General features: G+C 36.0%; 2 protein-coding genes across 3 annotated transcripts in view; both read left to right on the top strand.

Moving 5' to 3' along the window:
• The window catches only part of LOC149806063 (casein kinase I-like), a 66,778-nt gene extending 15,405 nt beyond the window's left edge, over window positions 1-51,373 (top strand). The window contains exons 5-10 of one of the 2 annotated variants that reach the window (XM_089950940.1): window positions 3,196-3,424; window positions 5,043-5,213; window positions 7,879-8,027; window positions 11,812-11,953; window positions 26,828-27,079; window positions 39,690-51,373. In XM_089950940.1, coding sequence (XP_089807066.1) covers window positions 3,196-3,424; window positions 5,043-5,213; window positions 7,879-8,027; window positions 11,812-11,953; window positions 26,828-27,079; window positions 39,690-39,946 — 1,200 coding nt within the window. In that variant the 3' untranslated portion in view covers window positions 39,947-51,373. The remainder of the gene's footprint in view (window positions 1-3,195; window positions 3,425-5,042; window positions 5,214-7,878; window positions 8,028-11,811; window positions 11,954-26,827; window positions 27,080-39,689) is intronic. The other variant, XM_089950937.1, reaches the window with a different exon arrangement.
• A 16,432-nt stretch (window positions 51,374-67,805) lies between these two features.
• On the top strand, window positions 67,806-143,515 carry LOC149806062 (WD repeat domain phosphoinositide-interacting protein 2-like). The gene is made up of 11 exons (XM_089950936.1): window positions 67,806-68,045; window positions 68,145-68,227; window positions 69,432-69,598; window positions 85,237-85,431; window positions 89,851-89,943; window positions 95,236-95,306; window positions 101,893-102,000; window positions 103,175-103,339; window positions 130,564-130,671; window positions 131,378-131,532; window positions 141,543-143,515. Exons 1-11 carry the CDS (start codon window positions 67,975-67,977, stop codon window positions 141,668-141,670), a joined length of 1,344 nt encoding a protein of 447 aa, XP_089807062.1. The 5' UTR covers window positions 67,806-67,974; the 3' UTR covers window positions 141,671-143,515.
• The last annotated feature ends 664 nt before the right edge of the window (window positions 143,516-144,179 follow it).

The raw sequence follows: 144,179 nt of genomic DNA, 5'->3' as shown, positions 1-144,179 counted from the left end.
AGTGATAACTTATAATGTGCTCATTGTGTTATTACATGTCTGTGACATACCATATCAGAAATATCGTATATTTTTGCAAAAATAGTGGTCCACATCTTATACAGCCACCTCTTATGCATTGAAAGTGGTCATATAAGACAGATGGCCTTTCCAGAGGGGGGCTATATTTGTGACAAGTATGTGTATGTAGTACGAAAGCTAAGGATAACTTCAAAAAATTGAATATCTTCATTTAAAAGTAGCACTAATTCTTAAAAGGATCTTCTTGGCTTAAGAAGTAACTTGTTTCAAGTTACCATAAATTAATAGCTCTTATTCTTAAGTGTGAAATTCAAATCCAAGTAGGGTATTGTTGACATGTGCAAAACAATTTAGAAATGTCATTTAAATCTGGATTCATATATTTATTGTCATTTAAAATGATTCTCTTTCCGTTTATTCCATTTTCACACAGCTGCAGAATATTTACCTTATCTATTAAGATGTTGTATATTGAGTCTTCCCAACATAAAATTTGTCAGCAAGAACTCTTGAACTCTTGTTGTCATGTTGAATAACTCACACTTTTTCTTCAGAAATATTAATTCTCCATTTCTTTGATGACATTTTAATGTTTTATAAAGATTTATTCTAATGTTGTTGATTGTTTAGTGCTGCAACTTAAGTATGCTGATAAAACTTTTGTAAAGTTGACAAAATGCCTTGTTTAAAAAGGAATTGATACATGTACTGTCACATGATTTTTCAACCTTTGTCTGGTACCCAGATTTGTTTAAGGTTAATTTCTATGTATGTTAATCCACAAAATCTGTATTCAGCCTATGCTGACCATGTTATGATCTTGACAATTACATCCATTTGTAATCATCAAAGAAAAAGACTCAACTGCTGTGTCAAACCCAAAACATCGTAATATAGTTGACCCATTTTCCTGTAAACGTCGGCGTTAATGATATAATATCAACCTTAGTGTTACATAAACTTTAGCCAACCCTTCTGTCAGTAGCAAAACCCTGACATTGGGAAACAGACATCGGTAAAGATAATCAGGTTACTTACTATACCATATGAATTAAATATTGGTTCTGGACACGTATTAAAATAAAAGGTGGCCACTTTGAGGTAAAAATTTTACATTTGTGTACTAATATCTGGCAGCTTGTTGCATTAGAGGGTGGCCTTTCATCAGGAGTACTTTTCAACTCATTATTGCCAAGGGATTCTGGCCCTATAAAAGGCAGTGGCTGCTGGTCAAAGGGGCCATTGGTGGTGGTGGGTCACTGTATCTGAATGATCTCAGATTTATGTAGAAGTTAAGATACAAAACTTCAGTAGGAAATTGGTGGCATAAAATTTCATCCTGATGCCAAGAATTGGCTGCCTTTGATAGTCTGTGATTATGTTGAAATCCTCAGTCTCATTCACGCCTACCTATGTTGTTGATGATCAAGTGTTTCCATTTATCTGAATCTTAAAGAAAATAAATGGTTGAAAACATCTCTTACTCCATCCCAAAGGTACATGTTAGGTAGCCATCGTGTCAAGGTGGATTATTCTATCAAAATAACTCTGTTGCCTCTTATTAAGGGACATCTTTCTCTCATGAGATACAAACCATTTAGTTTAAGACACTTGCTGTGTCCTAGACACCGTGGCCTAGAGGTTAGAGTGTCCGCCTCGGATGCAGGAGGTCGTGGGTTCGATCCCCGGCCGAGTCATACCAAAGACTTACAAAAACGGTACTAACAGCTGCCTCGCTTGGCGCTCAGCATTAAGAGGTTAGTGTTAGGACTGGTCGGCCTGGTGTCAGGATAATGTGACTGGGTGGGACATCATGCTACATGTCTGCGGCATGATGCCCCAGTGCTAGATATTACTATAAACTGCCACATTGCAGACATCGTAGCGATATGACTGAAAAATTGTTAAAGCTACGTTAAAAATCCAAATCACAACACCTCACACGTGTCCTAGACCTTTCTTAAACATTTCTCCCTGGATCTGTGTTGCACTCTTGATAGAAGTATATTTATATTAACTGAATAAACTGTATGAAGACATGTTACTCAAGAAAATCGTGGACTTTCTAAGAGAATGTTGTTCATACAAAAATTTTATTCGTGTTGTGAAGATTTTATATGTGTTACCTTTATCTTGTGTTATATACATATTTAACGAATATTTTAACATTTACATGTTATTTGCAAAGGTTTATTTTCTGGGATTGGGTGGGTTGTGCCAGGGTGCTATAAAGCTCTGTTACAAATGACCAACACATTGGCACTACATAGCCATTTTTTGGCTGAAGTAACTTCAAACCCTAGTGCATGTCAAGGGGAGGTTTTAGGTACCTGTGTCCCCTCATCCCCACAAATGATCAAGATATGGGATTGGATGAATTTACAGGATAGTGGTAGTTGCGGTTCGAAGAATGCCTCCCTGGGCTCGATCAAGGCACAACACTGCTAGATGATGTCAAAACAGTTGCCTTCTGCTGTCTCACTGCACCTTCTCTTCATTTTGCCATTGATAGGTGTTGCAACAGAGTAAATGCATTTACACATAAAGTCCATCTGTGTCATGCCAAACAAGTTGTCAAGCCATTCTCCAATCTGCAGTAGCGCACCTTAACTACTGCAGATGGTACGTTTGATTTGACAGCTTTTCTTTAGGCCATGAGCTTCTCGCTCTCCTGGTAAATTCACTAATACAGTAATAGATATTGTATTACTAATGTTAAAATGTATGGGGGTTGTGAAACTATTAATTATGTAATACTTCCCTTCTGTCATTGCATAATCTCTGTCCCTACTTTGGTGAAGTCTCATATTAAGTCAGAGTGATTGATGGAAATAACTTAAAAATCTGGGTATTGTGTTATGGGGGGGTGTCTTGACCTGAAGTTATTAATTGGAGGAAGGAATAGGGGAAAGCAAAAGGCAGTGTAATAATAACTGATAAGATTGTCTAATTAAAGTTTAGTTTTAGCCCCCGCCCCCACCGGCCAGCTAACTAGATTTAATAAATTCATTGTTTTCCATCGAGTTTGCCTGGAGTTTTCACTATGAACTAAAAATAACATGAAAAGAAGTAAATGTGGTTGCCATTGCTCCAGAGACTTGTACATTAAACAAACATGACAATGTCATGCTTTGAATCAGTACAGATCTTTTATTTGAAATTCTTTTCTTTCAGATCAGTCGGATCGAATACATTCATTCAAAAAATTTCATCCATAGAGATGTGAAACCAGATAATTTCCTAATGGGACTTGGTAAAAAGGGAAATCTTGTGTATATAATTGACTTTGGTCTTGCCAAAAAGTATCGTGATGCTAGGACACATCAGCATATACCATATCGGGAAAATAAGAATCTCACAGGAACTGCTAGATATGCCAGTATTAACACACACTTGGGAATAGGTAAGTGTAATTTTTATTTAGACCTAAATGTATGAATTTGTTGGGTTGAGATGGTTCAATATTATTGATGAATTGCAGTATTTGCTTGGTAACAGTACTCACACACACACACACAGACTGTGATCTAGGACAGTAGTAGAATGAAACATAAACCATGTGGTAGAAACTGACCAAAAACACTTTCTTATTATCTTTCAATCTTCTTGTAAACAATGAGGCTGCTTATAAAATGTATACGACCTGCCTCCTTGTATCTGCTAGATCTACTTCACTCAAACAGTCTTTTTAAATTAAAAGTATTATTGTCTACAATGAGATGGCAATTATTAATTTTTGGAATTATTTTTAAAATAATGTTCTATGTGCATGTTTTGTACATGTATTCTGGTAAATATTTATTCAACCATAGTGTTGTTTTCGAATTGTATGCTTATCCTATACCCAAGATCAATTTGTGATCTACCTCCTCAAAAAGTTAAATGCACTACTTCCCCCTTCCAATTTAAATGCAACTGATGGATGTATTCAAGAATTCAGTCATGAAAGCACATCATCAAACCATTCTATGTGACACACAAGGTATCAAATGATAGATGAATTCAAATGAAACAAGACCTTGTAGGTGCCAAGACATTTTGACCAATTGGTACAAGTGTATTTTTTGGTGGAAAAAAAGACACCAGCACATGCAGTGTTTAGCTGCCAAGTTTTCATGTAGTTTCTAATTTCTCTTTAATGGACCACATCAGCAACCGCAGACTGTAAAGTACATAAGCAACAAGTGTATTCAGAGAGAAAAGATCATTTTGGTATGATCTGTGTTTAGTGGAGACATTTAAAAGAGAGACAAATAGAAAGGAAACGCATTGTTTTTATTCGTTCTGGGAATTCAGCATATCTTGCAATGGATTTATGCAATGACATAATCAATACTTATTTTGCAAACGGTGATGCATTTGTATATTTTTCATTCACTCTTCTTGTCACAGACCATAACTATTCAAACTCAGCTGTTTGAGATACAAGGATTGAGCTTGGTACAGCTATTCTAACTAGCTGTTTGAGATACAAGGATTGAGCTTGATACAGCTATTCTAACTCTGTAGCTGTTTGAGATAGAGGGATGGAGTTTGGTACAGCTATTCTAACTGTAGCTGTTTGAGATAGAGGGATGGAGCTTGGTACAACTATTCTAACTCTAGCTATTTGAGATACAAGGATTGAGCTTGATACAGCTATTCTAACTCTGTAGCTGTTTGAGATAGAGGGATGGAGCTTGGTACAGCTATTCTAACTCTGTAGCTGTTTGAGATACAAGGATGGAGATTGGCACAGCTATTGTCTTTGCTGGAAGCACATGCAGGTTTATCTTCAGGGTCATGATAAAAGAGAAGATTCCTGGCATTTCTTTAGCATAATAATTATATTGCCTTTTAAGATATGGACATAAAACTTGGCACTTTTGTGTATAACTACCAGGAAATTAATCGATTATCGTGTTGTGATTTACATTTTCATGGCAGGCATGCAAGGTTATCCACACAAAAGGTTGGGATGCATAAATTCACAGAATTTGCTTGTATTGTTTGATGTTAATTAATTTATTTTTTATTTTCAGAACAAAGTAGAAGAGATGACATGGAGTCTCTTGGTTATGTTTTTATGTATTTTCTTCGGGGCAGTCTGCCATGGCAGGGATTAAAGGCAGCTACAAAGAGGCAAAAGTATGAAAGAATCAGTGAGAAAAAGATGTCCACACCGATTGAGGAACTCTGTAAAGGATTTCCTTGTAAGAAAGTATTCTTTTTATATAAAAAAAATAATTTCAGGAAATGCTTACATGCCAGCCATTCTGCCATTGGCATAAATATTACACAATTTTAACCAAATTAGATCTCATGCTCGCCTGTATATGGATTACTGTTTTCCAGTACGTTAAAGTATTCTCTGTGTGTGTGATTTGGATTTTTAATGTAGCTTTAACAATGTTCCAGTCATATTTGTATGATATCTGTAGTGTGGCAGTTCATAGTAATGTCTAGCATTGGGACGTCATGTAGCATCATGTCCCACCCGGTCGCATTATCCTGACACCTGGCCAACCAGGCTGAACAATAACCTCTTAATGCTGAGCACCAAGTGAGGCAGCTGTAAGTACCAATTTTGTAAGTTTTTGGTATGACTCGACCAGGGTTAAAATCCGCATCTAAGTCAGACACTCTAACCACTTAAGCCACCAGAGTGGCCTGAGAATATTCTCAAAAGAAAGACTGATGCATAAGAATAGCGTAAAAGCTAATTTGACCATCATAGAGTTGTGTACTTTCCCAGTTTTCTATTTTCTATCATTTCCACATAAACAGATGGGTTTCTGTAAGCTGAAATTTTGCCTCTTTGATTGATTGTATTGATAATGAGTTTAGCTAGTGAACCAGTCTGTACTTTTAAAGAAAATGTGCCCAGTATTATGTGAATTGGACTTTTATGGGTTGACTTGTGGATGAAATTTCTCAGAGCCCATGGATCTTTTAAAACTTCAAAACATGTCTGATCAGAAAATTGACAATTCAACTCTGCTTTAGAAATTTATAAAGAAGAATATGAGTGCTGAAATACAGCAATCAGATTGAGTACAAAATCTGTGGACTTTACAATCATTCAGCAAAAGTTATAAATGGATAGACAAGTTAGAATGAGTGTTGAACAGAAATAACTTTACAGTATGTTTTGCATTTGTATTCTGGTTATAATCCACATGGATTCTGCTCATTTTAGCCAAGTATTTGACCTGCAGATTCAGGTTAGTAGTGAAAATAAATGGTATGTAATATATTAACTACAATGTTGTAGCCTCAACAAATAATGGTGATAATGTTTGTAATAATAATATATTGATTATGCATTTTATTCACAGATTACTATTTTTCCAGTTATATGAGCAAAAAAATATGCTTACACATCTCTCAGGGTTGGCATGTATGGAAATGTCTTGAATATCACTTTTATATATTGAGACTTCTGCATTTTTTTCTGTTGGACAAGAGCCTGATGGCAAGAATATAATAATGGATGAGTGCTGTTTTTCTCCCCAAAAATAAGCTCCAGTTTGGTCACTTTTTTTATTAACAAGATTTACAATTAGCATTTTTTTTCTTTAGGTTTACCACATCAGCATTTTTGTCTCTTAACTAGTCATTATTGCATGCCGTCCAGAATTGACTCTCAGTATGTGCCAGCATTTTATGCCATAATGTTACCTTCCAGATATAAGCAAAAGATGTTCAAAGAATGGCTTTTAATTGTTACAATTGGAGTACAAAGTTTATCAGCTTACATACAAGTCAGCTGATAGTAAATGATGTATGTTGTGGGTTGGATTTCTTCTAAAGTGCATCTACTTCATAAAAATTACACTTGATAGGTACACAGTTGGTATATTTAGCAGGAAGATCAGTTCTTAAAATCTAAGTATAGTCTCGACTGTTTAAAAATTTTGCAACATTTTCAAGATTATATTTATATCTGCACATTTTTTGTGTTTTTTTAAAGTGTTAAAGGTCTGGAACGATGTGTGCTTATTGTGATGTCATGTGTGCACAAAAATATGTAGATTTTAGGCTGATATAAAAACAGTTTAGACAGGATTTAGATGTTCATGGTATTGATAGATGCTGATGTGAACTATCTGGGACAGAAAGTAATCATCGTCAGGCAAAATGGAATTGTGGTGCATGTGGAAAATAAATACCACAAAAATTGTTTCAGGCAGATGAAAATCTTGTTGGCAGGGTCTAAACTTTTAGAATATATTTCATCTTTTTTGTATTGTAACTGTAATGCTTTGAGAATGTACTAGACAAAATATCTTAGTTTGGTTTGCCAACAAGAGAATTCATTTTGTTGGTGAGAGCATCATAGTAACAGCCCCAAATTTTCTAATTGGTATAACAGTTTAAAATATTCCTACATATCGTTGAATTGTGTCAGATGTAGAAACAAATGTTATATATTCTGCTAGATAAGACCTTGTTGAACTTACATTTTCTTCCTGTCTGTCAAAATGAAATCACTAGCTATGAACAAGGTGATTTTTTTCTATTTTTTTCAATATTGCTGCATGTTGTGTTTTTAGGGGTTTGTAATCATCTTTTTCTTCTTGAAACTTGTAGAAAACTTCCTTTATTGTCTGTTAAATAGTATCATTTAGTTTTACTTTCTTTGAGGCAACATATTGTAGTAAATTTTCATAAATACACCATATCTGCTGTTTGCCACAAAATACGGTATAGGTTATTGCATATATACACATCATCACATAAAGACTTGATTGAAGTTGAAACTTCTATACAGTATGTGACAAAAAGTATTATTAAGAAATTATGTGAATTAAATTTTGAAATTTCAATTGCAGTTTATATATGAATAATTAAATTTTATATGTTGCTTCATTGCAGCTGAGTTTGCTACATATCTCAACTTCTGTCGATCCTTGCGGTTTGATGACAAACCAGACTACTCCTATTTGCGTCAGCTATTCAGGAATCTCTTCCACAGACAGGGATTTACATATGATTATGTATTTGACTGGAACATGCTGAAATTTGTAAGTACTAAATATTGTGTAATGTGCAGTAAAACCTTCAGATAAAACCATAAACAAGACAAAAGAATGGTGGTCAAAAATTGGTGCACCTGATTTCAGAGTACAAGTTTGCTCTATTACAGAATTGACCAGAAAAAGACCAAACCTGATTGTTATTGGGAGTTGGTCTTGTAATATGGGTGATTGCAAAGATATTTTGCTACATGTAAATTCTGTATTTGGAAAAAAGCTTTCTGCAGTGATAATTTGCCCAGCATCATGTGCCATATAGGTTTAAGTCTTCGTGGTCAATCCTGCCTTGGTAGAAGTCCAACTGCTTGGGCATCGATGTGCAGACATGTGAGCAGGTACAGCCATATTAAATTAAATATTGCAGCTTTGAGCATCTCTAATCATTGACCAGGTGGTCTGTGTACTGTCATTGATCTATTAGCACAAGTTTTTTTTTATAACTTCTCTTAAACTTCTTGGATGACTGTCATAAAACTTAAATTACTGCCATGGCAGCCATCTTGAAAATCTTGTTATCACTACTACTGAATGACATGGGTTTTGCATGCAAGTATTTGTATTCTAAAGTTGGTCCTAAATGAAAATGGTACGGATTGATGTCCATTATGGTTATTTTTCATCTTAAAATATACTGGCTGTTGTTACACTTCTTGAATGGGCAAATTGACATACGGTATTTCTCACTACGAGACATTCTATATTATAAAAGTTTATGCTCTACATGATTTACAAACTTTCACTTGTATGAATGTCATCTGTATGAGATTCAGTCTGTATAGTGAAAGCTGCATAGCACTGGGACCTTTTGCATCTCTTATCCAAAATGAAATTCTCTATTTATGTTTATCGTATTTTTCGAGATTCTGCCAGGGTGCATCATTGTACTAAATTTGTATGAATTTGTGCACTTGGATACAAGTGATACATGACAACAACTGCAAATTAGTTTACAATTACAAATATGAAAATGTACTCTGCGCAGTATACAATATTTGTCAACCATTCACATTTAAAGAGCTCATTGGTCCTAAGCCACTTAGGTAGAGTTATCATGGGGATTAATGCAACACATTTTTTTTTTTTTTTTTTTTTTTTTTTGTAACTGGTAATGCATCTAGGTTCTTTTGGCTTGACATGAATGGTTGCTCAACTAAATTTGATTGGCAAATTGGGCTCAGGAACAAGACTTCTGTTGTAGTTTTAACGTTGCATCAGTGAAGTTTTATAACTTCTTGGTTTACCTTTAAATGACAATTTTGTTAAGCAAATATTGACTGTTGATAGTGATGAAGGCAATTTATTTTTAAAGTTGGGAAGTATGTCAGTATTGGAGTTGGGAAAGTGTTAATGGAGATAACTGGTGAATGATTTTTAACCTGAAAATGGTATTAAATACGAGTTGGATGGACAAAAACAGACGGCATGCCATTCAACCCCTTGTTTCACGGCAATTCAAAAATGTTGAAAACAGTGCAGACTATTAAGCCAAATTAAAATACAGACAATTTAAAAGTAGATTTAAATTTTTCTTCTTTTGTTCATCAGAATTTAGCCCCGCAAGATTTTTTGCTACAAAACCATGTAGCACTATAGGGTTAAGATAAATTTAATAAATAAGAATCTAAAAATGAAATTAAGAAGTAAGGATATTTATTTGATCAAACCCTCCCCCCCCCAAAAAAAAAAAAAAAACCCATCAGAACAAGTAAACTATGGCATTAAATAAACTTAAAATCCTAATACAGCATTATGGAACAGTAATCTAGCATAGTTGTCTGTAAAGCACTAATTCAAGAAAGTGAAACTTAGGAGAGCTTATATTCATGAAAAAACATTTTGGAACAGAAGCATCCAAAAGATAGTACTTGTGAGCTGTGGAAAATTGTACATAACCATAAATAACAGTTTCCAGACTATTTCCAGCTTGGTTAAGCTAGCTGTGTATATGCCTCATCAGATAGCAGACTTTGAAAGGGGGTTCTCAACAGATAACATTCATACTCAAATAAGGAATATATTAAGTTCAGAAAAATTGACAGATAAATGCGTTTACGATCGAGGTGACGTCTCTTAAAGATTATGATTTGAATGGGACTTGAACAGATTAGAACTGGAAGAGAGAGAGAGATGAATGATTGAAGTGTTAGATATATATTGAACTATGACCGTTAAATCTTCCCACTGCTTTTTGTTTAAACCCCCACCACCCTTATATTGATGACAAGTTAAAGTCCCCCACCCCCATTAGATCCTGGCAGCATCTCAGAAGTGAAATTTGTATTTCAATTAGTACCTATAGTAGAAAACTTGATGCTTTGAATAGTCATTGAAAAGTCTAGGAATATCGTCTCATGATCTGTATGTACCCTGCTATTAGTACCACAAAATTGTCACTGTGACCAACATTACACTGTTTTACTATCTTGGGTTATTTTTTATTTTTTTTAGCATGTGACCTAATAGGTTCTTGAACCATTTATTTATACTTGTGTACATCGGTTCATGATACTTGTGAGGGAAAGAATCTTGATATGTAATTCAGTCTCATCAGAAAAGTAGGTCAATGACCTATATTTCATGCTTAACTCACTTTGGCTCAATTGTATGTTTTAAGCTTATTTCTCAAGCTCTGTTAACCCTTTCCCCACTATGCAACTTTGAAGGCATAGAGCCTTCATTGTTAAGTAATTTTGGAGTTGTAAAGCAAAATGACTTGTGGATTCTGTTAAACTACTGGTGCAAACAGGCAACACAAAAGGTAAAGAACATGAGCAATTATTTATTTACCTCATTAGATGGACAGTGTTTTCAAAAACTTAAACTGAATAAAAGAATTGAATGTAGCTTTTCTTAGCTTTTCCCATGTGACAGCCCTTTGAGCTGGAAATGATACTTGTTCAGTGGCAAGTACAGGGTGATTATTTGGTCTTGCCACACAATTATCATGTGTTCATTTGCATCCTTAATAAATTGCACAAATTGTATGATCAAAGTGTTACTTACAGAGCCCAAGCTCAGTATCTACATAAGTACCTGCATATAATAGTGTACCAAGGAAAGGGAGTCGGATGATATTTATAATGACTAGGCCATGATGATTTACTAGACAACAATGGAAGATTTCAAAACTTAATCAGGCAAAGAATTTTTGGACTTTGTACCTGATTACATTAAATAGTGACATTTATGGGATACTATGAATTTAAAAAATGTGGACTTAATTTCCATTGTTTATTTTTTAAGACGTGCAAAAAATTATGGGATATTGTGTATCAAATCATTCTTACATTTTTTATACCACTATGTGTACTATGATTGAATTCATGGATTTAAAATGTCAAGCATTGTGGATTTAATTAGATCAAATTTTACATTGTTAATTTATTTGTGACATACTCCACTCATTAATACAAGTATATTTCACACAGTTTTGTTGGTAATTTTTCTATCTTTCTTATCCATCTATCTATTGATTCAGTTGGGCTGATTTATTTTTCCCAAATGCGACTCTGATTTACTGATAAGAAGTCACTCCTTAAGACAGGTCTGACTTGCAAAAAACTTGCAGACCTACACAATTCTACCACTGAAAATATATTACTTTTCCATGCCATTCATGCAGTGTCAGCAACAACAAAACAGTTCAGGTTTGTACACATGTAATACAATTCTCCTTTGATCTGGTACTCAGGTACCTGATCGTCAAGATCTGCAGGTATCCGGTAGATGTTCACTAAAAATTTCACAGCTCTAATTAACATACATTTTTCAGGGTGGTAGAAATAATGAAGAGACAGACAGGAATAAGGTTCACAGTTCCTCTGCCAGACCAATTCATGGTACTGCAGGACAGAGTCGAGTACGGACAGATCAGGTACCTGTACCTGCAGCCACTCCTCCAGGAGAATATGGAAGTAAGTTTTTAACTTTGAATAATATCGGAGTTTCTTGTACTTAACAACATGTACAGTTTGCAGAAGATGGAGAAACTGTTATAATCCTGGCTGAATGTACAGCCAGTGCAAGTCTGTCTTTATTCCATTGGAAGTTAAAAGTTTATGATTCTGCCTGCACCATGATACATTGCAGCAACTCCTGCATTGTAAAACGTCAAACCCCATCAAATTATTTTGCAGTTAGGTGTCTACTCAGTGTGAACAGAGTTCTTAGAATTGATCAGCCTCCAGAAAGTGGGGAGCTAGAGGGATGGAGATTTTAAGATTAGAAACAAAGGATTAGGAAGAGTTGTTATGTTACTAATGTTTTAATAAATTTTGTACATTTTATGTGTTTGAGATGGAGATTAACATTTTGTGTAATATATTGAATACACACATTTGAGTGTTGAGTTTTGTTGAACCCAAATTGGTGAGTCCCTAAATCTCAGAAGTATATAAAATTCAGCAAGAGATTCCATGTTAAAATGCTATCTTGATAAACACTTCTACTCTTGATGAGATTTTTAATGCTAAAATATTGAAAAGAAAACTTTGATTGTCTCTAGTCAGGCGGCCAAGAGCTAATAGAGTGCATTAATTTGTAAACATATTCATATTACTGCAGCTGGTTCTTGTACAACCAATGACTTTTTGAACATGTTTAACTTTTGGCTGTGAAGTTTTTATATACTCGCCAAAAGGTTTGCTAAGTATAAGTTTCTGTGGGGTTTTTTTTTTGGTTTTTTTTTTTTAATGATGTTTTTACGAATAGGGAGAGATAAAAGTAGGGAAATGGATTTTCTTATGGTCTACATATTTTTGTTTTGAAAAAGGAGTTGTTTATTATTAATTGGAATATTTTAAGGTTTCGTTTTTATTGAATCAAAAAAAGTTACTATAAGTTTCTATATGTCACTCACTCCATCATTGCTTGACAAGCATGACATTAGGCAAAAAATGGTGTGTTTTTAAATAGAATATTAAGGTTAATATATATGTGTCTATATGTTAACGTGTATGTGTGTGTGTGTGTGTATATATATATGTGTGTGTGTGTGTGTGTGTGTCAGCTTTTTGTATTAATTCATCCAGTCTAAAACTACTGGTTCTGAAGTTAAAAACAGCATGAGCAGTATAAATTGTTTTCTTGCAACAGTTGTACAATGTTAAAGGCTTTAGCCATTAAAATAGGATAGGTTGGATTACCGATCGCTTATTTTTTGTCTGCCTTGTTGTCGAAAATCATTGATAGGTTTGGAAATTGTTGTTAATGTTCTTTTTAAAGCTAGTTTTTGTACTGTTACATATTAATTTTGATGTAGCAATATTATTCAAGCATTGAAGCAGATTTGCTTAGTTTGAGGTATAATTTATAATAGTTTTGATTATTTAATAAATTAAATTTTTTAAAATTTTATTTAAAAACGTCTACTGAGGATGTTCACTGGAATCTCTTGTTGACTTAATTTCTCAGGTTAGATGGAGGCTTACATCAGTAGGTGCCTGATAGAAAATAGAATGATTAAACAAATATTTAGTTTGCTGTTTTACCCTAGTGAACACCTCCATGAAAAAAGAGTCTGCCCATAAAGAACAATATTAAGTGGTGATAATAATTATTTATCACTGTTGATAAAGGTCAGATTTCTGTGATCTCTTGACTGACCTTTATAGACAAATTTAACTATATTTTGTGTACTTTTTCCAGTCAAAAACGTCTTTTTGAAATGTGCATTCTAGCTTGATATGTGTATATTTATAAAACTATGTTTATGAAACTATATTTCTTTTTATCTCTATTAGTCATAGGGCAGAAAAGCTCATGAGATGGCCAGTTGTATGAAATCCAGTGTTCATCCATCTGTTAGTACAAGCTTGTTATTGCTACTTGTACACTAATTAAAGGATTGCCTTGAAATATTAAGTACACATACATACATTGTCTGGTGGTCCTAAATGAAATCAGTGCTGCTTTGTATCCAGTCGTATCAACATGGGATTTTCATTATCAGACTTCAAATGTTGTCTAGTTGGTCCTAAATGAAAATGATACCAATCTTATATCCTATATGGTTGCCATGGAAGCTGTCTTGAAAATCTTGTTATACAGAGATAGAAATCTTGTTATACGGAGTTAGAAATGGACCTCAAAAACGTAGAAAAACCTAAACTTGCATTCTGACCTTTAAAAAAGCCTTAAAATACTGAAGGAAACCTAAAAAGTTTGAAAATATGCCGAATGGCTCTACCCTGATCATGATCTTTTGTTCATAGTCTATAAAGTGCATGGGTATGAATGTTAAAGACATCTGATTGTTTTTATTTTCATTATATTTAGGAGCAAACTCAAACATACTTTATCATATTTGTAGTAATTGTTGTGCTCACAATGGAGTAATTTTGTAACTGTTTTGTGTCTTAAACTTCAAAAATATTTTGAAACCATAAAAAAACCTTAACAATAACCTAAAATGAATGGAAAGTAGTCATATGTTGTTTTAACCAAAAGACTTCTTACGATGTCTAGTTTGTTCTGAAACAAAATGGTGTTGCTTAGATGACCAATATGGTTGATACAGTGGCCAACTTGAAAATCTTGTTATTGCTACATCTTTTAAATGGATAGTCATGTCAAGATGGCATTTTCACAGAAAAGACTTATTATGATGTCTAATTGATCCGAAATGGAAATGGTTCAGATTCATGCCCAACATGGCCACAATATTAGTTATCTTAAAAGTCTTGTTCTTGCTACTCTTACTTAAAGGAAAATTATATCAGAATGGAGTTTTACCAGATGACTTCTTATGATGACTAGTTGGTTATAATCCAAAATGATGCTGATCGGAGATGCAGTATGGCTACTGTGGCTGCCATTTTGAAAATGTTGACACTACTCCTGAATGGAAAGTCACATCACCATGGATTTTTCACAGGAAGATTTCTTGTGAAGTCTGGTTGGTCCCACATGAAAATGGTGCCTATATAGCCTCCAATATTACCCCCACAGCAGTCATCATGGAAATCTTATCTCTACTACTCCTAGGTGGATAGTCATATTAACTTCTTTTGGCTATTTTGTTGGACCTAAATAAAAATACTGACGTTCTGACATTGAATGTGGCAATTGTATTGAAAATCTTATCAATGCTCCTTCTCATTGGAAGGTCATGTTGACATGGAATTCCACAAAACGACTCTGTAGGATATCCAGTTTTCAATTAAAGTGGTGCTGACCAACCTTCATTATGGCTGCCATGGTGGCCATTTTGAAAATCTAAATATCTTCTTGTTTCTACTCCTCCAAAATGGTGGTCATATTGAGATGGGGTTTTCACCAGAAGACCTCTAATGATGTCTAGCTAATCCTAAATGAAAATAATTCTGATCTTGCATTCAGTATGGAGGCCACAGGCTAATTTGACAATCTTGATGTTGCTCAAAAATATCAGATGGTTTCAGCACTTGGCGGTTAAAAATTATAGTGGTAACCTGGCAGTTCTTCTTTACAATAGAGTATCAGTCTTTTGGAGTGACCCATGTTTAGCTTACCTGGCTTTAATAGCTGACCAAATTTGAGAAAGTTCACTGTGGTAGGTGTTCTGCATGAATTGAATTTTTGGTAGGCTTTTATTTGTGAAGCTTCCATGAAAACGGTAATATTCCTTTTACACATGGTACTATTTCAGTTAAAGCTATGGATAGGATGGAATGCGACTTGTTGAGTCTGCCATGGCAGAAACCCAACATAGCAATCGTTTTGATTTCTTTCATGTGTATATCCACACCCAAGATTAACTTAACCTGAGTGTTAAATACTCCTATCTTGAATTCCTTGCAATTCTTTTTGGCCAGTAGAGTGTCAGTCCCTTCGAGGTACTCAAGCTTACCTCATATAACAGTCATGACGACATCAGACACAAAGGGGAGGCATCTAGAACAATTCACAGGTGAACCCTTGCTAATAAATGTTTTGACCATACTTAAGTTGTATTTTTTACTAGGTAAATAAATCATAAGATATTTTAAATAGGTATTGAACAGACTTAAGTGATCATGATGTTGTAATATTGGAATGAAACTTTGTGCAACGCATGTTTTCTGTATTTTGATAAATAGTTTACATGTTACATTAAACACAAAATATGTCCTTCACTCCAACTAACAAGTCAAATATTTTTAGTTAATCAGTGGTCAAGCAAATTGTTTGAAATATAAACTACAAAATGCTCCAGTCTGTGTGGAATCTTTTATTTTTTTTATTTCTCCCTACCTAAAACATTTGCAGTGTTTTTTTCCAATTATTGTTCTAATAGGTGTTTAAATTTTAACTTTATGAATGTTAAAATGGATTTCATAATTGATTTGTGATTCTAACAAATTCATGTTCTTCTTCAAAATGACAGCTGAAGAAATTGAAAAAGTTAATTATAGAAAAATACACCAAGCAGGTGTGATGCATGAATTGCATTTGGCATGGTTTTATTGTGAAAGTTCCATGAAAATAATAATAGTCCTTTTATATTAGATTGTGGCTATTCCATTTAAATGTGTACCATATGTAGGTAGTATGGAATGCCACTTTTTGTTGGGCCTGTCCTATCAGAAACCCAGCATTGAATCATTTGGCATCTGTTTGCATGTTTATCCATGTGTACATCCACACCCAAGATTAACCTTAGTGTTGAAGATTCTTATTTTCTTTTATACACGTGTTGTCAAGTTAAATTTAAGGGGTATAGAGGGTGTCCTATTATATTGGTACCAGCAGGAAATATTTCCACTCGCACAGACACAAAATTAGGTTCAAGCTTGACCCCATCTCACAAAATATATTTATATTCCCCTCCCCTAGGTACATAACATTGGAACAGTCATTACAAAATATTTGTATATTCCCCTTCCCCTAGGTACATAAAATTGGAACAGTCATTACAAAATATTTGTATATTCCACTCCCCTAGGTACATAAAATTGGAAGTCATTACAAAATATTTGTATATTCCCCTCCCCTAGGTACATAACATTGGAATAGTCATTACAAAGATAAATCAAATTGAAGTTTCACCATTTTCTGAAAGAAGTATAGCCTTTTCTAGGGTTTCTGTTACCTCAAGTTTGAACAACTTAAGCAAGATATTTAATATGCTCTGTTTGATGTCCTTTCAATATATTGATGTTACTTTGAACATCTGGTCAATATAACAGCAGTCAATCTTGATATAATCCTGTCAGTACTTTTCTGAGCTGTGGGATGCATGCGGGCATTACTTCTTTTGTTATTGTAAGTAATTTTAACCCTTTTCTTCTTCAAAATGCTCTTGTCAACACGTTTGTTTCTTCTCCATAGAAGAATACATATAAAAAGCCATTGTTAGCTGACCTGTCATTAAGGCCAAGTGACTTTTATGTTGTGGCTCTGTATACATTTTAAATCATGTGTTGTGTGTTGTCCATCCATCAGCTATTGTTTGTTACACTCTGGAGTGCACTCATCGGATTAGTGTACTAATAAGGTTACCTTGCATCTGATTGGCTGAGCATGTTGTCATTCTAAAGACTATTTCTGTTTTGATTTTGATCATACTTAAAATGTATGCTTATGTCATTAAGATCTCAGCTGGATTCAGTAATGAGCAAGATACATGCATACTAATTAGGTGATCTTGCACCTGATTTGCTGAGCTAGTACCCCTCTGGAAGCCATATTTCTTGTCCGTGATTGGTCAGACTTGAAATATGGGTTTATATCATCAGGATCCTGGATAGGTTCAATAATGCAGACAATCTAGGCATATTAATAAGGTAATCTTGCATCTGTGAGCCTGGGCCTGTTCTCACTCGAGAAGTGGTATTTCAGATCCAGTTTTGATCAACAAGGAATATGTGCATATGTAATCGGGAGTTTGTACAAGTTCAGTTAGGTGCCCAGTGTTTCCACAAGGGTTGCACTACTTCTGGTACCTGGTCCTGGAAAGGATGAAAAAGTTGGTACAAGACCAAATTTTACCAGTACTTATAACTCAATAAATTATCAGGTCATCATCATTAAATGTAGCTAAAAGTATCTAGTTCCTTTCACATGAAGTATTTGAAACAAATAGGTACTTTTAGCTGTATTTAATGACACTGACCTGAAAATTTATAAAGTTATAGATAGGATTAAATTGGCAAGGCTGTGTGGAACAAGCTATAGTGTAATCCCATTCCAATATCATCACTGTCAATCACCAACCTAATCCACACACAATTAACAACTTTGATTCAGAGCTCATTTATAAAGCAAATAGCTTCCATGCACCACGTAAAATGTTTAGTTTTAGTGGCTTGGTGTTATAAAAAGCCTACAACTTCAGCATAGCTAGATCACATGACTTACAGTCATCTATAAATAGAAACATGCAAAATCCAAACCAGGTACGTCTCGCAACAAAAAAACATGAGGTTATTATTTTTTGGGAACAAGTAAATAAAAGCACCAGTGGTATACACAAAAAAATACAAACTTAAGGAATAAAATTAAAAAATACAGAAATATGTTTGCAGTAAAATCCTGATACAGTAGTAGCTTATCTGTGTTTGATTCAGATCTGGGTTTCATAATTGATTCAGTAGTATTGGTAGGGGAATGAGACTAACTATACCAGAGTACCTAAGATGCTTTAACCTGCGCGTATTTTGTGATGCATGGCATCTGCATGATCGAGCTGTTGCTTTTTTTTATGGCATCCAACAAGCAACACGTGGGGTCAGGCCACTATTTTCTTGTGTATCATCTACATGCCTTTCTCCCAGCTGAATTAAAACTAAGATTCCAGTGAAACTAGGATTCCTAGGGGTGACAGTGCCACTTAAGTACATCAACACACACTAAAACTTTTCAGGTGTTAATTTGGATTTTTTAAAAAAAATGAGAGTTGATCAGAACCTGGGGTCATGATTCCATTTCCAGGTCAATGAAAACATAGTTCATGACCATATTTCATACCTACTTTACCTGTGTGCATCCACCACACTGTCGTTCAAAACCACAACAAAAAGGCATTTCAAAAGAAAGAATGACTGCTTTCCTATCATTCCATAGTAAAAACATCAGTCCCTTTTGTGTATATTTCACAGTGAAAGACAGCCAAACAGCGCCTCATTACTTGCACTACTTGGCTCCACTCCCAACCAGAAAAAAATTATTGTAGCCTGACCCCCTGTTAAGTCCAAAGGGACAATAAAACTCTTAAAACGTTTTAATAGTACAGAAGAATAGAAGGGAATATTCAGATGATTGGGGGCAAAAGTCAGGAAGGGCAGCTGCTACATTTAGTAGACATCACAAGTTAATTCAAATATGTCTTGTGGCAGGAAAGATGATTGCTGTTGTGCCCACATTAATTTTTTTTATAAGGATTATGTGAAGTTGAGAGATATCAAGAGGCCATCAAGATCCATGGGGTTTGGAATTGCAGTTTGTGATACTGTAGGTAATTTGAGTTGAACACAATGATTACCAATGCTGCATCAGTCTTGAATCACACTTTTAGACTTTTAAATGCGTGTTTTCCAGCTTGACAGTAGCAGAACCTTATCTTTTATTACATCTTACTGAAAACTGGCCCAACTTGCGGAAAAGAAATCGACTGCCTTATGGACAAGGTGTATTGGCAGGTCTGTAGAAGGCAAAAAGGCCTTTGTCAAGTAATCTTTTGAAATTGGAACATTATGTTCATCTTCATCTGCAGCACTTGCACTGGGATCTGGCATAGATATATCATTGGTAATTTTAAAAAATGAACTTAATTGATTGCTGGGCCCTGGTTTTGGGTTCTTTAGTGCAAATGGAATGAAGCAAAAAGTGACTACTTGGATTAACATCCATGAAACAGACAAAAGGAGGCTTTAATTTGTATTGTTTCATCATGATTCAAACATCAAACCTTGCAGTCCGTCAAAGAGATAAGCCGACTCTCCTTCCGGTGCTGGGTTGTTGCCATCAATCACTGATCAAAGTCAACAGGGATACAAATATGAAAAAAATAAGTTGGCTTCTTACAGACTTGATGTTAAAACAGCTAACTAGATGAATACTGACAGCCTCATCTTTTTCCAGTACATAGGCAAATTTTTCTCTGCAAAACCTGGCATATATGGGTGTAACAGAACCTTTGGGAGCAAGATGCGCATATATTAATAGTTTGATCTTGCATCTAATTGATCTGTGCAATCCTCTCAACTGATGGTATAGATGCAGAAAAATGAAAACATGGAAAGAAATACAGCAAATTAGTAAGCAGTAAAATTACAGTTGAACTATCATAAAAACAGATGTGGTTAAAGTCTTATTAGTACAAATTATAATTATAAGAAAATTAAGGTAAGAGCCCATGTCAGAGCTTATAAAGAGTTCAGATAGACATGGCCCGTTATTTTACCCAAATGCACAAAGAAAGCGAAGTTGAATTTGCATATTCTAAATGATGTAAACTCTCCTCCCTGGCCATTTAAAACTTTCTTATTTTGAGCACAACATGAACTCCTTGTTTTTTTTTTTCTTTTCAGAGACCAATGTAAAACAATTTAAACATACTTTCTTGCTTTTTGATCAACTTTTGTGTCAGTTGATGATACTGTACTTTATGTTAACAGTATGTTTCAATCTTAAATACTCCTGTGGAAAAAGTATTCATGCATTAAGCTTGATGAGTCAAGTGGTAATCCGTGAATTTGTAACCCAATCACAAGCAGATTATTTCTCTGGAGGTTTGTTAGCAGATTCCAAATAAAGGCAAGTTTATTCATGTTTCATCCTTCAAAGATAGGAATGGATGGCTTTTATCTCGATCTGTCTCCTGTTTTTGACAGGAGTCTTTTTTTCTGCAGATAACCATCTCTCGCAAGAACAAAAGAAAAAAGTTGCTTAATTCAAGAAAGTTTTTTCTTGTTTTTATGAAGTTAAGTGAGTAATTTGTTTATATACTAGGGTTTTAATAAAACAGGTGTTGAGCAACTATTTTAAACACAAGTTGTTACCTGTCTAAACTAAGTTCTCCTTTTTTTTCACACCACTTGGCCCTTTTCTGGCAGGAGATACAAGTCAGTTTGTCCTCTGTTGACTCTATATATGTAAAGGCCAGACACCAGACAGTATGTTGAGAGATTGTTTAACCCATTGTATCATGTTTACCAATTTCAACCGAGTGCCTGATTCCTGAGAAGCAATTCTTAATACATTGTGGTAAAACAGCATCATACAGCAGCAGCAGCAGAAATTGTGATGACCTTCACCGTGTTTACTAAAAATGTTGTAACATTGTTATTTCTTTTTCAAAGTATATAAAACTTTATCTCTAAAAAGGTAATAAAATTTGCAACACAGTGATATATGTTTTGTTATCTTTTACCAATTTACTTGCTGACAACTATATTTTGAAACACGACTTGAAAGAGAAAGAAACAAATTAAAATACTTACCATGATGTTCAGTGAATCTTTAGTTCCTGAAGATGAATGAAATGCTCCTAATAGTATGTGAATAAAATAAAGATAATTCAGTTTCTAGTATTTTGGTCCAAAATTTGATGTTCATTCAAAAGTTGTAATAATTTTACTAAAATTAGACAACAAAACACCTGGAACAATTTGTTTACTTCACATTCTAGAACATGTACTTCAGCATGCAGTTTCTCATGAAAACTTGTCACATCAGTTGCAGACACAATTTAAATTGATAGAAGGGGCAGCTGTTCAACACCCAGAAGAAGCCAGTGCACAGCATTACTTTGAGTTACAAAGTCAGCTTCATTCTCCAAATCACTGTCGAAAAGTGCACGAAGCCATGCATCATCTCTCATCAACTTAATTAAATTCTAACCCATGATTTAAGTCAATATTATCATTAGAATCATCCAAATCGTCAACTTAAGTGTTGCTACCCTCGCTATCAACATCCATGTTTACATCTGAGTTGTCCATCATTTTATCTATCGATTTTCATGCCAACAATTTCCTTTCTAACCACGTGTTTTAAATTTCACTGCACATGCGTGCTTTAACCATTTCCTGTGTTGGTGAAGAAGTACACAAATATTTGTGATGTATAACACATGTTTATAGAGACACTACACACGTGTAGTAGAGTATGACCGTAGTCGTATTCAAGATAAGATGGGATACTACAACCAGTCGTATTCAGGATAAAATGGGATACTACAACCACAGGCATATTCAGGATAAAATGGGATACTACAACCACAGTCGTATTCAGGATAAAATGGGATACTACAACCACAGGCGTATTCAGGATAAAATGGGATACTAGAACCACAGTTGTATTCAGGATAAAATGGGACACTATGACCACAGGCGTATTAAGGATAAAATGGGATACTAGAACCACAGGCGTATTAAGGATAAAATGAGATACTACAACCACAGTTGTATTCAGGATAAAATGGGATACTACAACTACAGGCGTATTCAGGATAAAATGGGATACTAGAATCACAGGCGTATTCAGGATAAAATGGGATACTACAACCACAGTTGTATTCAGGATAAAATGGGATACTACAACCACAGGCGTATTCAGGATAAAATGGGACACTACGACCACAGGCGTATTAAGGATAAAATGGGATACTAGAACCAGGCGTATTCAGGATAAAATGGGACACTACGACCACAGGCGTATTAAGGATAAAATGGGATACTAGAACCACAGGCGTATTCAGGATAAAATGGGACACTACGACCACAGGCATATTCAGGATAGAATGGGGTATTACGACCATAGTTGTATTCAGGATAAAATGGGTTAAAGAACTCCCAGGTAGTAAATTTCATTTGCTGCTCTTAGGTTAAAGCAGGCGATGACAGTTGATAATTCTGTCAGACAGATCTATAAATTATACACAATTGGATGTCGCAAGAGATACTTTTGAAAAACGTCGTTATTTCCAGAAATAAACAAGACTTAATGCAGGTCACAAGTAAAATGCTATAAAAAATTTAAACTTTCAGGTGAAATGTTGATGACATTCTCTACTATTATTGTTTGTGGTGAGGGTGTCATAACTTTCTGGCATCATAATGTCCAGTTTTTCGTTACAAAAGCAGTCATTGATGTTTATGTTACTGCGAAGACCTACCTACACACATTCAAAATCATGCTGATATCCTCAGAAGGAATAAATATGAAATAATGAAATTATTTTTTAATCATGCTGATATCCTCAGAAAGGAATAAATATGAAATTATTTTTTAATCATAGCAGGGATTAACAATAATGTCACAAGTGTTATATCCCAGAAGAGATTTATATTATGCAGAGCTTATGTCAGTGTTTGTTCTTCTGACTAAAGTACATGTGTTGGTCTAATACATGCAAAAAACATCATAAAAAGGAAAATATCAGTAGGGTTTGCAGTAGTTTTCTGAATTTTGTAAATCTGATGTTAGAATGTTACATTTTAGAATCATATGAAATATTGGCAGCAAGTAAAAATATTGCTGACATTTCCTATCAGAAGCAATAGTTATTTTGTGACAAGCATATGAACATAAATATCTTGTCTGTAAGAATTACTCAAAAAATTGTTTGAAATGACCAGCTTGAATTAATTGTATTATAGGGATGTAATGAGACAGCATGTGCTTTTGAATGACCAAATGAGAAAGAAAGCACCATTCCATGCATGTAGGACATGACAAGTTAAATTCCTCAAATTAAGAATACTCTGAATAACAATGCAAAATCAAAATATATAACATTTCTGTCAAGTGAAGTCTTGAAGTTGATCATTCATGTGGAGAGTGCTCTGGCATCATTTGTAATTTCAGATGATAAATCAGAAATGGATTCACGATATATCTTTAGACAATAAATGGCTACAGTTTTCATATACTTGACCGTATATTAAGTACTATAACATAGGTTATTTGGTGTCTGTTATCACGAAGTTGCAACATCAGTTGGATATTTCCAGTGATATTGCTAAAATTGTAGGACAGTTCTGATTGGTTTCTTAGATCACATTTTTTGCTGAAGAAAAACGCAAATTTTTTACACAGTATTTTTGAGGAACTATCTCTACTCGTATGGAAAGAAATGGCATTTAATCAGGTGTTGAAATATGAAGTAACATGGCCATCATGTAATAAATGTTTGGAAAACTTGGAGATGTTACATGAATTTTATGACATCATGCTCTGTACCATTTACTGTTAAAATGAAAACCAAATATTCACATTTGAATATTCAGGAAATGCATTGAGATATTTGTTGATACCAATAAAACTTTAAATTATACCATTCTTCATCTGCTTTGTTATTTACTGACAACCCCTACGTCCGCACCAAGTCACATTGAAAATGCTAAATCTATTTGACACATTATTGGTCTTAAGTTATCGGGGGATGGGGAATTGAGTTGATAATTTATGAATATCGGAGTTATTTTCCGTTTGTCTTCAAACTTTGAATGACCAGAAGCATTTGATTAGTGCTCAAGACAGACTTAAGGTAAAGAAGGGCAGTAACTGTTACCTTGATTAACTGACTGGACTATCTGAACAAAATTCTCTAGGAATTGATTTATTCACAATGAAAATCACACACATCAGCATTTGATATAACTTGACTGGGGTATACAAATTAAAAGACAATTTATGCACACAGATGATAACCCAATTTGTTATTTGTCAAATCTGCATTAGTGGGAAGCAAAACATGGCATTCGCTTATCTGATGGTGGCTATGTAGACGTCAGTAATAGTTTAAAATTTTGGTTAAGAAGTTTTTTATTTGCATATATTTCCTAAGCCCCTTTTTGTAATTCTTGCTTGCCTCTTTTATTTGGGGTCATGGTTTCAGTCTTATAAAATTTGCAGTCTGGTTTTGGTTGAAGTTTTATTTGTTTCCTTATATGTCATAAACCACTTAATGGATTTTGTTCATACCTGGAATGAATCGTGGTGAAACTTAGACCATTCATTCTTCGACTTTGTTCCTATCACCTTGAAGACAAAGTCAGTCAAAAAAAAAATTGCATTACGGTTTTAGTTTAAGCTTTTTATTTGCTTTTTATCTGTTAATCCTCATGGATTTTCTTCCTACTTGGGATGAAGCTAATACCTTTCAGTGACATGAACAGTTGCCCAATTGACCTTGGGGTGAAGGTAATTAGTTTGTTGATATTTCTTAAATACCTTGATGGAGTTTCTTCTTACTTGAGAGGAATCATGAAGATAAGGCAATTCATTTGCTGGCATGCATATGTGCCCCAATGACCATAGAGTCAAGGACAAAGTCACAAAACTTTTTTTTAGGTTTGGGTTAACATTTTTTACTCTCTTGATGTATGTTCTTTATATCTGGAATGAATATTAATGAACTGAAGACAATTCATTCTGCAATATGCACTCTCTCCACTTTGATCCTATATCAAGGTTACAATTGTGGGTTTGGCCTCAAGTTTTTTCCTTTTCTTTCTTTGCCTTGAGATGGATTTTGTTCATACCTTGGATCAATGACTATGAAATCTAGACCATTCATTCTGTGCGTGTGTGCTCTACCTTTTTTACCTTCGATCATGGCCATGTTTTACAACTTTGCTTTGTGATTGGCTTGATGTGCAGGCCCTGACCTTCTTAAATTATCATATTTTTAAATCATAGCCTTTTTTCTAATTGATATTATACATATGACATAGTCACATTGCTTCTTTTATATTTTAATGTTTTGTTCATTTTTCTCTCCATCCATCAATCCATGTATTATGGCATAATATGCTTAAGAAATTTGGTATTCTTCAGGCTAATGGTTTAGCTATTCACAATTTGTCACTTTTAATATTTTTAACATGTAACAGTAGTAGAGTCTCTTCAACCATTCCACTATAGGATATTTCCAGTTTGTTTATTATGACATGGTCCCAGGTGAAGCGCTTTACCCCAATTGCCTCAGCGCTAAATAACCTTAAGGAGTTGCTGTGCTGTAAAGTACCAAACCAGACTTTGTCTTGTCATCCATCCATCCATTTTTTACACTTTTGTTCCCGAGGCACACCACAAAAATTGTTCAAAATCCCTATAAAGCTTGGTACAAAATATTAGACAAGTGGTCCGTAGTTGCCTCTTGCAGTTAACAATTATTTTCATATTTTTGTTCATTTTTTACTCCATTCATCTATTATTCACACATTCATTTTGATGGCAAAAGTATAATGGCATGAGATTTGATCCCATTGTAACATGTATTGGATTTCTTTGTCGAAGCATATTTGTGGAAATAGTAGCATGCATACATGCAAAAGAATGGAAAATCAATTCCCAAAATATGCTTTGCATGCTACAGTGATGTGTGTTTTGGACAATTAAATATTTACAAATATCAAATATAGAGGTGACTGCTGCTCTGGATGTCCTCTTTTCCCACATGTACTATTATGCATAAATGTTTGTGTACTAAGTGTGTTTTCTCTTCTAGAGGAGACCGTCATATACTCTTGAAACTAATCACTTAACGGGTTACTTATAAATAAACCAACTACGGAGTAATGTGTGCTTGCTTTATGGTTCCTTTGGCTTCTTTGTTTTCGTTTTTGTCTGGTTTTTGCATGGTTTTGAATATTTGGTTCTGGTTTTGTTGTTTCTATCTTTATTTTTCTGAGGTTCTTTATACAATCAAATGCTGCATGAAGCTTTTGCTGAATTGATTCCCTTATTTGGTATAGTTTGACATCAAGCATGACTTCCTTCATGCATCGTTTTTTTGTGAATATTAGTATTACTTTCCATTTCTGTTGTTGATATGTTCTTTCTTTGCTCTTTACTTTGCTGTTTCTGTCTTCCTTGCTTAGATACTGTGAAGAGCTCCACTGCTCATGGTAGAGAGCGTGCACTTCCAACTCGTTTGTCTTTGCCTGTTCGTGGAAGCGAGGTTCCGCCCACTGAGGCTGTAATGGACAGTAGTAAAGTCAGTGAGAGCAGACTGGCCACACCCTCATCTGGGGGACGCATTAGTTTTAAAGCATCAGGACTGCCACTTCCTGTATCCAGTGCAGGGGACAATGCAAAATTGCGGAGAATCATGCAAGATACAAGGGGACATGGTGGACTCTATTCAAAACAGAAGCCTTCATAGTATAGCGTGAACTTGATATGAATATGTGCACTGGGAAGAATGCAAGTTGAGGAACAATTTAAGTTCTCAGATTTGGTCACAGTTGGAGAATTCATTGTGATTGTGTTTTAATTTCCAAGTGATCTGCATATATCTTACAACTCATCTGGTGCTCTTTCAGTGTGGAAGTTCATTTTCACAACTTCTTTATTGCAAACAACCATAAATTGTGCTGCATATAAACAAACCTCATCCATTCATCATTTCAGTGCAAATTATCATGATGATGAAATTCTATGAATTTTTTTTTTATTTCTTTTTTCATTGCCAGTATTTTGTTGAGAGCTTTACATGTATTTTGAGGTATATAAATCAGAATACTGCCTATTCTGTCTGTCAATTTGCCCAACTGATGACACAAGTACTTATGAAACAAATTCTGACTGAGCTGCAAAGTTAACAGTAAATAAAGAGTATTTAATATGGTACAGCAAAGGCTATGAATTTCAGATGGAGAACCTCAAATTGCTGTCATGTTTTGACAATATTGCCTCAGTCATATTCTTAAGGGTACAGTAAAATCATAAGTGATTATTTGAACTTGCTTGACATGAGAGTTGCATGACACGATCTTCAGATCAATATATAAACTAACTTACAACCTTGTCTAGGGTGATCTCTTTTGCAGCAAGGTAGAAAATTTTATTCCAACTTCCTCTCCACAGTGCCTGAATCAGTTCATGCTAAAACTAGACATTTTTTTCCATAGGACAAACTCAGTCGGAATTATGTTTGAAATGACTCCCCAAGTAACAGCATTTCATCATTTTTTCAGGGTGGCTTCCCTTGGCAGTGGTCTGACTTCCGTAGCACCCATTGTATGGATCATTGTTAATAATATACTGTATATTCTCACTTATAAGTTGAGTTAGACTGCAGTCAACAAAAATCATGATCTTCCATAGCATAATGCACTTGCAGATCAGGGCCTATGCTGTTTTGTTTTATTGATTATTCTTAACACACTGCACAGACCCAGATTTGCCAGTACATATTGCACTGACATATCTGAATCTATGCAATATGCATGTCGGACTTTTATTAGTATATATAGTATAATATTAAGAAAACTGATAGAACAACTAAGCTGCCTGGTGATATCAACCAAATACAAGTCCAGACATGTACACATTTCACATTTACACAAAAATTGTCAATATTCCATCTAGTTCATCTGAAATTTTCTATATAGAAACACATTTAAACTTATTCAACACCACCAATTTCAGCCAGGTAGCTAGAAACTATCCTGATGTGGTTGCATTTCAACCCAATACACTTGCCCTGTTCTTGTGACATTTGTTTTTTAGACCAGTGTCTTCCAGGTGTATAATATCAGACTCACTTGGGCTGCTTGATTTTAAAAGTTGCACTTCCAGATAAGAAATATTGTAAATCACCAAATATTCAGCTTAAGTATGTAAACATTTCATGTTATGAATATGCAGCATTTTCTTCATGTGTGACCATAAAATATTATCGATTACAGTACCTACTGTTAAAAAAAAATCCCTTTGATCACATTGTCTAAGGTAAATTTCTGAAAATTCTTTTAAATCCTATAAGCAGAAACAAGTCTGGAACAAAGGCTTCCAGCCGATATCTATGCCATTGTGTATGTGCCTTGACTTTATTGGCTTTATTCAACTGAAGCATTCTGTAAGGATGAATAAACAAATATTTTTTTAAAAAGTAACTTTAAAAAAAACAACCCAATGATATATTCACCGTTTTTTGTATTATTATTTTTATTACTATTACTATTATTATTATTATTATTATTATCTAAATGATGCTTTAGAAAATTTATTTGGAAGTTAAGATTCAGAGGACATTTTTATTGAGTCTGCCTTGGTAGAAGCTTGACATAGGTATCATTTGGTTGTCTGTGTGTGCATTTCTGTCCATATGCATATTCACACCCTAGATTAAGATAAAGCTTACAAGTTTTACATTTTAAGTTCCATTTTAAAGTTTTTATCATCCCTGTATTTAAGGTATGGGTATACAAGAATCCTCATGTCCATCCATCCATCCTTCAATCTTCTCACATTCTGAAACATTCTGAATGCATCTAATCTCAGTTTTCATTAGGTCCCCTTGAAACTTTGTACTTTATAAATGTCATAATTACTCTGAAGATGTACACATCAGATATTTTTTTACTGTTTGAGCAGAATGCAGTTCACGGCACTAGGCCAGAGTTTTGGATGAAACTTGGTACATATAATAGTCCCATTTAATGATGCAGTTATCTACAAATCACTGTTTTTCTGTAAGTTGTGTTAGAGTTGATACCCTTTTTGACTTGATCTTTGTAGCACACCTACTACCTCAACAACTCGCGCCCTGATAACTCGTGAACCATGTTATAATGCGGAGTCAAGTGTGGATCCCATTTTTTAAACCAGAAAATACCCCAAAAATGATCCTTATTTGTTGAACTTGAAGAAAATTGTGATCAAAATTGGCAAAGGAAACTTTTATTTTTCGGTTTTTTTGGCCAAAAACTGTAGATAGGACCTGGAAAATTAATCAACATTATGAAATATCAACTTTTAATAAGAAGTCATATAATTTGTTACATTTTGTTTTCAAACAACATTCTTAGTACACTGCAATTATCGATATTCAAGGGCATTCGATAAATGAAAATTTCACTTATGGCTAGTAGAGGCAGTACTTTAATAAATAAATACCAATTAAATAAAAAAATTATCAATTGAAATTTGTGTTCTAGTTCTATCTTTTAGTTCCTTTTAAGTTTAGTCCTCATAAATGCAATGTGTCCTGTTGTAGTTATACATAAAATGTGTCAGTCTACTCTAACAGCTATGTCTGCAAGTGTTTCTCTGAAAACCTAATTAAGTACCCACCATGTTTTGATATCGGACTAGTGGAAGCATTTGTTGTATTAGTGCACTAAATAAAAAACGGGCCTCTTTTTCTATTATCACGTTATTTATGTATTTTGGACCAAATAAAGGCAGTGGAATAAAAAAAGTTAAAAGGCACACAAATCCTACAGGCTTAAGAACTAACAGCCCCAGTTGTATGTTGGGTAGCTCATTTCAGTTGATCAATTGAACGCTTATTATAAATTTGATCGTGTATGTAATCTAATTAAGCTACTTTAAATTAACCTACTCAATCATAACTGTGATTAAAGATAGCAAGGCAACCAAGCGAAATGAGTATTTCGTAAAATAAAGAGCGTTATTTCTAGGGCATAACCGATTAGCATTTTTCTACTGATTTCCGATTCCGGATTTTGGGCATGAAATTTTCCGATTCCGGATACGATTCAATTAATCGGAAATGCTAAATTAAAAGGTTTTTCAAATTAACTTTTTAAACCGTGTTACACACGTTTTGCATATCACACCGATGTCAGAAGGGGAAGGATATGGCAGGACTATAGCAAAATGCAACGAAGTTCAAAGCCACAAAGAATCCATGAAATTTTTTATTTTTTTGCCAGTTCCGACCCATTCTTTGTTCAACAATTAGTTGATCTTGCCGCCAGGTTTTTATTTTCCCGCCTTAATCATTTATGTCGGCAAGCGGCCAGTTCGATCCTGTACTTTATTCAACAATTAGTTGATCTTGCCGTCATGCTTTAATGTCGCGGTCAAATAAAAATAAAACAGGCTTTTGTTTGGTCCTATAAAGTTGGCCTCTTGCGGAATCATTTTCTTTTAATACCTCATTAGCATGTGTCAATGTATTCAATATTATGCCTTCATTATTGAGGATGTTGACATAAACGGGTAGGACTGTATTATATATTTTAATAAATTTAAATCTTTCGGTCTAACTCAAGTATTATCGTTTCACCCCGTTGTGTTGACCATATTGGACTTTTCTGACTTCTTATTTAACTTTATTAACGCACTATCGAATGACACGCAGTGTTAGACACGGTGCTATAGAAATTCAACTTTATTATTTTTATTATCCGAATCGGTCGTTCCTGCCTTGTCCGGTGGAATCTGATTTCCGGATCAAAAGTCGGTTATGCCCTAGTTATTTCACTGATACGGACCATTGTGGGAAAAACGAGTTTCAGAGAATTCCTGAATTTGCACATAGAGATATCCTCAGGGATGATAAGAAGTTTCACTATTACTTGCAGTGAAATCATGGCATCAATATTTTGCTAAATGCAAAATACGAAACTTTAGGTTTGATATAGAGGATTGTCTCACGAAATAAATGTTGCATGTTTCTGATCAAAAGGAATCTTGTTTGGTAGTGTATTAACGGTGAGTCTGGTTCCCTGCATCATAGACTCCTAGTTTTATAAAATACTATAACATCATCAATTCAGGAATGAGACTAATCAACAAAAAAAGCCATGACATAATACACAAATGTTTTCGAGTACTGTGTTTGGTTGTTGGAGCCAGTTGGAATCATGTTAACGATCTTTCAGATGTTGGACAGTGTGAAAATAAATGTATTTATAGAGAATAACAAACAACTTCATCAGAAAAAGCACTTTATTGACAATTTTTCTTGACTCTATTATAAAACCAGGATTCAGCCATTAAACAGCCCAGTTCCCCCATTGCTCCCACTGCAAACCCTATGGTTTTCTGGATGTTTAACAGGTCTTTTGGAGGTCCCTTGGTAACTCAAACCCTTGCTTACAGTGCTGCCTGTGTTTTTGGACCCTGATGTGCACGAGTTATCGAGGGATAGGTGTATGTGACAAAATTGTGTGAACACCACATGTCTCGGATTAAAAGGATTGCTGTAAAACTTGGGAAATATAATGGGTATCATGGGTAACTTTATTAGACTTTCATACTATTAAAGTAATGTTTTATTTATACACATTTTTTAACTTAACTTACCTGTCGTGTTTTATGTACCATTTTGGATAGAAAAATACAATATCTTTTTTTCTATCCCACTGATATAATTAAGTTTGTAAATAGAAAGAAATCCAGGCCCAAGCAACAAAAACCTTATCTACTGTACTAGGCTATCCCATGAATCATATAGCAAAATAATTATGCTTACCTTAATGTGTACATTAATACACCCTTCCCTTGATTACCAACTTCCAGATAACTCTCGAAGATGCTTTTAACGTGGATACGGTGGATCCCATTTTTTAAACTGGAAAATACTCCCAAAACATAAAGACAATTATGATCAAAAATGGTAAATGAAACCTTGATATTATGCTTGTTTTACATTCAAAAACTGGTTAGTACCCTGAAATTTGAATCAAAATCATGAAATTGTCAGCTTTAATAAGAAGTCATATATTTTGTTAAATCTTCTTTCCAAGCAACATTCTCAATACAATGTAAATAACAATAACAATATTTGCTGATCATTGCTAGATGTAAAGTGGTAGTTCATTACAGTTTTCTTTCTTGCCATAATCACCATTATATTTTTAATTGATTTCATCTTGTGTAGGAACAGATAATAAATAATATCAATTCAGCAAATACAACATGTCTTTATCTATTAACAAAACTACCATTAAAGGCAATGAATTTTGTACTATATCACTATTGGTAACCTTCATATATTCAGGGAAGATGTATTGTTTAAGTTGAAAACAGTACATTTGAATGTAATCCAACATTCTCTGGATTTGTATATTTAATGAGGAAAATATATAATAATTGTTGTGAATGAAATTCTATATCGTAAAGAAATGTATGGTCAAGAACTTGTTCATAATAAAGTATGTCCACTTTGTAGCCTGTCTTTATCACTTGCTCTTTGATGAAATGTTAGATTGCATATCCCCAAGAATTTTTCATTTCCATATTTTTACAAGTTTAATTTAGGCACAACTATAAACAGTGTAGACATGGATTTGCTATCCGAGAATTTGCTGGCAGATCAGTCAGCAGTGTTCACTCTGTGTTTATGTTAAAGGTTTAATCTGATTTGCATGTGTTTAATGGAAAAACAGATCAGGATCTTTGTTGTTCTAATGTGATCTGTGCACAATATATGTGCATAAATAAACAAGGGTTCCCAGCTGTCAAACCAAATGGCAGCCACATACATTCTAGCAAAGAATGTACATAAGAAAGCTTCAGAATTGCATTCACCTGAAAAACTTGTTTCTAAGGGTTGGAGTTGATACACTCCACAATAGTGTTTCATTGTCAGTTGACACTGGCAGGGTTATACACTGGGGTCAAGGTTTACTCATAAGGAAGTATGCTTGGGTCATGTATGTACATCATATACACAAGCAGCACAATACCACTATGATTTTTAACTGAACTGGTCATAGACCAGAAGCTTATGGGATGGCCTGTTGTCTATTGTCAGTCATCTGTCTGTCCATTAATACAAGTTTGTTATTACTACTTCAAGGATTGCCATAAAACTTTACATGTACATTCATTCCAAGGTCTAGTTTGTCCTAAATGAAAATGGTGCCGCTCCAGTATGACTGTCAAATTAGTTTCTTTTTGTTGATGTGGTCCAATCAAAACAATAATAGAATGATTATTCAGCTACTAGAAACTGCATCATTGTTTTTTATCCATGAATCCATGTCGGGGGGGGGGGGGTAATTCTATACTTGTTAGTAGTTACAGTGTGTCTGTTCCTTGCAAGCTAATAAACTTCAGATTCCTTGTAAGTGCTTTAGTCTTTTGGACCGAAGAATTTTAATATCTCACCAGACTTTGTTTTGTAATATTTGTGCAGCCTTGTCAACAATGAAACGTTTTCTTTACCAGATTCCTCAAATATGACACATTTCATATAGTTTCTTGACAACACAAAGCCATGGACAATCATTCAACCATCTATAATGAAATTTAATTGTTTTAGGCAACTTTTTATCTGCAATATCTTTTACACTTAAGTTTTTGTTTTAGATTAGTAGGTATAAAAAAAAGTCTGTGATTTATCATATGTCATGCTAATGCAACTTTTGTCATTTGAAGTGCAGTTGATTAAACACTTTTTAGTATCATTAATCACAGTAAGCACTGCATCTAATTGATTCTATGTAAAATCTGTCTCATTGGTATGTGTATAATCCATATCAAGTAAATGCTTGTTTTTAGTGCTTAATCTATCAAGTACTCAAAAGATAGTACAGTACAAGTCCTGAATAATATTGAATGTTTCAAATTGTGAGGATTTTTTAATATAAAGAATTATCTGAGTTCACTGTTATTCACTCGATCATCTTGAGAACACTGCAACATGTACCAAAGTTATTTTCGTGCTCAGTATAGTCAAAGTGCAAAGGGTCACCTTGACACAGTACCTGTAAGGTATGTTGTTTTTTTGTTTTGAATTCATCTCTAATTGGATATCTTTTTTGTATACATGTAAGTGAAAAGTTGAAGGAACTAAATTGTGCTTTTTTGATTTAATTCCATTTATTGGATATATCTTGGATACATCTAAGTCAAGGGCGGGTGTATTCAGATGTCCAAAGTACAGCCTGTTCTTGATATGAATAAAAGGCAGAATACTGCAAAGAATTGTAAACAGAGCCATTAAATTGTCATGTCCTGAATAAAGATATGGATAACTGTGCCGGGCCAGTAAACCAAGATCAGCTTCCAGAAATTTATTGAACTTATCCCTTTTGATGATGACATCTCGTCACATTGACAAGGGTAATTTTGGTCAGGAAAAAATTTAATGTTATGAAATAGGAACAAGTAACATATTACTGGTCGTGTGGTTTAAAATGCTCACCTTTACGGATCACAGCCATCTCACATGGGTACATGAGAAAGCCTGCCAGTAGCTTCTTGTGGGCCGGTGGTTCTTCCCGGGGGTTTTCCAGGGTTCTTCCTTCACCAATTATACTGGCCGCCATGTATAGCCTATCTTGTGCTGAAAAATGGTGTTAAACCCTACAGTAACAACAACAACATTTACCGATATTAATGAGCCAGCTTTTATCAAGCCAAATAAAGTCTTATTCCTTTCAGTAATTAGACAATTCTTTAAAAAAGAAAAATCGGCAGATTGCATGGCTAGCATTCCCTGCCACTAATACATGTTGTCTGTTCACATGTCTCAAGAAAGTTTAATCCAGGTGATCAAGAAGCTTCATTTTATCAGAAGAATCAAAACAACAGTTTCACTGAACAGTGTGTCCGGGGCCCCGAGTGGCCGAGTGGTCTAAAGCGCTCTCCATTACGGATCACTGCCATCTCACCTCTGCCTGCATGGGTTCGAGTCTCGGATTCAGCCAATGTCGGTATGTGAGAAAGCTTGCCAGTAGCTTCTCGTGGGTCGGTGGTTCTTTCCGGGTTTTCCCGGGTTCTTCCTCCACCATTAATACTGGCCGCCATGTATAGCCTATCGTGTGCTGAAAAATGGCGTTAAACACTACAACAACAACAACAACAACTGAACAATGTCTCATTTACACAGGATCTTCTAAACCCATAATGTAAATAACTTTCAAAATCTCTACAGAGAATCTTTATACTGGCATCGATGGCTCCAGAGAATTGATACATGTACAGATATATCATTGTGTATAAAACACTTGTCATGTCAAAACTTTGTTCATTATCAATTGCAATCAAGTTATTTTATTAGTGTGTCATGACTGCACTTGTTTTGAATATAATAATATCTGTCTTGGTTAGAATAATTTAAATTCAGAAACTCTTATCAATCAGTGTCGATAAAGGGACCATAAGTCAAGAAGTCAACACAACTGTTCCTGGAACCAAGTGTTTAACCTGCATCTGTGCAGTAATGGAACACCATTGTATGTGACTTGGAAAAACTTCAGCACAAAACTTAGTCTTTTTTATGCTGATACATCCATTGCCACCTGAAAAGTGATCCCTATCTCATTACGCTAATTAAGGCCAAAAAATGCTGATTTTTAACTTGTCCAAGAATTGTATAGATCCTTCTGACATACGAGTCAATCATGTTTAGTATCTATGTATCTAATTATTTAGTGTCATTGTTTGAGCTATCAGCTTGGGCCCCATGTAAGTAATTGCAGTATGTTACATAATATGGGTCAACTTGTCCCACAACTTACTCCAGCCATGGAAGAGACACAGTTGTTGGCCTTGATTTTGACAATAAACTAACTTTTCTTCCACTGGTTATTACATACCTCAGAGACAAATGGCAAAGGCGATGGACTGAATATAAATCATGATGAACGCAGATTGGGGAGCAGATCGGAAAGTTCTACTCAGGTGTACAGAATTTTTGTAAGGTGTAACATTTTTATGGCTCAATTGTGTACAGATCAGCACACAAATCTTGCCTGCAGATGTTTTTTTTTATCTAATGCACAATATGCAAATCAGACTTTATCCAGAACTTCCCCATCAAAATAATTCTCTGTTGAAACAAATGAACCATTACATTTTCTAAGACAAAGAAGCTGGTTTATGAGTACACTAAACCTTGTACACTTAGAAGCTACATTTGATTCCAGCTCTTCAGATAAAGAGTTTGCCACTATAAGTTACAAAAGTTGGTATTGCCAGTACTGCACGATTCTACGTTCCAAAATAACCACAGTGGTTATTAGATGTAAATCCCCACAAATATTAAGCTGTAAAGTATGTGCAGTTTGTGGACTTGAAGGAGTATTGAATTAAGGCACCCTCCTCCTCAGTGCTGGGTATCTTTTCATCAGAATATGATATTAAATGTGCTTTTAAATCGTATATCTTACTTGTGTTTAATGAACATTTAAATGAATTCCAGAAAAGAAATGGAGAACACTTTGGTTTTGTATTTGTAGCAGAACTTCACTTCGGTTTTGTATTTGTAGCAGAACTTCACTTTGATTTTGTATTTGTGGCAGAACTAATGCATATTCTACATTGGATTTATGCAACTATACAGGTAATGCTTCTTTCTCTCAAATATGGATTGTATTTTTCAGTTTATATAATACAGTATGTACAGTTGTGATAAATACTGTATCAGAAACATTGCAATATGTATAACAGTATGGTTGGTGTTGCCCAGGCAAATGTACACCATTTAGTTTTATACAAACTATGCTAACCTGGTATCAAGTACGACCACCATTACTAGCAATAGAGAAACCTTTAAATGACTTCTCAAAAACTGCTCAGCAGAATTTGGCAAAATTTACATGAAAAATGTTGATCTGCTATAAAACAGCACCACGATTATTTTTAAAAAATTGAAATACCTTCAAATGAATTGAATAAATCGACTTGATAGAATGTGACCCAATCTGATAAAGAGCATCCAGGCATAGAACATTATCATGTTTATATAAATTATGCTGATCCACAATAAAATATTTCCAGCATTATAGAACAATCTTTTAACGACTTGTAAGAAAATGCTCTGCAGAATTTGACCCAGTTTGACAGAAACAGTTTTGGTATCAAGGGCATTCAGTTTTATACAAATGATCTTGATTTGCCATCAGATATTGCCCTTGCTACTTCAAATGGAAAAGACTTTAAATGACTTAGCAGCCACTCCAAAAATGGCTGTTAAGTTTTACAGATTATGCAAATTTTCCATTCGATATGCTTGCTGTTATTAAAAGTGAGAAGAAAAAAAACTTGAAGAACTTACATATATAACCACTTAGCAGAATTTGAACAAATTGTACAGGTGTTCTGCTGTGAGCACTTTTCATATCTGTACAAATGCAGTTCCTCCATCAATTATGGCTGCCAATGATAAAAGTAGAAAAGCGGTATGCAACTTTGTTATAAAGCAAGCTGAACAGAATTTGACCAACTTGAATCAAAGTGTTCTGGCATATTGGCCCTTCAATATTAGGTGAATTGTGCTAATGTGGGATCAGATTTGGATGAAGATACAGTACCTTGAGTAACCAGGAAATATTTGGTTTCGTAACCTATGCAAGCAACAGATGTGGATAGATTTAAAAAGAAAGCATCCTGCTTTCCCAGAGTTTGAGGACAACTGCTCTTGCATTTAGCTCTTGTGCAGATGTCAACAGGTGAGCAATCTCAGACCCACTTGTGCCTCTTGATTCAGAACAAAATAGTCTTTTTTACTGAGCATGATTTAAGTAAAATCATTTTGTGGGCATCAAACTTGATTCCAAAACATTATCAGCAAGTCCAGTGTCCCAGTTTGCAGCAGCAAAATAAAAACAAAATGTTCTACATTATATTTTCATTACAATATTCTGACATTTCATCTGATGCACAGAATGTCATTTCAGCAATGTCTGTTTACAATTTTCAAAACATGTTTAAATGGGATTAAAAGTATAGTATAAACAAATTTCAGATGCTAATAGTGGATTTGCTGTCATAAATAATTAATTTATGTTTTAGCTCATAAATCACTATAAAGAATGTAATTTGCAAGAGAGACTACATTGACTATGGTTGTCATATACAAGATCTTTAATCCAAAAAGATGTGCCCCTGCAGGCTTGAGGATCTAGAAAAAGCCTGACGTGTCTGGGATGTCCTAAGAGGCTACTAATGAAAGAATTAGTCCTGGTGGGTCAGTGGTTAATGTGCTGGATGCACTGCCAAAAGGGTGAAAGTTTGAATCCTGCTTGAGGATCAGTACAGGTCAGCTATCATGGTGTGCCCATGAGCATGTACTTTACTCCATTTTCTTGGCACACAATAACCTACATGTGTTTCTATCCTGTAATTGATTTTTAAAAAATGAAAACTTAAATGTCATTTAGTAAATTTCCAATTTATGCATGCTTGACTTACCTGAGTCTTGTGTTTTGGCAATTTTTTTAACAGAAAAGCAGAAAAATACACACCTAGACAGTTATCAGTCACATATACGAGAATGCCCAGCATAGGTTTCCAAGCAGTAATTAACATTTTTTTATGCGTTCAACCAGGATAAAGATTAAACTCCCCATTGATGGATGGATTGAAAATTATGTCTTGTCCTTTTGTATTTTTTGTAAATTTCTTATAATGTAACTGAATAAATTTGATTAACATTTTTTTTTCAATATAAAGTATTGGCTGAGAAAGGTTTATTTTGGTTCCTTTGGTGTCATAAATGTGAGGTCTAAGGAATGCAAACCCTCATTTGTTGGCTTCCTATGAGGAAAAATCACCTCAATTCATGCAAAGTTGACATGCATGAGGTTTCTCAGGAATGCTTTATAAGCATAAATTAGGGTTTTACTGTAAAGACCAGCTTCTTACAGTGAAGGGAGGGAGATAGTTCATGGCTCAGTGGTCAGTGGTCAAGGTATTAAACTCATTACCAAAGGGTTTGGGCTCAGTTCCTGCCATCATATCAACCTTGATCTACTGCTTTAGTGTCTCCATGGGCAAGGCACTTTACTTGCCCCTGGATGATATAAGCTTAAAAGGCACCCTCCCAAAAAAAAAAAAAAAAAAATACACTCTTTGTGTTCAAGGTTTATGCAGACTAAAGTGGGAAATTTGTGTAGTAAATAAGATATTCCTCCACTAATTTTCTGAAATAGTGTTATTCAAATATTCATTTTTTAGTTAATTCCATATTTTCTACTTGAAGTCATCAAGAGTTGTAATTACATGCATCAACACTATATTTATATCTTTTAGCAACATCTCCTAGGCCGATGTCCAGAGAGAGGGAGCGAAGGACAAGTACCAGATTGCACAGAGGAATTCCAACTGGTGGTGCAGCTGCTGCTCCTCCTCCTGCTGGTGCTGAAATTCCTCGTGATGCCACCCGTGTGTCCACTGCTCCCATGCAAGCTAGTATGCTTCCAATGAACTCAGGCGTGCGTAGAGGAAGTGCTTCTCGTGATGGAGATGGACCAGTTCGAACGGGGTCATCAAGACCTGTACGAAAATAAGAATAAAATAAAACATAACAATCTATCTGTGATATCAGGTGCAAATAACAAAAGATGTCCTGCTTGGAGAAGGGGAAGATTACTGTATATACATGCTTATAAGATGAGTCCAACTTCAAACTGCACAGACCCAAATCTTCTGGTGCATAATGCGATGGCAGATCTGGGTTTGTGCAGTTTGTTAGGAATAATCAGTAGAACAAACAACATTGACCCTTGTCTGCATCCGCATTATGGTATGACAGATTAGGATCTTTGTTGTTTGCAGTTTGACTGGACTTGTATGCGAATATATATGGTAGGTAAACATTTGTGGTATGATTATGATTAGCAACTTGACAGTACTTCAACTGTTCTTCAGGGGATGAAGTGCCAAATAACGTTTTTTCCCAGTTTCTTGATGACTAATAAATGTATGCTTCCAAATGTGACAATGAGGTAATCAGTATGATGTCATGGCTTATCTTCAGTCTTAGCTAATGGCCTTTTTGTAGGAAACATGGCTATTTTAATTTACTGTGTAAGAGTTGATTGCCTTCTACATATAACAAAATTTTCACATGCCCTCAACCAGTATAAAATGAAAAATGCATATTTTCATATGCTGTTTAATGTTATAAGTATCACAGCTCTTCAAAAAAAACCCCATAAAAACAGTTCTCTGGTGTTCCATCACTCTCAGCACTGACATTGTAAATTTTGTGGTACTGAATAGTTATAGATAGAAATTGGCAGAACCCTATATTGGTCATGTACTATGGTCATCTTAATCATAATTTGAAAACACCATGATGTTTATAAATATTAAATAAAAGAGCATTTATTTTATAAAAAGTAACAACTTTTTTACAAATCCAAACAGAATGTTTAAACTGAAAAGAAAACAGTTGCAAAAGTTTAGCAAGCTACTGCAAGTGCAACACTGTCACTGTTTTACTTGTAAATAGTTGTCACCTGTACATTAAGCCTCTCTAATACATGGTGAGGAATGCCTCGTTTGGAATCGTTTAAATTTAACTGCATCATTTCAGTTATTGTATAAGATGTACACATTTTAGTCAACTTTGCAGCCTTGCTCTTTTTAGACATCTGAGGGGCCATTTGCATAAATAGTTTAGTTGGAGGAACAAGTGCCATTTCCAATGCCATTTGAAAATGGCTTTATTGTCGCATAATGCACCAGCAAATCTGGATCTGTGCTGTCCGTTTAACATCATCACAAGAATTAACAGCATAGAACCTGGCACCATCATCATAAATCTTACACTCAAATATTCTAAACAAGCTAACACAGGATTGGTCAGTTTCCAGAAAAACTTTAACGTGTGGAGCAACAATTGTGACTCAAACTGTTCAGTCAAATTTATGATGGTGGGCTTGATTGGCAGTCACATGTGACACAGATCTGTGCGTACACTGTTCACATTTGGACACAAGCTACTTGTTGGCATGTTTGGTGACTAAGACATGTAAATGGATGTTTGAGAAAATTATTCAGAGGATAGAGATAAAATTGCACTAGATCAAAGTCATGTGTCTTTCAGAATTAGTGTTTTAGCAGTTTTCACTTATTTACAAATATTTTGTACTTACTGTAATGAAGTTTAACATGTGAATATTATGTAAATATAATCTTAGTCCTAGACTTGGCTTATGTTGGTGATGTTATACTAATATATGTATTGTATGTTCATATTATTACTCTGACCATTACCTGAAACAATTTGTGTGAAAAGAACATATGTAATAGTATTTGTTGTTCATAATGACCTATCTTTTATTTTCATTATTATAATTAATTGCTTGAATAATCGGATTCAGATTAGATCTGTTATACAGGCAGGAGATCTGAAAGGCATGCATGAGGTATCATGTTCTAATGATCTTGGCAATTTCTCTAATTTATTTATCAATTAATCATTTAAAATGGATTTGGTAGCAATACATGCTAACTGGCTGGATTGACTCTCAAAAATTCTACACGTTACAACCTGTTTGGCCAATAGCAAGTCACTGGAACTTGACTTCTCACTGATGCATGTTAGATCTCCAAGTGATGTACATCAGTAGGCATCTGATTTTAATCTGATTGTTTTTAAAAAAATACTGTAACATAATGTAGACAAATTAATGAACTAAAAATACCATTAATAAATTGTAACAACCCCACCCCCCAGATCCAGAATGTTAACCAGTGAGCTGCTGCCACTTCTCTTAAGGTTCTAGCTACATGTATATGGGAACAGCTCATCAGAGGGAAACAAAAACATCTTGGATTGGCATGGTGTTCAATTCAGGCATGGACAATCATCATTTTTCTGGTAGAGTGGTGTGATATTTAGAACATAAAACATGTAAAAGTGAACAGCGTGTCTTCGTGCTTGTAAATTATGCTGTTGTTGTTTGGATGACAAAGTCACATGTATAATACCATACCTGCCAAATTGTGGCATGTCCCATGAAAATTGAGATTTTGATACTAATGCTCCCCCCACCTACCCTGCCATGATATTGCTGGGGGGGGGGGGGGATTCACAAAATATGGAAGTGGTGATGGGTGCTTTCTGCAACACTTTTATTGTCACATTCAATGCAATATCCTGATTTGGGCAAGTTTTTAAGCTTGTTACACTCACTAGCTGGAATAAACAAGCAAAAAAAGAGGTTTTGTTGTACAGTTCATCCAGTGGAATGCACCAGCAAAAGAGGATTGAAGGGGAAATAACGGGGAGATTTTGGCTTCGAGAAATTTTGAAAAATGAACTGGAATGTTGCCATCACAGAAAAAAAACTGTTGTAAAATAAATTGTTTCTGTTATTTATTTTGGGCATTGTCGTTCAAAAATGAAAAAAAAAATTATTTAGCTAAATACAGAATGAAGTAGAAAGCACAATGGCAATGACAATGTTGATAGCCAGAAACAGGCCTAATCTGTTAATCTTATCATGCAAGTACAGTCGGAAAACAGTATTCATCATTTTTTAAAAATAAAAGATATTGAATAGCTGACCAAAAATAGTTGACTTGTGTTATTTGGTATCTTTTGGAAATCTTACGAAATGTATTTTGTGAACATAATTGTCTGCTTAATTGAATTTGTGTATGTGTATGTGTGTGTGTGTGTGTGTGTGTGTGTGTGTGTATATATATATATATATATATATATATATATGGTATGATTTACATTCACAGAATATCTTCACCTGTATAAGTGTACAACTCACATTCATGGACTATCCTTAAGTACCTATAGGAAAATTCTCTATGCATTCTTTGTACCTTATAAGTCTACTTCAAGTATTGAATTTAACTTTTTTGGGTAGCCAAGAAAACGAGTAAGTTTTAAGCTACACTTCTTCCCATGAAGCTGTGTTAGTAGTCCTCAAAATATGTTTGCTTTCATCTTAGTAACAGTGTAAGTGGTTCTTGTAACTCAGTTAAAATTAATTGAATAGTGCATTTGTTTTAGACTATAAGAGCATTTAAAGGTGTAACTTGTCTTTGAATTATGTTATGCAGCATTCGAAACATTATTAGATAGGTGTGCATCTTGAAGCCAGGTAAACTAAAAAAATCACAAAATTTACTGATCTCAGTATGTTTTCAAATTTTGGGCAATCAGATGAAATTTGATTATAATTTTCAGACTGTTACGCTGATTTCAGAAGTAGAATCATAACTTCAGCAATGAAAAAGCCAGATCATAATTATGTAGGTCTCAAACATAGAATTAATAAAATAGACCCACACATGCACACACACACACACATACATACATATATTTTATATTCATCTAACTAAACAATAATTGACAATGCAACCTATATCCATTGTCATTTGAAATAATTTAAACGACTGAATCTTGCAACGTAACTAGGTTTGGAAGGCAGTCCAACTGCTCCAACATTTTTTGTTGTTTTAACCTGATTTGATCAATACATAATAATCAGGTTTAGAATTATCAGGTACTATATTTCACCCTTTGTAAATACTTTTTCCATGAATCTTAATTGGTTGCATCTGCATTTGATTTATTTAAATTAGAATGTGAAAATCAAAAGACTGCTTAATGTTGGAATAAAATAGCATGGCATAGAATAGTTATGATAATCAAGTTTTGTATATATGTATATATGTTGGAAACCTTGAGGAAGACGGTGTTGGTACAAAATGAACCACATATTCAACTAATTGATGAGCAAATAGAGTCTTAACTTTCTAAAATATTCATTTTCCTGGAGAGATACAGTTATAGAAGTATTGCCCCAGTGTAGAATTCAATGTTTAGCAACAGGCAGTGTCATATTATTACAGTATAGTCTTGTTATTTTAAATCAGTTGGGGGGGGTGTTCATTGTACTCATTACTGGGAGTTTGGATAATACAATTTGTGACTTTCATACTATCAAGATCTTTGGGGGACATTTTGTATTTGAATATGAACCAAATATTGGATATTTTGGTTTCGATAATTTAATTGTCTCAAGTATTTTTTCTCAATTATCTTAAGGCTGGATGTCCACTTTTGTGAAAACATTGTGTTTTTGCACTGTCCAAAATGATGCATTATGTCATCTGTGTGATTTCCCTTTTTACCTATGTGTCACTGAACAATATAAACATGAGAGATTTAGGCATAAAATGATGTGCTTGCAACTTTCATCTCTTGTTAGCTCACCTGTCAGGTAGGTCAAGTAAACTTGTGGTATGGTCTTTGCATCCATAATGCATCATGCGGCATCTGTCCAGCATCCATCTACAATTCTCCTTTTCAGTTTATCATAAACTGCCACACTGGTTCAACCAAAGTTGGCAAAGAGCATCCTGACATAAAGGCCTTTCAGTGTGGTGCTGATCTGCCATCAGATAGGGCCACTGTTACTAGAAATTGTAATATCTTCAGATGACTTTGCAAGAGGAAAAAACAACAGGATATAACCAGACTCAATATAAAACATCCGGACATGAAGACCATTCAGTGAATCCACACTCATCAGATATAGCCACTAAAACAGAAAAACTTTTAACAGCTTCTCAAAAATGCTTAGCTGAAATTGACTAGATCTGGCAGAAGCATCATGGAATAGGGGACTTAATAATCACACATGACTACCATTACTAAAAATAGAGAAACATTTAAAGCATCCAGCATAGAAATCCGGATAAATTATGCAGCTATTTAGTCTGAGAAGTTTCAGAAATTGGAGAAAAGTCTTGAAACAGTTGATTTCACAACTTGCACATCAACCTCATTGGCAGAATTTTAACAGATTTATTCGCCAACAGCTCTCGCTATTGGCTATTAGGCAGATGTCTGCAGGGTGAGCAATCTCAGGTCTTTGATAAAGGATGATGTTTTTACCATTTTTAATCCTTGGAAAGAAAATCCAAAAGTTTATGAGACCTTGGGAATGCTTCAGCTGTTTATGACTGAATTGACCACACTGCTTTCTTGTGCAAAATATTTAACTGAACTGAACACACTGCTTTCTCTTGCTCAAAATTGCCGTGATATCAATATTCAATTTCCTGCTTAAAAACAATTACCCACAAATACACCCTTTTAGTGTATTTAATAAGACGATTTAGTAATCTTAGCCTTTGTAAATTTGATGAATTTTTAAATACTCATTCGACTATTATCTTGTAGACAATTTAGTATCGGGGTGCTTTTTCCCCACTTCTCTTTGTAATGAATCTTAGGAATACATATTTAGTTATGAGTAGCGCAAGGAAATGCACACCAGTAGTTGAATGTTTTTGTAATTTTGGGATTTCTTGGACCCTTAGCTGCCTGAAAAAGGTAATTTTTTTAATACATTAATTACTCAAACATTTCTCTGGCAAGTATCGATAACTTATAAAATTACTTGTCCATTCAGGCAAATGGGCAATAACATTCACTTGCCCTAAAGTATTTTTCACTTGTAGAATAAAGCACCAACAGAATTCTCTTATATAAGCAACTTAAATTGATAAGAGTTTTAAGTGATTTGCAAAATATATTATTACTAATAGTACTATTTTTTTACTTTTAAATTCTTCAAAATATAAGAAATAAAAAAGTGAATCGATGACTTTGCCTGGTCAGATGGAGGGGATTCAGATTTGCTGGGACAGCCATTAACATCAGTTCATCATGTTCTTGAGTGAACAAATGTAGGAAAATATGGATTGAGTAAATGGAGGCATTTTAAATGTGATAAATGAGGTCTTTGACACACTAAAATATGTCAGTAACAAGTCCATTTCACAAGTACTGTCTGGTGTTTTGTGACAGTTGTTGCCCATCCTAGATATGCCAACCATTCTGGATTTTTGGTGAAATTGTTACGAATTTTAATTAAAAATTCTTCGCTCCAAATTCATGAAATTTTAGAAAATAAAAATTGGATACATCGTTTTTATTCTCACTAAACCAAAATTATTACTGACTTTGTATATGTATGAATAGACTTGTGGGAAAATGCTATATGCCTGAAGAGAAGTTTGTACCTGTTTAAGACCATATCCATTCTGAACTGGCTGCCTTTATTCCCAAAAAATGTTTCTAAGATTTTTGGAAACCTTTTATAAGCATCTCCTTTATTGATTTAGTTGTCCAGGTGTTTACAGTTGGACAATTGTTGATGTCAGAGGTGAACATTATGAGGCATATGTACATGTGTGTGTAAAGCTTTGTTTAAAGTTTCAAATTTTATTGGACCATAGATGCCAAACATATTATATTGTACGTAATTGTATATACAGCAAGTTAAAATGAGGTTTTTATTTTCTTGTACCTTCATGGTGATGGCACAAGATTTTAATTATCAAAATGAATTTTGAATGTTTTGTAATTTTATTGACATTTGTGTGAAATGCATCATTTGGATGTTTGCCTTTCCTAGAAAAGTACAAAAAGTACAAATGGAATCGGTTTCCCTTTGCTGTAAGTAATAATAATAATTGTTGCTGTGACACGTTTCAGGGGTGGGAGAGTTTACATATTTTTGCGTGATAATAAGGGTAGGGATGTGGGTAAGATTAAAATGAGAGTGAAATTTTTAACATTTTTCTTAGGTATGAAATATTTCTGACCTTAAAGAGACTTTCTGTTGGCATGGGAATAGTAAAAAGTTAATTTTACTGACCCCATCCCACCCCATGCAGGCTCAGGGATGTAGAATAGGCCCAGTGCATCCTACTGCGTTTTGTAAAAGGCAACTAATCATTTGTTTTACCAGACTTTTGCAATAATGAAATTCAGTGAGAGTTCTTGCAATATTGCATTTCTGTGTTTTTCTTTGGTGTATCTAATTAGATTCCATGTAAATAAATCCCTTTAATTAAACTTTATTTTACTTTACTGATTCTTTTTCCTCACCTGGCTGTAAAGTTGGATGTGATTATGGTATGACCTTGCATTCTTTGTGTGTCATCCCTCGTCAGTACATTAACAGTTGCATGTTACTCTGAAGTCAATATTTCTGTTCTGATTTCAATGCAAGTTGGAGTATGGGCTTTGTGATCATGATATTCGAGGAGTTTGATAATGAGTGAGGTGATCTTGCATCTTATCAGCTGTGTTTGTTATCATTAAGGACGCTATATTTTATTCTGATTTTATCAAACTTCATATATAGGCATCATATTAGCTGCGTTTTGTTCCCATTCTAGGGGTCTTGTTTCAAGTCTGATTTTGATCAAGTGTAAAATACATACTTTTATTATTAAGATCTTGGACAAGTTTGATAATACACAAGATGCACACAGTTTAATGTAATGATCTTGCATCAAATTAACTGAGCTTGTTTCCATTCTGGAAGTAATATTTCTGATATGATTTTTAATCAGTTCAGGAAATCAAGATGTTTTTGGTTCAGTGATGGAGATCTCCAGTAAATACAGGTACAAGCAAGATCAAAGCAAATCAAAGAGATCATCTTGATGCTGGTCAGCTTAGCTTGTCGACACTTGAGTGACTGTTTGATCTGAACTTTTTCAGATATGGTAAATATGTTTATATTATCAAGAAAAGCAGTCGGTTATATTATATATAAGCAGGTTATGTGTATACTAATGAAATTCAAAACAGTTTGAAATAGTTGTAAATTCATTTAGTATGTAATCAATTGATTTTCGCTTTTTTTTTAGAAGTAAAAATTCCTCTGAAGGGAAGTAACACATGAAATTGACTACTGGTATAAAAGTTACACCATTTGTCCACTTGCACAGCAGATAAAAAGTACTGGTTATACATTTTAGAATACAAGATGTATACAGCGTTTGTGTCTTATGTTCTAAAAAAGTTTGCTCGAGAAGTACATATTTCTTGTCAAAACAATTTCCAAATTTATAAATTTCTTTTCAGAGAATTATTTCTGAACACTTGACATTTTCATTTCTTAAATTTTGGAAGCAGGTTTCATACATTTGGTGAAATGGAGTTTGACATTTGCTAGTATTCACAATTTAAAGTTCCTAAAAACATTTGTCATTTATATACAGTTGCATGTACTGTGTAGTATTTTATGGTATGTGGTATATCCAGTGCTATTACTTTCAAATTTGAAATTTATATTTTGTATTTTTAGTTCTTAATTTTTTTAAAAATGATATGCTTTTCGCTTGAAAAGTTTCCAGGTTTAATTACCATGAGTAAAGAAACTCGTGGCCTTAAAAGAAACGTAACCCTATGAATTCTGACTCCATAGATGACGAATATTCTGACTCCATAGATGACGAATTAATGCTTTACCTGTAAACTTTACTTTTTAAAGATCTTGGATGACTTTGATTAAGAGAAGAAACTATGCGGTTCAAGTATGATTTTATCTTTGGAAAGAACTTTGTCAGACTACAGTAAAATAGGTGAAATTGACGATGTATGAGTTGTTTACATAGGCTGTGTTCTGACAATACTGCATAAACCTGCTTATTGATGTGCTCAACTGTTAATGGTATGCAAGCCAGGTGAGCAATATCAGGTTCACTGGACCTCTTGTTTTTAGTTAGATTTATTAAACTCTCTGAAGACTATAACAATATTCAGGTTGTATGTAAAGCAACTATTTCATACTTGTAAATTTGGCAGCTTCCTTGATTCATAAAAATTTTGCCTATCTCGAATTGGTCATATTTATAATTTCTTAATGTGCATTTGTGCCTTTAACATTTCATGAAAATGATTTTGAACTCTTTTACCCCACACCCCGTCAGAAAACCCCACAGAAATTTGTTTTACAGTAGAAGTTACATGCTGGTGAAGAACATCAGTTATCATTCATTTTAGAAGCAAGGTGTTTGACATTTAATAAACTGATTACCATAACAACTTCATGAAGTAGTTCTTATTTAATGGAGTCTGTTGAAAAATCATTCCAGTATACAGTTTTGATTTACTAGACTTGTCATATTTAATAGCAACCATGCTTTTAGGAGATTTCTTGACTTAACAAGTGATGCAGTGGGGTTGTGAGCACACCCTTTTGATTACACCCATTCTGTAGATACATGTTGGAGGAGGAGTCAAATGTTTGCAAGGAAGTGAATCTTTAGAGAGTATTACATCCCTTTTGATATTTTTGACTGTCCTAACTTTTGTCTGCATTTCAGCAGCTTCATTTCCTCTTCCACCCAGCCATTTCTGTTTCTCTAGTTTTTCAGACTGTCCTTTGTTAAATTCCACTGGACATATCAGATTGCAGCACCATCTCAAAAAGCATATTTAAGACTTTCAGAAAGCTTTATTTAAACAAACTATAGTCTTATGGGGGAATTGGGCTATTTGCAAGTTCTAAAGCTTCAATTTAATTGGGTCAGATCTTATGATAATCATTCGTTACTTGTAGCATTTATAGCATTATCGTAACTGGAACTACGTGTAATTTATTTTGTAATTTGACCAAAATTGTGTTGCTGAGTAGTAAATATTGTAAATGGGCATTACATGACTTTAAGTGAGGGACTATGGATGCTTATTTAGTTTTATATATTATTTAAACGGTGGTTGATGTGAACAGCAGCATGCATGCTGTGTACCTATTTACATTTCAAATGAAATTGTTAAGTTTACATTATTTTATAGGCCAACAAGAATGACCTTTCCATTGGACCTTTCATTAGCATAACTATTAGGACCAAGTCCACATGAAAGTTGGTAGGATATTGTGCATGCATTGTGTATGTTGGAGAATTTTATTAAAACAAATATGCAAGATGCATGCACTGTAATATAACTATTTTGTCTAGTTGACGAAGGCCTTTGAATATCCTACTGAAAGATCAAGTCATTCTTGGCAGCCTGTACCTTTGGGACTCAAAAATAATTATATGTACAAATTAAGGGACCATTTAATCTGACATAGATGTTCTACCAATGGGATCGAAAATTTTCCTTACAGATTACTGGACACCAACTTAGAACATTTCTGATGTATGTTTGAGAGTGTAGTAACTTTTGAAGTACAGACAAATGTAGACAGATCTCACAAATCTGACCTTCAGTGATGACATCTTGGAACTTTGCACAAGGTGAAAAGGTCCAAGACATTGGAAGTGATTTGTCCAATATAGACTTGTCAGTCATTTGCTTGTGATTCACTTAAGTTACATTCATTATTTGTCATGTCCTGTCCCGTGATTTCAATTGCAACAGTGTTTTCTTGTTTTCTTTTATGTGAAATTTGTTGTTTAATAGACCATCATAAATGTTGTCTTTCAGATTGTATTGTCTTTGTCATTTGTTGTGGCAGTCATGATCACTGTCGTTATTGTAATAAAGTCTTTTTTCAGACCACCTTGATAAGTCCTTTTTGATATTGCACATTGAATACAGTATCTAAACAGGGTTTTGTTCTCATTTATAAGGAAAATACTTCGCATTCTTAACAACTTCTGGTAACCTTGCACAAATACACTAGTAAAAAATAATGCCATCTTACAAGGAAATACAAAACCTATCTGGTTTGCTTTGAATTGATAATTTATGCTTTCATCTCATTTATTTATTTCTCAATTTCCGTGTATCTATTTCACATTTCATTGAGACAGAAATTAAACATTTTTTTTATTTATGTGCCAATAGATAAAATTACTTGTGTGGCTGGTCTTGTTGTTTTCTAGAATCTGAGACAAATTATTGGTACTTCATCAGTTAACATTTATATATTAACCACTTGATTGTCTATACAGTTAAACCTGTCTTGAATGATCACCTGTCTTGAGAGACAAGATTCTTGATGCACAGATTTGTAGATTATAATAGTATATTGACCCTTCATGAGAAACAAACTGTCTTGAAAGACTTCATTTTTGGCAGAAAGGGTTGCCTTTAAGTACAGGTTTTTAACTGTACCACACATTTGTATATAACTTAGTATTTAATACAAATAATATTTGTAACAAAGAGTGTATGTAACTGAAATAAAGTCATTCAAGATGAATATTTGGTTCTTTGCTGTTTTGTTAACTTTAAATGAAGGGAATGTGTTAGCATTATTACTTTTGAGCAAATCTTGTGTCGTCATATATGTGACATAAAATATTAGCAGATTTTTGATGAACAAAATAATAAATTGTTTTGTATTGCAAGACAGTTGTTGCATTGACTACCATGGTTTGACCTAGGGCATGACACTACGTGCCCTGACACAATGTTATCATGTTTCGGCAACACCATTATATCAAACCAAATCATCCATCATTTTATGATGCCACAAAATCAACTATGACTGGTACTCGGTGAATAAAAATGAATTTAAAGTATTCTTGACATGTTTTCTTGCTAATGGTTGTTTTACTTTTATTCTGTTTCAACTAGTTACTACCAAACAATTTTGATTATTGCTTGTTTCTGCAAATCGGAGACTGCTGAGAATAGAAACTTAACATAAAGAGATAATCTGAATACATAATTTGCAGTGTACAGTTTAGGAAGAAAGAAAAAAACTGTAATGTTTTGCAAACATTTCCATTACCCTTCTTGTATGGTTGTAGTCATTTCACATGTACTGTACAGCAGATCTCTTGACTTTGCTTTTCAGAGTTTTCTGCCAGTGATGTCTCAAATTTGCACAGTATTCCAGTAGTGGGTGGATGTAAAATTTGCAGCTTTTTGTTTCAGTGGAGTGTGTTTGGTTTGTACGCAGCTTGTAACTTTAGGTTATTACTTGCTTTTACTCTTTATTATTTATGTGTTATCCCGTTCAGATCATTACAAGAGGGTCTGAAAAATATTTGACATGATCAAGAGCTTTCGTCCCATGTAGTTGGTATTGAAATGTGAGCCCGGGGGGTAGGGTCTCCCTAGTTATAATAATTGTTTCAAAGTGATGGGGTGTTGAATTCAATGAACCATTCTTGCCATAATTAGCTCCTCAGGTCATAAACCGAATGGCTTAAGGAATGATCTATTGTACTCCTTAACTACTTGGATGATTGCCATGAAACATGCGTTAATCTTGTGGTCTAGTTGGTTCTAAATGAATTAAAATGGTGCCACTTGGACAACCAATTTGACCATTCATGTGACCATCTTGAAATTTATTGTTATTGCTATTCTGATGGAAAACCATAAGGTTTTCACCAGAAGACATGTGATGTCCAGTTTGTCCTCGGATAAAATGTCATCGCTCTGGCTACCAATATGGCTGCCACAGTAGCCTTCTTAAAAATTTTGTTATCAGCATGGAGTTTTCACTTCGTATGATGTCTAGTTGGTCCAGATTAAACTTGATGCCAAAGTGATGTCCATCTTGAAAACCTTGTTGCTATTCCTCCAGAATGAAAACTGATATTACTATGGGGTTTTTGCCAGAAGATTTCTTGTGATCTGTAAAGGGTGCCATTTGTACATCCATTATGACTGCCACAGTGGCCATCTTGAAAATCATCTTGTCACTATTCCTTCTAAATCAATATGGATTTTTTGTTAAATGACCTTATGATGCTTTGTTGGTTATAAGAAAATTGTGCTGTGAAGGCATCCATTATGGCCACCATAGTGGACATCTTAAAATCTTGCTGTCATTACTCCTGAATGATTGTTACGGCAGGTTTTTGTTTTGTTTTTGTTTTTTCTTCTTTTGAATACATGATCACATTAAGTTAGGATTATAACCTACTGAATGCAACCCTCACAAAGACGAAAATGTCCTTGTCTATATCATATATACACAAAGGGCAATAACTCATGCCCATTACCTCCTATGGCCGCCTATAGGTGGCACTGGGTTTAAGCTTTCGCTTGTGAACTGGCAACATAGTTCACTTAGCCTCCTGAAATCCATTGGAAATTTGTGCTACTTTTCATCCCATCTATTAAGGCTTGTATTTTTTAGGTATTTAATTTTGACTATATGCGGAAGTAGTTTCTGCGTTTTCTGATCACATGGCTCTACTCGACCCCGATATAGTGGATGTGCCAGGCATTCCTAACGCAGATAACTATACATTCCTTTTTTGTATAATGGCCAGTAAGAAATCTCGTGACCCGTGTCTCGCATATGCAAAGTGCACAGCATCGGCTGCATGTAGCATGTGTGCCATTTGGTCGTAGAATGAATGGTCGACAGTTCTAATGACGTGGAAATATAAGGACTGAAATTACTGATGTTTTAAACATTCGAAAATGAAAAGACCGAGAATACTGCTTCGCCTTATGATGAGTCTTTTGACCAGCCTGTTTTGGGACGCCGTTAAATCTGGGGACTTTTGATACTCTGAGGGAGTTTCTAAAGAATTCTAGGCAGCCTGGGTGGCGTATTACCTTTTAACTTAAAAGCCCGGGCGCATGGTGACTTGAATGACTATCTGCACGTCCTCAGTCCTCAGATATGTTTTAGGTGAGAATTCTGAGACATTGGGGAAGTTTACACCCAATTATCTGCAGTCCAGGTGGTGTAAGTTAACCCGCATGTGCGATCGAGGCCTTTGGGTCAGTAAGTCAGGGCACATGGGATTTATAAATTACTTGAATTAGCCGTGCCGTCTAGCACCCCAGTTTTGACGCCGTCTCGGCTGCTGACCGCACTGTCTAACCATCCGACTGGATCCATATCGCCCAGTCGCACCTCCGTTTTGATGCCGTATCGGCTGTTGACCTACCGTCCAGCCGTCTGGTTCTCGATCTATATCGTTCATTGACTGTGTGGCTTCCGTATGACCGTTACATATTATCATTTACCTCGTCAAGTTGAGCAATGGAACGTTAACATTGCCGGGATCAGTTTTTTATAGATACGTCCGTCGGCCTAATTATAACATTTGCCATTACTACGACAGTACAACCGTCTACATTACATTCCGTACTCCCCGTACTGGTTCCCGTTTTCGTTAAGCCGTCCGCACCGATTTGCAGAGCACATCCTGCGAATATGGCTAGCTTTTTTCTCACGGTAAAGTGACAATATCAGAGAAGACTGCCACGCCTCGTGTATGTCTCCGGGAATGTATTATACATATATTGATCTTGATCCCGACTAGGACGACCCGCAAACTGAATGCGAGGATAAAAGCAATAGTTCAAGCGCAGACACGCGTTCTGTGGAAAGAGTGTTTTAAAAATACTCGGAAATCTACAAGTCTTGAATAGTATTATTTGCTTCCTTCCATTGAATTCGGTGTAACACTGATAACGGAACCCGTGGGGTGTCATTTCTGATAATATGCTCATATAATAATCTTAAGTTGCTTGTGTTTTTGTTTTTTTTAAGACTCTCTCTCTCTCTCTCTCTCTCTCTCTCTCTCTCTCGGAGCAGTCTTCTTCAATTTCCTTTAATAACAATTTCGAGCGTAAAGAGTGAAATCCTTATATACGTTTCACTTGAATCTGTACAATGTATGTAACTGCGTTACAATTCTAAACTGTCCATTTATGAAACTTGATTCGCGGCATCGAAACACTTGTATCAGCGAAGTGTTTGTGTTTGTCATAGTCTTTCCCAAGAATCAGCTTTCTTATACTATTGAAATAACAACATTATGCAACTGTTCAAATCATTTGTCGTTTGCGTTTCACGTTAATATGCACAAAATGCTAGTAAATGCCTTCTCAATACGAATCCTCGCCTAAATTATCCACGATAATAATAATCTGGACCGACCAAAAATTGGTAGTGACAGCATGGAGACTTACAGTCATGTTCAAGGTTAGCAACATCTTTATACTCTCATCTGTGAACTTTCCACCACAACTGAAACACTGTATTTGGACTCCTTGTCCAAAATAGACAAATCCTACTCTTGTTAAAGATTTGGGACTGGGTCCTTCAAGATATTTAGGACATTTTCCATTGAACGTCCGGAATCAAGTGCCAAAGTTACAATAGCAGCACAAAGCCTGGAAAAACACATTCTTTGATTCATAATTCTCGAAGACTTTGTGGTATCCAGAGAGGTTAGCGAATGTATGGCTAAAATACATAGATGGACATAACGGACGACAACCCTTGCAAGGACATGCTTCAACTCTTATCACACCCGACGAAGCTGACTTTGAAGTCAGTATGTCCATCCCTTGGTTTCTGTGTGGAATTCATGATTCTCTGTGGAAGTATGTGGTCTCAATGATCAATGGAACGAACATTCGTGAGTTCTATACCTTAAGAGAGACGGTGCATTAAACAATTCCAGCAACATAAAAGTGCTTGCAATTTTGACAGTGCGTCCAAGCGCAGACATCATGTTCGTACCAAAAACAAAAAGTCACGTTTGCCCAGGAAAGAAACGATGTAGTATTTCAGTTGTATCATCAATGTTATGCTCAGAGATAAGACAACGAATCAGAGGAATTATCGAATGGTCGAACAAGAAAAAGAAAAGAGTCTATCGTGTCGATTTTATATGTTTTGACTTTGAATGTTTTCAAGCCATATTCCTAACTTTTTGTGTGGTTCCTAGCGCTTGTCATTTCATCACTGTCAAAAACTTAGAGTGATTCCAGTGGAGGTGAAAAGATATTTCATGACTTACATGCTATTCCTGAATTGGCTCTGTGGACTTTAGACACTACTGACGACATATGGAATGTATAAGAGGGGTCTTATTACGGGAACTGTCATCAGTACGCTTCACAGTTCACAGTTTCTTTGGATACGACGGACGGTTTCTTTTGAAACTTTGTTTCTGAGCAAGGAAACGAATTTCCACAATGAGCGCAGCCGAAATCATTTATATGAAATTGGGAGATATACAATTTAAGGATTCCATGAGTGTTTTGGCTGTGCATTTGAGTAGAATGTCTAAACTGTTTGAAACAACAGAAATAGTTAAAGGCTTTTTTCCACAATTTTTCACTACCGAAGACAACCAACCCGTCATGCTCTCTTGTTTGCCTGAAGCAATTACGACCCGGACGGTATGCATGCAGAATAACGGAATTTTTTCTACGTCTCATACATTCTTACTCTTCAGACGCTTTTGGTTTTCACGAAGAAACGTTCAAATATTGTCGATCATTTAGACGTTGTTGTTGGAGGAAATTTCTACTATTGCTAGAGAGTGTTGATCAGTCTACTGACAGAAGTTCGTAGGCAAGAACCTTCACACCACCTCGATCGTATCAAAAGATTGTTCAGTTCTCGGTACAGGTAGCACGTGGGATGTGTATGAAATAAACATGCCTAAAATTCGCACACAATATATAAGTTATTTAAATCCCCCAAAAAACACATAATAAGATCCGATCTTTTATCCGCCTATTTCTAGCATGCTGCGTCCACTTGTCATGGGTTTTACGTAAGTAATGTAACCAGTGCAAAACGACTAATTCAGCAACGGTACTGATCCCAAGAAAGCATCACATTATAACACGTAGTAAAGGCAGAAGGAGGACGATCATTTGCTAGCGTCATGCTGAATTGTGATTGGGTAGAACTGGCTCAACGTCCAATATGGCCTAAAGCTGAATACGTGGTGAATCCAGGTCAATAATAAAAACTTACCAAACAGGTGAAATGATCAGTGATGATTTGATCATAGTGAATTTTGAAGATGTCATGGCGTTTGCTTCACCCTACGAGTTTAACAATGACCAGACGAGTATGTCGGTGTCAGCATTGCTGCTTACGTGACAGCCCATATCCGTTTAAAATTGTATTCGATGATGAGTGCGTAATCTGCTTTATCAGCGAGAGTTGCTCGTACATCGATCGACCTGGATACTATCACCCAAACATCGCTGACGAAATTTTGGAGCGTGGATCTATGAGTATCTCGTTGAAACTATTTTTAGTTTTGCCAGTGTCGGACCCAAATGTATGGCTACCAGTACCAAAGATAAGAAAGGAAAATTTTATATCAAATGTAAAGTGAAAGGACTAACTCTAAACTATGGTTCCTATCAAGTTGTAAATTGTGATGCATTTAATGAAGCCTTAAGTCAGTCAAGAGCAAGACTTTCATGTCACTGATATTTTATTGGTATCTAGAATGTGAAAATAATCTTCAGGAGCTAACGAACCACGCTCGAAAACGCTGCTCATATAGCTGACGATTATTCCTCGACTCACAAAGTTTATTCTGTCAATAAGTTTTCCTCTCAGTAGATAGTTAGTAAGAAACCACCTCAGTCTCAAGCGAGTACTTAGAAATTTCAGTCTGGTACAACTGATAAGAATTAAACCTCTGATAAGCCTGATCAGAAATCATTATCTCTTCATACGTGAATTTAGTGCAAGAAACTATTGCGCATTATTTGTGATTGCTTTAAGTGAAATAAAATAAGCAACAGCATAACGTCAAAGCTGCTCCTATGCTCTTGTTTCTCAAAGGCCAAGGTCATGGTCATTAATTGGAAACTATTTGTTAGGTCAAAAAAAATTCAGTCTGATTTTATTATAGTGAATTATGAACCATTCATGTCGAAAGGTCCTATATGACTTATGAGTGATTTGACCAATCCTATCCCTATTAAAATATTAAGGGACACTTTATCTTCTCAGTGTTTTATTATCAGGTACTTTGCCTTTGTACGAGAAGTCTTCTTCTGATGAAAGTATGCTTGCTTCTGCTGCATAATGTTAATATAATGTCAGGAGTATATCAATCGTGATAGCCCTGTAAGTCATTCAGTAAAGTTTGTTCTTCCTGTCCCAAACAGTGACCATTTAAATGATGACTTTCAACCAGATTGTAGTAACTTTGCTTCAACCAATTTTCAAAATTCTGAATTAATAAAGAATCTGGATAAGAAACTGTCACATCTGCAACCACAATAATATAACAAGTTATAGCTGCACTAATATGTGACTACGTGCACTTGTTCCCAGATATTCCAACTTGAACAAACAAATTCTTCCTCGATGCTGAAATTGTAGTTTCTAAACCTGCAAAACAGCACCCTTACAGGATGAATACTCTCAAGCATACGTGTTTGTAAAAAATAGTTGAATATTTGTTGGAAAATGGCCTAACTGACCCGTCCGAGCAAAACTGGAGTTCTCCGCGTATTCTTAGAATATATTGTGAGATATGATCAAATTAAGTCTGTAGAAACTATCTCTAAATTGCCTGTGCTTAAAGACAATCCACGTGCATGGCATGATTGAGCACTTTAGCAACAACAACCCGAGAAACTCGTTTCCCTTCTTAATATTTTTGACGGAGAAAACTATGAGTAAATTTTAAATTACAGTCCCAGGAAATAATTGATGTGTTTGCCCAAGCTGTCATCCTTGAATTTTCCCACGACTTTCATGTCGACACTCCTTGACAGCATATGGTCCTTATGGTAATTGCAGGCATCAAATCACGATAATTATCCCATGTCGACGCATACATCGTTGGTGGTGATGTGCATTAATAATGAGTCCGTATCGGTGTACAGCATTCTGATGCTGTCGTCTTAATACAACTTGATTGATTGATTCGTAGTAGAACTCACACGAGCAGCTTTCACAGATCCAACACAGGTACACCATCGTAAGTGAATTTCATTAAACTTAGCCAGGATTTCTTGTTGTACACAGCAATAAGTCCACGATGGTTTTCCCGAATACGGTTTTGTTCATCAGCTTGAAAAAGTCCTTACTCAGATTCGTTTATGACAGCCGGTCTCAGAACCGTATTCATCTGTGTGTAAGGGGGCATACACGCACGCTGACGCAGCACCCGATGGATCTGAACACACTCAGTCCTAACCGCAGATAAAACTGAAAACTTAGTACGTGGATGATGTAGCTGAGTTCTGAGTGCAGATTGTTAAACAATCTGGAGGGTTTAGTAAACCTTGTCTTTGAAATCGTTCACGATTTCACACTGGTACGAGGACAACCACTCTTGGGACACTGATAGAGTTTCTGGGAAATGTGGATAATCGTTGTGTGTATGGTGAAGATTTTCCCGGTATTCCAAATTAATTTCGAAAAAGTATGCATGATCGAAGATGTTGTCGTGCTTGTGTTTGTGTTTATCGCATGTTTACATTCGCGAGACAATCCATGCGAACTCACGTACGGTCATCGGTTGCATCATCGCCAATTCAAACAGGTTGTTTGGCTGCAGATACATGATGTAAGAGTTCGGGAGGGCACCATTGTATCCATCCATCTGCCGGTTGTTCGCTCGAGCGTAACGGTGACTCACCATGGAAACCTCGCCAGGGACGAACAAATGATGATCAATGTCAGATAGCAGTCCCACTTCGATCTTGAATCCCATCCCAAGTCATTTCCGGCAACAAGTAATATGCAGGGTCGAGGTTATACACGCGCATGGTTGTGTCGTGGAGTACATTAAAGATACATGTTAGTACCAACACATCCGTGTACAGGTACAAATCGTTGAAGTCACCCAAATTTCTAAACCGAACGCTGATGAGACGTTGTTGGCATACGCATAATCGTCTGCTGAAATGTCTTCACGGGACGGCGATGAATAAAAGGACTCGATCGGTGTCAAATTAGTGTCAATAAAACTTTTTCCAATCGCTCATGTAGTAGAATTAGATTGCTTTGTGAGTGAGCCAGGTGGGCCCGGAACTTTCAGCTCTTTTGCAATCGGGAAAGCGTCACCGTATCAAAGAGTTGTTGTAAAGTGGTGGTCACATCTCACCGCAATATTCTGACGAGTGTGTCCATGGTGGAATTGAGAAACTACAGAGAGTCATTACACTGCAGCTGACACAGCCGGAAAGTCATGCATATTTCCATGTTTGTTGGGAGTAACACTTGTTGTTACATCCGATGCTCTTGCAATTCCTTTCATGATCAAGTGACCGTTGCGTATGCTCAGGTTGTTAAACAACTGAAATTTTTGTTTTACTTGGATAAATTCTCAGCAGCAGAGTGCACTGAGCGAGGGTCCTTTATACGCGCCAGTGATCCAGCAATGATCGTGAACTGAACTTTGGAGAGAGATCTTTCAGTTCCATCGGTGGAGGACAACAGCCGTCTCGCTTAAAGCTCCATTATGGATTAAACAACGAGTCACCGCAGAAAACTCGCGAATATCATAGCGCGTCATGATCATGTCTGCATGCGAGTACATCTGCTGTCTGATCCATTTCTGTCTAAGCTCGAGCGGTTTAAGAAACACCTCAACGGTGACCCTGTCACGGTTGTACTGCTGGGAAGTTTAAAACGTTCTTGTCAGACACTGGCATGATTTTACTCTGTGGCTTTACATTGACTTCTCTGTATTAACAGTCTTAATCGTCATGCTACTGTAGCATCCTTAATACATGCATGCTGCTCCGACAGGGGAAACTTCTTCCAGATGTCCATATATCCTTGCTATGCCAGTACACCATTCATGGGAAATCTTTTATCTACATGTTTATCTGGGACATCAGAGAAGTCCACGTCTTCCATCTTGCTCAACATTAGTAATTCAATAATTGTAAGACGCTCGCTTGCATACAGGGATAGCTGAATCAGCTGAATGCAGCTGTTCAAAGCAAACACGTTAAAGGCTACATACCTTCTAGCATTTTGAGTAAGGTCTTAGAAGCCTGAACGTGAAATTCTATGTTACCAAACTTGAGTTCACCCAGGCACTGTTGGTATTTTCAAATCTGTATTCTTACGCGCGGTACACTGAACGGGTAAGATCGCTTCTTTGAAACACGTGTTGTCATTGTCAGGTTTATCACTGCTAGTGTTGAAATACAACTCGAATCGTGGAAAGGCTTGTATTGGGAAATCTTAACTTGAATTTTGATGCATCTGGAAAGAGAATTCTGAACGCGCTCGGTGTTTGTATACAAAAATTAATAGGCTCTGTGTCTTCGTTGTTCAAGATTAGAGGGGTAGGGGTATCACTACAAAACTATGATTGTTAAAATGTAGGTAGTACATGGCCTCCTTTGGTTAAATAACTGTTGCACGGTAAATTCTGCACCGAGAACAATATTCACCATGGAGCCGGACAATAGTTGCATTGCTGATCCACGGACGCGTGTTCGTATATGCTTCATAGCGACTTTGTCTTGTTTATAAGCGTATAGGATACTTTCCCGGTGATCTTCAAAATCCCCAGTGTGCTTGTGCAGCTTGATTGTGAGAGCTGGGTCACTTCAAAGCTGTCGACTATGACCTATGTCCATACTATATTGGTTATTATGTATACAGGGAGCTCTGGCGGCACAGCACAGTTGTACTTTTTAACTATCGAAAGAAGAGGGAAAACGACAAATGATGGATCCGTCAATTCAATGTTCCTTCCCGTACTAGTCCTTCATATCATCCATACAGAAAGAAGCAGTGAGACAATATCAAATTGAACTTTTAGAACTTACTTTAGCTTCGACGTTTCAGCTGATGTCGTGCCAGTGAAAGTTCAGACATGACAATAGTAGAATACACACATATACACAAGGTTACTATAAATAATCTAATAAAGTCGAGAAAAACTATGGAAGACCTTGACTACAGTTGAAAATAGGGTAAGAAAAGGAAGATCGGTACGAGTACTATTCAACAGTCAGACCATGAAATGCTTGGAAGCGTTAATTGAAAAGAGATCTACGGTTTTCACAAGATCAAACCATCTTTAATTCATCATAGCGAACTGTACAAGATCGCAAGGTATGGCACAAACTAACCCGATAAATTAACATCTATCAAATTAAGAACACAAAATGCGATCATGTCACGACTGATAAGCATGGAGATAACGGACATTATATTCTAGCCAGTCGTCTGTGGCACGATATCCACTGTAAGAAAAAAGTAGTGTTCAATCCATATACCATAAGGCAGCTAGCTCCTGCTGAGGATAGAGAAAGGTGAGGGAAAAGCTTGAGGTTCAGGACCTCTCTTGATTCCAAAATCTGGGAGAGAAGGGTGAAAACGAAGTGAAGAACCCCATCAAACAATATTCTTGACAGATACCTTTGAAGCAATATCTAACATGAAAGTTGTTAATACGCAATAGTTCCTTGTTGAACCACAGACAATAATGTTCCCGTTTTGAATTCTGTATGAGCGCTTAAATATTTCCAGGAAAAAGAATTAATAATTCCATAAAATAGAATTTCAACTCAGACTGGTCACACAAAAAGACACCTTTAAGTGTCAATGGTTTATGGCCCAACTGACTTAATTCTCTATAGAAAAGAGTTATACGCTAATTTAAGACGCAAAAAAGTTTCCCGTATGAGGGTCACATGATCATGTTTCTAGAACAAGATAGAAGCTTTACATGCCTAACATCACGTACTCCCAGTATGGCCTCGATTTCACTTTATGAATCTACACTAAGAAAGAATAATATATATAAAAAAAATTCTTTACTTCACTCACACGATTCTGAATCAAGGTCAGGAACTAGGGCAACATTTGATACAAAGTTTCTGTTATTATTTTAGATTTGATATTCCTCAAAGGAATTGCCACGGAAACCATGTTGACGCACACATTATGGTGAACAAGAATTGGCTACCTGACTTGGTCTTAGGTAAGGGGCCAACACAATCTACCATTATTCTGCTATATGATTCGTCAAATGCAGGAATAGGTTGCATATGAACCTTAGGTATCTTCTGATTGGGTTTTCCTACCATTTGACAAGTATGACAAGATCTACAGTATTTACAAACATTCTTTTTCATTTTTTGGCCAATAAAAGTGAGTCAGGATCTTGTGATAAGCCTTATTAATCCCTAAATGACCAGCCAAAGGAGTTTCATGGGCCAGACTAAGTATTTCCTGTCTGCAAGATTTTGGAACTAGAATTTGATAGTTCACTGACCACTCGTCACCAGCCGCTACCTCGGAGGTCTCCGTTTTCTTAATCTTTCTAGAATAGCACCACCTATGGAATTGTCGTGCTTTTTCCCATGCAAATTTAACATCGGTCTGGTCAGTTGATTTTCTAGAATTCCTAAAACCTTGTCGATAAGACTCAGGGACTAACTCTTAACCCTTCAAGATATAGTACTTAACTACATCATAGTCAGCGCTCTGCTTTAGTGACAGTGAAATGTAAATATCACGAGCTTTAACAGTGAGTACACACTGTAGTAAAAGAGTCCAGTACTCCCTTGGCCACTTCAAATTTTCACCGATTTTCTCAAAATAAGGACACTATCTGTCTGCTTCTTTTTCCACAGAAGGAGGTACTAACTTGATATTTCCTAAAACATAAAAAGTAGGGTAGTGTTTCCCTTTGCCAGCTCTAATTCTTTTAATTTAATTTGAAATTCCTTTTCTTCCTTTTCTCCTTGCATTTGCATAAGCCTATCATGTTTATCTTTCTCAAATTGCATTTGTCTTACTTCCATCTCTTTCTGAAACTACATTTGTCCTTCATCTTTCTCTTTCTGAAACTGTATTTGTCTTTCCTCCTTTTTTCTTTCCATTTCTATCATTCCATTTGAAACTGAACATGTCTTATCTCTAATTCCAACCTTTTTAGCTGTACTTCCGTTTTCAAATTTTCCAAACACTCCTACATAAAATTAAAAAACTCTCCACTTTATATGACATTGTAAACTAAAGATTTCTAAAATATAAAAAAAAATACTTGGGATTTAAACAAAAATTAAATAAACTAGGGGAATTTAAATTTCAAAAAACAACACGGACGATTGCATATGTCATCGTCCTCCATCTTGGATTTTTTTCCAGGATTCCAACTCAGATTCATTTGGGACGTTTTATTTCTATGACTACTAATTTTGAATTCTTGGATTATTCTTGGATTATTTTTGGATTTGATTCGTAGAACTGTAAGTTCATTTTCTCAGTTTTACCTTGTTTTTCTAGGAAAATAAATTATTTGTTAAATTTTACAAAGCTTGTTGTCTTCACTCTTTTTATGTTACTGTTTTGAAGAGCCTAAAACTTAACATAACGAACAATCTTCATAAAATGATTTCTTGTTGAATTTTGGCTGAATGACAAGTCCCATTGACTATATGATACAACTAAAATTTTAAGTGTTTCATTACGTCAAAATTATATTGATTTCCAGCAGAACACAATATTTAACTACATTTTTTACTCCTTAAATTCTCCAATAGGAACCTTTGAGTCCTTCTAGTATATACTGTTGGGACCAGTATATTTCCATTTTCACATCCGGGTGCTTGTATTTTGATTGATGGGTATGAACAAAGAGATAATAAATTACATTAGCAAGCCCTTCTCTTTAAAACATGATTGGAAAGGCGAAATGATATATTCAGATCTTTTTTTTACTCATTGAGTTAAAATATATTATCTACAGTTTTCTTTTGCTTAATTTTTCGTTCCGAAAATTAAACTATTTCTTCTATAATTTATTTTTGGACTTAGTTATTTGTATAAAAAAATTAAATATTTTAAATCAGCTACTTTATGTCGGTCTTATTTAAACAACCTAAAATTTAACTGAGGGTCTACCAACAACGGTTGGAACCCTTATTGTCATTTAGTTCCAAAATGCCAACAACGGAGGGTAAAAAATGTAACTAATGCCAGGTGCTAGAATCTCTGTCGTAAGATGTACCATTAGTCCTTGGTTCACGCTCTATCATTTACATTTTAAGCGATTTGGTATGCATGATGTGTCTCATATAAATTGTTCAAGGATAACATCTTAACTTGAGCGATTTTCAAACCTGAAATCCTTAAGCACTTAATATGAAATAGATGTTAAAAATATAAATTGGTCTCCATTTTAATTTATGTAAGTTGAATGGACGTAATTGTGTAAAAGAAATATGGTATTTCTTGCATCATATATGTTGTTTTAAACGCCATTGTATAAGACATTATTATACTTGCAAATGTTTGCTGATTATATGTTTCAGTTGATTCAAAGAAATTTCTTTTTAATGTGTTGTCTATCATTCCTTTGAATATTTCAAAATAGTCCCAGAATAATATTTTAGTCCAATGAGCACTTTGTATTTCAGTGAATAATCTAAACAAATATTTCCTCTCAAATAATATCTAAATACAACATTAAGTACGTCTGAAGACTGATGTTACAACAAGAACGTAAGAAAGTGGACTGACCAAAACAGCCCAGCTCCACGCATTTATCTACAAGAAAAAGTGAAAGCACATTTTGCTACTACTAGCTACGTGACTTAGCAAATACGTAGCAAATATCCCACATCGTAAAAGAACCGACCGGAACTAAACCAGCCAATGTAAAATAACTTAATTCTTTTAAGAACCCACCTGACCCCACCAGCCAATGAGAAATTGCCCCAAAGTTGATTTTATTACTAATGAACACCATGAACAAAAAATACACATAAAATAGATACAGTCATTTGCCAAGAGTTACATAAATATAGATTATCTGCTATACATTACACCAATGTGTTATTTTTCTGACTCTTTACTTAAATGACCTTGTTTCATTGATTGATTGTTTTTTTCTGTTAGGATTTTTATTAATCCAGAATTTAATAAAATAACGTATGTAGGGAATAAATTACTAACCTTTTTAATACTGTTGAAGACATAAGCGAAAATAAACGAAATAATTACCACTGAGAAGCTACTTTCCATGGAGCAAGTCATTTTGAAGATCATACTGGGTGAAAATATTTTCATACCAAAAATTGTGCGTTTTCGGCGATTATCAACGTGTATGTCAACTTGCACATTATTTTTGTCCTTTTATTATTATTAAACGTTGACGTATTCTTATGCATAATTTTGATATTTTTTTTCATACTGATTGAAAATATTATCACACGAGCAATACGTTCATTGGGAACAGAAAGTGAACTTCTTCTATCGGGCCTATGGGCTTTTAAGCATACAAATATTAAGGACACTCTATGGCTGCCGAACAGGGCTGGCCTGTGCGGGTATCGAATCTACGACCATTAGACTACGAGGCCGACTTTCGACCAACAAACCTGCCGCGGTTCCATAGCCTGATGTACATAAATAGAGTTCTTTTCATACATAAAATATGAGATATACAAAATAGGAGCATTTTTCCATATCAATAATCTAAACGTAGTTAATGCGAACCCGAGAGACATTTTGAAACGCAAACTTTGAGGTGATGCATAAAAACTGTAATTGTGTTATATACACAACCATTACGTTTTCAAGACCGATCAGGGGTTTTTAATCTATAATATTTAAAGATGCTCATACCAGATTTGACGTGGTGCATACGGAATGGAGACACTTTCACGCATACAGCGTTTTATATGCTAAATGATAACATTAATATACATTTGACTATATCGTGATACATACGAAACGGGGAAGTTTTCCTTTCAACAGCCTTGACGTGGAACGTGAAAAATAGTAGACGTTTTCAATCATACAACCTTGCACATAAAAAATGAGGATAGTTTCATACAAGCAATGGACAAAATGCAGAAAGTTTTATAAATGCTCTTCACGTTTTACATGCAATACAGGACTTTTCCGTAGATACAGTTTTTAAGTGTTATATACAAAACGGGGACATTTGCATTTTCATACACACAACCCTTAACTGGTACATGCAAATTGGGAACATTTTGATACAAACAACAATGAAGTGGAATATACAAAAGGAGGGCATTGATGCAAATACATCACTGGTGTGATAAATGCAAAAGGACATCATTTTCATAAACGCAAACACGAAACTGTACTTACGAAAAGGGGGACATTTAAATACACAGCCTTGAAGTAACACATGTAAATTGGTAACAGTATCATACACACAACCTTGATGAAGTAAATAAAAAATAACTTGAAACTGAACATACAAAACGAGGATATTTTCATGCACGCGTACTTGGCAAGGTACATACAAAAAGGGAATATTTTTAGACACACAACCAAGACAAAATACTTAGAAGACGAGGACATTTTCATATGAATTATTTAAAAAATATACTGGTTTCCTGCTGAAATTATACATTTTTTAAAATATATTTTTAGTGAGTTTCATATCGAATAGTTCTTATCATGCATCGGTTTAATACCGAACCGGGTTTAATTAAAGTGGCAGTGTTAAGTACACAAAGGTTCAAAATTAGTTATTTTGTGAGACATTTTAAATTCTAAACTGTATTATTGACGATAAAATTATTTTAACTGAAGATCGGCATGCAGATCTTTGATTATTTCATTTCAGAATAAGAAACAATTCTCTGTATTTTCACATAATTCTGACGATTCAATTTCTTCAAACTCCTGATATACATTTTTACTTATATATACATGAAACATGATGTAAACATCCAACATGATATTTCATTTTAATTTGTTAATATTGAAGGGAACTATGTGCATGATATTTGATTACTGTAGTACTCGGATGAAGTTGATACTTATTTAAAATAAAAAGACATACTTACGGAATGTTCCTTATTTGCTAGTATAATCTTAGCATGGTTCTCTCATAGTTCAAACCACGTATACAAACAATATAAACAAAGATGGATAGGTGACCAGTCTAAAGTATTCTATGATGTCACCTTTAGGTTAGTCAATAGACGCATCGCTTACAAACTATGTTCGGGAAAACAAAATGTCAGCAGTGTAAATAGACGATTCATGTAGATTGTGATAGAAAGGTGTCTTTGATCCCTTAAAATATATCCAGGACGGATTATTTATATTCCGGGGTGGCCAAAGGCTTGACTGGCCTCATGAACCTCGCAGGTCAAGCTGGGGACCACGCCTCAGAGATCCTTTTTTTGAATTTTAATCAAGACTACACGTAAGTTTTTGCTCGTCGCACCTCTTCGTGTTGTTGATTTCTTTGTTTACAAATGAAAATTGTGTTTACGTGTAACTTTGTCATAACTTTTTCTTGTAGATCACTTGCAGTTGGTACAAAGACAGGATACAAGCTGTTTTCCTTCAGTTCTGTGGAAAAACTTGAGCAAATTTATGACAATGGTAAGAACATACTGTATAAGTATAAACCTGTTAATATTTTTGGAAATTTTCACCTGATTTAAACATGTACCCTGTGGGTAAATATATGAGACCATTCATTTGTTTCGCAATGTTTTCATTTATAAAGGTAGACAGTTCATTTAAAATCAATTATGTCATTTTTTAAGAAGAATATGTAAATTGTTATGAAGCATTGATTTGAGGTAGAGGAAAATGGTTTTACAGATGTTATGATTTATGGTGTAAACAAATAAAGGCCAAAGGCAAGGCTAAATATAGAAAGCACTCCAAGTGACCTGTTTTTGAAAAGTATAGTAAACACTAAGGTAATATTTAACCATTGGTTAGTTGAGTGGCATATGTCTTGTTCATTCTTTATAGTTATATTATGAAAGGTTTCGGCTCTGAGATGATTCACCCAAGAGAATTTGGCCCCAAAGTGATGTGTTGCATATTTGTGCTAATATATTTTTGCAGGAAAGACTTAACATTTCAGTATTTTTTTATGTATATATATTTCTTTTTGTACATGTACTTATTTAAGTCAGTATCACACATTCATTTTTCATGCTGAGAATTCACAAAACAAACCATAAATGTCTTTAACAGCTTTTGAATAATGAGTGAACATTCTTAGACTTGATGTAGCATGTTTTGATTGCACAGGTTAATATATAATATAATATTAATCAGCAATGATTGTGATTGATTAAGTTAGAAAGTATGATAATAAAGTCATTGGCAGTGAAGCCAAAGATAAAAGAAATAACTACCGTATTAATTAATATTGTAATTAGTAAAATTATAATTAATGACCCTTAAATGCAGACACTCATAGTGGAGACATGTTGCCAAAGCTAAACTGATTGTTGTGAAGCTCTATTTTACATCCTTGAAGTCAAATAACACTTGAGATTAAATAATACCACAAAATTCTTAATTTTCATTTGCAAGTTCTTTTGTTTTCATTAAATATTTCTTACTGGTTAAGCTCGTGTGATTTGCTTTATACATTTGCTATTATCTTGGGGTTGAGTTTGCTATTGGAAATTGCTTTCTTTTAAATATTTTGTTTCCATATATGTTACAAAAGTGGGTTTTTACATTGGGTGTATTTAACATTTGATCAGTTTGTAAATGTACAGTTATTGTATTAAATATACATTTAGTAACATTATTTGGTTTGTGTTTGTTTTGACTACAGAATCTGATGATATTTGCCTAGTAGAAAGGCTGTTTGCCAGCAGTCTAGTAGCAGTTGTAAGTCTCTCCTCACCCAGAAAGCTCAAGGTCTGTCATTTCAAGAAAGGAACAGAAATATGCAACTACAGCTATTCCAATTCTATATTAGGTGTGAAGCTAAACCGACAGGTATGTGAATACAGTGACACCTGCTTTATAAAGAATACTTTCATATTGAGGTATATTCATAAACCCATTTCTTTATTTCACCTACATAATTTATGCCCATATAATGAACACATTTTCATCATGGACAGTTTATATAGGTTCATTGAGTGTTCTTTTGCCGACAAGGAGCTGAGGTGGCACAGTAGTTAGTAAGCCAGACCTGTGGCCAAAAGGGTCTGGGTTTGAATCCTGTCAATGGATCAGATACCTTGGTGTACCATTGCAGACAACAATTTGCCTTGGCACTAAATAACCTACTTGTGTTTCTGTGCTAATAAATTCCAAAGCAAACCAATCTTTTAGTCAAATTTTTCACTGTGTATAAATACTTGGAGGTCTGTTGTAGAAAGGACAGTCAAGGAACATGACATTTCTGTGTCACAGATTAACATGTTCATCACTAACATTTTGTCTTTTTATTGTTTGTTTAAACCGTTCCATCATTAGTATTGTGTAGTTGGCATTTTGTGAGCCAAACAGTGCAACTATCACTATTAAAAGTACAGGGCAGTTTTGGTATTTTGTAATGTAACAATTTGAAAAATTATCAACATTGACTGTGATGTCATGATGGCCACACATAATCAGGTATAGTTATTTTTGTAGTACATTATTTAGAACAGCTTTTGGTTGGATTCCAACAGTTCAAGTCCATGCCTTGTAGCGTAGATAGTGAAAACAGACTGCTTTCAATTAGGATAGTGTTTGGCTAAGCTAACAGTTGAGAGTTACTTTCCATCTTCAGTGTATGCGAAGTTTTATTCATTCTCAGAACGGCTTGCAAATTGAGATTTGTAAACAGAGACTATAGTAACCTAGATATATAGTTTAATACACATTCATTGTCATTTGCCAGACAAGTATGTAGATGTGTTTAATTGATAATATTTTCTAAATGTATATTTTATAAAGGCAATTATTTTTATTTGCAAATCAATGAAGAGTCTCTTTTAAAAATATGAAACAGTGCTGTGCTGACTCAACAAAAGCTTTTGTGAACTATGTTAAATATTCATGGTCATACTGTTCAGTAAAACATAACTGCCTTTCATACTAACAAGGAATATGTATATGACTACATTTATTTGGGAAAAAAGGAACACATTTTGTTCTGTACAATACTGTACAACATTAAGAGTGCAGTATCACTCAGATAAAACAAGTTCATAATTTCCCATTCAACTGAAGCAACGTTTATGTTCATATTTTATATCTAGGTTGTGAGGTTTGCAGGTACTGGGGTGGGGTTCTTCCAATATAATTTAATTAAATTATGATGAAGGTTCCACCCTGGCTCGTTAGGTTAGAAAGTTAAATTAGTGACGATGTAGATTTACAGCTCTGAGCCCCCAGTCAGCAATGCCGACGGTTAAATTATAGAGAACAAGAAGATGAAATTCAATCAGTAACAATTTAATAAATTTGATAATTTAAAAACGATAACTTCCAATCACTCGTCTTTCCCTCGACCAAGTGACAGCCTAATTCATCCCGTGATTTACAGTGAGTTCGATTTCCCCCCGTCCTTGCATCTATTCATCTATTTCTTTCCAGCTGATTCCTTCCTTCTTTCCGTTCCTCTAACTCCTCCTTTGTCTCCGTTTCCCTCTCTACTATCTCCTCCTACAATTTCGCTCCTAGACTTCAACTTGTCCTGAGTTCTCTCCTTTCTTCTCTTTTCCTCCGTCTCTCTATCTGAGACTTCGGGACCAAACTATAACTGGTCTGTCCCTCAAAGCTTCCTGTGAAAAACCACAAGGCGTTAACATGTTTTATCGAATCTCACCTCACTCTATATCGACAATTAATCATCAGATAGCTATCACTGTTTCGGTCGCGCATGCATACACATCGAAATTCCCACACACTTCTTGCAGGGTAAACAATGGGGTAATAACATGGTATCAGTGAATTGTTATACAGACATCAATACATTGCATCACGTCAATATATACACATATATATTTAACCTCATCGTACTACAATCTGACAACAATCAGATACATGTCTGTACATTACAAATATTCAACAATGGCAAAATCTATAATCATATGAAAATGTGTGTGTGTCTACTATAAAATACCCACATAGCAAAGTACAATATTAACTCTTACGACGGCTAGCAAGCTATATAATTCTTTACAGATATCAACTCATTTCTTCAAAATATGCAACATATTAACAAAACAAAGTCATTCTTCGTACTACGATTCTAGTAATAATAAAGGCTACATATGACCTACAATTGAAATGCAGTCGCATTCCACAAAGACTGAACAAATATCCCACTGACCTTATTTGAAGCTTTCTGTTCTTAGAATTTCCCGCTCTAAGATTTTCCCACCAATAACGAATGGCTATTCGGAGTTACGCTAACCTCTCCTCTGGGTAATTTCTCTCAGCAAACTAACTCTAGCCGGAAGACGCGGAGATATCATTCTACCCAAATCAAGGTCTACCCCCCATCTCGATTCTGATTGGGTGGCGCTGTGCCCCTGTCCAATCGTCTTAGCGGCCAGTTCAACCTGTCTGTCTCTTTGCAGGGAAAGAAGTTAAGACAATCCCACTTCTTCAGGCAACTTCTTTTGATCTTGGAAAACATTCGACACCTAGGTGATAATTGGCTATCGGGCGGCCTCGCAACTCCGATGTCCGGCTCTTCAATTCTAGCCACAACAATCTTACGTAATGGATTAGTGCTAGCCTTCGGCAATGTTTGACATCAAACAATGGCCTGTCAGAATTACCTTGATAATACATGTTTCAAACTGGGCTACTCTGGGTCGGGGTAAACATGACACCCCCCCACACTTGAGAATAAAATCGGGATTTTATTCCCTCAAAATTACTTCAAATGCAATGGCATCAATACACGAAATAAAGAACAAAATTATCGCGACACTACACACTGAGTACGAACATGAATATATATATATATATATACAGTGATCTATACCATTTCAGCGCTCCTGCTCATGAAATCGGCGCCTACGTTCTCAGTTCCTTTCACGTATCTGATCAGCATCTGGTACTGCTGTAAGAACAGCGACCATCGCATCAATCGTCCATTCGACAATTTCACCTGCGCAAGATACGCGAGTGGTTGGTGGTCGGTCTCCAATATGAACTTCTGCCCGTATAGGTACCGCTCGAACCGTGATATCCCGAACACGATTCCGAGGCATTCTCTCTCCGATACAGAGTAGTTCTTCTCGGCAGCAGACAGTTTCCGGCTGCCGTACGCGACAGGAAAAAGCGTCTCATCGTACTCCTGCAGTAGTACTGCTCCCAGTCCTGTGTCACATGCGTCGGTGCGAAGAACGAAGTCTTTTGCCAGATCCGGTAGACAGACAACTGCGTCGGATGTAAGTCTATCCTTCAGCGTTTGGAAAGCATGCTCACACGCATCTGTCCAAATAACCTTTGTCGGGGCACGTTTCTTGGTTAGGTCAGACAACGGCCCCGCAATCGCGCTGAAATTGGCCACTTACCTCCGGTAATACCCGGCCAATCCCAGAAATGACCTCACCTCAGTTTTCGTGGTGCGCTTTGTGGCGTTTCTCAGCTGCTCCACCTTCGACTTCTCTGGGGACAGCGTACCTTGGCTCAGGGTATGTCCTAAATAGTCCAATGTCCAGAACCCAAGGTGACATTTGGAAGGGCGAGCTGTCAATCCCGCCTGACGTAGCCGCTCCAAAACGTCAGCTAACAGAGTGAGGTGGTCACCCCACGTCTCTGTGGCTAACAAGAGGTCATCCATGAAGTTGTGGACACCCCTATCGTGCAAGGGTTCCAACAACTTCCGCATCATCCTAGTAAAGACGCTGGGCGCGTTCTGTAACCCGAAAGGCATGACCAACCATTGGTAGGTCCTGTCGGGAGTAGCAAAAGCGAGCTTTGCCCTATCCTCCTCCCTTACTGGAATTTGCCAATAGCCCTTGAACAAATCCAGCTTGGAGAAATATTTCGCTTTCGAGACAGAAGCGAAAATATGTTCCGGGTCAGGTATCATTTCGACTTGAAATTCTGTCACCTGGTTCAGCTTCCGGTAGTCGACACAAAACCGATGGTTGCCATCCTTCTTCTGCACTAGGACTACCAGAGAGCTGTACGGAGAGTCGGCGGGTTCGATCACTCCCAGAGCAATCATCTGCTCGATCTCCTCCATTACAACTTGTTGCTTTGCGTGGGGCAAGGGGTAGGGTTTCCGCTGGACTGGCCGGTTGTCCACCAGCTTTAACCCGAACTCGACAAGCGACGTTCGCCCGGGTATTTCCGTAAGCACATTGGAATACCGGGCCAGCAACGTATCAATCTCTTCCCGCTGTACCGCAGTCAACATGGGGTCGCACGTCACGTCCAAGGGTGTCTCAGCCCTCATTAACGGACAGCTCAGAACAGTGTTGGCACCTTCCGTATCGCCTTTGGTGTCCTCGGTGACTATCGTGGCGATAACAGAATCGCTGATGGTCTCTCTTGCCCAGTATCTCTTAAGGAGATTGGCATGGTACAATTTCTCCTTTGTTGGTAGCCATATCCGATATGTTTGACCTCCGACCTTCTCGGTGACAACGTATGGACCCCTCCAGGAAACTTGCAACTTGTTGTGTTCTTTGGGCAGCAGTAACAACACCTTGTCCCCTACTTCAAACTGGTGTGGTTTTGCGTGCTTGTTGTAATTCTTTGCCTGGCGCGCCTTCGCTCGCTTGAGGTTCTCCTGTGCGAGGGAACAAACTTCCTCCAGTTTGTTGCGCAAGTGCGCAACGTACTGGTAGGTAGTGCGTACCTCCTCCACAGCATGATCGTCCGTCCACAGTTGTCTCAGTACGGTGATTAAGCCACGTACAGTCCTCCCGTACAAGAGTTCAAAGGGAGAGAACCCTAAACTCGCTTGAGGTACTTCCTGGTATGCGAAAAGCATTGCAGGAATGTATCTATCTCAGTCTTTAGGGCGGCCTTCGCACAGCTTCTTGAGCGTGTTCATCAATGTCCCGTTAAACCATTCTACCAGCTCGTTACATTGAGGGTAATACGGTGTAGTCGTAAGGTGTTTAATCGACATCAGTCGGTTTACCTCAGCCATCATGCGACTCATGAATTGTGTTCCTTGATCGGTCAGGATCTTGTCGCGCACTCCAACTATTGACCAAATCCCAAACAGCGCTTCAGCGACGGTTTCCGAATCAATATTACGCAGCGCAACGGCCTCCAGATAGCGTGTAGTGTAATCTACGACCGTTAAGATATACCGATTTCCGTGCGACGACGCGGGTTTTATCGGTCCGATCAAGTCCATCGCGACGCGTCTAAACGGTTCATTGATAAGGGGTGTACTCCCCAAGGGGACAGGTTAACGATCCATTTCCGGTGCCATTCTCTGACACTTGTCACAGGAGAGACAGAACCGATTAGCGTCTCCCTGGACCCCTGGCCAGTAGAATTCTTTGACAAGACAGTCACGCGTCTTGGCAATTCCCATGTGTCCACTCATGAGACTTTCGTACGCGAGTTTTAACACTTCACCTCGCTTCTCCTTCGGCACGACGACTTGCTTAAAGTGTTTGCAGCCTTTCCTGGCGTGGCGATACAAGATCCCCTTCTTGTACTCAGACTTCACCGCGCCATTCGGAGTTTCTTTCTCTGTTCCTGCTGCAGCGTGTTTGTGCAACTGCGCCAGAGGTGCGTCTTCCTGTTGCAGCTTCCTCAGCTAGGCCGGAAGAACGTTACTCACCGGTGTCGATGTAACTCCATCGGCTTCGCTTTCGTCTGTCGACTCTTGGACCTGGTTTCCACAGCACTCACAGGCATCGGTGTGCAGGTTTCGGGTTCGGTTGTGGCAACACATAACGACATCCCAGTATGACATGTGATAAACCATCCAAGCACGCAGCTTCAATTTTCCCCTTCACGTATGGTGAATCGAGGTCAATGACAGCCACTGGCAATGAGTCACGCGCGCTGTTCGCTTACTGAACTTTCGATTACCTCCCCTGTGTAATCCTCGGGCTTAACGTACTTCTTGTCGACAAGGGCTGGGACGCTACACCCAGTGTCATACAAGATGGTGGCACCTTCTCCATTGACAGTAGCAGACGCAAGGTTGGCTGGGTTACAGCTTGCCCCCGGCTCGCGCTCCTTCCTAGCGACGGCATTCACCTGGGTCTGCATGCCCTTGGGACAGTCCCTGGCAATATGCCCCGGGCGCTTGCAGTTGTAACACGTCGGCGGCCCTCGCCGACCTGCAAGTCCCGCTTTCGTGGGTGAGGCCTGTCCAGGTCTATGGTTGGCATCCTTACCTGTAGATCCCCCTCCGACCCTTCCGTCTCCCTGACGGTTACGGACAGCCTGCTCTACCTCAACCACACGGCGCGACTCAGTGGGTCGGGGGTCGGTCCGCACCCCCGGAACCTCCACTTTTCGAGTGTGCCTGCTCGTATCGCTCCGCCATGCTAGCGATCTCTTTGAGAGTCCGGTGCTCTCTCTCTCTGCTAGGAAGACTGTCAACTCGCGACGGTAAGTAATCCGGACATGTTCCTTGAGTATAACCTCACGTAGTCCGTCGTACGATCGTTCTACTTCGGCCATCTTCATCCACTTCTCAAATAACCCTCGAAAACGGGTGTGGAATTGAGAGTGGGTCTCCGTTGCCTTTTTTGTCGAGTCCCGAAAAAGTTTACTGTATGTTTCGGCGGTCAGCCGATAATGGCAGAGAAGGGCCTTTTTGAGCGCATTATAGTCGTCAGCATCATCTGCAGCTTAGCCGTGGTAGACTTCACGAGCTGCACCTTGCAAAAAAGTTGAGACATTAATCGCCCAATGTTGTTCAGGAATTTTATGAGCGTGAGCAAGTTTCTCAAACTGCACAAGAAAATCGTCGATAGACTCCTCTTTATTGCTGAACCACGGCATACTTATCTGGACCATTCTTTGGTCGATGAAAGGACGTCCGGTCCCTCCAGTCTCAATCGGTGTCCCTAGCCGCTAACCTGACCTTCTCCATTTCGAGAGTGTGAGCGAGCTCACGTTCTTTTGTGGCCGCTGATATCCTGGCCAGCTCTTTCTGTGTTTCTCTTTCGGCGGTTATCTTGGCCAGCTCCAGCTCTCTGTCCGCTGCTATCTTGGCCAGCTCTTGCTCTCTGTCCGCTGCTATCTTAGCCAGCTCTTGCTCCGCTGATATCTTTCTGCCTTCCATTCCTTGATTCTTTCTTCAATAAATGCTGACAGTCGATCTCCCTCGTATCCGAGATCTTCCGAGCCCATGGCACGGTACTCCTTTATCATTTGCCTTTCTGTAGCCATATTGTTATACTAATAGGAAGTGATACCTTGTCTCGACCTTACTAACAATGGACAGATATTACAAGTTCCCAGCCAAATACTTACCTGTCGACAGCAACTAATTTCATTCAGGTAAGGTATTTGCTCGATATTTGCTTCACAATTACTGCAAGTAATTAAAGATCTACCAAACATGCAGATATCAAATATAACAAACACAAGATGAGAAAATCATAAAAATTCAAAATACACAGGATGGAAAATATCTCACACTGTTCACTAATACTTCCTAACAAATAAACTTTAGGTCGTAAAATAATATTTATGTCTAATTCAAATCCCGGACGAAGCGCCCACTGTGAGGTTTGCACGTACTGGGGTGGGGTTCTTCCAATATAATTTAATTAAATTATGATGAAGGTTCCACCCTGGCTCGTTAGGTTAGAAAGTTAAATTAGTGACGATGTAGATTTACAGCTCTGAGCCCCCAGTCAGCAATGCCGACGATTAAATTATAGAGAACACGAAGATGAAATTCAATCAATAACAATTTAATAAATTTAATAATTTAAAAACGATAACTTCCAATCACTCGTCTTTCCCTCGACCAAGTGACAGCCTAATTCATCCCGTGATTTACAGTGTGAGTTCGATTTTCCCCCTGTCCTTGCATCTACTCATCTATTTCTTTCCAGCTGATTCCTTCCTTCTTTCCGTTCCTCTAACTCCTCCTTTGTCTCCATTTCCCTCTCTACTATCTTCTCCTACAATTTTGCTCCTAGACTTCAACTTGTCCTGAGTTCTCTCCTTTCTTCTCTTTTCCTCCGTCTCTCTATCTGAGACTTCGGGACCAAACTATAACTGGTCTGTCCCTCAAAGCTTCCTGTGAAAAACCACAAGGGGTTAACATATGTTTTATTAAATCTCACCTCACTCTATATCAACAATTAATCATCAGATAGCTATCACTGTTTCGGTCACGCATGCATACACATCGAAATTCCCACACACTTCTTGCAGGGTAAACAATGGCGTAATAACACGGTATCAGCGAATTGTTATACAGACATCAATACATTGCATCATGTCAGTATATACACATATATATTTAACCTCATCGTACTACAATCTGACAACAATCAGATGCATGTCTGTACATTACAAATATTCAACAATGGCAAAATCTATAATCATATGAACATGTGTGTTAGTCTACTATAAAATACGCACATAGCAAAGTACAATATTAACTCTTACGACGGCTAGCAAGCTATATAATTCTTTACAAATATCAACTCATTTCTTCAAAATATGCAACATATTAACAAGACAAAGTCATTCTTCGTACTACGATTCTAGTAATAATAAAGGCTACATACGACCTACAATTGAAATGCAGTCGCATTCCACAAAGACCGAACAAATATCCTACTGACCTTATTTGAAGCTTTCTGTACTTAGAATTTCCCGCTCTAAGATTTTCCCACCAATAACGAATGGCTATTCGGAGTTACGCTAACATCTCCTCTGGGTAATTTCTCTCAGCGAACTAACTCTAGCCGGAAGACGCGGGGATATCTTTCTACCCAAATCAAGGTCTCCCCCCATCTCGATTCTGATTGGGTGGCTCTGTGCCCCTGTCCAATCGTCTTAGCGGCCAGTTCAACCTGTCTGTCTCTTTGCAGGGAAAGAAGTTAAGACACTCCCACTTCTTCAGGCAACTTCTTTTGATCTTGGAAAACATTTCGACACCTAGGTGATAATTGGCTATCGGGCGGCCTCGCAACTCCGATGTCCGGCTCTTCAATTCTAGCCACAACAATCTTACGTAACGGATTAGTGCTAGCCTTCGGCAATGTTTGACATCAAACAATGGCCTGTCAGAATTACCTTGATTATACATGTTTCAAACTGGGCTACTCTGGGTCGGGGTAAACATGACATAGGTGTATTTCTATTATGACCCTATTTCATCTCAATACAGTGAAGAAAAAGAGGTACTTTGATGTATCTTTCACAACATGTATTACCAACAGTAATGCTGCTTATGATGTAACATTATGATATCATACACAGAATATTTGCTTGAAACAAATATATAACGGATCTGTTTGATGGAGTGGGTGAAAAATGTACTATTTTCTACCATGAGATGAAATGCGTGTTATTTGCTTATAACAAGCAACTTTTCTATTTATTTTGTGCTCAGATATATTGGTTAGCAATATGTATAATAGATTGAAGTTCTGATTTCTTACTGGAGCCTGCACAATATCAGCGAATTACCATTTATGTTCTTCTGTTTTGTGAATACTCCCACAGAAAATATAAGCAGGAACATACCTCTTCCCAGTTCAAAGAAACTTAGCATATTAAGAAAAAAATATTTACACTTGTTTAATTTGAACTCGGTTTGATTTAAGTGGGAATCAGCCATACTTACTGCTTGACGATGTAATCTTCTAAAAATAACTTTAAATTTCTTTGTCAGAATATTAACAGTGTCTAGTAGCGGGCATGTAGAAAATCTTTTTTTTTCCACTCCAGTGAATTAGCAAGATTATTTCCCAGAGAAAGTCAAGTAATTCATGGCCTAGCATAAACTATTATTGGATTATTTGAAATTAAAACACTGAGAAAAACATTATTAGTTTTAGAAACTTGTCATACAATATGAATCAGTACAGTATGGAAACAATGTAAAGTGAGTGGAGGCAACCCAAATTTTTTTTTAAATGCTTTTTTATGAATATAGTCTTGTAATGCTTGTTAGACTGCATATAGTCTTGTAGTGTTAATTTAAAAGACTGAAAGTAGTCTTGTAGTGTTAAGACTGAATATGGTCTTGTAGTGTTAATTTAAAAGACTGAATGTAGTCTTGTAGTGTTAATTGAAAAGACTGAATGTAGTCTTGTAGTGTTAATTTAAGACTCAATGTAGCCTTATGGTGTTAATTTAAAAGACTGAATATAGTCTTGTAGTGTTAATGTAAAAGACTGAATATAGTCTTGTAGTGTTAATGTAAAAGTCTGAATATAGTCTTGTAATGTTAATTTAAAAGACTAAATGTAGTCTTGCAATGTTTAAAAGTCTGAATGTAGTCCTGTAGTGCTAATTTAAAAGACTGAATGTAGTTCTGTAGCTCTAATTTAATTCTGAACATTGTCATATTGTGCTAATTTAATTCTGAATATAGTCTTGTAGTGTTCATTTAAAAAACTGAAATTTTGCCTTGTAGTATTCATTTAAAAAAACTGAAATGTAGCCTTGTAGTGTTCGTTTAAAAGACTAATTATAGTCTTGTGTTAATTTAAAAAACTGAATGTTTTTTTGTAGTGTTAATTTAAAAGACTGAATGTAGCCTTGTAGTGTTCATTTAAAAGACTAAATATAGTCTTGTAATGTTAATTTAAAAGACTAAATATATTCTTGTAATGTTAGTTTAAAAGTCTGAATGGAGTCATGTAGTGCTAATTTAAAAGACTGAATGTAGTCTTGTAGTGCTAATTTAAAAGACTGAATATAGTCTTGTAGTGTTCATTTAAAAGACTGAATATAGCCTTGTAGTGTTCATTTAAAAGACTAAATATATTCTTGTAATGTTAATTTAAAAGTCTGAATGTAGTCATGTAGTGCTAATTTAAAAGACTGAATATAGTCTTGTAGTGCTAATTTAAAAGACTGAATATAGTCTTGTAGTGTTCATTTAAAAGACTAAATATAGTCTTGTAATGTTAATTTAAAAGACTAAATATATTCTTGTAATGTTAGTTTAAAAGTCTGAATGGAGTCATGTAGTGCTAATTTAAAAGACTGAATGTAGTCTTGTAGTTCTAATTTAATTCTGAACATTGCCATATTGTGCTAATTTAATTCTGAATATGGTCTTATAGTGTTTATTTAAAAGACTGGATGTATCATTGTGTTAATGTAATTTGAATGTAGACTAGTGCTAATTTAATTATTCTTTTAATCTTATTGTGTAATTTTTAACATAGTCTTATAGTGCTATTTAATTCTGAATGCAGTATTGTAGTGCTATTTAATTCTGAACAGTCTTCTAGTGCTAGTTTAATTCTGAATGCAGTCTTGTGCTAATTTAATTGAATGTGGTCTTGTAGTGCTATTTAATTCTGAATATAGACTTGTGGTGCTAATTTGATTCTGAACATAGTCTTATAGTGCTAATTTAATTCTGAATGCAGTCTTGTGCTAATTTAATTGAACGTAGTCTTGTAGTGCTATTTAATTCTAAGCATAGACTTGCAATACTATTTAATTCTGAATATAGACTTGTAGTGCTAATTTAGTTCTGAACATAGTCTTGTAGTGTTAATTTAATTTTTTGTATCGTCTTCTATTCTAATGCGAATTTAATTCTGAATGTACTCTTATACTGCTGATTTAATTATGAATATTGCCTTGTAATGCTGATATTAAAGACTGAATGTAGTCTTATAGTGCTAATTTAAAAAACTGAATGTAGTCTCATAGTGCTAATTTAATTTTAACATAGTATTGCAGAGATCTTGGAAACGCTTAATTATGCATATTTGAACGCCAATTTTTTATATGAGACACAGAAAATCACTGAGGCAGGAGTCCTCCATACGCATGTAATAGGTGTGTGGCAAAATTCAAAGACTTGCCAGTCCTGCTTCAGCCACCTGCTTTGTGGGGAAAATATGTTGATCAGTTAGCTGTGCTGATATTTACAATGACAGAATTCAGTGACTGAAAGACCCCTTGATACATATATGTTGCCATTTTATAAGAGTACATAAAAAAGAACATGATGCAATAGCTGGGCAGCAAGTTCAAAGCCTTTGACTGGCGGCCACATGGGAAAATGTAGATATTTACAGTGATTGAATTCAGAGGAAGAAAGACCCAGAGATGTACATGTGGTCATTTATAAAAATACATCAAATAAACAACTTTAGCTTTCGTTATTGTGTTCATTTCCGAATGTAGCAGAATAAGCAGTGCACGTGACCTCAGAATCAAGACATGTTGAGACTTAGACAAAATGCCATTTGTAAGTGGGTGACAAGTCGCCTGAAAATGTAAACTTCGCCTTCTTCTGTTAGGAAAGCGAAAACGACTTCGCCTTGTGATTATTTAAGAGGTACATTGACTGACCATACCATATGTGTTTTAAATGACGTTCGCCTTAGCCTGGTTAGTTCTAGTGTTATAGCAAAATGTATTCATCAAGGGATCAGTATCTAGGCCTAGTTTTTATATCAATTACGTTGACAAACAAACTCTTGCCCATTCACAAGCATTATGTTTTGATAGCTGATTGGCCATTAACACTTTTCTGAGTAAGGTAGCAACTATCAGTTTCCTGCATGCTATCCGTTGATGATAAAACATTCAAACTTGTGTTTTAAGATCAGAATCGGTGATCTGGATATATATCAACTGACTCTTATACACTATTTCGTCATAAAATTAGTTTGAAACTGTAAGTGAACCAGTAGGCCTAACGGGAAATAATAGCGGACTTCGCTAAGTCTGGGATGTACCAGTTTATTAGATTGTCTGTTTTCTTAAATTATCAGGCAAATATATTCAGAAAAAAAATATACAAATCATTGAAACCAAAGCCTAGGTATTATTTTATTAAAGATTTAACTTTAAAATGCAAATTATGTAGGTCAGAAACGTATGGGACAATGCTATGTTGTGGAATTCGCGAGATGCACTTTAAGGTCTAAGTTGTTTTCTGACTTGACACATATTTGTGAAAATACGGGAAAAACAGCAAATCAGATACTATTTATTTGTCTAAAATCACTACAAGTATGTATACAAATTAATAAACCATAAATTTGTGATCCTGTCAGTGGACTGTTGTAATGAAGCTATATTATAGAGAGTGATTACATTACAAAAACCTCTCCATCTAAAAATAGATGCACTCACGTCTGTGTTGATTCTGTAGGAAAGAAAGGACTGCAACTTTTGATGGTGGGACTCCTATTTTTACCAAAATGGGAGTCCTGGACTCCTAGTTTTAAAATCCTAGCGAGACCTCTGTATTATAGTGCTAATTTCATTTAAATGTAGTCCTGTTGTGCTTATTTAAAAAAACTGGGCCATGAAACAGAAACAGTATGTCCTGGGAGCAGATTCTCATACACAAACTGTATTATATGAAGATGCAAGAGTGATGCCCTGCATGTGTGTTTGTAAATGTAATACACTGTAACACTTGACTGTGATGTAAATATGGTACTACAGTGGAATAATACCAGTATATATTTTGAAACATTATCTCCATATGATGCTACATATTGCACTGTTAATAAGCATTCAGGCATGTGAATGAACTACATAAATCAGTTGGATGCAAAGCAGTAATATCCCATATAATTGGGTCAGTGGCATAATTGTTAAATATGGTACTGTTTGTAGTGCCACAGCATCACTGTCATATTTGATTTATGTTTCTGTGTGTGTGTGTCAGGGGTCAAGCTGGACCTGAACTTTAGGGTGAAGTGGCTTTTCCTTTGGAACAGAACAGGGAGAAGTGAGTTTAACAGGGAGAAGTGGAAGCAAAGCAAGAAACGATATATATATATATATATATTGTCCCATACGTTTCTGACCTGCATAATTGCATTTTAAAGCTAAATCTTCAATAACATAATACCTAGGTTTTGCTTTCTATGATTTTGAATATTTTTCTGAATATATTTGCCCAATGGTTTATGAAAACAGGCAAACTAATAAATGGGTACTTCCCAGACACAACAAATTATTTCCCTGTTACTGGTTCACTTATAGTTTCAAACTAATTTGATGATGAAATAGTGTGCAAGAGGCACTTAAAATATTTAGATCATCGATTCTGTTCTTAAATCACAAATTGGTATTTACATACTATTGTTAAAGTTCTGAAACACGAGTTTGTATGTTTTTATCATCAAAAGATAACATGCAGAAATCAGGCATTGATAGTTGCTAACTTACTTGGGAAAGGGTTAATGGTCAGTCAGCTATTAAAACACATGCCTGTCAATGTGCAAGAGTGTGCATGTCAGCATAATTGATATCCGCACTAGCTACTTGATGGCTTGATGAATACATTTCGATACAACACTAGAACTAACCTGGCTAAGGCAAGGGGGCATCTAAAAAATTATATTCAGACAATGTACCTCCAAAAATTCACAGGGTGAAGTCATTTTTGCTTTCCTAACAAAATAAGTCGACGTTTACATTTTTGGTGCCTTAGTTGCCAACTTCACCAGGTAGCATGACCCATGTGTGTGTGTGTGTAGTGTCACAGTATCATTGTGGGTTATTTCATATTTCTCTTTTTAATAACACAGCATCAGTCTCATAGTTATTAAATATTGCTTCATGTGTAGTTCCACATATCATAATCATTTTCATATTGTCCAATGCATGTGGTGTCACTGCATCAGTGTCATAATTATTTCATATTGCTGTATGTGTAATGCCACTACATCTGTGTCATTATTATTTCATATAGCTCTGTGTTGTGCCACTTCATGTTGCTCTTTGTTTCGTGTGCACTGTACCAGTGTAATAATTATTTCATATTGTTATGTGTGTAGTGCCACTGCATCAGTGTCATAATTATTTCATGTTGCTCTTTGTTTTGTGTGTACTGTACCAGTGTAATAATTATTTCATATTGCTTTGTGTGTAGTGCCACTGCATCATTGTCATAATTATTTCATGTTGCTCTTTGTTTTGTGTGCACTGTACCAGTGTAATAATTATTTCATATTGCTTTGTGTGTAGTGCCACTGCATCATTGTCATAATTATTTCATGTTGCTCTTTGTTTTGTGTGCACTGTACCAGTGTAATAATTATTTCATATTGTTATGTGTGTAGTGCCACCTAATTTACGTTATTAAGTTTCTGTAGAGTGTGTCAGATGTGTTGGACTGAGTATGCGAATTTGGATTTTACTTTATTAGTTATCCATTTTGCTGGCTTTGTTTATTCCAGTTAAACGATATGTAACAACATAACTGCAATGAGTGTCATCATCTCCTTATTTACAAATTGTAATCTTTTAATATTAAAGCTTGGACAGAGTACACATTAATAATACAACAGTAGAACCTGTCTTGAAAGACCACCCCTTCTGCCAAAAAATAATGGTCTCTCATGTCAGGTCATAACACTATATGACCAATAAATCTATGCAAGGAGAACATGGTCTCTCAAGACAGGTGGTCTTTCATAGCAGTGGTCTCACAAGACAGGTTTTACTATACTAAGTGGTTATGATAAGAATTATTTCTTAAGAAACTACCTTTGTCCTTTTGGCAGAGATTAATAGTATGCCTTGAGGAAAGCCTTTTCATCCACAACATTCGGGATATGAAGGTCCTGCACACAATTCGAGACACACCTCCCAACCCCCATGGCTTGTGTGCCCTTTCCATCAATAATGACAACTGTTTCCTGGCCTACCCTGGCAGCAGTCAAATCGGCGAGGTGCAGATATTTGACACTGTCAATTTGGTAAGTTCTTCAGCATTTGAAAAAGAATGACTTAAATGCTGACTTGAAATACATGTTCTATTTCTTTTTGTCATTTGTCTTCTGCATGCCATGTTTTATATGGTTTTCATCACAAACTCAGACTGAACTCAAAGTTGTGACATCTGGCTTGGTTAACCTCAAATCAGAATAAGAAAGCTTACATAATGTGAAAGACATTGCATTTATGGTGCAAAAATGAAAATTATGCACCATATCTACTCAATTATATGTCAGGTGTTACATACTCTGCTGGCAGATCTGGGTCTATGCAGTTTTTTTTACCAGTAATCAGTAGAACAAATAACATAGACCCTGATCTGAAGGCATATTATGTGATAGCATATCAGTTATCTAGTTTGCCATTGGGTAAGACTTATAAGTGACTATATATGGTAAAATCCTTGTGCCCTATATAATAGGAATTGGTTTCACAAAGGAAGAGATATATATATATATATATATATATATATATATATATATATACATACACACACAGGAACCTCATTAATCCAAACTCTCTTTATCTGGAAACCTTACTATTCGGACATAATTCAATGGGAACAGAATTACGAAATGTTAATTTGCTCTCTTAATCCAGAAATCTGTGTTCTGGATGCAGAAATCAAAATCTGGGACCAAAGAGTAAAATTACTGTAAAAAAAAAACTTGCCTCAATAATCCAGAAATAATGTCCAAAAATCAATCTCTGATTGGTCAAGTTCAAGTGGCACATTAAAGTTGTAAATTGATCACTTAATCATGTATATGGAACACTTAAGGTAGCATGACCATATTTTAACCAGTGATTGTATTAACAATGTCTGTTTTTGTACTCGTCAACTTTTGACAGATGGTTAATAAATTGTCAGGGATGAAGCTTGGTTTCACCAGTGTCGCACATTGTGATTTTTTTAAATATTAATGGTGACAAAATATACCATCTGGTGATTTTTGGGACAACACCATTTTTGGCAGTTTAAACTTGTATATACAGTCTTGGGTTTATGGTGAAGAAATTCAGAGGCACCATGAAAGGAAGCTGCAAAATGCACTGGAATCTATTGTTACATAAACAAGCCTTTTGTTCATATTGACAAACACATCTTAACAGTATATTTTTACATCATAATCACCTTATGCAGACACCTGGCCTGGGTACGGTATGCCGTGATACACTCAGATAGCCATGCTACCGGATTAGCTACACAATCAATCACCTCTGAAGGCAGGAACAGGAATGGCTACAGTCAACCAAATTATCATTTTTATTGTTAGCATGTTGTTTTTAATATATAAAATGTACTCAAAAAATAGTTTTGCAGATACTTCAGATGAAACATTACTTTTGAAGCAACGATTGTTCTGTATAAATATGAAGCAAATTGAAACAAACAAAAAACAATTTCAGTCAATGTTCTAGAATTATTTGATGTTACCGTCACAATAACAAACCAGCATTTGTTTGGTCCTCGAAAGTTTGCTTTAAGCAGTGACTTCAAGAACACAAGCACCCTTTATCAAAGCATGCCTCATACAATCTTCAACAAAAACAAAGCACCTTTTATCCAAGGAAGTCAGCACCAGACTTAAATAAAAACAATGGAATCTGATCGATTGATGCATTTTTCAAAGTGATTGGAACACTTATTGTGCCATGAAAGTTTCTACTTAGCAGGAAAAATGTGTATGCTTATGAATGCTACCAAAGGCAACATAAAAGTTAAATTAATTTTTTTTTGAAACCATAGATTTTTCATTGCAAAGATGTTTGTTAAAACCTTGTTCACATGTTTTTGTTTCCCTATTAACAGTCTCATCCCCTTGGTAGCCTCGACAAGATGATAGCTGTTTCCAGCTGACCAAACTCTAATATCTCAGTGAATTGTTTAATGACACGTTTGTGTTGACAATGGGATATAGATCAAATGAGGACTAACCTCTTTTTTACATACAAGTTTTTTGTGTTTTCTAATGGGATGTGAATGATATGTAAATTTTCTAATATGTGATCCATGCTTTAATTAGTGGACTTTTAATATACATGTACAGTACTTCACACATTAAGGATTCTTCTACACAATTGTAACCTGTCAATACACAGATGTATTCCAGACTAGTTTTGTCTTCAGTTAATCAAAATTTCCATTTATTCACAGTGTAAATCCTAATCACTGATGACAGGTTACCTCTTACAAACTTCACTTGTATGTGAAATCTGAGTCTTTTTTAATGCCCCCCACCCTCATCATCTGCTTAAGTCTACAAATAATACCTTGGTCACAGGGATATTAAGATCAACAATTAGTACTGTATTATGAAACTGGAGACAATTTTTTAAAATTTGGAATGAAATATTGAGGTTGGCAGGTTTTTTGTGACAACCTTATTAATGCAGACATGGTTTTTTTTTCATTTTTAAGTGGAATTCCGCTTTCCTCCTGACTTGAATCAGATTTTTCTTGATGTAGTCCATTTTTTATATCATCTCCAATCTGGTTTTTTAAAAACAGTCTGTCCAGTACGATTCCACAACAACCCTTGTAAATTACTTGTTCCATATATTAGTTAGCACATGACTCTCATTGTTGTTGTTGTTGTAGGGTTTAATGCCATTTTTCAGCACACAATAGGCTATGCATGGCGGCCAATATTAGTGGTGGAGGAAGAACCCGGGAAAACCCCCGAAAGAACCACCGACCTACAAGAAGCTACTGGCAAGCTTTCTCACATACCCACATTAGCCGAATCCGAGACTCGAACCCATGCAGACAGGTGAGATGGCAGTGATCCGTAACAGAGAGCGCTTAGACCACTCGGCCACACGGGGACCCCACGACTCTCGTAAAGATTGTTCTGATTGGTCAAAGGTTTAAATTCATCCAATGAATCATTCATGAATCTGATGGCAATGGAAAGAAGCATGCTTGTAAAACATGGTGCCCCAAATTGTTGAGAGAGAGCATGACACAAAACGTTTAAATAAAGGTTTAAAAACCGTATGGAAATGGGAATGGCTGGAGCGAAAAGTTGACGGAAATTTAGTTGGTCAGTTTATAAGAAAACAGAACATTAGAGGACTGGCAATTTGTGACCTCTGCAAGAATGATCTGAATTACGGTAATCGTGGTTGGAAGAGTTTGGAACAGCACCTACAAATGAAGCTGCATATGGAAAAAATTGAAGCTCAGAAGGCATCTGGAAAAAGTGCAGTTATTTACTATAAGAAGAAAGAATTCTTACATGAGAGAACAGATGTAGCCCTCTGTCAGAATATGTGCACTGCATGTTGCCAATACAAGCACCAGCTTGAAAGGAAAAAGGCTGTCATTGAGAAGGAAAAGAAACGATTGCACATTGAGCAAAAAAAGTCATTGGTGACAAAAAGGAAGGCTAAAGAAATCTTTGCCAAATCTTTGCCAAAGCCGCAAAAAAAGCTTGACTGGCATATCAACAGGTTGTGTCCATTGGAGAAAAAGATAAGTGAATGTTTGGTATTATTTGTATATAGTTGATGTACTTGGGTGTTTATTTTTCAGATTTGTTATGAAAAGAGAGAAGTATAATGTATTTGCTGTGAAAATTGAGAAATTATTGTGACTTAATTACGATGTGAACACTGACATGCACTGCCCCTTGAGACACCATTGGGGGAGGACCCCAAAATCCCCCTCAAACATTTTAAGCTTTTTTTGGAAGACCAAAATCACGTCTGTTAAACAATTGTAGGTCTACATTTTTGGCATCATCAGTTAATTTTGTGCATTGAGTATTCTTAACTAAGTAACAGTAGTGCACAATATTTCTAGTATGCATGGACCAGTGAATTTCAGTGTCAGATGGTACTCTGGCAAGCTTTTATAGAGGAATAACTGATAAAAGAAAATTCCTGAGCTTTTTCAGTGTTACAAATGCTAAATTAAATTTTGCCTATGATGGCTTCTTATTTTCATTTTGCAAGGAAAACTCATGGTGACTGTCACTTCCTGTGTACTTTACAAATACAAACTTTCTTTTTTTGAAATCTTCATTAGATCATTCCATCTTTTAGCATACATTTTGGAATAGCTGGGGATGTGCATAATCTCATCATCTTGGTTGTTTTTTCTTATCCCATCAGTAATTGGGGGTGGGAGTAGATTAGATTATTTTTGCTGACCGAGTTAAGGACCTTCTTCATCAAAAAGATTTACATTTTGTTTCAGTATTAGGTAATTAGTTTTTCTTTTGAGTAGCAGCCATAATCATTATTATGTGTTTTTATTGCTTTTATGCTTTTCATGGGAAATTAGAAAACTCCTAAAACTATGCAGATTTTCTCAGTCCAAATAGTTTTCAAAAGGTGGAGGTTGCAGTGTACTTGCTCAGCTTTAGTCATATGGGTTGCATTTTTTCTTACAGCGAGCAGTGACTATGATTCCTGCCCATGACAATCCTTTGGCTGCTCTGTCATTTAACAGTCAAGCCACCAAACTGGCCACAGCTTCTGAGAAGGTAAAATTTCAACATTTTCAGTTATAAATAATATGAACAGATTGCATTTATTTGTTGTAACTCTTCTGCCAAGAATGTTCATCTTGTTTGTAAGGATGTAAACCAAACCAGTATTACTGATGTATAAGATAAAGAATAATTATTCAGAAATTTACATGAAATCAAGGTATAAACATAACAGTAAACAGTTATTTTATTACAGATAGATACCATACATACTAATGTATACCCTCAGATCAACTGTAAACTGCATAGACCCAGATCTGCTGTGACATAATGCACATGCAGATCTGGACATGTGCAGTTGGTTATGACTAACCAGTAGAACAATCTTCATCGATCAAGAGCTGTATGCATATTATGCAATGGCAAATCAGGGTTTTATTGTTCTGAGTTGAACCCGGTTTGTTTGAGATTATTCATGGTACCTTTGGCTATGAGATTTTGTCTGGATGATTAGATTCCAGGATTACCGATAATGTCCTCCATAGGTTGTTGTGTATCTTGAGAACAGCCCATAATTACATTGGACTGAAAGATCTGTATAACCACAATCCAGCTAATTAATGTTTTACTGGAATTTTAATTTTAAAAGGAATGAGTATGGAATGTATGAGACAATTCATCAGTTTCTGTTCATATGTTTAACACACAGTAACATTTTTCAGAACAAATTAGCAGTTTATCAGGGGATACTTCATTTGTCAGTACAGTCAGTTTATATAAATAATAATAATAATAATGAGGACTTTGTATAGCACCTAATCTTTAGAAGCTCTAAGCGCTTTACAACATTAGACAACACCTATAAGATAAAAAAACATATAATGATATGATTACAAAAACAAACACCATGAAATTAGAAAATATTATAAAAAAAAACATGCTGAGAATATTTAAGGTAGGAAACATTATTAGGCCTTTAAATTTGTTCTTGCAGTGGAAATAAATGAGTTTTGAGAGCTCTCTTGAATGTGATCACTGTGTCTTTGTGTCTAAGTTCAGTGGGCAATTCATTCCACATTGCTGGGCCCTGGTATGCAAAAGAACGCTGTCCATATGACTTTGTTTTCATAGTGGGAATAATGAGTATACGATTGTCAGAAGAGGAGCGTAAGTATCTTGCTGGTGTGTACACATGGATGAGGTCGGATAGGTATTTAGGACTAGAGTCTGACAGTGAAGCGTAGCACAGATAACAAATTTTGTGTTTGATTCTGGATCGAATGGATAGCCAATGTAGGGTACAGAGCAGCGGGGAGGTGTGCTCTGATCGTGGTACTCTAAGTATGATCCGAGCAGCTGTGTTTTGAACTTTTTGAAGTTTCTGGAGCAGATATTGAGATAAACCAGACAGAATTGAGTTACAATAGTCCAGTCTTGAAAGTACTAATGAACACACAAGTGTTTTAGTGGCATCAGCTGAAAGATATTTGTGAATTGAGCTGATGCGTCAGCTCAAGACATGCAGCCTTGCATATGTTCATGACATGTTGGTGCAATGTGAGAGTACTTTCCAGAGTAACACCCAGGTTTCGTACTGATTGTGTGAATTTAATGTTGGTGTTGCTGATATTCATTGTTTGAGGTAAAGTATGTGAATAAGAAAGTCTTTGTGTTGTGATCAGAATGGCCTCAGTTTTATCATTATTCATCTGCAGCTTGTTACATATCATCCATGATTTCACATCCGAAATGCACCTCTCTACGCCTTGGATGGTAGCATCAACTTCAGTTGGGTGGCTAGATTTGTATATTTGGGTGTCATCAGCGTACAATTGATGAAACACTGGATGATGATCTATGACACTTGAGAGCGGTTGAGTGTATAGAATGAAGAGAACAGGTCCAAGAACAGACCCCTGTGGAACACCACAACAGAGATCAACTAGGTTGGAGTGTATTCCATTTGCAGATACAATTTGTGTCCTGTTGACCAAGTAGGACTTGAACCACAGTAAGGCTGTATCATGAATGCCAAATACATGCTGGAGATGGTGAAGTAATATATCATGGTCAGTTGTGTCAAATGCTGCAGACAAATCAAGGAGTGTGAGGACTGTAATCTTTCCGCTATCCAATGGAGAGAGAATGTCATTAACTACTTTTAGAAGAGTAGTTTAAGTCCTGTGGCAAGGGCGATATGCAGATTGTACATTGCTAAAAAGACTGTTTGAATTTAGATGAGATACAAACTGGGATAGAACAATCTTTTCTAAGATTTTTTATATGAATGGGAGATTAGAAACTGGGCGGTAGTTCTTTAAATCATTATGGTTCTAGCGTTGGTTTCTTCAGTAGAGGCTTTACAATGGCAGTTTTGAAAAGTGATGGGAATTCCCTGGATGAGATTGAGGTGTTAATAACATCAGTCAGTGAAGGCAGTACTGGATCTAAGCACTCAAGCAGCAGTGATGTTGGAATTGGATCAAGTTCACATGACTTTGGTGCACTCTTCATCAGGATTGTATGTACGAAATCCATAGAGACAGGTTCAAATGCTGCTAATGGTTGCTGCTCAAATTCTGTATCCCAACTGTATGGTGATGATGAGTCAATTGAAATTGTGGTGTCAAGCTTATCTCTAATGGTTTGTACTTTGTCACGGAAGAAATTTGCAAACATGTCCGGAAGGTCGACTGGAGAGAAGATAGTTGGAAGTGGTGTAGATTTGTTCGTTGACATTAGCTTGTTAGTAATCTCGAAGAGCTCTTTGCAGCTGGAACTTTCCATGATCTTAGTAGTGTAGTGGGCTGATTTCGCTGCATGGACTATATTTGTGACATTCTTCTTAGCAGCTTCATAGATTTGCTTATGAATAGTGAGTCTGATTGAAAGCCAAAGCCTCTCAGCTTTACGGCGGTCTCTTTTAGCAGTGCGAAGCTGGTCCCTAACACTGCTATACCATGGAGAACACTTTTGAATTGATACTCTGCACTTGGTAGCTGGGGCATGTTTGTCAAGCAATGAATGCAGGCATTTATCAAGTTGTTCTGCGGTAGTAGGTAAGCAAGTTGTTAGGTTAGCTTGGATGTCGTGCATTAGTTTGGTTCTATTTATCATACGGAGGTTTCTCTTAGTAGCAGATAAATGTGGAGGGTTAGGGACTGATACGTCAAGATGGCATATAATGCAGAGGTGATCTGATGCAAGTTCATGGGATACCAGGGAGGACCGTGGAATGTTATCATCAGGTCTATGAAAAGTCCAGTCTAAAATGTGACCATGTGTAACAAGATATCCGGGTGGGATATTTCGGATTAACAACAGAACACGTTTTGACGACACAGATATATGGTTTAATGTGGCGATTTATACAAGTAGTGGATTATGAAGATGTGTGCGTATTTATAATCCAAATATTGGATCTATTTAACAAAAAAACGCACAGTTTCAAAGATGAAAAAAATGTACAAATAAATTTAGGTCAGTAACCCTAAAACACAGGATAAATGATTTCACAAATGATTCAATAATGGAAAGATGAATATAGTTCACTCAAATAGTAAACGATGTAAGTCTTTACACATAGTAAAAAATGTATTCGCTCAGGTAGCGAAATTATGTCACTAAACAAGAACGGATATACAATCTATCCTTCCAGTCCTGAATAATACACTGGGTCTTACTAACCCAAAATTAGCATACAGCTAAAAATACATGTGTGGAGATGCACTCCGTCACCCGTGCACCATATCCGCTCCACAGCTCCTCCGAATCAATTTCACAACCAATATAGACTCCGGACCCTCGGAATACTATGATCACTTGAAATATTAGACCCTCCGGACACTTGAAATATTAGACCCTCCGGACCCCCTGGTCCTTTGATGACTTTACAGCTGGGTCACCTTAGTCACTCTTGACATTCCGGACGCTAGACATTAGACGCTCCGGCACCTTAAACGCTCCGGACACACGGACGTTTCTACACTCTGACAACACCGGACACCCCGGATATTCCTACCATCAAATCTCAGCTGAAAATATACCCGATACAGTGTACTAAACTTGATACAGACATAACGTAAGGACGTTATACATGGTAAGTTAAAAAGATTATATTATAATGGCAATTACAAAACAGAGGTTCAATAGTAACCTAACCCTGCTTGATAAGACAATAGTAAACAATTCTTTTAAAAAATGTAGCTTTACATTACCAATATAAGTCCTGCACTACGTCGCAACAAGAATAAAAAATGCACGCATTATGGTATGTAAAGAAAACTATAACAAACATGCAAAGGAAAATATGGTAATACACTAGTTATCACTTAAAACCCAAAACATTACCTACCCCTACAGCTGGAATTGTGCGAATCCTTTAAGCAGGCTGCTTGCTGACAAAACCATTAGTATTGTAAAGGTCCTTTACATGTAGTAACGTATTTATACCTTTAGAATTTTCGTTATTCTTTATCAAAGGCACCTTGCACGTGTGGCACAGGATGAATCGTACTCACGATTTCGAAATGCATAGACCATATTATAATCACCCTCGGGTATCGTTGTACAGAGAAAAAGAAATGAAACCCGAGTACATGTATTTAATTAACAACATTTACACCATTCCGTGACACCATGTTTATGGGTGGGTTGGTTAAATGACTGTTTGAGGTTGAAAACATTAATGGAATCTATGAGTTTTGATGTATTTGAGTTTCCGGGACAGACAGAGTGAAAGTTGAAATCTCCAAGAATAATCAGGTTGCCACCTATCGAATTTCCATAGTCTAGGAGATTCGGAAACTGCTCCAAAAAGAGAGAGTCATCCAGCTTGTTTTTTCTACTAGAAAGAGGGCGGTATAGGCAGAAAAAAAGTGACTGAGCGTTGCTTCATAGAATAGATGGTCAACATTTTGATGAATTTTCATTCAAAAACCAAAATTATTATGAAATGTAAATGCAATTCATCAATTCATATGCAAGTTGAACATGTAAAAACAGCAGCTTTGTCTTTGTAAAAAGACATGTACATATGAATGTAATAATGGCATTCTTTGATTTCGTTCAGATTAAAGGATATTGGATTTTATCATCAGAAACACTTAATTCTGAAAGATGCTATCATAAATTCTGTTTTTGGTATGAATATTTTATTGAAATAAATGAATATCAGCTAAGAAATTTAATTATACAAAAGAGGTAAAGCATGAAAAAATAAATGTTTGTTGAAAAATTAAGGAACACCATATACAAGACCTATTGGCAGCATTTAATTTTTTACCCTTGAACACAGTAAACCAATGTCTATGTTACCTTAAGACAATTATCTGTACTCTCTTTTAGGGGACGGTGATTAGGGTATTTTCCATACCAGACGGCCAGAAGTTATTTGAGTTCAGAAGAGGAGTTAAAAGGCAAGCCTTATGCAATTTTTTTGGACCTATTGGTCATGTGAAAGTCCATTTCAACACAATCTAATAGGGATACCCTTCACCAAATTTAACATAATAACTAAAACCCATGACTTGGCTCACCCAATGCTGCTAGCTTCCCGTGACCCATTGGTTCTTACCAGGGTATTCTCTGGTTCTTCCTTCATCATATGCTGAAAAATGGCATTAAACCGTAAGCAAACAAACAAACAACCCTTGACGGCATTTGAGATCAGTTATTTTCAGCAGGTAAATGAATAGCGATTTCTGTTAGAAGTAATTTGTAGCAGATGACAGTAAATGTAGACATTCCTGTACAAATCAACCATTTTTTCAAGTCATTGTAGGTTAATTCTGCAAGGTATTATGGATATGACTGGTATTATATTCTCCAGTGGAAATTTTTTTCCATTGTTATAGGGGCTTAACTAGTCAAATTATAACATTGTACCAGTTTTATCCACAATGCCTTGCAGAAATTTGCCACAATGACTTGGAATAATGGCTAATTTGTTCAAGGAATTTCAGTGTCTAACACTGACTGCTATAAATTGTACTTCAAAATGAAACTGACATATATTACCTACTCAAAACAACTGAACTTTCCTGTTTCAAAGTGTGTTGTTGTCATGTTAATTGTTGAAGGATTTATATATTAAACCATGCTGGAATAGACTTCAGATATGGTGCAGGTGAGACTGCCATCAATATCATTTTCAGGCGTAGATATTTTTGTGAAGTAGACTGTGATTTTAATATTTAGAAAGTGTGCCCTTTACATATAGGGAACTTATGTTTTGAGACAGGAAGAAAGTAAGTATTATTATTATCATTTCAGAGACTTGTGTAAAATATAACCTTTTCAGTGTCCCAACATTTTGAGACATAATCGGCAAGTTCATGACTCATTGCACCATTTCTTGTTTACTTACCAAATCAGTAAACTATTATATTCCACTTAATTGATTGTTTTTATATTGTTATTTTTGAGAAATCAAATGCAGATAATTAAAGACTCTCTAGACCATGAGTCACATGGTAATGTGAGACTGATTTCTCCAACATGAAAATTACAGATATAGGTAAGAACTTTTCTATGCAACAAGCTACATGATAATGTGAGGCTGATTTCCCCAACATGAGAATTAATTTATATAGGTAAACACTCTCTAGGCCTTGGGTCACATGGTAATGTGAAACTAAAATATAGGTAATGAAAGATAGGCTAGGCAGGCAGTTACATGGTGTTGTAAAACTGATTTCTCCAACCTGAAAACTTAAAAAAATAGTTTAAGACTGTTTAGGCTATGGTAATGTGAGACTCTTAAATGTAAAATACATTCTTAGCAAACCTCAATTTGTAGCTCACCTACCCATTAGGCCATGTACATTAATTGTGCATCATCAGATGTGCATCATTCATTAAGCTATAGATGATTTTTTTTTCAATTACTTTCTAACCTAACTTGACCAATTTCAACCAATCGTGGTAAAGAGAATCTTGACATTAAGACCAATAACCCAAACATGGCATCCACTAGTAAGACAAAAACATCTACATTTATTCTCCCAAACAGAAATTTGTCAAACTTGGCAATTTGTATTCTGGCATAAAACCCTTTCAAGTTTATACAAATGATGCTGATCAATCATTACAAAAAAATATAGAAAACAAACTTTAATTGACTTCTCAGAAACTTCTCAAGAGGTTTTGACCAGTTTTAACAGAAAGAATCCCGACATGAAGGCCATTTAGTCTTGAACAAATTATGCTGAGCCACCATCAAATCTGACCTGTGTTACTGAATATAAAAAAGTCTTTAAATGACTACTCAGAAAAGCTGTCCAAAAGAATTCCACCAATTTTGAAAAAAGCATCATGGTTTAAAGGTCTTTTAATGTTTGTATAAGTGGTACTGATCAGCCATCAAATTGGGGTGCTATACTAAAATAGAAAACAAAACTTAACATGATCTCACAAACACTGCTCAGAAGATTGCGACCAGCTTTGACATAAAGCATGCAGATATAAAGGCTATTCAATTTTTGCCTCTACTGTTTATAGACCTTGAGAGTTTATGGGATTGTCTGTTGTCCGTTGTTTGCCTGTTCCCTAGCTCAAGTTTTTAAAATACTTGGAGAATTGCCATAAATTGTACACACTGATTCATGCCTATGTCTAGTTAGTCCTGAATGAATATAGTACCTCTGAAACAACCAATATGGGCACCACAGTGAGCATCTTCACAATCACTTTATTAACAGAAAGTTGTGTTGAAATAGGGTTTTCAGTACAAGACTTCTAAATGGAAATGGTGCTGATCATGTGTTGTTTTATATGCCTGCCATATATGGGGCCCCGAGTGGCCGAGTGGTCTAAAGCGCTCTTCATTACGGATCACTGCCATCTCACCTCTGTCTGCGGCGGTTCGAGTCTAAGATTCAGCCAATGTGGGCATGTGAGAAAGCTTGCCAGTAGCTTCTCGTGGGTCGGTGGTTCTTTCTGGGGTTTTCCAGGTTCTTCCTCCACCATTAATACTGGCCACCATATATAGCCTATCGTGCTGAAAAATGGCGTTAAACCCTACAACAACAACAACAACATATGCCTGCCACAGTGGCCATTTTGAAAATTGTGTTTACTGGTACTTTTCCTACATGGTCATATCAACATGGGAGTTTTCCATTAACAACTTCTTATAATATTTATTTGGCACTAAATGGTAATGGTACCAAATCTGTGTGCAATAAGGCCACCACAGAAGCAGTCTTGAAAATCTTTTCACATCTCATAATTAGATGGCTGTATCACCATAATGCTTTTACTACATGGCTTGCATATATAATGTCTAGTTGATCTTAAGTGTAATGGTGCAACTCAGACATCCATTATGGTTGCCACAATGTCCTTCTTGCAGATCTTGGTATCTGATGAATTAATCATCATATCAGCATGGGTTTTCATGTTTCATGAAAGACTTCTTATGATGTCTAGTTGGTTGTAAATGAAAATGACTCTGATCTGATTTGCGTCATGGCTGTCACCATTGTTATTTTTAAAATCTTGTTCTTGCTTATTTATTATGATGTCTAGTTGATCCTAAATATAAATGATGCTAGTCTGATATCCAGTATGGCCAGAATGGCAGCTGTCTTATCATTTTGTTATCATTACTCCTTCAAAACGGAAAGTCCCATCAACATGGGATTTCCACCAGAAAACTTATTAGTTCTAAATTTAAATGGTGCCAATCTAACATTCAGTACCACCACCACGGCAGCTACTATGTTTAAGTAGATGTCAGCCAGGTCAGCAATCTTAGTTCCACTTGGGTCTCTTGTTTTACCATTGGCATTTAAAACATTTCAGTGCATTTGTTTAATGGCTTTTTTATTTGTTTGTGGGCATTAATTAAAGCCTGTGCAAGGATACCTATGATTTGAAGGCAGAACTGTACTTCATTCAGTACACGTTAAAAGTGTTCAGTATATGGCTCTCCAATGATCTTTTGGCAGGTTCTTATAAATATGTTTACATTTTAGGACTGGCTGTTCTCAGAATAAGGAGATAGTTGGTACTTCATGTAAATGAAATTGACAAAGATTGGATTTTATTTTGGGCATTTTTCTTACAGCCTCCGCATAACTACTTGAAGGATATTTTATTAGCATTAATACATAACCAGTTGCTGTTGTTTAGCAGACCCTGTTTTGGTGCAGAAAAACTCATCCATTTGATGTAAATTCATTCTCCCACAGAGTTGAGAATTGTCCATAAGACATGATCCACTGGTGCACCTTGTATGCCAACATGCAGCACAGTCGTCTTTTTCAACGACACAATTTTAATGGATGTGTGTTGAATTTATGACCAAAGAAAATTTTTTTGATGCAAGTGCTTCACAGCATTGTGGACTTCTGTCAATAAATATTATACCTGTGTTACATTTATCTTCTCCATGTTTATTTACTTGCCTGCTAACCCTCCTTCCCCTCAGAAATTGTTCATTTTAGAAACTGTTTGAGTTACTATTCTGGATTTCGCTCTTTAGGGGTTAGGAAACACTCATATTCAGTGTAAATTATAACTGGTTACAGATAAATCCTTGGAAGTTAAGGAAAATAATGCAGCAAAGGCCCTGCTCTGATTTAGCAGGAATTACATGTTCCTTTTTCTTAATTTATTGTCTCCAAAACTTGGGGTGCTTTTTATTCTTTATATATTGATATTTGTTTTTGTGACTCATGTAGTTGTGTAGGTGTGTGTGTGTGTGTGTGTGTTTGCAATTTCTCCTTTGTAAGGTTTAACAATTGAACATCTTACTCTACTATAAAGAAAAGATGGGTGAGTTTTCGTTGTTGATCTTGCACATGGATGCATGCACAGGGTTGTATATAGCAAACCCCATATACACAACAGGTGAATTCATGTGATATATTTAACATGTCATTATTCATTTTTTTCTTGCAGGAAATTTTTGTATCAGCACAATTTCAGGACAATCTGGAGGGAAGTGTGGTTGCAGGAAAGGCACTTTGGACACTCACCCAGATTGCCTCACTTGTTCAAAATGCACACCAAAATTGCATGCTGATTATAAATTATGGACAGCTTGAATCTAGCCAATTCCAGACACATTTGTAGAGGACGAATTAAACATCCCTCTCACTCCTCTTCATCATGTTTAGGTTTCTGTCTTTGAGCCTATGGGGTCTCACTGCAAGATGATAAGCTTTTCAGGTCAGAAGAATACTTCTGGGACCCAAGGAATTATGTGACCAGTCTCTTCTGAAACAGCTGCAGCCCCACCAGAAGTGTTGACTGAACATTTGAGTAGTGCACCCCACATAAATAGCACATCCCACATTCAGAGTAACATGTTGCACCCTCCCCCTGAGGGTGAAGCCTGAACACCTCACATCTTGACTAACGTGTTATACCTGCCTGCGTGGGAGGAGCTGTACCACACCCATCACTTTCATGGTAGCATATTGTGCCCTCCTGAGCAGGAGGAGCAGTACTGTACCCATCTTAGTGACAAATCAGATGAACAAGGCTCTGGCATATATATTTTGCATGGCTGGTCACCAGTCAGTTCATCTGGGTGACCGGTCTATTCGAGTGACCAGTCATCACTAAGAGGTCTCACAGTATCAGGAATGAGCCAAGTTCTCCCCTTTCTACCATCACATCCTATGCAGGAATGGAAGTCAGAGGTTTAGACTAAAGAAGGTGATTGTATTGGTATTCCCCCCAACCTTTCCCTTTTCTCCTTTTGGGATGTAGAGCCCTCCACCACAGTGAAATTGGTCCTTTATGCTTTTATTGACGCATGGACCATGTGGCTCATGTACTATCATCACCACCTCATCAGGTGGACCAGGAAGCAAGTACATTACCCTAATCTATATCAATCCCATCTGTGCAGTAATGGGAGTAGGTCTTTAACTACTTGATAATAAGGGAGTCTTATTTTATGTATATTCAAATAAAGTGCTTGAAATATCACCATGGTTTTGTGTCCCAGTAATTATAGAGCATAAAAAAATGTATTTGAGCATAATTAAGGGTGTTTTTAACTTTTTCGTCAGCCTTTTATAACAGTACTTATCGAAGGAATAGGCTACTAATTTTTTTGCAGTCCAAGTTCATCTTTTTTATTGTATGCTTCCTATTGATTAGTATTTTCATGGATTGACTTCTTTAAAGTATCACAGTTTTTTATGAAGTCAATTGTCTTTGAGAAAAGGTGGCAGGCAGTGGTGTAAGGGAGGTAATTATTGAATTACGTGCCCTTCATATTAAACTATATAATTCTGAGCTCATCCTTCTCTGAATTGTAACAGAGTTCATTTTTGATTGAGTTTGAAACAGTTACTGATTGGTTATCTGTGCAGTAACTGATGCATAAGAATGTACACAAAATATGTAAAGTTTAAACATAGGACAAAATTTAGATACATTCATTCTAGTGTGTCAAGACAAATGTTTATACTTCATTAGGCAAATGTTTGGATTTTGTAAACTATGTATGGTTGTAATGCTTACATATTCAAAATCTGACCTGTTCTTTCATAAGCAAAATCGTGCTGTAATAATGTTTGTTTTCAAGTTTTGTGCCTGATATTGATCTATGAGTGACATTGGTATATATATATATATATATATATATATATATATATATATATATATATATATATATATATATATATAGTACTGTATATATGGTTCCAGGATGCACAGTAATGTACACATTCATGTCTCATATTCTTGCTTCTGCTTAAACAGCAGTTTGTTTCACAACACTGCCCTACCCTTAATAAAATCAGCAATAAAACTTTATGTTCACAAGTAGCAGATGCTCTTGCTTGATCACAATTATGTTTTTCTGAGCAATTGGAATTAATCAAATTGTGTACATATAAAATGTTCACTTGTCCTAGTTAGGTTATGATGTGTAAAGAGGTCATCATTACACAATATAAAAACCAAATATATCATCAAGGTTATTTGACAATGTTGTTATTTGCCTTAATTTGTGATTATATTTTTTCACTTTCATTTCAGATGTGTAAATATATCTTCCCTGGCATTCAGTGCAGACTCTTTGTACCTATCCACATCAAGTAATACAGAAACTGTGCATATATTTAAACTAGAGACCCCCAAGGACAGGTGAGCTATACTGAATGTGCAAATTGAGAATCCCTGATTTATACAGTATTGATAATGTCAGTTTTATAATCTACATGTCATTACCATAAATTCTCCAAAATACCATGTGGATATTGACAACACTTGATCTTTGTCCTAAAGCTCAATATGGAAATTGACAATATTTGATTTTTATCTTGTCCTAATGCACTGTGGAAATTGACAATACTTGATCTTTGTCCTAAAGCTCAATATGGAAATTGACAATATTTGATTTTTATCTTGTCCTAAAGACTGTGGAAATTGACAATACTTGATTGTTATCTTATCCTAAAGCACAATATGGAAATTGACAATACTTGATTGTTATCTTGTCCTAAAGTACTGTGGAAATTGACAATACTTGATTGTTATCTTGTCCTAAAGCATCATGGAAATTGACAATACTTGATTGTTATCTTATCCTAAAGCACAATATGGAAATCGACAATACTTGATTGTTATCTTGTCCATATGGCAATCGGAGGTGTTGTAAGAATGGTATTATTCCTCTGAGGCAGAGGTAGAGTATGCATAAATTGCATAGTTTTGTAAATCCCAGCCATGACATCTTGACTAAATATGGTGTCTGTTCAGCAAAATTGTATAATGTATGATTCAGAAGGCAGTATTCGTTAATCATGTGTTTTTCGTATATATGCATTGATTGCTAGTAAATTTACTTTCAGGAAAGAAAGGGGTCAGGCGGTCATCTTTGTCTATATCTACATAATAATAATAATAATAATAATGAGGGCTTTGTATAGCGCCTAATCTTTAGAAGCTCTAAGCGTTTTACAATATTAGACAACATTGTTATCTTGTCCTAAAGCACAATATGGAAATTGACAATACTTATATTATATTATACATGCATAATATGTTTATTCTGCAAAATTGTGCATCGTGAAAATCCTTGATTGTTATTTTTTTTATTTTTTTTCTTCAAAAAACACCTCACATATTGCATCTTTCAGTAAAGTACTTATTGACACCTTGCACTCCCCCAGAAGATACAGTATCTTTTTCCTTCTTTTTAGAAAAGATTTTACAGGTATGTGGAAACGTAATATTTTCCTTGGAGTAGTTGAGATTTTGTGAGCAAAGATTGTACTGTGTTCACAGAAAGAAAAGGCAATATAAATTTATATTGCAGACCTAATGAGGAGCCCCAGAGTTGGATGGGATACATTGGGCAGGCATTGAAAACATCGGCCAACTACCTCCCATCACAAGTGTCAGAGATGTTAAATCAAGGAAGATCCTTTGCAACAGCAAGACTGCCTAATTATGGTTTTAAAAATGTGTGTGCCATTTCACCGTAAGTAAATTTTGTAAACATTTCGCCTCATCTTATTGAATGTAAGTAAAATAATTAAAGGTAAAAAGTGATCTTTACATTCTTTATCATTTTTGTAATCCTTATTTAATTGATAGAACTGCAAGATGATCAGAATTAAGGGCTGTTCCATGTAAACATACATGGCACCCAGGGAAGGCAGTTTTTTTAAAATATACGCCAGGGTACTTTGATTTCACATAGTTCATATTAAAATGACAAGAAAATTCTAATGTGCATCTTTGGGTGAGTACCCCGCTTTAAAAGTGCCTTCCTTGGTTCCCATGATGTATGTTTTAACAGAACAGCCCTAATTATTTTTCTCTTTTGGTGATGTCACAATAGCACATTTATTTGGTGATAATAACTGCGATGTTGTTTTCATTGGAGTCAGTATTCCCCTCAGATTGCTTCTCTGTTTTTATATTCGTATTTATTCTTATTTTATATTTCTTCTTATGAATAAATCAGGCATTGATTAGTGTTCATTTAAAAAAAAGGTTAGGATACAGCATCTGCTACCAAACTAGACTTAAGCTTGCCATTGTCACAAAAAATTAACATTAAAATCTAGAAATAGCAATCTTACTCTGGGTACAAGCCTGTTTTCAGAAAAGCCGACCTCCCAAACTGAAGAGGTAAAAACATTAAAAAGTGCATGAACAAACACATAAGCTGACCCATATGCCCAAGACAACATCAGAGGATGGACATGGTGTATTCTAAATGCATTTATTTTGGCAAGCCATGTTACTGAAATAAAACATTATCTTTAAGTCTAAGAAAAATGAGTTTCTCCAGCCGTTGAACCGCACCACTTCATCTATCTATCCTTTGTTATATGTGCAAAAATGACACCATCAGGAAATTTAATGTTTTCAGCAGTCTTCCATTTAAAAATGATGACGAGAGGCAGCTTTTAACCATCAACTAAACAGGCCCCCCCCCAAAAAAAAAAAACAACTTTAAATGCTCGTTAAAATAGTTTACCCAATAACAGCATTGACTGTTTTGTTGCTAGGAAGGTCAAAGGTCATAGGCATCTCATCCATATTTTCGTTTGTTTTTATTCCCAAATATTTATGAGGTAACCTTTTCCCTCCAGTTTCTGTTCCTAAGGGGACATGGGGTACCTTCGTTTACACCCGCAGGGGTTGTAAACACTCACCATCAAAATCATTTTATACCTGGGTACCGGTAAATAATTTATGCAAGGAATAATGACAGCATGCTCACTAGATCTTGCATGTTCTTCAGTTTAGATGGACACCGCAGGAACCATGTTGTATACGGTATCCATACTAGATATTTAATTCAATGCGTTGAAATTTGTTCACATTGTTATTGTATGTATTTATACTTCATTTTCTCAATAAAAGTTGTATAAAACACTGAGAACTCCTTCTTACATGGAAAAAGACTGGTAAATTTATGCTACAGTTTACTATGTCTATAGAGATCACAGCTGTGTACTCCGTATGCCGTGCATACAAACAGGGTGAGTTCTACATGACATAAATATTTTAATTTATTTACTGTGTTAATGAATAATGTGAACACAGTCTGTGGGAAAGTGTGGCCACAAGAAGTCTTCCTGGGACACTCATCCAGACTGTGTTAAATGTTCTTAATGTACAAGGAAAAATCATTGTACATTTTGTAAATCGTTCTCAGCAGAAAGCTGGAGTCTTGCAGACTCTAGCTGCACTTGTCAGAGAAAGAAGCAACTTCATTTCCCTTCTTCCTCAGAATTTTCTGTCTTCTCTGTTACTGAAAATAAGGTATCTTCTAACCAGAATACCTCTCTCAGCACGTTCTTACATGCCAGTACGGAAATACAGCGACCTTGTAGCAGCATGTTGCTGCCTCCCATTGAGGAGATCACCTCTCACCTTTTTGTGTCACTGCCTCCCATGGTGGAGGATATGCACCACTCATCTCATGGTGAGGTGCTGCCTACCATTGAGGAAATGCACTGCCTATACCATAGTGTGTCACTACCTCCCATAGAGGCACTGCCTATACCATACTGTGTAACTACCTCTCATCGAGGAGGAGATGACCACCACCACCCTGTCAGAGGTGTATCGCACTCTCCCACTGGGATGGATCAGCACCTCACCTTCCTTAGTGATGCATCAGTTGATGATCTTGTATTCTCTGATCATCACACTAAGGCCTCATGGTATTGGGATAGGGTTCATTCCGAGTTCAGCCTTCTTCACCCTCTACCACCTCATTATGAATATTGGGAGTCCAACCAGTGGGCTCAGACTAGGATAGGGAATCAAATCAGTATTCCCCCTTTCCTATTATCCCATTGAATTCCTATGGGATGTGGGGCCCTCCACCTCAGGGGCCTTGGTCATGTATGTCCCCTTGGGCTTTAGGATCTTGCCCTCATAACAGAGGTGATGCTGAGGCTTGTATCCTGCCATCATTTGATCATCAGGTGGAAACCATTCGGAAGGCTAGAGATGTCACTTCTTGCAGGACTGACAAATGTTCTCATCTCTCTCCAGCTGTTGCTACTCCCTTCAGCACCTACTCACCATGTTGCAGTATGGGACATAGAACAGAGTGTTCCTATATCATCTTCACCTCCCAGGGACTGAGTGATTCCTATACACTCTCAAGCTCAGAGTGTCCTTGATGATGATATCTCCATTATGATAGACTCAAATGAGTTTGACGTGGAGGAAGCACAAGTTATGCCTGCTCTTAGACCTGTTCCTTCATCTTTGTTAGATATGGAAGAGGAGCTATGGTCTTTTGACAAGGCAGTAAATGAAGTCTGTCACCTGTTACCCCCGACTTGTGCCCAAAACCTGCTGCACAGTCCAAAAAGATCCTTTCTAGTCTGGAAAAGTTCTCAGGGGCTCAACCTCATCCAGACCTCCTCCTTCCTTATTTTTCTAAGATTGAGCAAATTGCTGAGAGGATTTCAGCAGACCAAAATATTAATCAACAGCGTCAAGGGTGGACCATTCCCTCTTCAGTGTTGTGACCCTTAGTCTCTTCTGCCAGCTATTGGGTACATTACCCAAAGTTGCCCACAAAACCTCACCAACTTGATGCCAGTATGGCCAAGGTTGGTATTTCAAATGGAGCCTGGGCATGCCTTCCAGTTAAAGATATTGAAACTCTGGAACAGAAGGTCCGACTGCTTGTCACCATAGCTTCTCATGCTGATCTCTTCTCAGCTACTTCTTTTAGTTTGCTTGGGGAACCCAACCACCCATCAGTTCATGCTGAAAGCTGTGGCCAAGACATTATGGCATGCACTTTCTGTTTCTATGGCTTTGTCAGTGGAATTTCTTCACATCCACCGTGATGTTGCTTTGGACTCTTCAAAGGTACTTCTTGATCACAGTAAGACAACCTTAGGGTTGCTCCACTTGAAGCCGAGAATTTGTTTAGAGGCCTCATTCCTTCAATGGCATCCCAGGACTTGCTGGATCATCAGCATAAATCCTTCACATCACAGTCAATCAGGAAGCATAATAACGTGAATCACCCTAATGGGCCATCTGCTAAGTTCTTCAAACGGACGCAGCCTCAGTCCAATATGCAACTTCAAAAATGAGTCTCCTCCTTGTCAGTCTGGTTCCCAGAAACCGAAAAACAGACATGGCTGACAAACCTGAAAAGGAAGGAGGCAGTTTCCATAGCCCCCTTTTTTTTCCAAAGGAGGCTGTGGGGGACAGCCCTAAGGACTTGAACCCTCTCCCACCACACATACCTCTCCCAGGCATTCCCATCGGTGCTTGTCTAGGCCTCTTTTTTTTAGGCCTAGTCAAGCATTACAGATGATGGTTGGGTCCTTTCTATAGTGAACAAGGGGTACCGACTCTAGTTTCTGGAACTACCTCCTCTATTGAGGACTCCCATCTTTCTTCAAGAGTCAAATCTGGTGAAACTTTGGGAGGATGTGCACATCCTTTTACAAAAAGGAGCAGTTGAGAGCATCATGAATGATCAGTCACCCATCTTCTGTTCTCATATCTTCCTAGTCACCAAGAAAAGTGTAAAGTTTCTCATTATAATTGACCTCTCACTTTTAAACCAGTTACTTCTAGAAGAACCTTTCAAGATGGAGACCACCTCCTCAATCTGGATGTGCTTTGACCGTCTGATTGGGTGGTCTCCATCAACCTTTAGGATGCCTATCTACACATCCCCATATTTCCTACTCACTGCAGATATCTCCAGTTTTGCTTAGAGCAAAATGTTTTTGAATTATGGGTCCTACCGTTCGGAAATTCTTCCACGGTTTTTACACCTCTGGTTACTGGAAATACTAGTTCTCCAGTATTCTGATGACTGGCTGATCCACAGTGTTCAAATCCAGTCCCTTTGTCGGGATCTATACCGCTGTTGGTCCATGGTAACTCAGTTGGGCCTTTTTTGCCCAACTTTGAGAAATCGGAACTCACTCCATCACAAGACTTTGTTTATATGGGGATGAATTTCTTCACAAACCAGAACTTAAAGTTCCACTGGATTGAATAGATTGAAACCTAGTCCTGTTAGAGATGCTATGAGCAGTAACTTCTTTGTCTGCTCTACTATACTTGTCCCTTCTGGGAACCTTGAACACTGCTGCCAACTTTGTTCTATTAGGACATCTCCATATGGACCCCTAAGTTCTTCCTTCTCACAAGTTGGAAACTTCACAAAGATTCTCTATCAACAGTCTCCTTCTAGGACCTGCATTTCAACACCATTTACAGCAGTGGATGAGTCGGGACAGATTCATGATTGGAGATACTATGCCTTCTACCCAACCCCATTCATATCTGTTTGCTGATGCAGGGGCTTCCGGTTAGTGCACTAATTTAGAACCACTGCGTATAATCCTACAGGGACATTGGACCCCGTCTGAATCATCCCTCCACATAAACAACCTAGAAGTGAAGGCTTTATACCCAAGCATTGCAAGGATGTATCAAGAGAGTAAGGGGTTGATGTGTCATGGTCTCCTCCGACAACATGTCTGTTGTAGCTTTTTTCCAACATCAAGGAGGCAACGATGCCCCTTCTCTTTGCGTTTAAGTCTGGAACCTCCTCCTCTTGGCCACCTCAGAGAACATAACACTCAGAGTTCAGCATATTCTGGGCAGAAAGAAAGTTTTGTCAGACATTGTCTTCAGAACTGGCAGAGCCATCCTCACAGAATGGACTCTTCACTGCTCTGTTACAGAGTCCCTGTTCTTGCTATGGGAAGGCCCCTAGTGGATCTGTTTGCAACCAGGCTCAACAACATACTCCCAGTTTACATTTCCTTTGTCCCAGATCAAGGAGCTTGGACACTGGATGCATTCAGTCTCCAGTGGGATCAGCTGTTCACTTACACCTTCCCACCCTTCCAACTAATTCCTTAAGTTCTGCAAAAAGTCAGAACTTCCACTGCTCAGATCATTCTCATAGCCCTCCTCTGTGGCCTCAGTGCTCATGGTTAAATGACCTTCTAGACCTGTTGATCGCTTGACACAGGTCTCTTTGTCTCAGGAGGGATCTACTGTTGAAACACCGGGGATCCCTCCTCCACAACAAACCACAAATTCTCCACCTTCACACTTGACTCATCTCAAGCAATCTTTCCACCAGAATAACTTTTTGGGCCAAGTTGCCAGTTGTGTTATTCAGGCCAGGAGAGCTTTTACATCCAAGGTCTTTGATGCCAGGTGGAGAATCTTCTATCACAGGTACAGTTGGAAACATGTTGAATCTAGCCTCCCCTCAGTAAATTCTGTGGCTGAGTTCCTTTTGTTTCTCTCTGAAAACAAAAAATGCTCTGTATCCCCTATCAAGGGCTATAGAGCTGCCATTTCTGACATACTTAAATTTTCTCAAGACACGGTAATTGGTTTGGATTTGCACCTTGCCGATTATATTAAGTATTTTGAGCTGCAGAGGCCTTTCTTGCACTCTCTTATGCCTAGATGGAATCTTTCTTGTATTTTATGGTCATTAACCAGAACCCCCTATGAACCATTGAGTGAGGCTTCTTTTCAGGAGCAGCAGAGAGGGTGAACAGACCACTTAGGGGAATGGTCACCCTTGTGTTTTACCAAAAAAAAATAGTGACCACTCATAGAGGTCAATTACCACGTCTACGATTATTGTTTGTCCCAAACAGAACCGTAGACGCCCCTCTCTGCTGCTATCAATATTGGGAATCTTCATCTGTTTCATCTTTATTTGTTTCATCTTTATTTGTTCTATGTTTCAAGTAATATTCAAGTTCTGATGGTGGTTTTTCTATTTTTGGATTTATGTTCTTTCTGTGTTTATAATATATCATCAAACTTCTGTATCGATCTCCACCGCAATTTTTACAAATCTGATATAATCCTCTAACGCCGTTGTTACATCCAACACATCTTCGTGGACCAGCATGAGGATTTTTCTTTATAAGATAATTATGTTTCTTGCAATATTCTCCATGGCACCTTTTGTTGCATTTATCTGTTGTTCCTTGACGCAGCCACGCACAGTTGTTCATTATATTAATGATATCTATTTAATTAAATTTAATTTTATCATCGCCCCTCTCTGCTGCTCCCTGTTACCCAAATATTTTATCAATACCCACACGATATCTTGTTCTTGGATCATGTAAATTTATTGTTATAAATCCATGCGGGGTAGCTTGCGCTCGTGAGAAGAAATTTTTGAATTTAATTATATCCATGTCACCACCACACCAGGTTTGATGAATATTTCGCAACGTGTGTGTGTCTACGCCATTAAACACAACTAAAATGTTGCAGTTGTCTCTGATCACCTTCGGAATTTGTGTATATCGTTGAGTAACATAGATCACGTCTGTATTTTTATGTCTCCCTCGGGAAAATATTCTGGCTGGATTTGATTGTTTATCTAGCATCACATCGTCGTATACAACTAAATTATTAATAAATCCGTCTATGGAATCTACGGATGGTGCTTCATCAATATCGGTTATAAACTCTATAACATCATTATCCTCATCCAGTAATCGCGCGTTTTCATTGAAATCTTTAAGTACATCATAACATCGTTGATCATCAACGGATGGTGCTACTAAATATAATTTATCCCATTTCAACCATCTCATTATCAGATTAAGTAATAATTGCGTCTTACCCGATCCAGATGGTCCTATGATAATCATTCTGATGGAGTTCGGTAGCGCAGGATGATGTTTAACAGGTTCTCGTTTTCTTGTCGCTGAGAAATCAATTATATCCATATATATTATAACATGAATTTATATTGTTTACGCTGTAAAGTTAAAACTCCAACTATTGATTTAGCTACGGTTACAACAAAAAATAAAAAAATAGCGTACGGTGGAAAATGTTCTGTATGCTGTAGAAAGAAATTTTCATTTTTACCTAATAAGCGGGGTGGTGATATTGCTAATTTGATGTCAAAGTTTCCAGGTGCTCCATGGGCTAAATACAGCGGAGAAAAACATCTACCAGGATATAATTATTGCGGTCCTGGTACCAGACTTGATATCAGGCTCGATAATCAAGATCAACCAAAACCAGGCGAGGAACCAATAAATGCTATTGATCGAGCTTGTCATGCTCATGATGTAGCTTATAAAAGTCAAAATCTACAAGATAGGCATATTGCAGATGTAAAATTAATTCATTCATTAAATTCTATAAAAAATAAAAATATTAGAGAATCATTAGCTAATTGGTTAGTAAGATCCTCGATGAAAGGTAAATTAGCGATTGGGGCTGGTAATTAATAATGGAATCAATTTATTATTCACCGAGAGGATACTGGAGAGGCAAAGCAGCAATTGGTAAACTCGCTGATGCAGCATCGGTTAAACATTCTACTGCTAAAACGTGGTTATCTAAACAAGCAATATGGCAAATTTATCTACCACGTCCTAAACAAATTCAATACTCGTATTTCGATGTCAGTGTTCCTAATGAAGTTCATCAAGCTGATATTCTGTTTTTACCGCATGATACTGTACGTGGAAAAACGTACAAATACGCGCTAACCATAGTTGATGTTGCAAGTAGATATAAAGAAGCAGAGCCGCTATCGGCGAAAACATCATCTGAAGTAGCTGATTCGTTTGAACGAATTTATCAACGTGGACTTGGACCACAAGGTGGTCTACGATGGCCGCAGCTACTACAGGTTGATCCTGGTAAGGAATTTCTTGGTCCAGTATCATCGCTGATGAAACAACATAATACCAAAATACGACGAGGTCATACTGCAATTCACCGTGATCAAGCAATTGTTGAGCGATTTAATCGAACACTTGCTGAACGGTTATTTGGATATCAATACGCGAGGGAATTTATTCAGGATAAGAGATCTCGTGAATGGGTTGCAAGATTACCAATCGTGATAGCTGCATTAAATAATGAAATCACACGAACAACCAACATGAAACCCATTAGCGCGGTCACAAAAAAAAATATACCAACACAACGGAAAGATGCTGGAAAACAAAAAATATTAGGTGATGTCACAGTCAGATATTTATATGAGCCTGGTGAACTTGAAGGTGGTAAAGCGAGAGCGACTGATCCTATTTGGAGTGTTACCACACACAAAATATCTACCGTGACAAGATCCACTGGAAGAAATGTAGGCGTTTCCAGACCTGCAATCTACAGATTAGATTCTGCTGCTCCTCAACGTGGATTTACACGTGAACAACTACAAATAATTTCCGCGGATACACAACTACCACCGCGATCACTCCGGTGATTTCGATCACTTAACTAGCGCCTCTACGTCGATTACACTCAAGACAGGTTAACATGGTATTTTCTCGTGTATGACCGCGACTATTATCTTTCCTATCTACGGTAAATTGTCTTGAATCATTACTCGAATACCGCCATAACATTATACAATTACAACTTGCGCAATGATTGTTCTGCTGCTGTTTTAACTCAATAATAAATTCAACATCAAGATCAAAGTCGCGTTTATTTTTTTTGTCAGATTGTTTGTATCCGATTAATTTTTTTCTTATTATATCATCATCGATGATGTTAAATTTATCAACGATTTCAGGAATTATAATTCTACGTAATTGAGATATATTTCTGACCCTCGATACCGCTAAATAAACTAAATTTGACCACTCGATACGATCGTCTATAATCCAGACTCGTGTATCAGAAATAGTTAATCCCTGAGACGAGTGGATCGTCATAGCGTATCCCAACACCCATGGAGATTTGTCAGCGCGTAATGCATCTTCGACCACACTGATATCAACGGCGACAATATCATTTAATACGAGATTCTGTTTCCTTGACTCTGTCAAGGGTCCTGGAATATCAACATTAATATTCTGTTTTCGTGTATCTGATGGTCTATAACACAACGGTACGGGTAGTTCTGAATATTGTTCTTTATGTAGCTGAAATAACTGTTGTTGTAAAGCGTCTCTGATTATTTTTCTACTTGCTACGATCAAATCGGTGGGTCTCCATGAGTTCAAAAAATCACTCATTGATGTCTCTGAGATCACTCCACGTATTATTTCACTCTGAATTTTGTTTGATTGTAATCTGATTAATTTTTTAAACTCTTTCAAATTTGCATCAAGAGCTCTATGATCATCATCTATTTCTTCGTAATAATCAACGAAATTTTTTAACCAGTCATGTGGAGATGGTCCAACAAAAGGCGGAGGTTGACCATGATCGCCACACATTATTATGGCGGTATTTTTCGTCAACAACCAATCAAGAAACATTTTTAATGTATCCAATGAGACCGTGCATATCTCATCCCAAATAATTATTTTAGGTATATATTTTTCCCCCATCCGTTGAGGAGTCCATGTATCCCCGCGCCATCGGAAGAAACTATGATACGTGCACGATTGTACTTGCCGCTGTTTCATCTCACGTGCAAGTCTATGTGTGGGTGTCAGCACGATTATATCTGAATTTCTAAAAACATTAATCGTTCGAGTTGTTTTGCCGCATCCACCAGGTCCATTGAGATATACTGTCTTATATCTGGTTATTGGATCACTCAACGATGGTGCTTTCGACATTTCTGATATTTTATTACCCTCACGATAAACATCTCTCACTGGAACATCTGCTGATTCTGCATAATTGTGTAATAGTTCCTTTTTTATTCTCCACGAACCCCATCGTTCATCATTACTTGTAAATTTCATAACAGATTCTAAATATTTACTTGAAATATAAAACGAATCTGTTGCGACTCTGACTGCGGTCTCAGGAAATCTATTAATCATCGATAATAAATTTATAGAAACATAAGCCAACATGGAAGATCTTAGATGAGTATATTGCGGGGATACGTCATTTATGTAACTAACGATCGTACCTAATTTTGTTCCGTCGGATAAATAAACACTCTCTCGATTTACAAATGTATTTTTCGCCGTTGTATCAGCGATTATAAAATCGTACTCGGCATCATCTAAAATTAATCGTGCGTGATGTCTTTTATAATCATATGCACCACCTTGAGTAAATTTACCTATAATTTTTCTACCGAGATCTTTTGCGGTTTTGAGTTTAATCTCGAGAATTTTAGGAATATCATCTTCGGAAACATCAGGATATTTTTCCTTAAACTCGCTGATAACTTCAGAATCTGACATGGGCAACCAAACTTTGGTCTGTGCATGATATGATATAATTGCCTCACTGACCACCAACGATGTCAGTATCATACAATCTAGCATATATCGCAACAGAACTATAGGTGCCCAACGTTTTTCACAAAAATGTCTGCCAAACCAAACATAACAAATCTTGTGAAGATTCTCGTTAAACTCGAACGACTCAATACAGGCGAATCCAGTCAGATCAAAATCAGGTAATGGTCCATTAATTGCCACTCGCGTCATCTCGTTTGTAGGGTGACCAAATCTTTCAAAGTACGTAGAACAATCTCCGTATCCCAGAAAACTTCCTGGATAACATGCAACCATATCAACCGAAATAACATCATTGTAATTGTATTTGGTATTCCATAATCCGCCATGTCCATATTCGACGCAACTTGCGCGTACATCCTCGAGTAAATCAAATCGTGTTGGTTTCCATGAATTTCGTTCTCTGGCGAAATGAGCCGCAACAGATGGAACGGTAAAACAATTAGTTAGTAATTTGTCAGTATTTTCCGCGTGCTTGCACTGTAAAAACGTCGCAAGATTTTTCATCTCGTCATGGAGGGATTCTGTGCGATATATTTCACCGTTCGGTTTGACAAACTGATCAAATTCACCCTCCTCATTACTTTTGAATAACCATACCGATACAGGATCGGTTTTACTTATTTCGTTGATAAAATCAAACATACTCATATCTGCCACAGATAATTCTGCCACAGATAATTCTGCCACAGATAATTCTGTGGGGTAAAATCTAACAGTTCGATCACGTGGAAATATTGTTACTGCGTTAGTCCATGCGTGCGCGTTATGATCGATAATATTTATTGGAGCTCCTTTCGATTTATATTTCGACTGGTACAGTACTTCTCCCGTTATTGTTGCTACGGTTATTGGAAATTTTAATATTTTTCCTAACTCAGCAACATCTTTTATTGTAGCACCAGTATCCCTAACTGAATCAGCCCACGAGTTTATTTTTTCACGCCTTAAATCGGTTAATCCATTTCCACGCATCGCGTTTGTAAAGTGTTCTATTACTCGTTCAGCCACACAATTTAGCCTTGACAAGGTCAAGGATGATAATTTCATCGGCGCTAGTTTATCAACGTTAGGTTTTTTATTTATCTCATAAATTCCATAAATAACTGCTGTTACAGGATACGCTCGCTCATAATACGGTTTATCAATACCAGTCAATAGACCCGGTCTGGAATTTTTACTTAATATGATAGTTTTATTATTGCCAAGAACAGGATCATATTTGTCACGGATAATCCAACTACCTGTTTCTGTTAATACAATAAATTTTACTCTGAAGAAATATTTTTGATTGCCCTCGTATTCAGCGATGTAGTTAATGATAGTTGCCGCTCGCTTGTCGTTCATTGTGGCGTCCGTGACAAAGTCAGTGTTTCGTATAATCTTGAACGTTGACCATGTATGAGATGCACCATCCGTGTAAAATTCTTTCTTAGCGTCATGAATTTTCGAGATCAAACTTTTATTTTTCGGATCAACCAGATCTCGTACTGGCAAGTCAGAAGATAATCTGTCAAGGTTGAATTTATACTTAACAGGCCTAGTTTGGGATAATCTCTCAAACTCGTTCATATAATTAAAACAAATATTTAAATAAAGAAAATTATATATATATATACAATGTCCCAATGTAGATGGTTGATGATCGGCTCAGTAAATCGATGCAACAAATCCTGTAGAAAGGAATTTTGTTGGATGCACTCACAAAACATACGACGAGGAAGTCTAGGACCAATACCATGTCTACGGTGTGGTATTGGAGTACGTGGAAAGACAAAATTATGTGGGAAGTGCGGCGGGAAACGGTTCAGAGAGCTCAAAAGATATTATGACAAAAAAAATAATAGCGGTGAAAACGCTATAAAATCCGTGGAGGATTATATATCAAGATTTCAGACAAACAATGATTTAAACATATAATATTATTATAATGGAGCAAAATATATTTGTCCCACATCCTGTCATAACAAACTATGAATCAAATATTAATGGTATCATCAGACACCGCAAGTTGAAGAGACAAGTTGGTAATGTTTCTAATACTGGCTATCTTAGATTTACAGTTGGAAAGAGAAGATATCTATGTCATAGATTTACATACGAGTGTCACAAGGGTTTGATCAATGACGGTCTTGTTATTGATCATATTGATGGAAATCCTCAAAACAATAATTTATCCAACCTTCGTGTTGTCACTCGAAGCGTGAACTCTGCATGTGGTAATACAGGAAGATATAAGACAATCGGAAAGAGGGGGGTAATTTCTACAAACATAGAAACCGGTAAAGTAATTATGTTTCAGTCTATGAACGCGGCTGCGACATATTTTGATATTAACTCGCGTTCAGTACAAAATGTAGCAGATAATATAACCAGATCTGCTCTCTCGAAAAAATATAAGCAGAAAATCATCTTTCAGTATCAATAACTATCATCACCACATTATTAACTATCATCACCACATTGAATTAATTTTTTTAATTTATGTCACAGTAGGTCCTCCATACACTACTGAATTTTTTATTTAAGGGGAGATTACTTTGTAATATATAGTTTTCTTCGTAGATGGTTGGTTTTTTATGATCGTAATTAGTCAGTTTAACTAATTACATCGTATAGTGCCGACGAACCTAACTCATTAGACTCATAAGTATTATTTATGGTTTTTAAATATTTTCCCATCATACAACACATGATAATATTATTGATCCGTAGGAAGTTGTGTGTAAACAGAAACCGTTACTCATTGTAATTGACCTGCAGTTGTGTGTTCACTGAACTTACAATTCTGGAAAGTTCTTTGACTGGTGCATTAATGCTACTGTTATTATTGATTTTCGGTCTGCTACAAATACAGAAACTATTATTCAGAAACTGTTATAAATACAGAAACTATTATTCAGAAACTGTTATAAATACAGAAACTGTTATAAATACAGAAACCGCTACAAATACAGAAACTGTTAAATACAGAAACCGTTATTATTCAGAAACCGCTGTTTAGTGTAAATATTGGTTCCTTAGCTATATATTAACTTCCGAAACATATGTTCGTAACAATGTTTGATAGCTCGATCAGTATGGTATTGGACTGTGACGCTCGCGGTCCAGGATCGAATCCCCATGGCTGACAATTTGTCGGTGGTGCGCATAATTGCGATTTTTATAATAGTGGGGGGAACCGCAATAACCCCTCCGCTCAGCAAATTCACAAACCACAATATTGACTTGTGGTTGATACATATTTTCGTATCACCCACTGGATTAATTATTGTGGGTGTGATTTTGCTGAGCGTATATGTTTGTACTGTCCTTAGTTAGTACCGTTTCATTCATAATCTGAACTCGCTAATACACTTGATAGGGGCTCTTCATTCATTGTATATAACCATTTCATTGTATATAACCATTTCATTGTATATATGTTATATGTATATCCTCTAAACTTGGTAGATTGCGGTGGCAAGCTACGAGTTTAATGAGGACTGTGCTGTCCTTGTGCTGTCCTTAGTTAGTGCCGTATTCATAATCTGAGCTCGCTAATACACTCGATAGGGGCTCTTCATTCATTGTATATATGTTATATGTATATCCTCTAAGCTTGGTAGATTGCGGTGGCAAGCTACGAGTTTAATGAGGACTGTGCTGTCCTTAGTTAGTTATATGTTATGTGTATACCTCTAAACTTTGTAGATTGCGGTGGCAAGCTACGAGTTTATGAGGGTTGTGCTGTCCTCCCTCTTGGGCCTCTAGACCGTTGTTTGGCGGGTTAGGGGCTCTCGTAGAGGGAATATTTGCCTAATGAACTTGGTAGATTGCGGTGGCAAGCTACGAGTTCTTGGCTGTGCTGTCCCTGAAACATCCCGACGAACTCGCTAAACACTCGATAGGTGTTCTAGGGATATTTTTTTTATTTTAAAGATTTATATATTATATAATGAACCATGAAAATATCAATGATGTAATTGTCGCTATTAAAAAATTAAAAAAAGATGGAATTAATATATCTGATGAACTTAATCCTGAAAAAATAGTTTCTGATTTTGAGATTTTACAAGAACGTAAAACCATGGGGACACACACACTATCATCTGAATACAGTCTCATGAAACGGATTCAATCGGCAATGTTTCAGTCGCTAGCTACCGTAGAAGATTATCATGTGAAGGAGTTCGTTCCTCTTTCTACCGCCGTAGAAAGAATTAAGTCGTTATTATCCCACGAGTATGAGGCAAAGAAAACGATTAGTACTCGCATAAGACTATTAAGAAAAATAATGTCAGCGAGTAACTTCGTTACTGGTGAAACGATCCAAGGTAACTTCGTTACTGGTGAAACGATTCAAAGTAGTAATTTTGAAGATGACTGAGATCTTTGATCAGAAATATTATTTCTGAATTTGATGGGTTAGTAATTTGTTTTTTTTACTGAAATTTAACAAATTTGTACAATTTCTTAATTTTACAAATTATTTATTTCTAAATTAATTTATTTATTTACTGAATTAATTTATTTTTTTTTTACTAAAATCAAGAAAAATGCACAAATTACTTGATTCTGACGGGGTAGTTGGTAGTCAAAATCAAAGAAAAATGCACGAATTACTTGATTTCTGACGGGGTAGTTGGTAGTCAAAATCAGGAAAATTGAGCAATTTCGTTGTATTTTAGTAAAAAAAAAAATTAAAATCTCAGTAAAAATAATATTATTAATAAATAAAATTTGTTAGGAACAATTTGACAAGGTTAGAACTTTCTTGATTTTGACGGGGTAGTTGGTAGTCAAAATCAAGTAATTCGTGCATTTTTATGTTTCTGACGGGGTAGTTGGTAGTCAAAATCAAGTAATTCGTGCATTTTTATGTTTCTGAGGGGGTAGTTGGTAGTCAAAATCAAGTAATTTGTACAATTTCAGTAAAATTAATAAATATTATTTTTTTTAAGTTGATCGAATTTGATTCTGATCTCTGTTACAAATGTTCTTCTAACTGTTAAGAAATCCTCGTGTGTAAAAACCTTCCTCCACATGAAGATCTACGATGAAGTCTTACGACGGAAGTCCTTACGACAAAAGTCCTAGGACTTTACATACAGATTTATTACAAGCTCTTCTTCACGTATGTCAATCAAGCGATTAAGGTGGTCTGTGAGTTTAAAATTGATTCGTGTTAACATATTATTGTGACACCGCAAATACACGGGATTAGTTGGTTCTTGCACGATTAAATTTCCAGGGGGAACTTGTGGTGTGAACGTGTACAGGATGTATCCTTGTTGAGCCTGATTTGATCTTCCGAGATCTATTTGATAGCTGCCATCGATTACGTCACAAACCAGATTGACCGCGACCGTCGATGTTATATTAACGATCCGCGGGGATACGTGTCTTCCGCCGCCATGTGGATCATTATCATGTCTAAGAACAACTGCTAATGGTGCTAGTTTTTTCCACGCATCGAGTATTTTAGGAAAAAACTCATCAATGACATCATTGACAGATTTTCTTAACTCGGTTACACTATACCCGGGGAATTTAAAATTTGGTACATCGGCTTCTGTTAATTTATATTTTTCTAACCATGCCTTTGCATCAGAATTTTTAGGTGATTTTAAAAGACTAACCATCGCCTGAACTATTCGGCTATTAAAATATTCCATGTCTGATATAAGCTGATTTAATCTTTCCACACGCGTGATGATTTTTTCACGCGATGACGCTGATATGTCAAAAATATGTTCGTTAAAATATTGATTTAGTTGATCTAGTTGTTTTTTACACTCTTGATTGATTTCCTGAAAAAATCTAATAATATCACTCCGATTAAAAATCTCATCATATCTCCCTTCCTCCGGATTTGTAAAAAACCATGTCTCAATATCTTCGCGAAAGATAAACTTGTCAAGCATCGATTTACTTTTTAAAATAGGTATTACCCCCCTGTATGATGGATAAATTTGATGATATGATTGTCTATCCGTGACATAATCAGACTTTTTCGGTTCTGGTGGTATCGGTGTTATCGGTGGTGATATTTCAGGCCATCCTAGCACTGATCTGATTGAAGATTGATAAATATCAACGGCATAATCAGGCGAGTTTATTTCAACCGTCGAGGACAACGTCGGCTCATGAACGTTTATTGATATTTTTGATTCCTTTCCCGTTATTGATTTTATTCTACGCGCAAATTCCTCACTGATCTCTTCAATCTGGTAACTGCCAGTTGGTATTCCAACAACAACCCAGTCAGGTGTTCCATCGGATTTGTTCTTGTTAGTAAATACAAGCGAATTATTTGCTGGTGTACCATTAAATGATTTTGATCTGATATTTGGCCAGCTGTAATATACCCGTAATTGAGCTAGTGCTATTTCTTTTACTGGAATTGCAGTAGGAAAATTAACACTAAATTCAGGATTAGTTGAACTTACCGAGATCATCGTTATCTTTGGCGGAGTTGTGTTGGTCACGATCTGCTGGAGTAATTCTGTCATTATTGATACTTGTATCTTTAATACCTTCGTCGTATATTTTGGTCATCATTGAAAATTCGAAATCAGATATAATTCCATCACTGAGACTCGCTGATAACAACGAGGATAATTTCGAGTATGCTACCGTCGCTGTATGTAATTTTATTTTGTAATCGGATAATTTTTCGTTCGTACAAGTACATATTTTTTTTGTGATGATACCAAGCACACCTGCAATAGTTGTTGCTGCTGAAATACAAATAGTTACAGCTACTGGTGCCATCGTTGTCAACGCTGATAATATTACACCGGTTCCAGCAACAACAGCGGATACTGAATAAACAATCACATCAACGATAACCAATCGTCGTCGATATTTTTTTACTTTTACTGTATATTGATCGACTTGATCTTTTAGCGCAGCCTGCCATTCACGCGCTTGATTGTATCTGTATTGTGCACCGTCCATATATATTTTTATACAAACAATTGAGGTGTTTCAGCTACAAATTCCAAACACCACCAGTAAGATGTTGCGGTTAATTTCTTATCATCTGCTTCCAGAATAAATATTTCTTCGGTTCCGATATTTAATACAACAGATACAACCCCGGAAAACCTGTCGGTGGAATAACGCCATGGAAACGTTGTAAATATTTCAAATTTTGCAGCACTAAACACAGATAGCCTGTACACGCCAGTGACTGTTGCGGTATATTTGATATTTTTATTCTGCGTTGACCATGTTGCAAATCCCGATGATACCGTGCATACGATGTTTGTGATATGCCCGGGAGTTATTTCAGCTGGAATTTTAATCAGATTGGTTTTACTGATAATCTCAGGAATTCCCGCTACGATGTCTAGTTGTGTTCGTTTGATCGTGTCTAGGTTACTTTTGATATCAACGAGTTTTATGTTGACGACAGGCGGAGCGCCGAAGAATTCTTCTGTGTTTTTTTGATGGTTTCTGCGAAATCTTGCAAAAGCGCCCGCGTGAACGTCATACTCGGCCCGTAGCGTGGATAGTTTACCATCCACGTTGTCAACGTATTTTTTTGTTGCTGCGTCTTCGTCAGATGTTGGATCTCTTAAAACTATTATTTTGTTCCCGTTCATGCTAAGTTCACCTGTCATCGTGTCACCGGTGTTTCTCACGCGATTAGCAACACTTTTTGCAATTTCATCTCTAATTGTTGCAAACGATATACTTGAATCTCTGATTTTGCCGCTATCAGTAAACACGGGAATATTATCCGTAACTGCACCAAGTACTCGTCGAACTATATCATTCCATTTGATATTGCTGGTTTTTAGTTTACCATATCGATCTTGAAAAATAACAACTTCATCTGGGTCAACTCCAGCAAGGTTCATAATATCAGCGAGGTCATCTTTAGTCGCATACTTTGACAGATCAACGTCGGGTTTTATTTTCTTACCAGTAGAAGATCTTCCGTAAATATCAACCATTATATAAGATCCGTTGTTTAAAATGCTTTACGCGCAACATATCGGTTGCTTGTATAATCGTGCACGACTTTATGTGGCGGCTTGGATGATTTTGATATGGCGTCGAGTACATTAATTACTTCACGGCCGCATATTGGCGGATCTGTCATTGTTTGTGTGGGTAGCGTTGAATACCAAACTTTATAACCGCTAGTTGTTGCGTGGAGTGGTGCGACATACTTGATAAATTCAACAGGTGGAGCTAACCCGTACGAGTCAAAATAAACAATTCCACGCGGATCAATCGCGTATGATACCCAATGAGTACCAGGTCCGGAACGTTTGTCAAGATTAATAATACCTGTTTCTAGTTTGTTTGGTTGTTTCGGTAATTGATCTCGCATAAAAACACCTCTAAAGGCAGATATTTTTAATTTTTTAGCAGCATCAAGTAAATCAAAATTTGATGATGGAACGTTTAACGAAATGACCCTGGAAGCCTTAGGCCTCTCCCCCAACGAGATCCCGGTAATCTTAGACCGCGTCCCTTTTTTTTGTTATATCGTCCACCAGTAGCTTTTTCGAAAATTTTTTTACCCGCCGCTCCAGCAACACCTCCAGCAACACCTAACGCGGCCGCTTTTGCTAAGGCTGGAGCAGCCGCAGCTAGTAATGCCGGAATGGCCGCAAGAAATGGGAATATACCACCCGTTTTAACCATGTCTTTGATGGCGCTCGGGGAGAGATGGAATTGAACTCCAGTTTTTGATTCCAGGGCTTTATTGAAATGTTTAATCTGATTATTTGTCAACGATAATTTGTTTGGACCACCACTAATCTGATCTCGTTTTAGTGATATTTTAGTTCCGCATTTGTTGGCGGTTTTTGATTGAAGCTTTTTTACCTGACCCGGGGTCAGAGTAACATTAACATGACTATACGACATTTTTATATAAAATATATTTTTCTAAATAACACGATTAAAGATTTTCCACCGGTGCATCAACGACCCTCATTCGACCACTGCCACCTTCAAGTAGCATGGCCTTGTCGCTAAGTATGACCGCGATCGCTCTGTAAAAGGCACCACCAGCTGGTGGGTTAGTAACATGAGCTCGAAAGTGTATATCAACAACAGATTGTTTGGATAAATCAAGATGTTCTAGTGAAAAATAATAAATCGGATATAGACCTGTAAAATCTAGTTGTGATATTTGCAAACCAGTATCTATATTTTGATCACGTCCCATGAATGACATTAAACGATGATATGCGCGCGCTACATGATTTTGTGCATAATTTAACAATATATCCTCGGATGGTTCTTGATGTCCATTTATCCGTAAAGAAACTTCACTAACTCCAAGGTTATCAAATACCATATGTGATTGTTCTTGATCATTTATCCGGTTAATATTTTGCAGTGCAATAAAAATATGTCGTGGTGCAGAAACACCCTGTTGTGATGCTATATGCCATGTAAATAAACCATTAATATTGCTTTGAGCAGCATCTGTGGTTACTGTTAACCATGATAGCAATGATTTACCGCCTTGATCCATAAAAGATAGTAATTTTTGTTCCTCAGTAATAGATGGAGTCATTACTGGCATCCACAATGAAAGTTTTGATATATTTACTTTACCCTCAGCAACAGCACCAGCACCTCGCCAGATTGCATCATTATCATCACCTTTTCTTACGAGCACAATTGTGTGTTTAGCTCCAAAGATGACTTTTCTAACATTTCTGCAAAACCCAAAGATGTGAGATAATGGAATTGCACACGAAAAATTTCTATCACCTCCCGACAGCGCTGATCGGCGTGCTGCAAACCCTAAGTTGTAAGTTGGGGCAATATCTTTTATGATTTCAAATTCAGCAGCTGGTCTAGCTTCACGATCGGGGTTGGCAGCTTCTGCCTGTGGATCAACTGCAGTAGCCCTTGGAGTGAATACCTTGGTATACTGATTATGGTTAGCGTTGTCGGTGATATCTTTAGCGAACATCATTGTTGGACCAGCTGATCTTGTAAAGTCGTCAGAATATCTCGCCAGACCAATTATTGTTGTAGCAACATCAACATCCTTCTGAATTGATTCAATATTTTTTCCATCAATCATGTATGTGGCGCTATCAAACAGTGCCATAATTCCGTTGTTGACAAAACCAACACGCAAATTAGCAGCATATGGCGTATTAGCTACAACATTCGTTACAAGTTTACCTTCTACTTCAATAAACGCTTCAGCGGGCAAGAAATATCTACTTGTATCATGAACCTGTAATTCGATTCTCCCCCGCTGATTTGGTAGTCTTGCGCCATAGGAATAAAATTGATAATCACGTACTGACTCGTACTTAAGGACAGGTGCCTCCATATCAAATGCTGGGTCCGATTCGCGCCTGAACATTTTTATTATAGTTACCATTTTTCCAAATGATGATCATCGTCGACGAAGACCGCTTCCTGCTATTAAATTTGCTGTTATATTTTTTTCTGCTTCTTCAGATATCGCCGCTAGTTTTTGATTTGCAGCCTGATTTATTATTTTACTTACATCTGCAGGCATCACCTCAGTACTTGCCAGTTTCACCGGTGATTGTTGTTTTCGTCGCAATAATCGTGCTAGTCTTTCTTTGATCGCCGAGAACGCCTTACCAGCAACATTGACAATTGCACCAGGAGCTTTATCACGAACAATATCAATAGCCTTCATCGATAATTGTTTTGCAACAGGTGCTACTTTTGGAGCTATCCTCGTGAATAATCCTCGAATGACATCACCAAGTCCATTTCCGTAAATTGCTTCATAGATTGGTAATCGTGAGTTTACCGCTCTAACCTGTGTGGGTTTACGATGATTATCATGCACAATCATCTTATTTTATTTACCATTTATCTAACAACTAGTCATCAACGAGCTCATCAATAAGTTCTCGGTAAACGCCGATATCCATGATACCACCTTGAAATAGTCGCCGACAAATATCAGCTGCTTCATTGGTTATTTCTGGTGAATTATTTCCGGCACGTTTTCCTCCTATGAGAACTTCTAACCGTGACACGTCATTGATGATATTATCAGGACATAAACCAGATCCTGTTTTAGGTTCATCTTGGGGTGGTGGTTGCATTACCGAAGTAAGTACTTCAGTGGTGTCCGGGGGTGAGTCACCTTCTCGAAATCCATGTGGTGAACCTGTCGGTGTAAATGTCATTTTCGGTGCAGAAATTTTCTTCGAGAAGGGTGATTTAAGTGACTTTTTAGCCTTTTTAATTTCCGACATCAACCTTTGTTGTGGCGAAGAAGATTGTTGTTGTTGTTCTATTTGTTGCAGAGGTGGAGGAAGCTGATACTGGGAGGACTCTCCTTGTTCTGGTTGTTCCCGTCTCCCTCTAAGTCTTTCTACTTCTTCTTTAAGTCTTTTAAATTCTTGACCTCTAGCTTGTTTTTTATTGTAATATACGCGATATATCCATTTAATGAAATTATCATCATTTGTTTTTTCATGACCGGGTTTTAAAATACTAGATTTATTAGATATACTATTTAATATTGCTTCAGGTAATCTCTCTCTTTCAGTTTTTCTAATTTCCTCAACAACTCCTTCTTTAAATCTTGCAATTAATCTTAAGCTTTCTTCTGCTGATTTGGGTTCAGATGCAAGTTTTTTTCTCACATCGGCGACTTCAGCACGAAGTTCTCCAATACCTTCAAGTATTTCCTCATTAACAGGTGGAGGCTGAGCTGCGGCTATGTTAGTTGGAAGGTCTCGTAAAATCTTCTTTGTTTGTTTGGTTCTTCTTGCTATTTTTTCAGTCTGCGCCGCAGTTTGTTTTGATACCGGAAGAAGATCTTCTTTGATGACAGTTGTAACTTGTTCAGTAGCTGCAGTGACGGGCTTAAACAGTTTTTTAGTGTCTTCTTCGTACTCAACTTTTGCTTCTTGCTGCGCTTGTAGATTTTTTCTAAATGAGTCTCTGACAGGAAGAAATTTTTTAATTGTTTCTAATCGTTCTCGTGCTGTTCTTGCAGTATGAGATTCTGGATGTACCATTTTATTATAACATAATAATTTAATTAATATCAGCAGAAGAGGAATACAGAAGTTTGATGATATATTATAAACACAGAAAGAACATAAATCCAAAAATAGAAAAACCACCATCAGAACTTGAATATTACTTGAAACATAGAACAAATAAAGATGAAACAAATAAAGATGAAACAGATGAAGATTCCCAATATTGATAGCAGCAGAGAGGGGTGTCTACGGTTCTGTTTGGGACAAACAATAATCGTAGACGTGGTAATTGACCTCTATGAGTGGTCACTATTTTTTTTTGGTAAAACACAAGGGTGACCATTCCCCTAAGTGGTCTGTTCACCCTCTCTGCTGCTTCAGGACATCACTCTCAAGACTTGTATTTCTACTTGACTCCACCTCAGCGTGACGACGAAGTGAGATTCGTGCTTTATCTATTGACACTGGCTATCTCTGGTTTAATGGGAATTATGATTCAGTTTCGTCCTTTGTCAACCAGAATTTTTAGCCAAAAATCAATTACGTTCCATAGCTCCACTACCAGTAGAAATCCCCAGTCTCAGTCAAATCTGAGCTGCAGATGATACAGGTAGACTTTTATGTCCCGTGAGAGCACACCTCTTCTATTTTAAGGCATCCAAAGGAAAAAGAAAGGGTAGGAAGCATCTTTTCCTCCCTCTTAAATTCTCCGTAGACATTTCAGCTGCCACTATTTCAAGCTGGATTGTCGCCACAATCAAAAAAGACTTTCCTTCGTGAAACTTAAAGCCATATGGTTCGAGGCATTGCTACCTCATGTTCCTACCTTAATCATTCGTCTTTGGAGGACATCATGAAGGCAGTATTTTGGCATTCCCATACTACCTCTTCCTTTTTTTTTTACCTTAGCTCATTATCACAACAATGTGTCGGCATCTTTTCTCAGGGTCTCATCGTTATGGCACAACATGTGGCCCTGAGAAATCCCAGCCTTGCATAACATGGACCTCTCCACCCATGGTGTGGGATTTTTTTAATTAATGGAGCATAAGCCAACCCTCCTTACAGACAAATTCAGCTAAATAGTAGCAATGGGTAAACTATTTCTGCTGTTAAAATGTAGTGGGTTTTTTTTAGGAGTGGGGGTAAAACTAACTTTAATTACCATGAGCAAATAAAAGAAGGAACGATACAAATATGCCATGCAGTATATGTCCCCCCCAGAGAACTAATTTAGAATTAATTTTTTATTTTGTATACAATGTTCCATGCCTTATAAGTTGACCCTAAGGAAATAAGGTGAAATATAAAACATGGGATAATAAGCAGTTGCCACATGTATGGTAAGTTATCTCTACAGATTTGATTTGTTAAAATGAAGTCATAGACATCATAAGGTACAACAGAATAGGGCATCGTTTATTTGCCATTAAATTGCTGGTGCTTACTTAGACACTGTAGAACATGATTTCCTTGAAGTATGTCATTGGGGGGTGGGGGTGGATCCTTTTCACAAGATAAATGCAATTATAAAGAGTAACTGTTAATTTGTCACGCTTGCTTTATTGCTTGAATACTTACATCTAACCTTCATACCTGTCAACTTGTACTGTTTACCAGTAATATGTACTTTTTTTTTCTCATTTTCGTCAGTGTACAGCCGTTTTATACAGGTTTTTGTCTTTTAAATTTTTGTATTTATTTTTTTTAAATTAACTTTTTTTTAAATCCCATGAGTCTGGATGTAATTTTTTTATAAAATTGAGCATGATCCAAAATCTTTTTGAGCTATGCGCAAGCAAGGTGCCAATAATTCTAATATGCTTTGGAAAATTAATATTAGACCCAGAGATCAAAATATGTCTTGTTTTTTTTTTGCACCATACCCTGTGTGAAAGTGATAACATCATGCATAGAATTATTGGTTTATATTGCAAGTAAAACCCCAAATCTTGCATATCTGGCATTATTTTAATCTTAGTGCACTTTTTGAGGTGAATAAAGGCACGAAGAAATACTTCAATTGCATTTTATCATTTTATTCTGCCAAATACATACTCTACATATATTTTTTTTAGAATGAGCAAAGATTTAACTATTTTTTAAGATATTTTTTAAAATTTTAGCTGATGTGTGTTGCCAGAAATTAAGTTTTGAATTAAGTGGGTCAAATACATAATCCAAACAGTAAGATGCATTGCCAGTATGACGGAAATAGTACAGATACTTAGTGACATCATTCTCATTGCTCGAAAATATGTTACACAGCAAATTTATATCAACTTTTTGACCAAATAGCAAATTCATAACTTTTTAAACACCAGCTGCACAATTTTAATAGAACTGATCACCAGCTTAAGAGGTGTAAACCTCTGGACTGCAACTTTGGCAACTTTTTTTATTTTTAGATTTCAATTTTTGGACTGTTTCTGACGTAATATATAGGGTTTAGAGGGGGAAAATATAAATATGTAATAATGATACCATGATGCATACAAAGAAGTTAACATTACACCTTGAAAATGTATTTTCAAAATACCTTGAATGTAGCTAAATTTTTGTACTAGTAGTAACACTTTCTTTTTTGAGTTGCTCCACACCGGGATTATGAAGCGCATAAAGATGAGCTTGAGGATTATTGCAATGCAGACTGTGAGAGATCGTTTCTATGAAAAATACAGATTGTAGGAAGTTCCTGTATGCAGACAGACACTCTAACATCATTTTGTACTGTGTAAAATAAACATTGACACCTGCTGCAAAGACTTTAAGATCCCTGATTACATTTTGAAAAGTGCAATGGGTACATGTGTTGCATATAATAACGTGTGTGTGTTACAACACACTCAAAATCAAAAGAATAAAATAAATTTTCAGAGATGTAAATAATCATGTAAATGTGTGTAAAATTTGTTCGTGAATGGCATTTGTTGTTTTAAAACTGTTGATCTTATATAATGTATGAATACATTTTTTTGGGAAGGTTTTTTGGTCTGGTGTACAGATTTTCTTCTCATGGTTGACAGGTATGAACCTTTAGCTATTATGCAGTTTAACCACAGCTGGCTAGAATATGAAAATGGAGCATGTCCTGGGGGAAAATAAAGCACATCACAGCAAGAAAAGGCATCCCATGGGTGTTTACACATAAGGGCAAGGGGGTGGGGGCACTAGCCCCTCCTCCAATTTCACCTTTAGACATGTTTAGGCCTTCATCTGTGAAATTTGATGGCTGACCACTACATGTTTGCGCCCCCTGCTCCTACCCTCCCAAAAGTTTCTCCAGGAGTCATGTCCATCCTTTGAGAATTTCACTCATATTGGACCTGGAAGATAGGTCAGTATTTATTGAAACAAGCACTCAAAAAGGCAGCATAAAAACCTGATTTTAGATCCCAGCCTCCCTATTTTTTTCATTCAGTCTCCCTACTTGGTTTTTGGGGGCCCTGAGTGGCAGAGTGGTATAAAGCACTCACCATTACAGATCATTGTCCTCTCACCTCTGTCAAAATGGGTTCGAATCTTAGATTCAGCCAGTGTGGGTATGTGAGGAAGCTTGCCATTAACTTCTCGTGGGTCAGTGGTTCTTTCTGGCGTTTTCCAGGGTTCTTCCTCCACCACTGATACTGGTCGCCATGTATAGCCTATAGTGTGCTGAAAAATGGCATTAAACCCTACAACAACTACAACCAACTGTATCAATCTGCGCATGAAATATGTAAACAGAAATAAAAATATCTTCATTTTCATTTGATAACAGTTTTTATTTTGATAAAATATACAATTCAAAGCATGACATATACAAGCTAAATTTGTTAAGTGTTTCTATTGCAAATTTTAAAAAGAAATTGTGAACTTATTTTCATCAATGTAGTACTGCAGTTGTTCATGATATAGGCACAGACTGGACAAAATTCATGCAAATCAACATTTTTGGGTTTTCAAAAATATATGATAAGAAAAATCTGTGCTTTTGAGAAGGTATATGAAAACATTTAAAATCATAGACTGAACTTCTTGTATCATTTGAATTGGACAAGAATGAAGATGGCATTAATGTAGATTTTATTTCAGTTTGTCAGTTATATTCTTAATTCAGGCTTTGTAAGAATTCACTATTGTTAAAAAATGTGTGTCACTTACTGTTTTTGATGACTTTTTCCTAATTTCTTGATATTACAGTCTTGAAAAAGCAGGGTAGTAAGCATGAAAGTATCACGTTTAAAACAAAACGTTTTATGTTAAATAAACCATTTAAATTGTATTGCAGATGATCTGGTATGCCTGTATTAGAATAATGTATCAAAATGAAAGAGAGGAAGTGGAAAAACGGCTTGTTTTATAGTGGTGCAAATAACCTAGTTGTAGAAACAATAGGACCCTTGTCCAATCTAATATTTAAGATATGGACAGAAATATCCTTGTTTACTGGAAAATTGAGAATCATAAAAGCAAATTCCTAGTACTTTAAACAGCTTATTTTTTTACTTTATATAACACCAGACTTATTGATTAAATGATGTTTCATCTATATCCATTGCCTGATTTTCTTTCTTTCTTGACAGGGTGCAGAAGATTCCACGTCTCGTGGTTGCATCATTAGATGGATACCTGTATATATATAACATTGACCCAAATGAAGGTGGAGAATGCATGTTGTTGCGTCAACATAGGTAATTAAAAGTCATTTAAACTTTCTGAAAGAAGGGAGTTATTGTATTTTACCGTTGACTTCACACGTGAATTATTCTGTGGCATTAATTTATGAGGTTACATGTAAAGCATGTCTCTTTTTATAAGTGTACCTTTTTGTTATATATATTTTTATGTGTCAGCTGTAAAACCCTTAAACATTTTTCATTTGGATTTTGTTATATTTAAAAGCTTCAGCACCTATCAAATTCTCTTCTGTACTTTGGACTCCTGCAGTTTTCTGACATTTCAGATATTAAAAATTTTAATTGATGTGTACTGGTTTTTCATTTTGTAAAACATTCCTTTATAAATATTATGTTTAAAGAATTTTTTCAAAATTGTTATTGAACAAGTAAATGGAATCTTAAATATCTGTCCACTTCAGTTTATATAATGGAACATCTATAACCTTAGATTTGGGCTCAGACTCTTTCATTATGTTTAACTATATGTTTGAACTAACCAAATGACATATGATCCGTATATTTTTCTCTCATACAGATCCTTTGGAAAACAGACATATACTGAAATAGACGTTCTTTGAAAAGGATAAAGATCACAGTCATATTCATTGCAGTGCAGACAAGAAATTATTTTTTCTAAAAAAAATTCTACCATTTCTGAAAAAATATATATATATTGTTTATCATTTTCAGTCATAGTGAAGTATTAAATCTTTTACAGGCTGGATGGTAAAGCATCAGAAAGTCATGTACCAGAGTCCCCTCTAGGATTAGAGCAGGACAAACCTTTAACACAGCAAACTGGTACACCAATCACTTACGCATGCACAGTCAAGCGAACAGATGCAGCTCCGCAGGGGACACCACCCCCTTCAGGTAAGGTGCTTCTCGGAGCAGGCCAGCATTTTGTGGCGGTGGGGACTTTCCCACCCTCTCCCAATCCTGCACCGCAGCCCTTCTCACAACAGCAGGAAACATATGCCCATGTGTTGAAGCGAGGAGAGGGGCCCATGAACTGCACAACAGAGGAATGCGAGTTTCCAGACATTGCCAATATTCTTGCGGGCAGAGGTAACATGAATGAGTTATAATCATCCATGTTCCTGTATCATAACCTGATCCTCATGGTGTATGGATTTGTTATCATCATCACTGTTTTTGCCATTCACTGAATTGTAGAAATGTTTGGCTTGGAGGGACTTTCATTCCTCCATGCTTATGGCATTGTGTCCATTCAGCATTACTAAATGTTGTGTTACTAATAAAAGTTGCAAACACTGTACATGTATGAAAATTAGTAGCAAAGTCTAGAGCCACTAGATTTTCAGGATCATTTTTTTTTCAAGGGAGGTAACTAAAGATTATATAAATGGTTAGGATTTATATTAGTTATTTCCCATTTAGGTGATTTTGTAATTGGCATTGGGTTGGATTTTATAAAAAGAATTTCCTGACTGGTTATCCTGGCTATTTAAAAAAAGATCTTGTGTATCTTTGGTATTGTTAAAGAATTCTTGATTCCCTTTATTTTGGTGTATGATTGGGTATAATCTGAGTTTTTGAGTGTACAGCTTGACCTAAATTCAGATGTGCACCTATAAAGAAAATGGTAGCTCTACATGGTCATTTTCACTTGCTGCACTTAATAGATAAATTGTGAGAAAAAAGAATGAGCAAATTACCATTTTTACTTAGTATATATTTTATTCATTGCAATTTCATAAGCTGGTTTTGCTTGCTTTGGCAAAATTCATTTTTTCTGTTTTAATAACTGCTAAAGTTAGTGTACTTTGGACTAGTTTAGGCTGATTTTTAGGGCACATGGAAGCAGTACTTTCTTGAACTGACTAGATCATGCACAATTTGCACAACTACAACATGTAAAGAAATTTCAGCCACAGTGCATGAAAGTTGCACAGAGGTTATCCAACATTATCTCCATTGTGCACATTCCAAATGCAGACAACTTCACCTTACCCTTTTCATTGTCAGAAGCACAGGTGCTTGTATAGTTGCTTACAGTTTATATATAATATAGTCTGGCTCCAGTCTGTTATGAATTATATCCCACATTCAGTCTTTTTTAGATGACAGAGCAGCCTAATGTAGTTTCTAAGGTACACAGTGTGACAGATGCTCACTTAGGTAAAAATAAAGTCAATACATTTATATTGTATAAGTACAAGGGAAGACAATTTTCTGCTTTCTCTTATTACCTACTTATTAATCAGCTGCTATTTCAGTGTACACTTTATGCCTAATATGTTAGTGCAGTGAGCTGAATGGAATACTGTTTTCATAGGTCGAATGAAGATGACATAATTTGCCTACTGCTAACCTGATTTTCAGTTGACCGATAAGGGGGCAGTATTTAATTTAGTGCATTGTACATGAATATTAAGCAGAAGCGATGATGGCCATATTGACAGGTAGACATTCTGTAAAGGTGTGGAAGTAAGTCAGATTTTTGTAAAGGTATAAAAGGGCAAAATGCCTGTTATGCTTTGCAAAGTGTCCTTTGAAATAGCAGCATTGATTCTTAAATAGATCACTGGAGGAAGCAGAGAAGTGATGTGCATAGGTAAATTGTAAGCAGCTGTACTAATCATTGTGATCAGAAGTACATAATATCTGTGGAGTGCCACCATTAGATGGAAATACTTGGAATAATAGTAGAAAATGTTTTTGAAAAGAACTCGCAATAATTTCTAAAATAATGTTTTATAAATTCTCTTGTTATTTTAAGAAAAGAAAATTTTATTATAGTACAAATCACATAGCTCATGTATGTGCTCTAAGTCACTTTTTGCAGCTAAAGGTGTTGTTTTGGAGAATTAGATTACTCATGAATTTAAATGGCGTTTATCACTTTATTTTGCACCTTGACCATCAAAATTCCATTAAAGATCATATAAATTCCTCAAAAAAAGCTTAACACCAAATTCAATGATAATGTACTTCAACATTTTTAGGCACAGTCAAGCAAGTGGGGTGATCTCATTTAAACCGTTTTTTTGTGCACTATGAATAAGAGAGAATGTGCCTGCAGTTGGGAAATAGTTATATTATGAACTTAAACAGAGACACGACAATGTCGTCAGTTATAAACCAGGCCTGGGCAAACACCAGCAGGAAAACAATTGGCACACAAGTCCGTTAAATTGGAGGCAATTATGTAACTAATATAAATCGTCTGTATTGTTCACACGATCATACCTTGATTCCCCCAGCACTAGTAATAGTTCAATCCAATATCAACTTTCTTGACCCAATGTAATGCCGAACTGCCATTGTAAAAGTCCATAGCAATCAACAGGTTTTATCTGGAAATTTTGTTATGACAGTTATTCTGTAGATCACTCAAAAACCATGATTGAATAAATTTTGTTACAACTCTGTTATGGCTAAATTTTAAAAATATAAATATTATTTTTTAAACTTATATCAGTAAATGCACTTTCATGACCCGTGTGACTTGTACTGTAGACACATTATTTAGAGCCTTTTGTTAATATTACTAAAAGAGAATGAATGGCAATTTCTTCAGAGTTGGTCTCTCTGGTCCTATGTAAAATATGATCACTTTAACCCTCCAAGCCATTAGTGTTTCCAGTACTTTGATATGTTTTTTCTTTGCACATATTACATATATCCTGTGTCAAAGTTGATACGAACAATAAATAATAACTTATAACACTAGCCAGTAAACTGATAGCATGGTTAGAGCTATTTTGGCTAACTGTTAAACAGTGTAAAGTCAATGCATTATAAAGTGTGAATTAGTAACAAGTTTATAACTTGGTCGTAATATGCATGCATGTCCTTTTCCAAAACTTTTGTCTTGCCCACTTACTGGAGATTGTTGCACGGGTCTGCTATTTGAGTATACTGTAAAATCACTAAGTATTAGTGATCTTAACATTTTTACCATTGAATATAAATTCCCGAATTTATTATGTACCAAAATGCATATTATATACAAATTCATTTATCCAAGTAGCAGGAAAAGTGGTATAGCAGTTCAGTACAATCGAATTGTATCAAATGGCAACCAGACTCCTCAAGCATGCACCTGAATGGACAACATTATTTATGCTGCTTTTAGTTGATGAGTTGTGTGCATTTTTTTTTTTTGCAAGACTGGTAATAATAGGCTTGAATCCCTTTTTGTTCTCTGCAATAAAGCTGAAAATAATTATGCTAGACATCATCTGTACCTGATAATGACAAATTTGGCAATCCTCACTTGATGAAATTTGGGTGACTGAAGCCAGACTTCATCGATCCAAGCAATAACACAGTGGCCATATTTGCATATATATTAACTTGCTTGAATTGGCAAAGCAATACAAATTGTCATTGGTCAGTGTTTCAAACTGCAGCCAATAAAATTTACTCTTCTGTTCCTGTCCAGGTGAACCACACATAAAACATCAATGACAAGTACTATCTAACAACCAGCTGATCTTGGCAGATACCATAATTCAGTATGATTTAAAATTAAAAGTGTTGGCTTAGATGGGATATATTAAGCAGAATGAATTTCCATGCGGAATTATCATTATACAAAAGATGTGACTGAGATGAATTAAAGCTCAAACAACCTAACCATGTGGGGGCCCAGAGTGTCCGAGTGGTCTCAAGCACTCACCATTACAGATCACTGCCATCTCACCTCTGTCTGCGTTGGTTCAGTCTTGGGTTCGGCCATCTTCCTCCACCATTAATACTGGCTGCCATGTATAGCCTATCTTATGCTGAAAATTGGCATAAAACCCTATAACAACAACAACCACAGCAACCTAGCCATGTGACTCAGCTTCACTACCCAAAGGTCATTATCCACTTTGTTGCACAACATTGCTTAGGAATGGAGTGGGTCAGTGACCCATATGTAGCAACGGTGTGTTTGTCTTTACCTGCATTAGTATTGATGTGTTCTGTTTTGAATAGTAATGGATTGAATGATTTGGATGAAGCCCAGCCAAATATTAATGTGTGTCACCATGTGTATTCACTGACACATCCTTTATAATTATAGCTCTAATTTTCCTGACTGATTAGCATTTTGTAGATAAATTTATATTTAGCATAAGGTTTTGCCTTAAATTAAATTCATTGATATTCACACAGTTTCAGTTCTTATACAAATCATATATTCTCGTTTGGAGGAATTTGCATTCCATGATACTTGGCATGTGATTTCCATGAGGGTCACTACACAATGAAATAACATTTACTTACCTGTTATCAAATTGCTTTCAAGCTGAATTTTGATTTGCAGAAATATCTATTTTGTTTATTTCAATTTATTTGTTTTACCTTTAAAGTACTTGGTAAAGACTGTAAATCAAGGATTGTGTTCTTTTTTTTCCTAACAAATTGTTGCATGGCTAAATAAATAATTTACTGTATATAATATCTAGTATGTTTTAACCTCAACTATCAAAAATATTCCAAAATAATACACAAAATAAAATATTCCAAAATCATACACAAAATAAAATATTCCAAAATAATACACAAAATAAAATATTCCAAAATAATACACAAAATAAAATATTCCAAAATAATACACAAAATAAAATATTGGTTCTTCCTCCACCATTAATACTGGCCGCCATGTATAGCCTATCGTGCTGAAAAATGGCGTTAAACCCCACAACAACAACAACAACAACAAAATAAAATATTCCAAAATAATGCACAAAATAGAATATTCCAAAATAATACACAAAATAAAATATTCCAAAATAATACACAAAATAAAATAGAAATTAGTTACAAAAAATGTGTTTGTATTTCATGTTAGAACCCATTTTGATAAAATTCCTTGCAGTCTAGACCAGGTTGCTTATGACTGGATAAATTGTTTAAATCATTGTGTAATGTGAGTGATGTGTAAGAAGATGAATGCTGCTATAATTGTAACTAACTGTGGAAATTTATTGTAACCAGATAGAATTTGTGGGCATCTAGACTTCTGAGTCTGAAATACATTCCTCCGCTGTATCAGCTGAATTGTTACTTCATGAATTTGCCACATTTTAATGCATTGATACAGATATTCCAATTTACAATATCTACTAGACTATATGCAAAAACCTAATGTTCATGAGTGAATTGGCCTTCAGAAATTGCTAATTACTTCTAATTAGCTGCCAACCTGCTTGACAAAATCAGGCATCTCTTGTTTACTTCATTATTTACTTCAACTACTTGTGAGTTGTTCCTGATTAAGTTAATTGGATAAAACCGCATAAATACATTCCTGATAAATTGATGACTGGACATTCAGGTTACTGAAACCTGCATTTTATTGGAAATGCTTAAAGCAGTGAAACTGGAAGTATCTGTATGGGAGAACCTGACCTTATGACTTTTCTATCCAGATAGTTAAAGTCATTGTCAAGTGACATCTGCATTGGAAATTAATATAATTCACAGCCGATGAAAGAAAGCTACCTGGATAACTCTATGACTGTCATGTCTAAATGTTACAATCAGAATGTGTTTCTCTTTCTGGCAACAAAGTAGGAAGAAAACAAAAAGGAAATTTAATTGCTTAGTTTTTTTAAGGTTTCACATATGTGCAACTCATTACCATCTTTTCAGGAAAAAATCTTGATCCACTTCTCAATAAAGAAATATGATCCCCTTTTAGGAAAGATACTTGATCCACTTTTCAGGAAAGATACTTGATCCACTTTTCAGGAAAGATAATTGATCCACTTTTCAGGAAAGATACCATTATTACACTATGTAATGGCTACGTGTCTGTCCTATGTTTCTAGATGTGAACTCATTGTTACAATTTGGTGAGGGGGGCTTTTACATAGTGCATGCAGTATCATGTGTGCATGATGGAAAAATGGTGCATATTGCAGATTCCTATAAATTAGTTTCTTTCTTTAGGCAAATCAATTCATTATCATATAGAGAAAAAGGTTCACTTCCAAATTACTGAAATTTATTTGGTCAGTTTTACTAAAGCTCTTTCACCATTTACCCACATCTCTCTTTTGTATGCATGGATTACATCTGAGCCTTCTCAAAATATGATTAGTTTCTGTGATTTTACAATTTAACTGTATTTTCGATTAAGTTTTTTTTGTCTGAAGTTCTTCTTTCACCATTTGTACAAAATGAGAAGAAATAAACTTACAAGACATAAGTAGTCAGTGATATTGTATTCTTTCCAATTTATTCAAGTGGAATTAGAACCTGGAATGGCTTACATGTCTTTGGTTAACATATGTGTTAGGTAATTCCTATTTTTTATATTTTCAGTGTTTATACGCCGAATAACAAAGAGATTATACCCTCTAACAACATAAAATTTCATATTAATGGTGTCATTTATGAATGAAGAACAACATATCATGTTTATATTTCACTGTCATTAGTATATTGCAATATGCATTAAAACTGATTTACATTTGACAACAATATGCATTAAAACTGATTCACATTTGACAACAATATGCGTTAAAACTGATTCACATTTGACAACAATATGCGTTAAAACTGATTCACATTTGACAACAATATGCATTAAAACTGATTCACATTTGACAACAATATGCATTAAAACTGATTCACATTTGACAACAATATGCATTAAAACTGATTCACATTTGACAACAATATGCATTAAAACTGATTCACATTTGACAACAATATGCACTAAAACTGATTCACATTTGACAACAATATGAACACTTGCTTTGTTACATGTAGCATCTTTGCATTTACGGAAACAGCCATTGAATAGAAATATTTTGTATTTTTTTTTTTGTGTCAGAATTTGCATATTGCAATATTATGTTTTCTTACTCATAGAAAAACCAGTTATTCCTGGTTGATAATGCTTGTTCCATCACCTATCTAACTGAATCTAGTCTGTATTAAATGAAATTGATGCCCGTCTGACTTCCAATGTGGCCACCATGGGAGCCATCTGGAGAATATCACCACTTCTGATTGAATGGTTATATCATCATGGACTTTTCATCAAAAGGTTCCTTATTATATCTACTTGGTCCTAAACCAAAATGATTCTGATCTTACTTTCAGTTTGGTCAGTGTGATGGCCATCTTGAAAACTTTTGTTATTGACACTCCCTTGAATTAATGGATATATCAGCATTGGGTCCTTGAATTAATGGATATATCAGCATTGGGTCCTTGAATTAATGGATATATCAGCATTGGGTCCTTGAATTAATGGATATATCAGCATTGGGTCCTTGAATTAATGGACATATCAGCATTGGGTCCTTGAATTAATGGATATGTCAGCATTGGGTCCTTGAATTAATGGATATATCAGCATTGGGTCCTTGAATTAATTGACATATCAGCATTGGGTCCTTGCCTAAAGAACCTCTTACGACTTCTGATTTGGCAGAAATGAAAATGTGCAGATCTTACTTGTAGTATGATTGACCAGCTTGAAAATCTTATTGCTCAAGAATATCAGAGATGGTTAGACACTGATTAGAGGAAAAGAAGAGATGGTATCTTGGATTCCCGAAAAATTGTTTGATCCATTTAAGCATAGGTCATTCAAGGGACTCTTGTTTTATACACTATTAAAGACTTTGGTATCTTTTACCTTTTATCTTGTAAGAGAAAATATTTACTTTTATTAGAAAGTATTCATCTGTTACCTTTTATCTTTTACGAGAGAATATTTAATATTTGCTTTTATTAGAAATGGTTCATCTTTTACCTTTTATCTTGTTAAAGAGAGAATGTTGACATTTATTAGAAATGGTTCACCTTTTACATTTTATCTTGTAAGAGAGAATATTTACTTTTATTAGAAAGTGTTCGTCTGTTACCTTTTATCTTGTACAAGAGAATGTTTAATATTTGCTTTTATAAGAAATGGTTCATTCTTTACCTTTTATCTTGTTAAAGAGAGAATGTTGACATTTATTAGAAACGTTCACCTTTTACCTTTTATCTTGTAAGAGAGAATATTTACTTTATTAGGAACAGTTCATCTTTTACCTTTTATCTTGTAATTATAGGTTACTGCATTTGTATGGGAAAATATGAACGAGTTTTGGGTTGGAAAACTGCATGACCTTGGGAGTTCAGTATATCCTTCCAACAAAATGAGTTCATATTTTCCCATACAAATGCAGTAACCTTTTTATTATATGCTCATTTTTTTATTCTACCTAAGGTTTAATTATATAAACAAAATACACTACAAGAAACAACGTAAATGAATGAATGCCATATTCCATACTAAATATACAAGCACAGATTTGTCATTACACAATAACATCATTTTTAATGCGCACATAACTCCACCCAGATAAATTTGAACTTAGTCGCACGCTCGACATAACTTTCGAAAGAAAATGGCGTGTCTAGTTAAAATTGAAATTTGCAGTCATATTGTGAATGAATGCGCATTGCAACAACTTTTCCATTTGATCTGGAATGAATATATTTTGGTATTTTGTTTCGATTTGATGAAAGTTTGTGATTTTGGACTGGATTCATCTGTGCAAGTTATACATGAAATACATCGGATTGAAGTGGTGCGGGAGAAGCATGTTTACATCCGCAAATGTTTTTCTGTTTCTGTCATTGAATTTTTAAAATCATAATGTGGGAAAAATATGAAGGCTTTCAATTGCAATTATTAAAAAGACGATATGGAATTTAATGCTTATTTCATTTTGAGTGCAGTAAGGAGAATGCAGTTGCACTTATCATCGAAATTACAGCACAGTTTCGAAATGTGTAATCCAGATTGAAAACCTATGACATGGCTCATGTAATTCGGATTTGCAGAATTAAGAAAATACATTTTGAGGAAATTCAGGATATAAAACTGTAAGTATATTTTATTTTGCCATTACTATCACCAGCTAAAGAAGAGAGTATATGACTTGTCACTTGTATGTTATTTGTAAGGACCTTATCTTGCGTCTGTTATATACAGTACTGTAGCTAGCCTAATTCCGTAACAGTGTGCCAAAACAGCTGGTATGTGGCAGTCCACAAAACATCTGTTTTAGTTCGTTCAGAAACAAATTTTAACAACCACAACATACACACGGGTGTACATGATTTATGTACAAATCAAAAGTGCTGGTGTCTGCGTCCATTGTTTGTTTACAGTAGAAAGTAGTTCTTTTATGCATGTGAATGCTTTATGTTTATTATCGCGCGAGTTCAGTATCGGGTAATACTGAACGATTCTTACAATGCAAAGTTAACAGGGAAAAAATGAGCATATAATAAGAGAAAATATTTACATTTATTAGAAACAGTTCATCTTTTACCTTTTATCTTGCTGGAGAGAATATTAACATTTATTAGAAAGTGTTCCTTTTCCTGAAGATATTAGTTATTTACATCCTTTATACTTTAACAATGTTTTAAGATATCTTTGCCTCTTATCTGCAAGCAGTGCATATTTACAATTTGTTTTGGAAGTATCTCTCTGAATTCTTTTGAAATTTCTACATTTATATTTTTAGACCGTTAAGACTGCACTATACAGCCTGTATTATACTGATGTGCTGATAACTATGAGATAACTGGATCAGAGTTTAGATGCTTACAATTTTCTGATAATATCTAAAATTGTATATAGCGTAAAAGATAAATAGTGAGAATAATTTTTACCTAAATTTCAGAATAATATCAAGAATTTTGGAAAATACATTTTATAGTTATGTGTTGTACATATATGTAATGAATCATTTTGTAGTTCAGTTGCTTAATTAATTAATCAAAAATGCCAGTAATTGAATTAAATTTCATTTTTGTATAAAAGAAACAAAATTGTACGGGATAACCACTAAATCAGCAGATTCAGTACATGATCATGTAACAGCTTTTGTATCTTTTGACAGATTCCCAGCCATTTCAAGAGTTTGATCAAGGGGCAGCAGGTGGCAAGGATGGAAATACCGATGATCTGGGTGCCCTACGACTTGATGATGATAATGAGTTTCCTCCCATGACTCACAAGATAGAATAGCAACTACTCAAAAAAAGGGCTACATCACAGGATTGCACATTGGTTGTAAAGAAAAAAAATTAGTAAATTGTTAATACATTTTGGTGCAGGGAAGATGAGGAAATCCCACAAGAGTTGCTGTAATTAAATCAAGGTGGGAGATATGATTTTTTGGGGAAAAGTGTAAAAAGGTTAAAATTTGAATTAATTGTGAACAGAATTTTTTATTTTAATCTATAAACTTCTAATGATATACCTGACATGTGAAATTTAACATGCTTAGAAAGTATTCTGGTGCTTATCACTGGAGATTTCAATATAAAATGTGTAATAGGAATGGTTTTAGCTGTACTATAGACCATAAGAATACATATGGGATGGTCTCTTGTCCGTCATTCATCTGTTGATTAGCACAAATTTTGTATCACTACATCTCGTACTTAAAGAGATGCTGTGAATCTTTACATGCAGAATCATCCTATGGTCTGGAAAGTCCTAAATAATAATGGTGCTGCTCTTGGACATCCAATATATTGCTGCTGCTTCTCTTGACTGAATGGTCATATCAAGATAGAGGTTTCACTGAAAGACTTTTTATGATGTTTATTAGTTGGTCATAAATAAAAATGGTACCAATCTAATGTCCATTAAGACCACCGTGGCAGACATGTTGAAAATTTTGTTATTCCTACTCCTGAATAGAAAGTCATATTCAAGTAGGATTTTCACCTTAATATTTTTTGTGATGTCTAGTTAGTCATGTTTGAAAAGGGTGACACTTGCACATCTAATATGGATGCCACAGTGGCCATCTTGAAAATATTTCAATTACCATTACTCCTGAATGGATGGAATTATCAGTATAGGGATTTTACTAAATTAATTTTATGATGTCCTGTTGGGCTGTAATTAAAAGTCTGCTGCTCAGACATCCAATATGGCTGGCTTGAAAATCTTGTTATCAATATGCTTGAATGAATGGTCATTTCAATATGGACTTCTCACTGAAAGACTTCGTATAATGTCTAGTTGTTCATAAATGGAAATGGTGCCAGTCTGAATTCCAGTACAACTGCCACAGTGGGTACCATGAAAATCTTGTTATGGCTAGTTCTTCTTGATGGTTGGTAATTTGGATATTGTTGTCCAGAAGTCTTTTTATATATTGTTGGTCCTAAATGGAAATGGTGCAGATCTGATATTAATATGGCCACCATGACAGCCATCGTGAAAATTATTATCATTACTTCTACAGAACAGGAAGTTGTATCAATAGGTTTCCACCAGAATACTTCTTAATGATGTCTTAATGTAAATGGTGCCAAACTGACATCCAAAGCAGCTAATTTGAAAATCTTGTTATTGCTAAAATATACAGGAGATGGTTTCAGCACTCAGCAGTCGGAAGAAATGGTCACTCAGCAGTCAGAAGAAATGGTCTTATCTTGATGTCTGGGAAATGTGTTTGGCCAGTAGGGCATCATTCTATTCGTGAGACTGTTGTTTTTATAATTATTTGTGACATTTAAGCCCCTTTAGTGTATAGTTCATGTACATCCATAAGTAGATTAGTAAACTTGGCAATATTTTTTTTCTTCATTCTTGTAAAGAGTAATGCCTGGTGACCTTTTACTTATGATATCAACATATGTTGAGATATTGTGATAGATTTGTGATTCATGCCTTCTGTACTTGTATATTATTAATTCATTGTATTTCTACACACCTGGATTATTGGTGGGGTAAATTTTGCTAATAATAATGTCCTGCCATTGCAAAGCATTTTCTTTTTGATGGACCTATGCTTTGTGTAATACAATTTGTGTCTGAGGTAAGGTCAGTGAAACATTACATTTATTCACTCTATATTTGTTTCTTTTGTGTATTAGTCCCTAAAAATGAATCTTAGCCTGTTCAAGATGCAGAGGCACCTTGGTTACTACTTTATCTGTTCTTCCACCTGTCTATCTTACAGTTTATCTATCCATCCATCCATTTGTCTGTACATGGGTGAATGGAAACTTTCCAGTAGAGTGACAATGTGAGTTTTAGATTTTTGGTATTGTATTTATACCCCATGACTTTGCCCCATTTTGACACAAAATCACTGTGAAAGTTGCCAATATGCATCCATGTAACAGATATGCTCCCAAGGCACATAAATGGATGATTAGCATGATTGTGTGATTAGCACTAGTTTGTATGAATTTATGCATTCAGAAAGCAGTGATGGACAAGAACTCCCACAAAGTAGTTTAAAGTTGCATAAATAAAAGTTTACTGTGGGTGGCAGTATGCAAAATTTATTTCTGTTACAATAATTCGAACAAAAATAAGAATTGAAAAAATAAATTCAAAAGTAGTGATATCTTTATCACCATACCTCTGTCATTCCAAAGTCTACAGATGTACATTAATGCAAAAGGATACTTGGAAATCCGGCTAATTATTTATACCTGAAATACACGTCTTGGATGGGTTATAAAATTGATACCCTTTCCTTTTGTATATGTATGCACAAAATTAAGAA

This window comes from Sinohyriopsis cumingii, chromosome 2 (assembly GCF_028554795.1).
Source record: "Sinohyriopsis cumingii isolate HCF-2022 chromosome 2, ASM2855479v2, whole genome shotgun sequence".
NCBI classification, from domain to species: Eukaryota; Metazoa; Mollusca; class Bivalvia; order Unionida; family Unionidae; genus Sinohyriopsis; species Sinohyriopsis cumingii.
The sequence above is the reverse complement of the archived record's forward strand: the minus strand, read 5'-3'. Positions and strand labels throughout refer to the sequence as shown.

Bases quoted from the DNA above. Each gene is read 5' to 3' on its own strand.
- LOC149806062 (XM_089950936.1), top strand. From the start codon at position 67,975: ATGAACCTCGCAGGTCAAGCTGGGGACCACGCCTCAGAGATCCTTTTT. The intron at 69,599-85,236 runs GTATGTGAATAC...TCCTTTTGGCAG, and splicing joins GTGTGAAGCTAAACCGACAG to AGATTAATAGTATGCCTTGA. The intron at 102,001-103,174 runs GTGAGCTATACT...TTTATATTGCAG, and splicing joins CTAGAGACCCCCAAGGACAG to ACCTAATGAGGAGCCCCAGA.